The sequence below is a fragment of the Ammospiza caudacuta genome, chromosome 6, assembly GCF_027887145.1.
Source record: "Ammospiza caudacuta isolate bAmmCau1 chromosome 6, bAmmCau1.pri, whole genome shotgun sequence".
Taxonomy (NCBI): Eukaryota; Metazoa; Chordata; class Aves; order Passeriformes; family Passerellidae; genus Ammospiza; species Ammospiza caudacuta.
This window is the reverse complement of record NC_080598.1, coordinates 54,944,175-55,070,083: the sequence shown is the minus strand read 5'-3', so window position 1 is coordinate 55,070,083 and position 125,909 is coordinate 54,944,175. Positions and strand designations below refer to the sequence as shown.

Here is a 125,909-nt window from a genome sequence, read left to right as displayed (position 1 = left end):
TCTTGGGAGAGACCTTAAAAATCACGGTTCCAGCACGCCTACCATAGGCAGCACCACCTTGTACTAGACCAGGCGGCTCAGGGCCCCATCCAACACGGCCTAGAGCACTGTCAGGGATGGGCGCCCACAGCTTCTCTGGGCAACCCGTTTCAGTGCTTCGCCATCCTCACTGTAAAGAACGTCCTCCTAAATAGCTAATCTAAACCTACTCTCTTTCAGTCTGAATCCATTCCCCTTGTTCTGTCACTACATGTTTTTGTAAAAAGCTCCTCTGTGTCTTTCTTATAAGCTCCTTTCAGCTAGTGAAAAGTTTCCCACAGGAACCCTTCCACAAGGGTTTTATTCCTTCCACAGTGGTTTATTCTGGAAGGAGAGGGCAGGTTGTGAGGGAAAAGGGGAATGCAGCAGCCTCCCCTCCACAGGCTGGCAGCAGCACCCGGGAGAAGTGTCCTGTTGCTGTTGCCTCCTTACCCGGAAGATAAAGCAGGCCCGAGGCTCGTTTGTCCAAAGGTAAATAGTGATTATTTCATGTGAAAAATTAGGCCAGAAGCCATTAGGTCAGGTAGCGAAAATGACATATTCCCGTGAAGAAAGCAGCAGGCCAACTGCAAGGCCTCTTCAGTGAAGTATCTCTGATGCTTTACATGCCCAGCCAGCCAGCTGTACTAATTACTGTTTAATCAATCTGGCACCCAAACCATTAATCCTAGTCTTTGGTGAAACTGCTTCCCAAAAGCAAAGGACGTAAAAGGAGACAGGGACAAAGAGTACTTCAGTGAGAAAGGGGATTTTATTAAAAATGAAAGAATTTAATTTTTAAAATTCTTAAACATCTGTTACAGCTGCCACATCTCAATGTATGTTTGACTGCTGGAGGTATCAGATGAGTTTAACTCACTGCTGCTGAGATGGACCATCCTGTTCCTCCTGGCCCAAATAAGTCCCCCAGTCCTGGCTGCCGTTTGGAGGTGTCTGGGAGAGGGGAGGGGGCTGTGAAGTCCCAAAGCAATTCCACTGACTCCCCAAAAGTACACCAGGGATGGTGGGTGACCCACAGACTGAAACTCCAGCTTTTGCTCATAGGGAAGTAGAAAAGGGAATGGGTTTTCTTTGGGTTGTCCCCAAAAGAAAAGCAAGACAACCATACAAAACTGCATCTGAACCTCCCATGCATTTCAATAGATACACAGGGAAATGCACAGACCCCCACTGCCAGGATCTGTTCAGATGTACTGCCCAAGAAATAAGGAAGCTGTGGTAGAATATCCTGCCTAGCAAAGGAAGACCTGATCTGTAAGCCTCTACACAAGTGTAACTCAGAATTAAAGTGTTTATGTCCAGCTAGGACACTAGAAATCTGCAAAGCCCACCCACATATCCCAGCTCCTCTATTCTACCAAGGGAAAAAGCATGCCATGTTCAGGAGGCTCCTAGAGCATTTTTGAGTCCAGTTTACCTTTGAAAAAACAGATTTCTTAAGTAATAAAAATCTCAAACATTCCTGTCTGGAAGAAAAATTATTTGTTCAGCAACTAAGTTTCAACTGCAAGAACCAAAACGAACAGAGGTGATTGTTTTTTGATGATCAAACCTATTTAGCACACACCCCCTCCCACCAAGGTAATTTTTTGATGAAGAAAAATACTGGTAGATACATCTCTGAATGCTCTGTTCATAGAATGGTTACTGAGACAGTGTTTAATACAACACTCACCTATTTCAATTTTCTGAAGTCTAGTTTGTCCACACCTTGTAATTTTTCTACATTCAGGTTGTTCCAGGATTGTGTTTTGTATGAAAAAAGTGCTAACTTTGCATAGCTGTCTGAATTCCACCCAGGCTATCCTGTCTTGGCTGACAGCTTTCCAATGCAGGGAGAATTAGCTACTTCTTACATCCACACAGTAAACACCAGCACAGGCCAAGCACCCCAAACCCACAGGTTAAATTCACATTCTGGATGTGGAGATGTTGATTAGAAGGGTGTTGATAATATTCTTAAGCAACCTAGATACATCTCAAGTGTAACTTGGCATCTCTTTGGAGGTGAGCTCAAGCAATGATTCCAAGTACAGGCAGGTTCATTCTTCTGGAGCAGTCTCTGCCATGCCAAACTGTCACAGAATTTCTGTAGCTTACAATGCAAGATACAATATCTCACTGCTGTAAAACTGTTGCCAGGAAAAAGTGCAAATAAGGAAAATAAGGAAGTAAGTAGAAGAAAGCAGGACAGGGATAGGAAATTTTAATTTCCAAGTAAATATTTATATATATTGCTGCTGACTTGCAGAAAAAGTAGGGTCAAAAATCCTCAACAAGTCTCATCTTACTGTAGGTTTTAAAATCAGAAATCCTCATCAAATTGAGGAAGTCTTGAATTCTGATATCAAGTCTTGAATTCTGATATCAAGTGTTAGGCCACTTGCAACTAAAAGCCAGCGTAGGTAGAGACTTTGTATTCCTTTAATCTCTTCAGCTTTATCTACTGTGCTAAGGGGAGCAGGAGGAAGATGCAAATTAAGTTAAAAGAAACGGAGGCAGAGACAAGATAAACTAATTTTTAACATAAGTTCTCTTCTGCAGCCAAAGCCCACAGAGAGAGGAAAGGCTTTACTTGCTCAATCAGGGTGAAAAATGATTTGCCTTGATCTAGTTCTAGTTAATTATCTATGTCCTTTTCCCAGGGACACAGAAGACCTGGCCCTTCTTACAGGTGTGAGAATCCACTGCAATCAGCCACCCAAAGGGAAAGACTGCCAATATGACACATTTCCCATGTAATTTAACTAAAGACACGTATTTCAGAGGTTCATAATGAAAACAGGACTTGTCAAGAAAATGCAATACAATGTATGTAGAAACAAAACCTTTTTTGTAATTTATAAAAGAAAGAACTTCAGCAGGGGGAAAAAAAAAGGATTTTTTTTTCTATACTTAATATTAATTTGGTAGTATTTGAGACCAAAACCAAAGGAAAATACCCCAAGAGGTAACCATTAGAGCAAATCACCTCCTTTCCCATCTCTAATTCTCCTGCAGCTTTAATTCTACAGCGAATCTACTAGAAAAATTACTATGGCAGGGTCTTCATGCTAGCATGAACCTGCTGAGTGTGGTTTTTTGGATCACAAAAATGCCTAAAATAGCTCAAGGCAATTATGTGACTGCCCTCTCCCCTCCTCACCACAGGGTCAGTGCTTACAAACCTCCCTGGGGAGGGAATGAATGCAGTCCCCGCGTGCCTGGCTCCAGCGAGAGCCAGCTGCAGCCCTGCTGCTCTTCAGTGAGCTGAGCAAGGAATAATGAATGCACTGCCTTCTTCTAGCTCCACAGTCAATGTTCCCTTGGGAATTTGTTCATACAAAATGTTTAACTACATCCAGTTTTACTGCATAAAGACAGCCCAAGCCAAGTCTCCTCATAGAAAAGAAACTATAATCCAGGGAGACAGCGATATGGTAATTAGAATGGCATTTCTTAATTAGCTATACACAGTCAGAGTCTCTACCATCACTGCACACAGTAAGGACAAGATCCAAGGGGCAGAAGTGCTCCACTTCTAGGTGGGTGGCCCATAAAACAATGCAGAACATGGCTAACCTGAAATCACAGCTATCTCCTGTACGTATGTTTGCGAGGTGGATAAAGCAAACGAACACATCTCCAAACACAAGCAATATGTGCTACACTAGCACCTTCCTTTCCAATTCTACAAAGCCAAACCATGAAAGCAGTGCCAAAAAAGCACTGCTGGTCAAAGCCCCTGAGACTAATTCCCCTAGAGGGAAAGGATTAAAGGTCATTTCCTGCAAAAGCTGGCAACTCACTAACGTATTTATGTGGAAAAAATGTCATTGCTCTCAGTATTTTAAAACACTGTGTTTTGAGATGTGTTTAACCCTGATTTCCAAAGGTGAATAACTGGATCCTCAGTTGTTTCAATATCTTGTTTTTCATTCATGATTTGATGAGTTTACTACTGAGCTCATGCAGAAAACTGTTTCACTACACAGACGTAACCTGTAACTCCAATCTTATATTTGTAACTCAAGCCAGTAGTCAGCTCTTGATCCCAGGCCCAACCACCCCCAACTCCCCCAGTTACTGAATGTCAGCTTTATATGACTAATTTCCTTAGTTTTTTTGAAGATTTTTATGGATTGCAGAGGGAAGACAAACCTTACTGCAGACTTCAGTTTTTCCCTATATCCTTGCCACCTGATTGTGTATCGAGCACCACAAAATAATCCTAGATTTTATGGCTACTTTGCTTGAAGCCTGTCAATACAGAAATGTTTCAGGGGAAAATACTATGGTATGAAAGATGGTTTTTTTTCTATTTGTAGATTAGAGCACTACCAGATTTTAGTACTGATTGCTGTTCTACAGGCAGTCTGCTTTTTCTACTGAGTATCAATCATTCCTGCTTTTTCTTTTTTTTTACTTAATGGCCTTTCCATAATTTTGTCTAGCTTTTGTGAAATTTATGAAGTTAATTTGCACATATGAGTCTGCTACCAGTGATAATATGAACACACTCCCAAACACCTTGTGTTAAACTTAGTTTCATGATGAGCAAGTAAAATTCACATGTTCTTTATTTGTCCATATAATACACCTTTTTTTTTAAGTTTTAAAATTAGATAAAAGCATATTAAATGGCAGGTGTATGAAGTTCTTCAGAAACAATGCCAGAACAAAAAATTGAATTACAAAATGTTAAAAAATATGTAGGTACATTTGAACTTAACATTCCACTAACGTATAATGTTACAGATATTGTCTAATGAAAAATAATTGTGCCACTTACCTATTTTTGCTGTTTCTAGGAACTTTTTATTCTGTACATAGGACAATTCTGTACAAAATATGAAGTCTACATTTTTATTACTTATTACCATAAAACAAGGTACAATGTATGTACAATATTAAAATGAAGCCATACTAAAGCCACACTAAAAAGACACTTGTAATATTACTTTCGACATTCCTGATGTACAGGTGTAATTTTGGAAAATGGGGGAAGGTATCAGACAGAACTTTATGAAGAACAACAGTCACCAAAATTCTACTTTAATTTTTCTTTTTATTTTGGATGTATTAGTTTTAGAATTGTTTAGTACAAGATTATACGAAATATATAAATATTGATAACAAACATGCTAAACCATTAGTGATGGTAAGATTTTGGAATATTGCCTAAGCAAATGTTCAGTGACCCAAAATTTCAAATATGCCTTTATAGAGAACTTGAAGCATCTAAATTATCACAATACTTCCCTTTTTGGTGAGTGTTTATCTTCAATAAAGAATAAAAAAAAAAATCTAGACAGTGAAAGATGTTCTTATACGTTGAGTATCACACAATCAATCAAACACTGATATACAGTTGGGATTTTCCCCCCACTTGGATAACATAAGAATAATTCCTTTCAGCAATCTCTTGCACAGACATACTGAACACCCAAAATCAAAGGTAACTGATAATCTACCAGCTAAAGATGGAAGTTCAAACAATGGTATATCAAAATACAGAGACGTTGCTTTACACAATTAAAAAAGCACCCTTTTTCCCTCAAAAGTAGAAGGCATCTTTAAACTGTTTTCATATAGTTTATCCTAATGGTAAAGCATTTTCTTTTTCAAGTTTTACAGGAAATGTTTTCAGACACAGTGGACATTCCACTTAAAGATTGGGTTGGTCTTTAAATTTAGGTGTTGTAAGCCAATATTTACCACTCACAATTTTCTTCCAATAGACAATGTAACAAATATTGGAAATTGAATGTTAAATGCAACCAACAAACAGCAGGCACTACATCTGCACAAGGTTACTATGAATGTCTGCTTTGAGCAATACTTTTTTTTATGGATGCAGGAGATGTTATACTTCCTTAAAAAGTAAAACAAAACTATTTTTAAAGAAGCCACGTTTTTTATCTCTTTATGCATCAAGACATTAAACATTAAGTTATATCATGTTACTGCCAGAGACAAAAGAAACTAATCACCCATTTAGAATAGCAGAACACATTTCAAACAGCTTGTAAGCAGGATAAGTAAGTCAAAATACTGGCCACCCTGAGAGAAATCAAATATTGAAGACAAAGCACTATATTTTAAAAGAGATTTTCCTCCCGTGCTTTTCCATCTACAACAAAAAGCTCATTACATGCAAGTAATCTTGTGGAATATATAGCAGCATTTGAAGATCATCAGCAACTCAGATGCATTTTCAGTTCACTTGTGAGGTGTATTTGCAGCACATGTGCTCTTTACAACAACAACAAAAATATTTTCACGGTAAAATTATGGTCACTATCTCCTCAGCTCTTAGACTCATTTAAAAAGAAGTAGAATGGAATTCAAGAGTCTGTTCTTTTTTTTCTTTTTTTTTTTTTTAATTTTAATAAGCTTATGATGTGTTCATCTCTCAGATAAAAACTGATGCAACTGAAATCACACATAGTATCTGCCACAGAATATTGAACTCCTAGAGCCCAAGAAAAATGCTGAGTATTAAAAGCTCAGATAAGGGAGAAAACAGTGAAAGAGTTATTTTATTGACTTGAAAAAAATTAAAATGAAATTTTATATTCAGTCTATTCCCAGTCATAGTAAACAAATTTTCATTTTAGGAAAAATTCTTCTACCAGTTCATATCTGGAATACTGGTGCCATATTACACACTAAAGACTGGAAGATATGGCTTTAAATATACATAAAGTATTAGGATGTGGTATATATAGATATATATATCTTTACCCTAAGTAAAAGAGAAATGAATTTACAGAATTCTTAGAAAGGAATGATGACTGAGGATTGTCATGAATGTTACCAGTTTGTAAGCCATGTTTTATAATATGAAAGAATAATTGTATTTTCAAAACTGCTGGTATATAACAAGACAGCAATAATGTTGAAACAACTGTAAAGCTGAGAAATCCTAGAAAAAAGTTTAATACTTATATCTGAAATAATTTTCCTTCTGAAAACACACATTTATCATTAGTACCAACTATTGGTCATTCACTTATTTAGATTTCATGGAACATTTTTCTCAAATGTGACTATAAAAACTGCATGATATCAGCTAGTTGGTACTATGACAACACCTCCAGGAAATTGTGTCCACTTGATTATGGTCAACCCAATATTCTGCAAATGGAACTGGGTAATTTACCATTGTTTGAACTACTAATCTTGAGCTGCATACTCTATTTTATTGCCTACAGAAATGGGTTGAAGAAAGCTTTGACTTTGTCTGTAACTGACTGGTATGGCACAAAAAATTAAGTTCTACTGTAGAACTGAGTCCAGAAAAGAAAACAACTTTTCCTCCAAAATAATATTTCACTGTAATAGTTTAATGCCCATCATGTGATATTAATTCATCAGCTCTGCAATGTGATTCCAAGGCTTTCATGGTATAGATATCCTGAGGCAGTTCTGACTTGCGTCGCACAAGAGGACGATCTTTTTTCTGATCTTTTTGTGCCTGAAATAAAATAGAACCAAGTTAGCCAAACATACTGATTACTAAACATTATTTAAGAGTACTTCTTGCACATCAGTATACTCACTTGCAGGAAAAAAAAAATCTCTGGAAAGAAGTTTATACTTTCTCCTCTTTACCCTACCATCTATGCAGTTTCAAGTATTAAAACCTTTTTTTTTGCTAAGAGGAGAACTAGAAACAACTATGAAATTCTAAGCTATTAACAATCATGGCATCATTACCATTTTGCCAATGCTCTCTCAAAACCAGACAATATTCCTAACAAAGTACCTTTAACTTTATAATGGTGTCTTTATGTAGTTCCCATGTCTGTCTCACCTACCCTAATTTACTTGTTTATTCTTTTTTTTTAATAAGGACTATAAATAAGTCCTTATTAAAAACTGCATGGATTTTACTCAGCCATTTATTTATTGGCACCTAAGTCACAGCTGTCCAAAAAAGTTTCTAAGAAGAAACCTTAAAAGAGACTATGTAGCAGATTCACAGGCATTAGACACATAACACTACTTCTGGCTGCTAGACTATCATTTCAAAGCAGCAGCCCTGGTGAAGCCTATTACTACAGAACAAATGGTTATGGGGCTGAAAATACAAGCCAAGTTCATGATTAACAGTCACCTAAAGAAATGAATTCATAAATTGGAGCACTTTGCTATCTCCACAAGGCTTTACCTGACAAGCCTCTTCTTTCACTGTCTTTTTCAGCATCTGCAAATCTTCAATTAAAGGCCCGTCTGTTTCCATTGCAACAGGACTGTTCAGCAAACTCGTGTCACTGTATGTGGGGTACTAATAAAATGCAAAATGTTAAAATAATCATTCTTAGTCATAATAACTAAACACTAGGAGTGTATTTGAGCATTTGATTGATATGACTAGTTATCTGAGATTAACTTCAATATTTTATGCATCCAGGGATTAAGTAATAGATTTTAGAATTGAACTCCAATACTTTCACACTTGGCAGAAATATCCTGCTGAAAAATACAGTAGGCATTAAAAAAAGATGGTTTGATTATCTGAGACTCAATTTTAAAATACTCAGATTTTGTCAGTATTGCATGTCTACTTTGGCAATCTGAAACCTTATTAATACATTGTCAAGTGCTCTGTGAACAATATAAGAATCCAAACACAGTAATTTTACTTGCTGATGCAATTTTGTGTTGGAAGAAAAAACTACACTATTAAAAGACCAAATATACCTAATATACATTTAATATGATTTCAAACAAAAAAATACCCTTTTCTGTCTTTGGAAAGAAAAACAATTATAAAAGTACTTTAGGAATTAAAAAACCCCAAAATCTTTGTTATCCAGTAATCTCAATACATCAGATCTTATTTTATTTCAGATGATGTGTATATAGTTTTGAATTCAGAAGTTATTTACATGCACACACAGGCCTTTTCATCAGTTTTTCCTCATTAATATTTTGGTATCTGAGTAATAACCAGGTACCAATAACTCAATGCAAATGAGAAAAAATTTTAAAAACCCCTAAGAGCAAGGATTTAATAAATATAATGATTTAAAATCTTAAATTGTACTTTTGTGTCAAGCAGAATCAGGAACAGGTCTGAATAACAAGAATCATCAGTTATTAGACAAACTAGAAAGTTAATAGACATTTCAGGAAAAAAGAAACTCCTAAAAGTCCATTATCTACAGCACTAAAAGCATTTATATCTTTATGTCAAATTCAGTGGAGCATTCAGTAATTTGTATTTTAAATTTCTTCCATATATTAGCTTTCTTCAAGCAGACTATGCAGAATGTACTGTATACAGGTGGTGTTAACCAGTATCAGAAAAAGTATTTACGAAAAGTTCCTTTGAAAGAAAAGGAAATTGATACCATAAACTCTGAATTTTTCTACAACTCAAACTACTTATTTAGCCAAACAGGCAATAGCCTATCATTTGTGATAGCAAGTGACCATGTATATCAAATTCTCTTCAAGCAATGCTTATGAATGACTTATGTCATCAGAGAAATATTTTGTCAGTGGAAGTCAATTATTGCATTCATATGAATAATCCTTTTTGATTCACTTAATTAACCTGTTGTCAACTGACAGTTTATTAATTTTAATAGATTTTAATTGAACAGTTTATTAATTGCTCCCCGGCAAATAACCCAAGAGGAAAAAAACATTCACGAATTTCCTTTTCTTAGAAAAAGAGATTACCTCATACTTTCTGTTTTAAAATAGCTCTGAGACCAGGAAGTGTCCCACTTCTGTTTACAGAGTATCATTTCTCCCTCTTCCACCACTTTTAACTCAGCTAGATGGTTTTGGAAATATATAGTACATTAAGTTTCTTGCTACAGTATAACAGAATTCTGGCTGTGAAGTAATTTGAATGTTTGGAGGTTTTTTGTTCATATGATTGAGCTGAAAGAAAACTGGCAGCAATCTCCAAGCAAATGAAGGGGGTGTGTGGGGGGGATCCAAGCCAAACCATTTCCTTCTCCTGTAATTTCAACATCCAATGAATAGCCTAAAGGACCTCTTTGTTTTGTTATCATAACTGAGCCACACCATTAATGCTGGACAGGATGGTTCCTGCAGGAAATACCTGAGCAGCAGGTTCACCAGCAGAGCAGCCCAGTGCAAGTATGGGAACAAATGCACCAGACAAGAACATACAGTATTAATCCATCTGATACAAAGGAAAACTGACCAGTCAAAACTCAGTTTGCAGAAAGATCTGTTTTGTAGTATATTGTTTGCAAAACAGCTTTTCAAGGGAAACCAATTATGGCCTCTCTATATTTTTCCATAATTTTGCACAATAACTTTTCAAACTGCAATATGGTGAAAGTCCTATTACAAGGAAAGGAAAAAGTGCTTCATATCATACTTTTGAGAAACCTTTTTAAAAAAAAAATAATTACTTGCACAAGAGAAAGGTTAAAAATTTGAAAAGTACTTTTATTGTGTATCTTTCATAATACAGTTGGTGAAATTCCTTTATTTCCATGATCATCAGACCTGTTTCCCCCACTGATATTTAACAAAATTAGAGTATTTAAACATGATCATGTTAATCTTTTCTAAATACCTGGGGATTTGATTTGGCTAGATTTTCTATTTTAACCCATGCTTCTTCCCGCTCCTTCAATTTTAGCTTCTCTCTGGAAAAAAAAATAATATAGAAGTAAAAGAATTCAACAAAATAAATTGTTTAGCTATACCCATTTGAGTCTACTGTCCAAAACACCACTGTTGACAGGATAACTTGCATCATATCAATACCCCATGATCTCAAATCAACATTAAAAGGGAAAAACTCAAGATTTTCTCATGAAAGCAACAAACTGGCTGATACCAGCTTATCTTTAGTACATGTACACTGTTAAAAACAAAAATTAAAACAGAAAGAAGTTTTGATCTAGGTTGAAAGCACATTTTTGTTTTATTTCTAATATTAGAAGGCTCTTTTAGTAAATAAGAGGTTGACAACTGACCATGAAAGGGCAGAGATTTTTACTGGTCAGCCCAATGGCTTCAGGCAACAGGTTAAACCAAAAGGCACCAGAGACATTTTGAATTGAACTCTAACAGAGAAGTACCCAACAAAACTACACTCATCCTAGGGAGCAGCAAGTCCAGAGAGATGACATAAATGTGGATCATTTTCTTTTTGGTTTTGTGTTTTTTTTTTAACAAAGTAGAAAAAGTTTGTTTTCTTATGCCTAATGCAATTTGAAAATGTAAAATCTTTCTTTCTTACAAATAAACATCTTCTTGCAGAGACTAGAAAGATCCACCTTTCTTTGAAGGCTGGTAGAATTTAAAATAATTTTGAACTAAGAGTACTAAAAATGCTCTCGATGCACAGATCAGATGACCCTAATGTCAAGAAAAAAAAAGGAAGAGCAATTGTATCCAAGCACATACACAATTTGCCTCCAGATCTCAATTAAATGAATTCAAGATGGGAGGTAGGAACCCTTCAACCATCCTGCTTTTCAGTTCTTATGTGGGGGGAGATTTTTTATTTTGGTTTTGTGTTGCTAGCTCATTGCTCAGCACTCTGCTTTAGCTCATACTTAGAACATCATCCAAAAATGTTATAAAAATCAGAGAAGAAACGATTTGATTTCTTATTTAAAAGGGGTTCCACTTACTTGCAATCAGGAAAAAGAGAATTACAGTCTTTTTTTGAAGAGCCAATGCTCATATTTTGTCATCTATAAACACACAAACCTTAAGAATTTGATACTGTACAAGGTAATTTCTTCTTGAATTCTAATAAGGAATTTCAAAACTTGGACAAATCAATCTACATTGAGAATCTGTATACTTCCAGTATATCAGTTTAAAATATGTGTCTAATCTGAACCACTACTTGAAAGAATCCCTGATTATTTTGAAATTTAAAATAAATTCAAATCCAGGTATTTCATATCCAGTTAGTGAGTAGGTACTAACCCACTTCTGCTAGTCCACTAACTGTTCCAGCCACTAAAATGAGATCCAAACCATTAATACTTCTGACTTCTCTATCTCATTTTAGTAGGATTCTTCCATCAAATAAAATCTGTACTAGAGACCTGCACTACTGTAGAACAACAACTTGATTTCAGGTAACTTATATAATAATATGAAGATATGCTAACACACAATGCAATGCTGAAAAATACTGGGAAGGTATTTTGGGACAAACTGAGTGACAACATGAAAGGAAGTAACACTGGGTAAATAAAGCATGCAAAAATAAACACAGGATGTGAACTAAACTGTTCAACAGATTCTCTACACTGGGTTCCACCATTAGCAGTGTCCCTCTCAAAAACTTAATTTTTAGGAAGATGGTGACCCCAGAAGTATGAGGTCTAAGCCTACATGAGACGCTTTGTTAAGATTTAGTTCACATATAACAAGAAGTTTCAGCAAGTCAACTTTGAGACTGCTGCAATAAAATAGGCAACTTCCCACTGATGACACAGTGGTTTTTGAGAGCTAAAGCACTCTGAACAAATGATTCAAGAACAGACAGACACACTGACATGAAAACTTACTTCAGTTTTTCTGCTTTAAATTGCTGTGTGCAGTCATCGAACAGTTTTTGGTTCATCTCCATGAAGAGTTTCAGAGCATTGTATATCAAGCCATGTATTGTCCTATAAGTAAAACTTCTGGTTGAAACTCAGAGTACTTTAAACTTTGAAATCTACTTTTTCTGGTCAACAGTAGCCAATAGCCTACATAACTGGAAAATTACATCATTTCAGAATAAGTGGAAATGAAATTAATTAGTGGAAGTTTCAATTTACCCACAAGAGGCCTAACACTAAAATTACCAACTTTGAATAAAGTTTTCTTACTCTGCAGTACTACTCATCACTTACACTTCTGACATTTGAACTTCACTCTTAATACTACATGTATCAATACAGGCCTAGTTGTGAAATTTACTAGCAGACACTAATCCCATAAGGGTTAGTAGGGAAAATGTTGTATGGCATTAAAGATCTTGATGTAAGTAACTTACTGGCAACTGATAAATTGAAGAAAAAAAAGAGTTAGTAATTAAAAGGAGTGCAAAAAAGACCCCATTCCTTTTGAAAACTGCCACACAGCAACAGCACTCAGTTCAATGCAATTATGCCAGAACTCTTAAGAAATGTGTTAGAAAAGTAAAGTTGAAAACGTCACAAAAATTACACAAAATCAATCTGCTTTATAAGGCACTTGTACAGATTAATTTACAGCTCCAAGCTATAATGTACTGCTGCTCAAAAAGCAATCTGTTAAATGATCACTTTGTATTGTGTATGGAGTTACAAGTAAGAGTGCAGCTGTACTGGTAGCATGACTTTTACTCAGAATAAAATGAATGCATGACCTTGAAAGTCAGAAAAAATAACCAACAGCAACCCACATTTACTATGTACAATTGCATCACTGAATTGGAATTTTATTAATGAGTACATTATTTGTTACTGCTTGCACCCAGTGACAGTAAGCAACCACTTTAACATCACTTTATTTTCCATTTCTTTCCTAGAGTTTAATTGCAGACTGATTACTCATTCTTGGCCAGCCCATCAGCAGTCCTCAATTCACAGCTAGAGCCAGACTGGGATACTGTCACCACCCCAGCAGTTGCACAATAGCTCAAACAAAGAGGCATTTTACAATGGAACAGCTGCAGAAGGGAGCTGACCAGGACTGTTTTCATGCGTAAGTACTACGTTATTGTGGGGAAAAAACCGAAAATAATCAATGGAGAAAGAAGAAAACAAGCAGTAAACAAAAAGAAAATAAAAAGAAGGGGAAAAAATTATCTGATCTACAACATATTTCACTAGAATGCAGAAGAAATGCAGATCAGCAAATAGGTTAGTGATCAGAAATCAAAGTTAAGTCTTTAGAAGTATCTGAACTACAGATGAATGCCAAATTTGCTCCATATTTACAGAAGAATGTAATGGATTAGATGCACTAAAACACACTTTCTTGTTTAATTAAAAAAGGAAAAGCTATCTTCCACAGTTCTAAATACTTCCTCAAAATGGACAACAACAGTCTCTTTATCCAGCAACTTCAATATGATGGAATAAACAGCTCAACACAGTGTTAAACTAGCAACTCACAGATCCAAACTCTTAAACCTACAACTACAGAGAAGTGAAGTAGCAGAAATTTGTACAAGTGTTTCTTACTTATTCCAATGCGTCTTTGAATTCCGGTACAAGGATGGAAACATGATGGGTAAAATCTTTGCTGCATTATCACTAATTAAACTCATAATATATTCATTATTCCAGTAGTATAATGCTCGCTCTGCAACCTAAGACAACATGAAAAAAGGAACATTTCTTCAATCTCTTACAGAGCAAATAATCATAACATTTGGCAAATATAAGGGAAAGGTAAGAAAAGTTGCAAATCAGACTTGGATTTTTTAGTGCTAATGAGAGTCATGGAGCTGATGGAAAGAGACAGAAAAACTGCTTTTTACCTTGCTAGGGTCATGATTCAATCTATAACCCATGAACTCTGAAATTCAAGCAAAGAAATACTTTCCAAAAGAACCAGTATTTGCAGAACTTGTATTACAAGAAATGAAATGCAAACACTATACTGAAAGGGTTCAGGCACTTCTGAGAACACTGAGTTTTTCAGCCTTTTTATGGTAAGCATAACACTGAAGTGAATCTCCCAAAATGAATGCACATATTGCACTCTTGAGAACAAACAGTTAAGCTAATGTTTGGATCCCTGCAACTTGACATAGAATTGAAGATTCCTTTGCAACAAATAAAATTCATTACAGTGAATAATACATTACAAGTCTGCTGTACAAAAATTCTGGTATCATTGTACATGCAGTAAATACAGACCTGAAAGTGTGGACTGGACACACATTTGGCTAGCTGTCTGAAGAGAGGTTCCATAACTTTAACAAATTCAGATGGCTCAATAACATCTAAAATTTCTTCTAGTTCATTTAAAAACATGACTTCTTTTGGACTGTGAGTCTTTGGCCAGTATTTGAGCAGTGCCATTACCACCTGTAGAGACAAAGATAAAATAATTTCATGATAATTTCACTTTATCTTGAACTCAATTATAATGCATTAATAAGTCTGGTATTTCAAGCAGAACACAAATGTTGTGAATGCTTGTTCCATGTGACATTACTAATCAGACATGGTTCAGTATCACAGAAATAACTGTTAATACATCTAAACTTGCTTCTTCAGAAAACAAAGTTATATGTCTGTAAGACATGTTCAAAAATAATAATCATAATACTAGAGAGAAAACCTAATATCTAACTCCATATGATCAAAGTGCTAATTTGCTACTACATTATCAGGAAAATTACCTGCCATCTAAGTGACAGCAGCTTTAAATCTCTACCTTCCTGGGGATGTAATCCAAAAATCAAGCAATTAAGTTCTAACAATATATTTTAAAAAAATATTTATTATAAATGCCTGAATTACTGGTGACCAACTATTCTAGGTATGCTGCTCTTAAACTTTGATTTGAGTATCTTACTATGATCTTAGTCTTAATTTTCTTCATGATTAATAAGTTATTTACCCAGCTTGCTTACCTAGCAAGGAACACTCAAAACACCATCCTGTGATTCTATGATTTTTTAATATAAAAGCTGTAAGCAATATTTAATATCATCAGTGACAAGACAACTCTGAGAAATAAGTATTCTTTCAAGTATGTAATATTCAATCATGAAAGCAGACATTATGTCTTCAATGAAGCCTTGGTTAATATACACAGATTTTAAAAAATAAGATATCAAAAAGTCTCATGTGACAATTATAAAGGGAAGTAAAGACCAGGATCTTTTGAAGACGAACTCAGTACTTTGCTGATGTGTGTACAACTTTCTTGAAAAAATTAGCAATCACATACTTATTTGGGATCAAAAAAGGAAACAAACCTGGTTGCATATTAATTCTAGATTTCTGGACTCCTACTAGCAAATATGCAACATCCTATCTGATGCTGGAAGAAAGCTAAGAAAACAAGATCTCATACAGTACAAATGATAGAATGCCTGACATTTGCTGTCTTATTAGATATTAAAAGCTCCAGCTAGGAGTGAACTCCTGCTCAGGTGTATACTTCCATTTGTTTCAAGAAATCCCATTTCCAATTTACAATAGAAATGGTCACAATCTAATAATGTGCACTTTTGTTAGCAGCAGTTGTTTTATTGATCTACTGATTAAACAGACTGGTTCTTACCTACTTGATTTTGGGTGTAATGAAACAAAACACTAGATACTACAGAGGACAGTTAAAACTATTCATCTCTGCAATTATGTGCAGCCAGACCAAAGCCTGGTTTTGTCCAAGGCTTGTAGACATGAACAGGATCTGATTTAAAAGCCTTGCACCAATAGGCAGCTGTTTGTCAGAAATCTCTGTTCCATCGTAACATGGACAGAGCACAGTTCAAGTTAATTTCTGACTAAATTGCTTCTGGACCCACCATCTCCTGTCTGCTCAGCCAGAACAAAACAAGCAGAATAAAATCAGTCTCTTTGTAAGACCTGTACTATAAATGTTGTGTTAGTTAGTTTTAGATATTCCGAACGACTGCTGGAAAAAACGAAATTTGATAGATCAAAACAGCTAAATATTTGACTCAAATATAAACAATTACAAATAAACACTTTAATCCCCAAACCTCCTTAAACAGTCTAGAGGTGTAAGGTGTGTTAATAGTTCAAAATATGTAATAATAGCAAGATAAACTTACCGGTTCTGTAAGTGTGCTGTCCTTTTCTAAAAACTGAACTACACAGTATGCCAGCTACAGTAAAAGAAAAAGAGTTTTATTAATTGTCACTATGAAACTGAACACATTTTGAAGTCACTAGCATAAATCAAGAATAATTTTGAATGCTTCAAATAAAATACAAGTTTCTTCTGTAATTAAAAAAAAAATTAAATTAAAAAACCTATTTGGCAGACAACTTAAACAGAAGGGTAAATAGGCTTTAGCAATTCTTTCCAACCTTTGCAAGTGTGTCCTCATCTTTTCCTGTGTTATATTGTAGACACACATGATGATGCTTTCTTTTATGATCTAGTACTTTGCATTTCATCACACCTCATCTTTTCAAATACAGGATTTAAAAATCATGACCTTGTCCTGTGGAGTACTTTCCACTCACTAACATTTTGGTGTCCTGTGCTGACTTAGTAATTATTTTCTATTTCATAACCTAAGTTAGATAAAAGTGCATTGAACAGCTGTAAATCTTGGGATTTTTAAATATATCACAACTAATGATAACTATACCTATCAATGTAAGCTGATGGATTAAAAGCATGGTACAACTCAGGAGACCCCTTTTTTCTGTGTACTTCTGAAAGGATAAACTGAATTAAATAATTATGTCCTCGTAAATTCCCAATTCCTTTCAAAACAGGAAATTCAACAAATTGAATTCAGCTGAATTGCTTCATGTAATTTAGAATAAAGTATTTATAAATGACATTCATTAAAACCATACTTTTCTGCAATTTTTTATGTCTAAACATTACAGACAAGAAGATAAACAAAAAATCCTGTGTGGATAAATACTAAGAACTCTCACATTAACCAACTACTACATATGTTTCATCTATAAACACTACAGTGCTTTTAGAAAGGGTATTATTGTGAGCACACGTTTTCTTTTTAATTTTTCTATCAACAAGTGAAGCTTTACAGACATATGTGTTTAGTAATTTCCCCCAGGCTGGTTAGCAAGGAAGTTTTGGAGCTTAGAACTGAATTTACAGCAGTTACTCAAGTCCCCCAACCTCTTCAAGCAAGCTTACTTAAACACTAGTATGAAAAACACCAAGTAAAATTTACCTGTGGATGATAGACACTGAGTGATTTCACCTTGTGCAATGGTAACAAAACCTTCAATAGGAATATTTTGTGCTCTTCTTTTAATGGTAAGGCAAATCCATTAATTATGCTGCCAGGGAAAGAAATTTAAAAATAAAATCAGTAATTATATGGAAGTTTGCACTAATGTGCAGGATATACAAAAATTCTTGGACTTGTTTTCTAATATTTACAAACGAATAGAATAGTCAGATCTATCTCTGTCCACACCTTAACCAAGTTTTTCAGCAGTCTCAAATTCTTCTTCCAAGCTGCACACAACTATACCTACAGCTGAGACACGGCAAAAATTGTCATGTCCCAAAACATCACCACAAAGTTCAAGTTTTTTCCGTGTTTCTACAATCTTACACAAAGTCCCCTTAATTTTTGAAGTCTACTCTTAAAAGCAAGTGAGTTTAATGAAACAAAATCTACAACTTACCTTCCCAGTATTTCCAGTAATTCTGCTATGCCATTGTGATGTTCTGTTTCATAAATAAACCTAAACAAATGAAACATTTTATTGGTTTACTGCTGAAGAGAGATACAAATCCAATACCATCTATCATTACCCAAATATTTCAGTCACTCAGTAAAAGGAAAGCAGAGAGACACAATGGAAAAGAAACTTTGTGGAAACAAAAATCAGTAGCACACCCAGCTGCTTTCAAGCTTCACACCTGCTTGCTCTTTTCTCCCACATTTTACAAAGCAGCCTACACTCAAGCTTTTCCCAATACTCATACCTTACGCCATTTTCATAATGCAAAACTGAACACAGCAAATAACACTTTAAATATTAAAATAACACAAGAGTATCTGGCACAATTAAACACTATGACTCAACCTTCTATAGCAAATGCAAGCACAAGGTGTTCAAACAGTAACTACTTCTGGATGTAAAAAGCTTTTTGGCATTACAGATCTCTGTGCATACAAAAGGCTTGCAATAAGCAAAGGATGTCACATTTTCCTGAATCTTCTTTAGACAGAGCACTGTAATTTATTAGGTAGTCACCTTTCAGTCTCCTTCACCTGAGTTTAAATTTATTGACACAGTTCTATGCATGGCTTCAGGTAATTTGCAGAGTTATAAACATTTACACTTATGAGAAAATAATTCCACTAATTTGAAAGCATTTTTTAATTTGAAAATTTGTCATAGGCTGACATATTAAAAGCTACTTTAAATCCAGAATATTTGAAGTGACAGTTTTTAATTCTCAAAGATCCCCTCCATATAATTCAGGATATAATTCCAAGCAAAATTAAACACTGTGATGCAAAAAGATTTGGATTGAATTAATAGGCACATACAGGTTTCACAATTTTTTAAAAAAGTATTTTGCTTCTGGGAAAAAAATAGATTAACTCACTATGGGGAAAGAATTAATGTAATTCTGGTCAATGACGAAAAGACAAATGAAGGCCACACATCTCTTAGGTAAGCACAGTAATAAACTGGCAACTTGAAGGTAAAAGTATATGAAAATTAAATATTTTTTAAGTTGTACACATACTTCATGTGTATGTGTACACATACACATCATTTCACACAGCCCAATTCACTAATTCAAGACAAGCTGGAACAACTTCTCCTTGGTGATCACAAACAAGTGCACCAGTTTACATTTGGATGCAAAATCTTTAAACTTTGAGCTCCTAAATATTACACAGCTAAGTGAGTTTTTGTCTAAGTTTGTGGTTGGCTTTTCTTTTTCTCCCACAACTTCGTAGCTGTGCAAATTATATAATCTCTCATATACATGTCAGATGGAAAACTCTCTTATACCAACTATACAAAGCTGATCTAACAACCAGCCAATTTCTTAATTTTTAAAAAGCTTAGCATCAGAACTATCAAAATGGCAAATAAAACCACTTTTCAGAAGTGCATATAATGTGCTATGATGCTGTTTTACCATCTGTTCAAATATTTGACCAAATTATGCATTTTGGATTTAATTTAATAAAATCATTGGGAAATTTATTAACGTGTGGGGGGAAAAAAATCTGCATCTTTAAGACCCACTTGTACTTTTTCCTTGGGATATACTGGCTCTTCACTTGTCCTGTCAAGACTGTTCTGTGAAGTCAACTTCCAGTTGATTGCAAGACAGTACAGGCTCACTAATTATTTCAGAGTAGCTGCTCTGTATCCCTTCCAAAGGCTCAGTTGTTGCCATAGGCAGCTCTTTGCTACTTTCTTAAAGAGGTACCACCATACATTCATTGTGGGATGAAAACAGCGGCAGAGAAGGAGCAGGATGTAAAGCTGATATACGGTTGTGTATCAGTAATTTGTAGAAAAGCAAAGAATATCAAAATGAAGAAAGTCAAACAGGCACCACAATCTTGCATTCACACTGGATGTAACAGCAGTAAAAACACACTTCCAGAGAGCTTTGGTAATACAGTGTTTTGTATCAGTGATAGTACTAGAGTTCATTCTAGGCAACAAACAAATATTTCACATGAGCTCAACTGCACATGTCAATTCTGAGGAAAGGAGAGGCAGCAGACATGTTCCTTTAAGCAAATTACAGATCCCTCAGTCATCAATTTCAGCACATTTTCTGCATTATAAAGAACCACACCTTATGAAGGCATTAGTATATTACGAACACTACTACCACACCACCCAAAAAAAGCCTCCCACAAAGATACCAAATCACCCACTAAATCATATATTAACTCAAATTTCAGCTGCCAGATATATGCCACAGGCAAGACTACCCTAATTTAAATCTCCCAGAGTGGTATTAATTATTATTAGATGTAGAAATATTGACTATAAACAGATAAAGAATTCTAAAAATTGCTAGCAGTGTCTTGGAGTGTTTTAATTGCATACCTGCTCACATGTATCATAATACAAAGATGTTGACATACCTATAAAATATATTATTAATTTGTTTCCGGATGTAAGCTCTTAAGCCCAAGAATTTCCCATATATTCTGTGTAGAGTTGTTTTAAGAAAATCTCTTTCACGTGGATCTTCACTGTCAAAGAGCTCTAAAAGCTGAAAAGAGGGAAAAAAGATGTACTTTAACTGAATCTAATGCATTGTAAAAATAATTTCGAGCTTGAAGTTAAAAAAGAAATCTTTTTTTACCTCACCTGTAATACAAACTTCTGATCAATATATTTCTTAGCTATATTAGGTTGAAAATCTGGAGATTCTAAAAACCTTAAGAAAAATTCATAAACAAGCTGGAAAAAATAAACAACAAAAAACCCAGGATTAGTATTTTAAACAAGAACCATTTTATAAGCATCACGTTACTAAAATTGCTGATTAGTTGCTCAGAACTGCAAAATGGTTTTAGTTATAGTTATCTATACCACACACAGTAAAGGCTTTGCTCTTGCTCTCCTGACAAATTACAAGAACTTGAGGTTATTTAAACTGCAGAAATTCTGCTGAGCTCCATCACTACACTTTACTCAAGTGACACACAGTAATCTAATATTTATCATGCCCAGAAGTCCATGTTCTAAGAAGTCCCTGTTCTCCTCTGTTTGTCATGGTACCTCTGAAAGCTAAAGCTGTGCCAGAGCCAGATCAAAGCATTCATAGTGACAAATAGAAGCTCATTTAAAATCTCAGCAGTTACATTCCTACCATAAGAAACAATGAGCCTTTAACCTAACAACTGATTTAAAAAAAAAAATTCAGTTTTAATGCAAGAAACACATTTTAAAAATTACATAGAAAAGTAACTGTTTTGAGATAAACACATAACCTAAACAATTTAGAAATTTAGAATAGATAAACAATGAATTTAATGTCAAAATTCTGTAATAGACTGTGATGTTTCAGCCTCCATGAAATACCTGTAGATGAGGCCATGCAGCTTCTAAGGTTGGTTCATCTTCCTCTGGATCAAATTCTGCTCCCGTTGGATTGGAAGATGGTGGTAATGTTCGAAACATATTAACTGCAAACTGAAATTACACGTGCCTTTAAATCCTCTGAAACAACTGAATGACTTAAAAAATACTTTTAAGATAGTTTTGGCTAAGAATTCTTTACATCAACTATTTTAATTAACATTTGCAAAAATACAAGCTATATAATGCAGTATTTTAAACCGTGAGGAACATTCACACTTTACATAGTTCTAACTTGGAGAACACTTTTCTATGCAGTAAGTACTCTTTGAAACACAAAACAAATGTCAGGATGTGTTTTATGAGGATACTGCTCTGATCTCTCTACACACAGACATGTATGTAAGCAAATGTGAGTCAAATGTTTACACAAACATTTTTATATATACACACTTAATAAGGCCTTGCAGCAACCTGCAGAAGTGTAAGTCAGAAGTAGAGATGCAAACCAAAGATAACTCACATCTGTTCTTCTCTGTAAAATACTAGTTTCATTTCACATAGCAGCTGCACACATTGGGAACACTTCAAAACCAAGTTCCACAACACCAACCTCCCCAGTGGTATTTCTCTTAAACCATTTCCTTGTACCTGATATTACACAGCACCGAGGGGGAAGAACTACACACCCTCATCCTTTTAATATTTGAATCCTGAACCCCCTGAAAAACATTTAGCATCCTCATGGAAGTGGACCAGTCTGCAAACATGAACTATTTTTCAAGTTGTTGATACAAATGTATTTTAGTGCTTTCAAGTGCTTGTCTACATACAAGGGCCAAGGAGGATGTGTATGTCTGTCCTGCCGTCTCCCATCTGACAGATGGCTGAGCAGACAGTGGGAGGCAGTATCAAACTGCATCAGCTAAATCTGCAAGGCTTACATTATACTCCCATGAGGGAAAAGTCATCCTGATGCTCTGTTTTTCTGCATAATATTCCTTCATTCAAGCAATGCAGACATAGAGGTCTGATACGCACCAAGACTGACATGTCAGAGTAATTACTGCTGCAGAGAATTAACACTAAAGCTGATATATCTTCATGTTCCCCTTTTAAAAGCATGGACATAAGTGATTAACCACCTCTGACCTTTGTTTAAAAAATATGGTGAAAATTTGCAATAATCAGTGGTCTTCTAAGAAAACAAATCCAGGAAAACCAGACTTGAAATTTAAAACATGCTGAGGTTGTTAAACAAATGGAAGAATAAGCTTATCTAAAGAATTCTTCAAGTCTCAGGCTCTCACTATAAAAAAAAAATAATCTGGGTCATGTCAGGTGTTAGCAACCAAGTTTTGTACTTTGTATTTTTCGAAACTGAAAACAGATTAAAAACCTAGAGAGTATTTTTTCCATGAGAAATGGAACCAGTGAAGCCTGATATGATCTGTTTTGCATTTTATATCCTTGACCAGCAGAATAGAAAACTGCTTAAATCAAGCTGCAGGATCTTGCTTTGAAAGCACAAACCTGAAACTCTCTTGTCCCCTGTCTCTCTTGTCTACTCTTCTGAGGTTTAGGAAAATTTACAATGAATTATTATCAGTGAGTCCTTTGCCCATGAAATGGCTGATCTGTTTTCTAACTTCTCAGTCTTGACCAAACAGACAAGACACAATCTGCAAAGCCTGATCTCCTCTAAGGCAAATTTCCCACAGAAGTATAAATAAACACAGCATAACTGAAAAACATTCTCCTCCCCAGCTCCTCCTCCCACCAATAAAATTCCTGAAGATCCCCCAAACTTATGAAATTCAAGTCTTTATGAACACTGGCCTAGTGTGCCAAAATTCTGTCAGTGCTGCCAGCACTAACAACACTTAACTTCAAAGAATGTAACAGGAGGATGGGAGAACAAAAAGGGAAAAGAAAACAACCTGCATTTTTATCAGTTCAAGGGCTTTTGCTGTAATGGCAGTCACAAATCCTGCTTTTCCTGTGGCCCATTTCATACAACATGAGAATATTTTCAAGTAGGCATCAGAGATGCTACACATATTCTCCCTTCTGCTGAGCAGTCCGGGTGAAGCTTGATGTGAGCAGCCCTGAATGAAGAGCACATAAAGTCTGTGCCTTCTGTATTCATATGAAGAAAGCCAACCTTATACTTAACAGAGCAACAACAGCACACTTCTATTCACAGCAGCCCCTCTTATTCTAAAGCAAAGACAGACAACACCACACCTGCATTGCCCCTTTGAACACAAAACTGAAAAAAACCAACCAAACAAAACACCAACAAAACCTCAAGCTCACATAGGTATAACTAAGTATGTAGTTCTAATAATGCATGAAAAGTTGCACTGAAAACCACGTCAGTTGCTGAATAAAATTAGATCTGCTCCTATACATAGTAAAAATTAAAAAAAAAACAACTACCCTATGTGCTAATGCACAACATAATATTGTCATAAAGCCCTGCTTTTCTGCTAAAGCAAGCTAAAGAAAAAGCATTATTATTTTTTAAGTAAGATTCTGAAATGGATGCTTTTCATCACAAAACCCTGAATACATCATGCACATTTAGAAAATTTACTCAGACATTTGCCTACACATTTTATAGTTTTGAGAAGAGGTACTTCACTATATTACACCTAGGAAATGGAACTTGTATAACAAGCAGTTAATAAAACATTTCCTTTTTCATCACATCTTTGCTTAGAAATATAAAATGAATTTGAAGGACATATCAGCTGGCACTTTGAGGAAGAAAGGGAAAATACTCTTGAATCCACTCTGAAAAAAGAACATTAAATCCATTTTAGAAATTAACTTCTCACATCTTTTGAAAAAAAGACTTAGGCTTTACACTAAATTATTAGGTAAGCCACTAGATGAATATATAACTTAAAGAAAAGATCTTATAATTTAGTGCAGGACACCTAAAGTGAAAAAAAAAAAAAGAAGGGTGGGGTGGATAGACATGACATGAGCATTAAGACTATAAAGAATAAAGCAGAATGAGATTATAAGGTAAATGTTTATTTTGTCAGAGAGAAAGAATGTTTGAAGCTATGGAAAAGGAAACATTATTTTATTTCTAGTAGCCAGACAACCTGTGAAATTCATTGCCCTGAGTGATTGGCCTAAGTAATAATTTAGTAATACCAAACAGAACTTGTACACACACACACACATATATAGGATGTACACATGTACACAAACAAGTAACCTCCAAGCTGTGAAGTCTGGCAGAACGGCATAGCAAAATCCCAACTCTCTTGCCAACTCCACATACTTTCCAAACTGAGAACCATTCTCAAATCTGAGTATTTCTTGATCCTCATAACTTTATTGAAAATGCTATTCCTTACTAATATAATTCAGTGGCAGTAGCAGCACATAACTTATGAATGTTTCTTGGAAGAGTTTTAAAGTACATGACGACATAAATTTTCCTTAAAATTCCCACAGTCAATTCAGATACATGTCTAGAACTTAGCAAATGTTCATGACAATCCAGACATACATGCCTGAAGGAAAGATCATAACACTACTGCAGAAAGTATACAGTTGTTTCAACAAATGACCAAAGGAAAAAAAACCTATCTGAATTTAACCTCAAAATACCAGTCCAGGTGCCTTCATTGACAGTGTCTCTCACAGTGCTATGTAAAACCAATGCAAGGGAACTCCATACCCTTCAGACCCTTGCAGATAAAAAGCATTTTAATGTCACCAAAAGAATTTTCAAACACTGCCTGCTACCAGCAAAACCCAGGTAACCAATATAGCAGCCAAATTCTGCTGCAAGATTTGTTCAACTGACCAAAGGGCAGACTTGGTTACCCTTGGTTACCATTGGGTACACCTGAAAACAAAGAAAGCACACATTCTCCTCAGTCAAATGTACTCTGGCCACAACTGTTTGGTGGAGGAAGATAATGCAGGCATAGAAAGCACAAGCAATGAACTATGGGTAGTTAAGAACTCTTGCACAGAGCAAGCACCAATATCTGACACTGGTATTCAAAAACTCATCATGAACTCCACTTTTTCCAAAGAAAATCTCAGCAAGCTTATCCTCCTTCATATCTCTCAACAGTGTCAACAAGCAATCAATTAGGAAAAAAACCCAGAGATATAAATAAGTTATCAAAACATGGGAAAAGCCATGATCCCACATCTCCTCATTAACTATCCTCAGTGCTTGGGGTACATGTTTGACACCCAGAGTTATGTGTAATCCTCATATTCTCAGAAGGTCTCATGAAAATAACTTCAGTCTCAGTAAACACTTAAGGCTGATTTAGATAACAATATTCATCACAAGCACTGTCCTACATATTATAAATCCTTAAAATCTTTGAAGAAGCTTCAAAGTCTCTGTTTTGCAGGAGAATTACTAAATATGAAGTTTATATTAATGTTAAAGAAGCAATGTTTTCTCAACCCACTGAAAATTCACCCTAAGTTATAAAGCCTGGGGAAGCATCATCCTGTTACACACAGCCAAGAGCTTCTTGTAGGCTTATTAGTTAGGAATTTCAAACTACTCTGTTCTCAGGGTTTTGCAGACAACAGCTACAGACCTCAACCCAACTGCGACTCCAAGCATCTGGTGTCTGCTCACCACCATGATGAGAGCTGAAAGACTCTGCTGTAATTTCCTGATCTCCTCCTCTGGAGAGGACTTGCAGACAACAGAAAAATAAGCTAAGTCTAGCTAGCCAGGATTTGGATATTGGGAAGGGAGGGACAATGCAGGTCTGAATGGCCCTCATAACTTGCTCAGCAGAAACCTCATCTGCCATCCTGTGTGCTTAATGAAGTCTGACTCTCATTCTCACCTCTGAACACAGAATAAAGTCAGTCTCTGGTACTGAACAGGATTACAAGTGTCAAGCTTGCACATGTGATATTCATTCTAACCTTCCAATTTTTTAAAATTTCAGATTTACAATTTACATGTTTTTTAAACAGTTTTGTATATATACATATATATACACACATACATACATATATATATATATGTATGCATGTGTTTAACTTCCCTCCCTATTTTTATAAATACAAGATTTTGTTTTTACCAACTTTACCCATCATCTAATTCTGCTTCATATATGTGTCTAGTTTCTGTCTTACAAAAAAGAAAAATCAACACTGGCAATAAAATTTCGAAGTCCTGTTATTCTTTTGCAGATGTGCAAACATAGTTGATCTTTTCTGAAGATTTCATCAAAATTTCTTAAGATAAACTGATACACTGAAGAAGCAACACTGAATCATAAACAGGAACACTTACCATATGTACTACTTCAGGGTAAATGGGTTCTGTAATCACATTGCGATTGTGGGTGATATATTCTACCATTTCACTTAAAGCTGCTCGTTTTACTTCCTTCCACTTTAGGTCACTTAGTGGATCAGAAACAAAGTCAAAAAGTACACAACATTGTCGTAACTTCTGGATAAAAAGCTTTTCTTGATCTGCTGGAGGAACATCTGAAAAGTAAAAATAATTATACAATGTTTAAATTATGCTGTAGTGGATTCACTGCCCTCCCCATTTTCACTTTGTGAAACACAGGTATAGAAGTGTTTCAGATTATAAGCAAACTTTCTAAATCTTCACACAACTTTCAGGAATATCATGTTCCAGAGTATGAACCCCACTGAAATACTCTGTACATATCAGGATGATTTAAAAAATTACAACAGTGACACATAACTTGCCCTTGCCAGAAGCAGACACTGCATGGAAAAAATACATACCTGAAGAAATGCCTGCATATGCTTTGTGTTTTGCTTAAGTAATCCCATGAGCCATTAAAATGACAGATATATGTGAGATTACAAATTATATATAGCAAAAACTTCCAGGATCAGGACTTAAAAATCTAGGAAATACTAGATAACTGGCCAGAGGTAAAGAAAGCAGTACCATGTTTTGACTGCAGCAAAAACTCGTATCCAATTAAAATGGCGACATGATTACAGCACAAAGCTTAAGAAATGAAATGTGAACACACCACAGAGAGTCTGCCTAAGTTTTTACCATAACACATTTTATGTTCCTGCATAATGACTTTTTATTGTTAGATAGGAACTACTAAGGCAGTAATAGCATGTTAAAAAATAGGACTAGAGTGACTTTGTAAATAGTTCTGCAATTTCTCCTAGTCCCACTTCTCCTAGTTGATGGGCTTTTCTTTTTCCTTATAGTTATCATAAAATGCTAACAATTTTCTTACACAAGCAGCAACAGCTACCATCCAAGTATTTCAAGTGGTATTACTGAATACAAGCTCATTGTGTATGTACAATCTAATTACCTGAATGTGCAACAGATCTTCAGTCCAGTTGTTTAAATACCAGTTGCTCTCCTTATAAGTGCCTGAAAAACTTCCTATGATAACAAAGGTGGAATAGCTCCTCTCTTGAAGAGAAGCTACTTGCCAAAGTATTTTTGATATAATAAACCTGGAAGACTTATTTGTTTATAACAGCTGGCAATTTTTTAAAGTTACTTGTGCCTAATTTCTCTGAAGAACAATTCCAGTAAGAAAACTCTGTGTAGTAATAGCCCTGGAGAACATACAGAATAAAAATGCAGCCTTCATGAAAGAAACCACAGCCAGTTATAGACTTTGGTGTCACCAAGACACCTGAGACAGTGCAGAATTCTAGAAGTAGAAAGAAGGTGCTAGGTAACAGGTGTCCCTACGCAGAGCAACAATGTTCTTACAAATAAACCAAAATTCCTGTCCAGCATTGTGAACAAAGCCACACAAATTTTGTATCTGAATATCCGTGCTTTTATTTGAATGAAAAAGTAATGAATAATTTCTCCTGAGAAAATACAAAAAAAGTAATTAATTGAGAAGTCTGCATGCTGAAAGCCAGCCAAATTTGCGACCTGAATGTAAAAAGCCTCCGACACACAAAATGGTTGGAGTGGTCACCTTTCCTCCACTAACTGTAAAACAGAAAAGGTTCTACCCAAAGCATAACAAGTTACACTCAGGGATACTGTGCTATGAATGCATACTCCACAAAATCCAAAACCCAAATACAGACTATAATTACACAAGTAATGGACATACAATTACAGTGATTACAGTACACTAACCTTAAAGAGAGGAAGCATTAAAGATGTAATTACCACTAATAGTGAAAGTTAAAGACTGACAACTAAAAGATCAAGAAACACCCTCAGCTAGGCAAGCCACCTCCCTCACCACTTATTCTGAGGTGGCTTAACTATTTTAAGTACCTCAGTCATCCTCATTATTTGAGAGATCCTCTCTATACAGACTGAGAACCACACATGTTTCTAAAGAACTGTTTTGTTTATTTGGGTGAGACATAACTGCTTCCTTTAAGAGTATTCATTCACAGCTTTCAAGCATCTGCACCTCACATTTCTTCTAGTACTTTGTCTGGAGTAGTTGCCTTGAAATCAGGATCACCTCTACTTTTAAGGTCTGAAAGGATGATTTCAGCACAATACCAAGCAGAAGGTGGTTAAGAAGATGACTTGTAGCCCATAATTTTTGTGCAGAGTATGTGTGCACACCTGCAGAGCAGCTCTGGGACACCCAATAAGTCATTTATCCTCAGACATTTGCCAGGGACTACCTGGTTATGCTCTTTCAGTTAACTGCAGGCCGATTTCTAAATCACCTTCCAGTTTAATTAAGTGATAACCCCTCACTTCCATTTGCTTAATTAACTGGCATATTTGAAGAGAATGCCACTAGGGAAAAAAAATTCCCTACTTGTGCAGCTCTGGTGCTCCATTCCCTGATGACTGTGGGAAGGTCATAATTATTCAGAAGCTACTCCTTGAAATTACACCAGAACTGATACTTAGAGCTACTCACTAAGCAAAGTTTTTTTTTTTTAAAACCCCAAACACCATCACTTCCAATCAAACCAAACCAAAATCCCATATATTCTGCTCCCCTTCTCCAACTGGTAGCAATGGTTTACATAATTTTCACAGGACTTGCTTCTGAACAGTAGCAGTAGAATAATCTTTTTTATTCACTCCAAACACTTATCCCTGTCAGTACTCATATCTTAAATGAGTACTATTTTTGCTCTTCTACTGGAACAGAGTACAGTTTGTTGTAATCCCAAAGACGGTCAGTCTCATATTTGGATTGAAGGTTTATCAATTCCTGATACACCTTTACAGAAATTTATTATGGCATATTTTATGCCTAAGCCTGCATCATTTATCCTACTGTTCTTTTTGTAAGAGAGAAATATACACTGGAAAAAGTACCAAAAGACGATAGGTATTATGAGAGTAAGATATGTCTCTGGGACTGAGGGATCAGCTTTTTGCCTTGTTTGGGTTGTCTACAGGGTTTTTTCCTTACAATTACAAGGTAACTCTTGGATCAAGTCATACAATCTACAGATATGTAAGCTCTGCCCCTTCTGTTTTAACAGCATCAATACAGAAACAGCTATTCAGTATAAAATTTTCAACATCATCTTAGCATGTGGCCATAACAGATTTTCTGTATACTGATGAGTATAAAATAAGATACTTTCCACTTTATAACTGATACAAGCTGTGCTTTTATTATCAGATTAACTAGACCAATATCTCATTCTGAAAGGCACCACTTCCAGTCTGTATTTTCCTTTGAAACAGCCAGGTAAAAATCAGAGGTCTAAGCTTGGTACCTAAGCTACCAAGTGCCTTAGCAGAACACAAATAATTGGCTGAAAAGTTTAAATTCAAACACTGAACTCAGTATGGAAACAGATTCTTTGGAAGGTTCAGGCATGTCTTCAGTAATTCCTACTGTGAGTTCACTGCAAGCAGACTTCACACTGGTAGCTGTCCTCGACCTCGCGTGTTTCTAAGCCAGGATGTGGCACTGGTCTGCACCCAGGAGCTACCACCACCACCCCTTCTTTGGTTATGTATACATCAGCTGAAGAACTAAAACCTGTGAATATTCTAACAAAGCAAGATGTCTTCATATTAAAACAAAATTTTCCTGGTTTTTAAGAAAATTAGCTAAGGTAAAAAAAACCCAAAAAACCCATAAAACACTGGAGTTTGTTTTCAGTGCCTGAGCTTATGTTCAGTATTCTATGACACACAAATATTTTTGCTGTGCAGGACTGTGGAGATCTTACTGTTCTCTTAATTATATTTCTGATGTTCCTTCAAATCTGTAAGTTGTATTTTTAGTTATGTATTGTAACAGTGACATCACTGGGCACTGATGGCAGATCCATCCCTATCTTTTTCATTGAAGCCAATTCTGTGACAACAGTGTAATATAATAAAGGAGGACAAAAGGCAAAGCACAGTAAGTGGGTGACCCAGAGATGTCACATGAAACAGCTGATTTCTAGTACAGATTGGAACTGAAATAAGGCTGAATTTCAAGTTTTAGGTCATATTCTGACACAGAAAAGAGCTGGTGCAATTCCTACCACAAAACAATTTGTGGTCAGTAAAACATACTATATTACATCATTTTAAAATCAGAAAACCAGAGATATGGTTAACAAGTAGCAAAAAAAAAAATTCAGAATACAAAATTAATTTCAGTTTTGTGACTATTTTTTTACTCATATATAAAAGCTTAGCAGAGGTATGAGATTTGGTTGGCTGCCAGGTCCCTATCTCATTGAAGGAGAAGTAGCTCCTTTTTCTTAGAAGGTCATAGAAAAAAGACAAATGGAACATCATATGCTGAAAGTAGATGCTTCTTTAATACACTGGTGTAGAGCAGATGATGCCTCCTTGCAAGTAGACAAACTTGCACTGATATTGCTCCTATGCCAATCATGAAACGTGTTAGCAACCCCCATGAATGACTAGAATTGTTAATGATTTGGGAAAACAACATTTAATTGTCAAGTAGAGTGCTACCCAGAGGATATCTCCTAATTTATTGGTCACATGGTCCCTTCTGCTAGTCAAAAGTATTAGTGCATTTTAAATTTTATGTTCATCAGCAAAAAAAGCGGCATTACTGAACCTTTGTAAGATGCCCTATAGAGTTGTACTTCAACAAGGGACCTCTAGTAACTTGCAATGTTCTCTTGAAACACTTCAGTTGACAATACCACAGCAGCATTTTTACAAAGAATACAGTCCAGTGCCGTAAGAGAAATGGAAACCGCCAGACACAAAGACAGAGGAGCTACACAGCACGGAAAGGGGAATATAATCTGTCAAAACATAGGTTTACCAGAACTAATACTTTTTCCAAAACTAGGGATCAAGTCCTTAAAAATGAGAAGAATTAGAAAAAAAATAGGATGTTACAAAAGCTGAACCAACACCTGATAAAATTCCATTTAAAATATTTACTTTATTTTGAAATTGTATAACTACCATCCTAATGCAAAGCAAGACAGGCTATTCTGGAATGATTTTTATTGCATTTCTATTATATGACCAACTCTTTATAGTTTTTAGTGATTTTACTGAAATCATGATGACAATAATTAACACTAATTAAAGATGACAGTCTCCCATTAACAGAATTATATCCTAACACATGATATTGGAAGTAAGTGGGTGGCACAGGGAAGAAAACTTCCAATTCATGCACGGACAAATTTAATTAAAGCTATTTCTTTTAGCAGCATATAAAAATAAACTCAAGGAACACCAGAAAACACTAAAATTATACACAATACATTTTATACTATAACTAGCAACTAATAGTGGGAATTTGGCTGCAGACAACTCAGAGCAGGCAAGATGTTGTATGGATACACTGGACTAACAAATACATAGAAGATACTGCTGTTTATATTGTTTTATTTATTGACCCTGTAGAAACATTTATTTGCCAAAAAAACCCAACAAAACCCCAAAAAACTTAAAAACAATAAAAAATGACTACAATTACCAAAAAGTCACAGGAACACTCATGGAAAAACAGAGTGCTGGTACTAAGCTCAAGAGAGCACCACATATAAACATTTGAAGTGGTACAGAAGATGAACTAATTTCTGTTCTTTATCTCACTATTGAAGATTAAGGGATGTACAAGTCAGTATGTGTCAGTGTTATAAAGTGTCATAAAGAATACAGGCCTAATCTAAAAGAATTGAACTCTAAACTCAAGGTCCTTTTCCAACTACCATGTATGAGACCTGTAAACATTCCTGTTTTGTTTTTTTCAAACACTTCAGAGACATTTCCCATCAGAAATAGGACATTGAAGAGAGCAGATAGACTTTGTCTCATCTACAAGCTCATGACTCCCAAACAATTCTTGATCAGTAATTAAAAATATTTTACAGGCACTTTGAGCTCCTGTAAGGATTACAAGAAAACACTTAACTACTCCAACCAGCTATTATCAAAGTAAAGCTGTTTTGTTCAAGGCCAGCTAGAAGGTGAGCTGAGAAGAGCAGGTGGGTGCACAGGGGAAGTTTCCAGTCTCAGGCAGTGCTTGGACAGCGAACCAAAATTCCAAAGTGTGTCCTTCACCTGTATCAGCTGCCCTGCTGCAGGCCTGTGATGTTCAGCACCTGTGCAGGTACCCCAGAGACATGGCAATGAGACCTAGCTGCAATTACAGGCCAATGCCCACCCTTCTGCATTCAAGGAACTGAGCTGCTGCCAGAAATACCATTTGGCTGCTCTTCAGATAACAGAAATTTGTAACTGGAGAAAACCCTGCCTTTCATTTCCCTGTATTTGAAGAAATTACACTGTTCCTATCTGCCACCGTTATACATTTTCAACTGAAAAGCTGACACCCAAAATGTGATAGACACACAAAATACAATTACTTCCCTAAATACTGATAGGAAAAAAAGGTTAAAAACAATATTTAGGATTATAAATATGTGGCACATCTTCTACCTAAATCTCAAAAGCAAGTCTATTTCATTTAATTTTCAAGTAGTTCAATTTTTGGACACTCAGATACTCCATCTTATTTAAAGATGTCTTCTTTCCACCAAACAAGTTCTGTTTAGTAATAAGCATTCAAACTTTATATTTTTAATAAAGCAACAGCACTGATATTGCTCCTATGCCAATCTGCAGCCTGGATCAAGCTGTAACTCCACTTACAATGAAAAAGTTATTTCACCTGTGACAGCTTGTGTATGAAAATAACCTCAATCATGTGCCCAGCACTGGGGTCCCTGTTACAGGAAGGACAGGGACCTGCTGGAGTGAGCCCAGTGAAGGGATGAAGATGCTCAGAGGGCTGGAGCACCACATCTGTGAAGACAGGCTGTGGGAGATGGGGCTCTTGTGCACCCAAGAGCAGTCTGGGGAGAGCTTACAGCACCTCCCAGTATGTAAAGGGGCTACAAGGGAGCTGGAGGGAAACTTTTTACAAGGAAATGGACTGACAGGACAAGGGGTAATGGCTTTAAACTGACAGAGGGCAGGGTTGGTGCAGTAGACATTAGAAAGAAATTCTTTACTGAGAGGGTGGTGAGACACTGCAACAGGTTGAGCTGAGAATGTCCATCCCTGGAAGTGCTCAAGGCCAGGTTAGATGGGGGTCTGAGCAGCCCAGTCTGGTGGAAGGTGTTCAAACCTATGGCAGGGGGCTGGAACTGGATGTTCTCTAAGGTCCCTTCCAATCTAAACCATTTTATGATGTGATTTTATGATACAGAAGTGAGGAGGGGGAAGGCAAGAACAACATTAAGGTACATAGCATTTAAGATTTTTGGTTTCTACATAAAGAAATCTCTTGGCTAAATTTTCATTCAAAAGAGTGGCTTTTCATTTGATTATGAGGCTTTTAAAGTATTTTTTTTTTTTATGTAATGAAAAAAAAAAGGCTGTTAGAATCGAATAAGCTATTACCAGACTAATTAAACAGCAACTGAAAAATAGAAAGAGGAAAAAAAAAGGACAGCACCTCAAGAATCCTACAGTTTAAAGGAGCCTGAAAGGAATGGGAAGCACATGTTTTGTCAGTCCCAGCGTGAAGCTCAAAGCAGGTGCTTTACAGCACTAATCCCCTCTGAAATCTCCAGTCACTGGGGAATCCAGCACTGGTGGCAGCCTCCTCCTAACAGAGACTGCACTGTGGCTTTGAGGATAGAGGAACTAAGTAATGACATTTAACTGGCAAAGATTTAAGATGGGAGATTTTAAGGACTGATTAATAACGAAATAGGAAAAAAGGTCTGCTGTCATTTTAAACTATTTGGCATAATTTTTACATACTAAACAACCTGAGGCACTGAAATTACTGCCTGTAACTTTATTCCAGGTGTAAATCATAAGTCTGATGATGATAAGGGCAGATCAACAGTGAATAATATGTATACCATATTATCTAATGATTTTTTCCAAAGCAGACCAATGTCACTGTGAACCAAGAGCTTGCTTTAAAAGAGTTTTATCAGAAGTCAACTGTTTTATTAGAAGCTATGTGAAATTTTTAAAAACCTTAAGAGGATATTTCTAATATGGTTAAAAGAAATAAGGATTTTTGACACTATATTAAAACATTTAAAAACAGAAAGTGAAAAGTAAAAGCAATGATAACTGCATAAATATTTTAAAGGCAATGTAGCATAAAGAGGAAAGCAGGAATGCTTATACAGGAAATGACATGTGAAACAAGCCGAAATGGGCTTGAGCTAATGAAATGGAAATTGTACCTGAAAATTAGGGAGAAAAATGGCAAGGAGGATAATCAAACAGACAATGGAAGAAAAAAAGTGTCTTAATGGGGAAGGAGACAAACCAAAGAAAGAACTCTCAGTAAAGCTTTTTGGCACACATACAGTTAATGACAGCAAACCTCACTTTTAAACACAAAACACTAAGAGAAAACCCCTCAATTTCATAACCACTAGAGCGTACTTGAATTCACTCTCAAGTTACCCAACATCTTCAAATGTGCTTGAAAACTTTAAAATGGTTTTAAAATATATGTAACAGTCTGTCTGAGAAAATGAAGCACTACTGTTGTGAGACCAGGCCTCAATAATATTCTGTAACATTACTGAAGTGTGTGGTGTAAGTCAGAAGATTTGAAGAAGAAATACATAAACCTGAATAAACTGCCACTCTGGACACTTGGATGAAGTATCAGGTAATCAAGCCTACCCATCTGCTGTAAGCAAATGCACAGTTTCCTTAAACACACCCAAACTCCACACACCAACCCCTAATTTTAGTCAGATACTGCTCTGAGTCTGAGTAACTTGTCAGTCAATAGTACCTGTCACACATCCGTGATAAATACAATTCAAAGAACACTCAACTGCCAAAATGTAAAATAACTCCGTTCCTTCTCCAGAGCCTGTCAGACTGCCTCCCCCTCTCCTCACTCCCTGTGCATTTGCTAAACCTGGGGGCTGCTGCTTGCTTTCTGCTGGATGCCAAAATTGGTGAATTTAACAATGACACTTAGAATAATCATTAACAGATATCACAAGCTGGGTTTTGTGTAGGCTTAGAAATAGATTACACAATAGATTACAAAGCAGGAAGAAAAGCTCCCCCCAGCTTTTCTGTGAACAAACCTGATGTGTTTCACACTCCAACGCAACCTAAAGCAAATACCCAGTCCCCACACAGGAACTCTGGTTAAAGTTATAAGCATATCCTTGCTTGTCTGAAGCAAACATTTATTTTGATATTAACAAAAACTTCCATAAACCTTCCTTGAGGACAACCCTGGTATAGTTTTCTAAATTATCCACTCTATTTAAAATTAGAAATAGGAAGGGCAAGTCTTTTCTCACAGGAAGAGCTTAAACAGCACAGGTCACAGTGAGCCTGAGATGCAAACTAAGATCCTGAATGGCTGATCAATGCCTAAATCATCCCAAACTGTCACACATCATTACAAGATATGCAAAAGTGTTTCACCAGAAATCAACAGGACTTTTGTGGTTTTCTTGAGAGCAGTTTCTTAACATACTTCAGTAGACAGCAAGCCTATCTCTAGTACAGGGTGGTTTTTGTATGTATCTGGGTTTGTTTTTTTTTTTTGGGGGGTGGGGTGGGGTAGGGTTTTTGTTTGGTTGGTTTGGGTTTTTTCTTGTTTGATTGTTTGGGATTTTTTTTTTTGTTTGTGTTTGATTTTTTGTATCCACTGGGAAAAAACCTCCAATTCAGTGCATAGTTTTCCTCAATGATCAAGCAGCACACAAACAATGATTTGGTAAGAAAATAAAGAAATATATTTAGAACTAGGTCAGTAAATTGCTTAGCAGTCAATGCTGGCCATGTCAAATGCTAAGAGCAATTATGAGCAGTTCTCTGTTAGGAAATAAAAACTACTTTCTAGCAAAGAAAATTCTGACTCAAACAAAGTAGAAAGCCAACTATGCCCATTTAAAAATACACGCTTTCAACATCTAAGAACACTGAATACACAATATACCTGCACGTTTTTCAGGAATTATATGCATAATGATTTCCTATTTAACCCAAAAATTATTCCTGCATAATCCAACATTATTTTCCTCACATCACATTTGTCTGAAAACATACACATTTGTTCAACAGATGTCTTCAGTCTCTGGTCAAACTAATCTCCAGCCTCACAAAGGAATTCTAGCAAGAACTGAGAATGCACCTCTTAGCTAAAGTGTCCCTATTGCTTGGCTGCCAGAAAAGCTGACACTCTGCTGATAATTTCCACTCCTCTCACACAGGAGAAAGAGTGAACTGCAGTATGGAATAGATTTAAATTAGAGCCTCCAAGAAATCTGTACATTTACAGGGCACAAACAAGTTGATTTGCTGTATTAGCTATGAATCCAAGATTGACTCCATACTACATGTCCAGAAGTCCTGGACATGTTAAAACATCTTACTCCCAGCACATTTTTCAAAATATTCATTATTCTATTTATATTTCCCCTTTTTAACAGAAGATTTAATATGCAATGAAAGGAACTTGTTCTAATTTCTTCCATTTAACGACAAGTTTTGAAATGCTTTGTTCCTTAAGATACATTAATGATTAATGAGTTTCCAATAATATGAAATAAGAAAAGTTATGCAGTGAAATACAGGCTTAAAACTTTGCTTTTGAGAGGATGTGTAATATTCTGATTCAAAAGCCATAAAAATCTTCATTTTCTACTGGGACAAGAACAAATCAGTTTTTATTGCATGCAAACAACTTTAAGACAGACCTCAAAAAACCTCAGTGGATCAATTTTTGGATTTTAAGGCACTTTATACAGATTAGATGTAACAGGAGCAAAAAGTATAAAAATATTATAGGAATAGGTTAGAAAAAAAGATCCATTGTTACAACTAGTTTGTCTGGAAAATTTTTTGAAGACAAACTTATTACACCCAAAGAACAGACATCACATTGGTTTTTTGTAGGCTTTGATAATTTTGTTCAAGTTTTCTTTCCAGTATGAGTAAATGAACACAGGACACCTTTGAAACATCATGGGCGCTGTAATACATTCATTTTAAATATAAAAGTAGTAACAGGATTTGGGTCTAGAGGCTGTGTGAAACCACACAGCTGGTAGATTTAATCCAAAATGCAAATTAAAAAACTTCTATAAAAATCTTTAAAATTAAAAAGTGCTTCAAATTGGTAGGCTTCTAGAATCAGAAAAGTCCCAAATGAACATTTTTTAAATTAGTTTTTAAATTTTAAACTTCATGTATAATTTTTTCTTCATGAAATTCAGCTCATTATCAGTAACAAGAGCAATTATGAAAATTGACACAAAACTGTCACTTCCACTACTGATAACAATGCAGAGTCAGATCCCACCCCTAAGTTTAACTACACTTTTATTAAAGAAAACTGCATTGTCAAGTTATAGCAGAAATGGTACCAATGATTTGTATGCACATTATGTGGAATTGATTAAAGGATGTGCATATGTGGCTTTAAAACATCATGTACTCCAAGTGCCATTTATCTCAGTTTTATCACTTCAGACAGGGTGGTGCACACAGCTCTGTGAGGCTGCTGAGACTCTGCTTTACCTGTGTGAGGTGTCCACCCCCAGCACAAAGGTTAGAGCACAGAAGCCACCTCCCCCAGATGAACATCTTGTCTACATATGATGCAAATAACCCTGTATCTATTGAATATCGCTGTGTGTGGTTTACAGCGCAGTTTCAGTAGCTAATTACTTGACAGCACATGGAATTAATTTTACAGAAGTCTAAATTATTTATTAGAAGCTTCAAACAGAAATGGAAATAAAAATTTTCCACAGAAACAGATGACACTTAATTTTACCTTAAAATGTATTTCACATCAACCACCACAAAACAGTGTGAATAAAAATTTGAGGGCATCCATTTTTGCTTCCTTGAAAGGGCATGCACATTACTCCATGAGTCAGTAAAAGTACTGTAAAAATTCCAGCTGACTACCTTCCTACAATTTCATGGTATTTTTAGCTCAACAAAAAGTCCCCTCTAGAGACGTTTTACAGTCATGCCCTCAGATATTTCACATGCAGTGTGAACACTTAACATCCTCACTGTTTCCAGCAGAAGAACACGTACATACACTCTTCATATTGGGGTCTATATGAAGGTAAAAACAACCCAAAAAAGTCAAGAAAGGAGGAGTGACAGAGAACAAAGAGTAAAGGCAGTAGCAAGGTAAAATACACTCTCTGATAGAAAGTGCTGCATGGTAAGTGGAGAGTTAATAAGCATGTCACCATGTTAAAGGCAGCAGGAATAATACTAAATAACCTCCTTTAAACTTGCTTTTGGTCAAATATTAAAACCACTCTGCATGAGTTTCTTTGGTATATATGTTAAAAAACCATCAGTCTATGTCTGGCAATGTCTGAATGTCCTTCCAAAAGATCTAGCAAAACAGTGCAAGAAGTAATACAACAACAGAGCCATTTGTACCAATATCAGTCCTTTGATAATTCAGGTGATTATCTAATGCTAACATATGAAAGTTTTCATAATTTGATATATACAAGAGGCCTAAGTTCATTAAGAACAGAACTGCTGTTTGTCCTTGAGGAAGATGGCCTTGGTTCTATTTTTTGAGGCAACACTTTTAGAAAGGAACAGTGGATGGGTTTCAAAGCTAACAATTAAGTGTACAAGTCATTAGGCAATGTTAAACAGCAGCAGGCTCAGAATTTTCTAGGAGAAGTTGGAAACTTTTGGCAAGATGGATGACTATGAGCTCCAGGAGTCAGGCCATGTACCTGTGGAGGAACATAACAGCCCAAACACAAGGTTGATACCTGTTCTCACCCCTTCAGGTTACCAAATTATAACTGGCTAATGGGGGAGAAAAGGGAAGAACAAGCATTTTCACCTCCTTTAAATCTCAACTGAGGTTTATCCATTAGATCAAAACCCAACTATGACCTGCAAGCAGGACAGAAGGTGCGTGCTGATCATGGGAAATTCCATTTATTGGACTGGAAAGACTAAAAAAAGTTTTGAAGGTCCTTTGCATGGAAATATTTACAAACAAGCCCTCCATTTTAAAATTTAAATTCACTCAGAGAAGTAACACAGTTCATCACTACTATGGAAGCATCTCAGAAGAAAATTAAGATGTCTCCTCTATCCACCTTTCCTCCCAGGAAGACTGCTCACTTCTTACAACAAAGAGTGGTTGTATTGACTGATTTAAATGTGCTAAAGAATTAAAGAAAATTAGGATTTAAATAAACAAATGTGCTCAGACTGAACAAGTTCACCATCCTTAAAACAGCTGCTTAGGTGGATGGTGCAAGATGCATTCTAAGGTGTAGATTATAGTTACACAGAAAATACAGAAGGAATAAACCAGATTAATTTTTTGCTGCAGAAAATACTAAGAGGAAAAACCAGTATCATGAAATGTGACTTTGAGGTTTTTTGGTATGCTTTTATAATCAGATTAGGCTAGCTTCAGAGTATAATAAAATATTATTACCCTCAAAAAAGCAAACTCAGCACATGTAAAGGCACAGCACATGCTTGAAATGCATCAAGTTCTTGGAAAGTACTGGAAATTTGGTAAGTGACAATTATCCTGGGATTTTTGTATTTTTAACATAATGTTGTTATAATACAGGAAGATTACTACAAACATGTTGCAAGGATGTGTTAGAAATGACACTGTTCAACATTTTCATAAACACCACAGAAGATGAACAGCAAGGTCACACAGTTTGTTAAAAGCTGTGCTCTTTGTCAATTCAAACTTGTCAAAGAAGGCTAGAGAAAAATCTCACAGTACTGAGCAAGTTAATTCAACCTATTAGAGCTTTCCAAAAGCTGATAAATGTAAAGAAACGTGGGTGAAATAGCTGTCTGCGTACATTTATTAATTCTATCTTATTCAGAAGGTATGGACTGCTGCTGAGCTTCTAACTGAAGATTTAGAAATGAATAAAACATTCTTTTAGCATGCCAGTGTTTTTAATACTGCATGCAGTTCCAGTCACCCATCTTTAACAGTTTGCTAAAACATGGTAAGAATAATTTAAAACACCATTAACACCAAAAACTGTGAGTTAACAGAAGTAAAAGTACTACTAATAGGCATGCTAGCACCAAGTATTAAAATGTTTGCCTTAGTAACTAAAAAGAAATGAAGGGGCATAAAGAGACTTTACAGTAAGAATATTGTTCTTTGAACTTGGATTAAAAAAAAAGACATTTAAATTAATATTGTAATTCTTTTATGCTACAGCAAGGTCAATAATTCTTTGGTCCCACAAGAACCAAAGAATGACAGAATCATAGAATAATTTTCACCACAAGGGACAGTCATTTCTGCTACTCTAATCCCCCACTACATAAACCCAGCTGCTCTCCAGTCAAAGTACTTCCAATTACAGAGATTTCACAGCCCCTTCTGGAATCTTGTTCCAGCTTTTAACCACTTTTATGGTGAAAATATTTTCGCCTTGTGTACAATTGCAATCTCCAGAGTTTGCCAAGTCATACTGGTTACTTTTCATTCCGCCACTGTGGATTTCTGAGAGGAGCATGGCTCTGTGCTCTACACCCTCCCATCAGTTAGTTGAGGATCAAATCTCCCCTTAACCTTCCTTCCTTTAGGCCAAACAAATCCAGTTCCTTCAGCCTCCTTTGTACATCATGAGGTAAATGGCTGCTGTTCTGTGGGCTGAGTTTGGTCTGTACTACTTCTGAAGTGAGAGCTTTGGGCTCTGCTTCCCTTTTAATTACAGAATGGATAATTTTTTATTCTTCTTTTAGCTCAGACACAATTCCTGCAAAGCAACAGTCTAGCAACAGTTTTTAGCAACTCTGGTTAGACAGAAGTATTTTCAGGTCAATTATTTTTCACGACAAACACGCAATGGATTCTTTCTAAAATGAAAGTGCCAAGCTTTTCTCCTTTAAGATATAAATTGCCCAACTAAACAAAGATCTTTCACTACCTTTGAGGAATATGCAAATTTCTATCTAAATACTCAGATATTTACATCACAGAAACACTACCACTGACATTTTTTGCCCTGAAGAACACTATGTAAAGGTGGAATCTGACATACCTTCCATGATCCCTCACACAAGATGAACAAGGAGCACACAGAAAAAATGGACAAAGTTAACATAAATCATCTTTGAAAAAAGTCAAAGCATCTTGCACAAAATCTAAAGTAACTTCAATAATGACAAGTCAAATCTGTCAAAAAACATTTGCTGCTCTGGAAGGCAAAGGAGAAGGATGGACAATGAGATATTTGAAACATGTTATGGCCTACAGGAAGCATCAGTTTGAGTTAACATAGTATCAGGGTGTTCTCACCCTTCTTCCCACACAATTTTCAGTATGTCTTGCAAAACATCTTGAAAATAACTTTTGAAAAGCATGAACAGACATTACCAGTCCCAGCCAGTCAGCAACCAAGCCATTAAAGTAACCTTTATATTCTAATTCTGCCACTGCAGATCAGAACAGAGTTTTATATGTATTTTGTTCAAAATATGTCTTGAGTTCATGGAGACATTGGCATCTGGGCTACTTCTATGGTCTGACAAAACAATATTAAGGGATTTTTGTCATCAACACCGGTATCAACACATTTTCCTAATGAAAAACATCTCCTCCCCCCTGAGAATTCATATTCTGCCTACAAAATGAATGACTATTATTTTCTACCTGTTACTACATGCTGTACTATAGTTATGGTTTTGAACACTCAACAGTAAATATGAACTGGTAGCTCTGAAGTCTAGTGGCAAACATTTACTGTTTGTCCTAATCCATGCAGCTTTTACAGCTGCTTTCTCTGACTGAAGTGCTGAGATGGAAATCAAAATGTTTCCTTTCCCCAAGCCTCACCTTGTTTTTGTGGCTCATCTGCTCAGGGCCCTGAATTCACTTCCATCACCCTGGGGTCATGGAAGGGCTCCATATGGAGGGATGGATCCTGAAAACACCATCCAGACCTGCTTCCTTCCTTGCTGTAGAAGTGCTAAATTCATGATACCTAATAACTCTCTGTGCTGTCTTAGTGTCACTTTGATTGCAAGTGGCCTGTCAATGCACAAAGATCCCAAAGGAGCTCTCCATGCAGATATCCCATGCCGAGTTCCTTCAGCTGCATTGGTTTCACAAGGTCAAGCCTCCATCCAAGATCACAAACCACAGCAGTTATTCCATGGCTGTAACAGCTGCTTAAACTGAAATTATGATTTCCCTTGAAGCCTTATATCATTCCAATACCACTAAGTTTTCAGTTGATGATGGCAATAAGTGACAATCAATTCAAGGGCATAATGCTCAGCTACCTTTGTACTCTAGAAAGACCAATGCAGCAGCAGCATAGCTCAGATCCCCAGGAGAGCCTGTTGCTGACTGAAGGCTCACTACCCCAACAGGCCAACCACTCTCACTGAGGCAATGTTTTCAGCACAAGCAGATAACACACAGCAATGGTGCCACACCACTTGCATTTAGCGTGGATTAGGCTCTTTTGGTGCTTGTTATTTTCCACCAGTGGGTCAAAAGTCACCTGCATTTCTGATTTCTACACACTGCTCTTGAACAACTGCCAACAGTCTACAGTTGTGACAAAGGGCACAGTCTTGCAGTACCTGAATGAAGAGAAGAGGGCAGCTATTCTGACACTGAGCAGGCTCAGCTGACAGTCCTGTGGCTGCTGAACAAGTGCTCAGTGCAGAGGGACACCAACCTGGGAAGTCAACACACCAGGGTGCAGACCAACGAGGCACATGACAGGACAACCACACAGCTGCAACCCAGCTGAGGCAACAACCAAGGCCACAGCCTGAGCCTAAAGCCAGCTCCTGAATCAAAGGGGAACCCCACCACGCTCACAGCTCTTTCCACAGCACTCTGACTCAGGATTACGTGGCTGCACCATACCCAAGGTAAACTTGAGTACAGGCAGCCAAATGAACTGCTGGAGGATGGGGTATTTGTGGCCATGACACCTCCTACCCTACAAGTACCCACTGCTCCTTCCTTTGGTGATGTTGGACACAACAGTGTCAGCAACGGCAGTCAGTAAAATTCTGGCATTCTTATTTCCTATTCACAGGACTTTAACATAATTTTTAAAAATCAATTGCATCTTTTTCCAACTGTGTTGCTTATGTAAAGCTGTAAGCAACCCAGACAACAAAGTTCCTTACAGTTCAGGATGCACACGACAAACAATGTCTGGAATGATATTGTTGCTTGCTAAAAATTTCCTTTTTATTCTGCAAGCATTACATATTTCATATGATCCAGGTACAGAAAGTGCTTTGGAATTAACTTTATAAGTAAGAGTGCAATTTTTATTTTCAATTAAGTACTAACAGTTTAGTCCACAAGGCTTCACATATTTTTTAGAAGCAAGATTGAGTTCAAATATGATACCTACACCATCTCAAAATTTAAAAAAAATTATGGAACTGGTGCTTAAGAAATTTTTTTTCTATTTCAACAAACGATATCTATGAGAAACACCCAAGGGGCTTATGCCCCTACCCCCTGTCCTTGACCTTGAAGTTTTAGCTCTTACAGTTGCCAAGAGGAACACTTCTACTAGAAATTTAATCCTATATTACAACAGATGATGCAAAAGGACAACTGTAAAAGCAGCATGCATTGGGACAAACAGTAATAATGTGTCATTAGCCTTCAGAATTACCAGCTAATTTTTACTGCCATTAGAGTTTTGTATGTATTGCTCTGACAGGCTTCGTTTTAGAAGCATCAGTAGTGGTAGCATCAGCACAGCTGGTGACATGAGGCACGCATAAAAAACCCAAAGGAACTTCTGAGGTACATATGAAAACCCCAAAGGAACTTCTGCACACTTCAGGGTGCATCAAAGAGACGCTTTGCTCTCCCAGTGTCAAGCAACTCCTCTGGGCTATAATATCAGAAACCCATTCTATTTCCTGCCACCTGAAAAATGAAAAACAATCAATCTCCCAGTAATTCTTTAATTGCTTACAAGAAACTCTACTCTCATAATCCACTGAAAAACTGTAACCAACCAAACTGAAAAAAAAACTTATCACCCAAAAAAACCCTAAATCACAGACCCTTTAACTTCTTCTTTACTACTATATTATTCAGTGCACCAAAAATGTAGGTCTTGGGAAAATAAATTCCAGAACAGTTTCTTAAAATCCACGGTTTCCACAATTATGTATTATTGTAGCAAAGGCAGGATAAGGACTTCAATGACAAGAACCTTGTTATCATATTGAGACAAAGGATTAAGGAAAATCATTGCAATATTTCATCATTCTGATTCCAACCTTTGTTTGTTTTTCTAACTTGAACCTTTAAAAGGTGGTGCTTTTCCCCTTCCAAAAGGCAACACCTATCTGAAAATGAAGATGATTTGTACAGAGTGCCAAGCAAAGGCTTGTCCACAGGTCAGGCACCTCCATTTTATTCCCTTGACAACAAGCATAGTCCCTATTTGAAATCAATGGAATTTTACTGCATTTCCTCCCCAGTCACAGATCAAAATTAGTTTTCTAGAATTCATCTATTGCCACTTCAGACAGAGCAGGTTATGGCTCTTTTAAAAGTTAAAGAGAAATAATGATTTTTAAATACGTGAACACCCATGTTCCTACTTAAAAGAACAGACTTCTGAACAGTTGGGGTTTATAAACTTCCAAAGCAAAATTTTTTCAGGGTATGGAATATTAATGAAAAAAAAAAATTTCTTTCCAGTACTGACATCTAGCCTATGCCAGTGAAAGCTGAGAAGCAAAGAATTAAGAACGGTACAAGCTATGTTTCTTGCATATAAATACCATTGTTCAAGATGTGCTCATCCCAGCTAATACATGTTCTGCCTTCATAAAGTTCTAAACCAGAAACACCCTACAGCAGATATTAAAAAAAGGCCTGGTTGCTTAAAAGCCAGCTAAAAAATACACCCAAAACCCCCCAACACAATGTAAAATTTTACTACGTAAAAAATACAGAACAAGAGATACACACTCGATGTACAGAAGCGTCATACCAACATGTATGTTCAAATTATAGAAAATGTAATTTGCAATACACTAGTTCTACACACCCAAAAGAACACATTCTGTGAAGAACTGAACATTCAGAACTGCACAACACGGCAGGCACACAAGAGCTTGCTTGTTAAAGCCAAACCACATCTCTTCTAGGAAATGCCTTCTAAATACATAAAGGATATTTTCATAGTAAGTGTCACATCTCTTTCCCCCCTCCTTCTCTGACACTTCCAATTCTTTCACAAGCTGCAGTGCACATTAAGGCAGCTCTATCCAAACAATTCAAACAAAAAAAGGCTTTGAAGCACACCAAAGGTTTGCCCTTATTCTCTAGAAACGCTATAGGGATAACTCGGCTCTTCCCTGCCCCCCTCAGTACCTTTCTGGGGTAGTGACTTCACATCCTTTGACATCAGCACAGCTTGGAAGGGGGATGGGAGAGTTACGGCAGAAAGCTGTAAAACCTGCTTTTAACTATGTATGCAATGCCACCATGAATTCTTAAACCTTCCCCGAACACATTTAACAGAAAATGGGTTTTGCTCTCCGCCGGTTTTACCGCGGCTGTACCAAACCGAGAGGGACTGAGCTACAAAGGACTTCCTGCTCCCCTTCTCCGAGCTCCACAATAGCCATTTATTCGCTCGTCAGAGGGTCGCGATTCACTCTCGCACGCACAATAACTCACCTCTAATATGCAAAAGGGCCACGGGCTGGAACGGCCCATTGGAATTGGCTGCGTCAACCACCATCCTGCTGCCAGCTCTGTTACATGTCAACATCTAGGCTCCAGCAGGCACGGCACTGTATTCCTTAAGGCAAGAAACCAGCCTCCATTTTAGTTTAAAAAAAGACAGAAACTGAAGCGCTCTGCAGCTGGAGGGAACTGGCTGGGGAGTGATGTCAGCGGGCGGGAGGAGCCCCATTGGCCGACGGCTGCAACTTCAAATGACACCGAGGAGGCCGCGAATGAGCGCGGCCGGTGCGGGGCTCCCCCCGCGCCCGCCACGGCCCCGCGCCGCCCGCGGCAGGGGCGGAGCGGCTGCGGAGATGACGGCCCTGCCGCGTTGGGTTCGGGTTTTTTATTATTGCCAGGATGATCTCATTGCTGCTGTTGTACCCCCGCCCCCTCGATAATATTCAGTAGCACCTGCTAGAAAGAGCGCATGCAGTTTTATTTTTCCTCATTCCTTGGCCTTTCCTTCAGTACGGTTTCTCAGGATTATCAAACCAATGTTTAATTTAACCGTGGAAAAACACAGCACTGAGGGTAACATCTACAACTTCAGCTTTCAAGGGCCATAACAAAAGGTAGTTGGTTTACAGTAAGATACAGGTCCTTAGATTATTACTGTTGATTTAGAAATATAAAACCGCATAAACATTCCTTGCACTGTTTCACCACTGGTTACTAGTACGTACATAACAAATAAAAATGCATATATATGACAAGCAGATGAAAACCTCATGTTTCATGCTGAATATGTCTTTTAATCTAGAAATGGACCTGGATACTTCTATCAATCTAGAAATGGATCTGCCTTCAGTTTATGTTAATGTTTCTAAATTTGGATATTGCACAATACTGGTTTTCCTTTCTAAAAAGATCATTAATTATAAATAACTTTTAAAACTATTAATGAAAAGTAAAGAAAATTACTAAGAAGCAATATATAAGCACATGGAAGCAGTTTTCCTGCATAATCTCGGAAGTACAATAAAAAAGGCATAGCATAACAATTTCTGAACTTGTTAGTTTGATTATTTAAGGTACTTACAACAAAACTGTGAGAAGCCTTTTTTTTGGTCATATGAGACTTGCACATTTATTTTTACAATGAGCTATTTGAAGGACCATTTTGTCTGCTGGGAGTGATGTTCAGAGAAACTGGCACTGTTACTTGTGCTGTCTCCAGATCTGTCCTTCTGCCCAAATATTGTATGTCACATACTAGTGCAAATGAGTATGCAGATTACTGAATCTATGACACTGTCTTAATTTATATCTCAAGAAGAAAAATTTATATGCTCAAGAAAGAAAAAAAAAGGGTGCACATCAGAGGACACTTTTTGATTAAGTAACTTGCTGATGAAAAATTGATATAAAAACAAATTATAGGGCATATGTGTACCTGGTTAGAAAAATTACATCACACTACAATAACGTACTGTCAAAGGTGAGTTAGAGCTGTACTGAATATTATTCAATTGGTGAAGGGAAAAGACTAACTGGGATATAAAAAAGAAGAATATCATCCATAAGACACACAAAGAAATCAATTGGATTTAATGATTGCTGACAAGGCCCAATTTGAAGTAGTACATTCTGGATGTAAACCTGATGAGAAAGACTAAAGACAACAAATCTTTAAAATATTACTTAGTTAAAAAAATAAAGCTCCTGTTTGATGTGGTGTGTAGGTTGTTTGTTTGTTGGTTTGTTTTTAAATAAAATGGACTTGACTGAGAATATCCAAGTATTTTAAAGAATAATTATGGAGGTGGAAGGAATTAATCTTTCTACATTCACTACAAACAGTAAATGCATTCTACCTCAAAGAAGATTAGGTTAGAAATTAAATCCTCTCACAATAAGCACACTTAAAAAACAAAAAACAAAAAACCTGCCAAGTTTCTAGTAATTTAAAAAATGACCAAACATAATGTGTGACATAAATGTAGTTCATCCTGCTTTTGACAACATCAAAACAAGCCACATGAACTTTTTAGACCTCTTCTCTGAGACTACAAAGATTCAAATCCTTTGTCCTTACAATGTAGGCAAAACCAGGGAAGGTGTATCCTCAAAAATGTCATGTTTTTTATCTATATATCCCTTGAGTATACCTTAGAATCATAGGATCATCAAGGTTGGAACAGACCTTTGAAGTCAACAAGTTCAATGTGAGTTTTAGCCTTTCAAAATAAAAAACTACCATAGACATATGCCTTTTAAAAAACTAGATTAAAACCTAGACTGACCTCTAACAGGGTTTTCTACAAGATTTTGATGGATGAAGGAAAAAACAAAACAACTTGGGTATTTTCTGAAGTATTTTCACATGCAGGATCTTGTAGCAAATTCTGTTTCTTTTCCTGATATTGAAGCAGAATTAGATTATTTTATAGTAATAAACCACAGTACAAAGTGGCAAAAATAAGGTTAAAAATTCCAGTTTATCTGGTAACTATATATTTAAGAACAGCTGCTCTATCACTCCTCTCTACTCATGTCTGCTTTAATGGGCAGCTGCTGCCTCTGTCTCTCTGGAACTGCTTGCAAAGATTAAATGGCCAGGAAGGCTGTCCCTGTGGCCATGGACACAATTTCACAACAGAGCAAAAAGGGAACATTAGTTACAGTGCCATTTCCTAATTTATACATAAGCAGGACTTTTATTGTTGGAGGTTCATTAGCAAATTTTAGGTAGTGGTTTAAGAGTCAAGCCCCCTAGAAAATTCTTCATTAGAGAGTAAATGTGACATTCACAGAACTAGCAATACTATTGGCAGATAGGACTCAGTCACATTCAGGAAGTTTTCTTTTGCAAAAATGTTCTCATTCCTTCTTTTTTTCTGGACTCTGTTAGGTCTGAGTCCAGTACTTTAAAAACCACACAGAAACGGGTTAAAATACCCATAAAACAGTGTGTTTCTGGTGTAATTCTGACAGGACACTAGTGAAGCTGAAGTACTTTGGTCTTCATTAGACCTTTTGCTGGTTAACAACATCTGCAGTTTTCTCACCATTGTACAGATTGAGAGTACATTCTGCTCAGGAGGTTTTTATACACTCCCTTTGTTTCAGTTTTAAAATATTTGATTTGCCACCAAAGGAAAATATTTATTTAAGTTGAATTATTATGAGCAACTTCATTTGGGAAAAAAATTGCAAAGAAAATTGAGTTAGGAATTGACTTCCTAATGGAAGAGAAAGAATATTAATGCAAGTGGAGCAGAGCTAATGAAGATCAATGGGAGGAAGAAGAGCTTACTTTAACAAATTTATGAAGACATTTCTGTTGTAAGAAAATGAAAAACAGTATTAACTTCAGCTATTGATTTTTAGAATTAAATGAACAAAAAACCATATTGACAATGTAGCAAGACTGTAGCTATTACAGGTTTCCTCTGAACCCTACTCATCACTTCCAACTTTCCAATGATGGGAATGAAGGAAAAATCCTATAAAGTTCTCAGGATATAACTGGTTGGAAGGGGTCTTACAAGCAGATCCTTTAGTTAGGATCCAGCATTATAGCTAATGAATACTCTTTACACTTGGAGGCTATGTGCCACTTTTTCAAAAACAAACACTCCATTTGGGTTATTGATTTTAAAAACAACCACTCACCCTGCTTCTCATCAGCCCACAACACATATAGCAAATTCACGTGCCCAAAGGTTGCCTTTATTTCCATTTTACACCACCTACTACTCTAACTGAATTAATGGCAGGAACAACAACATAATATAATTAAAATTGCACAAACTTCTACTTATATGAAGACACTTGGCTTGGTTACCTCTCAGACTGTATGAGTTTTCATTTTTTGATTGAGAGAGGAAGGGAAGATATTGAGTCTGAGCTCTAAGGTTACTAAAGACACAATTGCTGAAATTGCTATTCCTCATCAACCTAAGCCAGCCTTGCTGCGGGGCCCCTTCCTGCACTCCTTTCTGCTTTACATTTGAAAATATTTTGCTCTCATCAGACCCACAGCTGAGCTGGTGTAGTTCCCTAAACCAACAGAAAGCCACTTTATTGTCAGGTTAGTTTTCTGCTAACCTAGACTGTGTTCCATGGCAGTCTAGGCTGAGCTAAACCTACAGGAGCTATTGCTGCAATCCCCTCTCTTCTGAGGCTCAGGTGCCCAAGTGTCTGAAATTGCTGTACAAGGGCTCTGCAGCTGCATGGCTGAACCAGATTAGGAAACTGAGCACAGTTAAAATGAGAAAAGGGTGAGTTTGAGCCATGTTGATTCCATTATCTGGCCCACCAGACCCAAAAAAAGCACAGGAATAAACATGACTTGCTTTTTCTGGTACAAGCGATATAATTTACTTCCCCCCCCCCCTCCAATCATAACCTACACTAAACTTACTGTTCTCATAAATGATGTCAGGCTATAAGAAAATGGGGGTCTCATCACAACCCTGAACAGTGACTTACTCAAAGACAGTAACTTTGTTTTAGAGAAGGAAAGGTACTGGACACTACACTTCTAGAGGAGAACCTGCAGCAATAAGAAGGATATGGGCTTCTCCTTCTAGGTTCTGACTAAATCCAAGGACAGCCAAGAGGAAATTCTTCAGGGAAACAGAGGCAGTAAACACCATGTTAATACTTAGCTATCAAAAGAAATACAGAGATAAGAAAAAATACTTACCTGGATAAATGAAAGGGATATGAACTGTCCTGCAGCTTCCTTAAAAAATTTCCATAACTCAAGCATGGCAAAAGACAATTCCTCATTGAAAAATTTATAGTATTCACTCCTTCTAGTACAGTAAAATTTGGTTAAAGAGGAATTGGTAAATGTCTCTGACTGGATTTCCTGTCTCTATCTGGATTTCCTCATATTTGCACAGTCACTGTAGCACACAGGTTCAACAGTGCCAAGTTTTCCTTCAATCAATCTTGTATACTCAAGAATTTTTGTGAGTGGGGACAGGAAGAAAAACCAGTAGATACTGGTTGAGTTTAGAAAGCTGTATAAGACCATTACCTTAAAAGAAACCTGTTTTTAAAATAGCATTGGTACAAAAAAGTAATTCCTAGGGTAGATAGCAGAAGCTCATTTCAAATACTGGCACACTACTTTAATCAAGCCCTGTGCAAAATCCACCAAAACAACACCAAACTCACTGTGGCCTTATTACATAGGTCACACCTATCACTTTTAAGAAATAAAGTGTAAAAATAACATTTAAAGAGTAAAAATTTGAGACCAGGCTAGTTAACCAACAACCCTGATTGATATTCATGTGTAAAAATTCAATGTTTGATCTCTAGAGGTCTTAAGAAGAAGGAAGTTCAGTGCAGCAGCAAAAATGTGAAGGTCTGATTATAATGAGGATCTATGCAATGGAACAAAATGTTCCTTTTGTGAATGAGAGCATAATAAAAGGCATTTTAAGAGAGATCTAAATTGAATTCAGATACAGGTTAGAATCTAGAAAATAAGACAATACCACATTTTAAATCCTATTTTTATGGATTCTATCTAAACTTCAGTGGAAACAAGTTGAGTAGGAAATGCTGCCAGTGACAGATGTAGTGCATTCTTCTAACACTTTCAGCTGCTGACTAATGAGTAGGTGTTTGATAGGGCAGTTGAAATGAAAAATGGCTCATTAATCCAAGCCTATGATTTCATGTAAAACTAGCTGAAGGAAAAGAATTCACACACTCAAGCAAAGTATTTTTCCTCTACAATCTTCTTTTTTTGGTAGTTCTTCATTTATTAGGTATCACATTTCTTAATCTTTAAAATGCTACATAGCAATTCAGACAGGATAATTTCTAAATATTTAAATATTAATTACTTTATAACCACTGATAGATCGTATGTTCCTGTATGAACACCAAACGATTGTCAGCTTGTGGTTTAAGAAATGTATATGCTAACCACAGACATTTTAATGATTATTTTAAACATCTACAAGAAAAATCAGTACAGGAAAGTGTTTAGGCAGTACTGATAATGCTTTTAAAGTCAAAGTTCAAGGACAAAGTTGCTAAAGTACAGGACAAAGAGCCCCCCCAGTTCCTTCACATGATACAATACATACATCCACTGACAATACACACATTCAGCCATACTCATACAGGAAAGAACAAGCTTCTGCAGTATTTTCCATTATGGACTTTTTGTTTGTTTCAGTATATTAAATACAACAATGGGCTGCCAAAAAAACCTATAAAAGCACAAACACAGTCAGGACCAGAAGGATAGCATTTAGCACACTCAGTTATTCCACTATAGCTCACATATGAAGGAGAGGAGAATGATCTGTTTCACAAAACTGCATTCATTGATATTTTCCATGAGAATTAATTTGTTTTGCCTCAGTGTCTTGCCTTTTAAATGAATTATGTATTAGGGTAAATTATATTTTATAGCAGCATTATCTTGTTTAATCTACCATCTTACTTTGCATAAAATACTTTTATCTAAACAGGAATGCTACCACCTTGCAGCTGGACACAATTCCTGAATTGCCATGCATGCACATAAGAAGTACAATTAAACTGGAAAGGCCAAAGTACTGCATATTTGTCCTCTAATAAATTACAAGTGGCAGGAGTAGGTTTCTGCAATGAAAGTGATCTTAAGCCTTGAGATCTCCAGTTTCAGCAGCTTATATGAAAATTGCTCCTCAAAACCCCAAAGCAGCCCATTAGTGCCATGATTCTCACAAATTCTATTATATGGCACACATCCAGTCAGTCTCTTTTGTATCATGAAAACAGAAGCTAGTTTTAAATAAACAGGTAACAGACTCTGCTTAAGTTTAAATGTATTCCAATAAGAGTTTGTAGAAACTATCAACATATATGGTTGAATTTCTCTGCAGTACCGAGAACAAAACTTGACTTGCTTTCTCATTTACTTGATATCAGCTTTGCTTACTTATTGGTACTCTGTGCTTGAGAAAAACACAATAATTTTACATTTCTGACTTCTTGAGCAATTCTCACTTTTTCTTCCTTCCTCATGGTTTCAACAGTTTTATCAATCAAAATTTGGTACAATTGTTTTTTTAGGTATCAGACTCAAACTGAAATCACCTCTTCTGCAACTTTGATTCATGAGACTTTAATATTTTACAGATGATGAAAACAGAGCTATCTCCTACACAGCCATTTACAACTTAAAAACATTAGGAAAGCTTTAATAATGCTTGCCTCCCTATCAGAGTCCTGTATCACAGGAGACAAGTTGAGACACCACCCTGATGTTCTTTTACACAGAACAGAGTCAGAATTTGGCAGAGCTCTGAAGTCTCTGCTTGAAGAAAAACAAGAACCATGCTCTCTGCATGAAATGTGCTCAGAAAAATGACCTGTCATGTTCCTTTCTTTTCCACCCCCCCACTTTTATTGAGTAGGTTTTTTTTTGCATTGTTTTTGGGTTTTTCAAATAGATATGACTAATAGTACTTCTGATGTTGAAACCATGCTAAAGCAGAAACTGACATCATCAGAAGATCAAAACCAGGACTGATCAAAATGTGTGGTAAGATCTTAAACAACAAATACCAGAATCTGTTTAATCCTATCACATGCAGATATTCTACATTAAAAAACCAATTCTATACTTCTCAGCACTAAAAGTCACTACACATTCCTCAGCTGTCAATGTAGCTTATTTCTTCCTACCTTCATAAAAACATTTATAAGAATATTGTATCCACATGTTTGAGATCACAAGTCCAACTCCAAGAGGCAAATAGTAACTTTTAAAATAAATTGAGAACTGTATTTGAAAATAAAAGCTGATGTCCAATCTCTGTTGTATCTAACAATGTTCACTTTTATCTGAAAGAACCTCCCAAACAAAACCAACAAAAACTTTCGATCCCAAATGCACAAACTGAATCATGACACTGCATCCCAAGAGGCCTTTATATGGCTGTGAAAGGATTTTACCCAGCTTTAAAAAAGTATATATGAAATTGCTACCAAAAAAGCATATTTTTGAATCATGCCCAAATTTACATATGCATGACTAACATATGTTCATTGGGAAAGTTTGCAACGTTTCGGAATATTAAGTAGTACTGACTTATTTTTTCAAATTTGTTATTCTAGAACTGACAGGGAACATTGCTTTTAATGAGTATTACTGGAAGGTTAAAGTCGGATTTGTGACACAACTGTATTTGACAGTACATGAAACATTTTATCCTATTTAGGGTGTTTTAGCATTATATTTTTAAATTCTCATTGTGACATTTTCTTACATATTGTCATGATTCAGACTGTATCCTTAAAAATCTTAACACTTTGTACAGTCATTTCTCTATTTTACAGTTTACTACATTTACTGTTTACTAAAATTAGCACATTCATGGAAAATAACTTACAAATACATTCACCTGTTTGCACAGTTAGAAATCTCACTTACTATGAAAAAATTACCAGAAATGTAAAAATGAATTCATAAACCTGAAGTGAGCATGCAAAAAACACAAACTCTCTTCACTGTGTCAGTGCTCAAGTGTGCACAACCTTGGATATGCTACTTTTAAAATATATTTACATAATAATATTGAACACTTACACTGTTTATTTCCCAGAGAACACATTTTTAAAGTTTTAAACAATTTTAACTATTTATGTAATTCTAATATTTTATATTTAATATACTGATTTTAACATATCCTAAATTACTATTTGCTTTCTTAGGAAACTAAAAATTAAGAAACTGGTATGTTTCTGAAGGCTGAAGCACCCTTTGCCATTTATATTTGATATAAACAAAGCATTAGTCTGCAAGCTTTCAAAACACAATAAAATAAAACAAAACACATCTTTAGGTCCAGTGTAATTTTTTTCTCAATTAACAATTTAAAACAATAATCAATTTTCTGTAACTTAAGTACCTGTACTACCAATGTTAGCAAACAAATAGAACTGGATAAGCAGAAATCAACAAAGCACAAATTTAATGGCACAGATATTTTTTTTTGGTGAAAATAGGTAAGATCTTTTCAAGATGTGTGGCACTGTTCTGAAAGCACTTCTCCAGAGATACTTTAGGTTGTCTGTGAGCTACCTGTTCTACCCAACTAAATCAGGTTGCACTGCACTGTGCTGCAGGGAGCATAACTAGTTTGCAGCTTTGCTCATATGTGGATCTTGATGTTCCACAAACCAATTACATCAGAGACTTCTCTTTTCTACATTCAGCTCTCTTCTTAAAATCCCTTAATTCATAATCTATTTCCCTTTCTTTGTGCATTATCTGAGCTATCCTGCTCCTCCATTTCCTGGATAATCTGAGGGTGCATAACATAAGTCTTAAGTTGCTCCAATGAACACAAATCATATCACACTAATACCAGTCACCAGGGCACATATGCTGGAATTTCCAGAAGCTTATCATCAGCACTTTGGTATAACACCCAAGAGAAAGTTTGCAGCATGCCTGAAGATCAAAAAGCTATTTCTTAAATAAGAAATCTTGATGAAAAGCCACCTTGGCAGCTCCTCCTTTCCCTCCCACTATGTCAAGTGATTTGCTGACCTCATCTCCAGATCTGTGGCACAGAAGAAAGGTGGTTACTTCACCAATACCACAGGTCATTTAGATCTTACCAGTTACAAGCTTCCACATATCTCATATGGACTTTAAAGTATGCAAAGACAACCCCATTCTATATTTTGTGCTTAAGATACAGTCTCATGTAAAGTACATCACACCACACAGTAGTCCCTGAAACTCTTGTAAGAAAATACACACCTCTTGCTCTACTACAGACAAAAGAAAGGTTCCCCAGGCACTGTAGCCATAGAAATGCAGCCACCTGTTATGAGTAACAGGAGTTTGAAAGCTGGTTAAGTGCAGCTAACCTGAAGGAACACTATGTTCTTCCCAGCACTTCACAGAAGTCAAACCTGTCTTAATCATTTCAGTCCTTTAAATTATAGCCTGCCAGTCCAATTTAACTCCTGACCAGACAGAGACATTAAACAACACACAAAGATATCCAAAATGAAAGTTTCCCAGATTCACTTGACCCACTAAATGCACATTAAGTCAAGTATCTCTGTATCTTTTAGAGGAACAGCGTGACTGGCCAACAGTATCCTCAGCAACGCCAGCAGGCTGGAATTACATCAGGAGTAAGCACATGCAGGGAGCACAGCCATTATGCAGACATCTGGTGTGAGCCAGGAGATTGGTACAGCTTGGTAACAGAGCTACTACTGCCTTATCTAGTGAAAGGTGGCAATTACTACCCCTCAGTGGATCAACAACTGCACCAGTGCTCCATAACAAAGTCTGGCCCTTGACAACCTGGGGACACACACAGCACCAGGGAGAAGCTCAAGATCTTTTCATTCCTTTCACCTGAGCATGGGGGAGTGAGTGATTGCAGACTCAAGGCAATTACAATGCACAATACTCCTACCATTTCTTCACAAATAGGTACACTGTGTCAAAAAGTGCTAGAATGCTCTGAGAAAATACCTCAGACAGTTTATAAGAATTTTCTTTTTTTCTTACTCCTCCCTCCTCCAACTACAAGCAACATTCTTCTGCATTTCACTGGCTTAGTGGTTTAAACTGCAACAGAGCCAAGGCAGAAACAGATTTTAAACTTCACCTTCACTACTGCAGGATGAGTTAGTTTTCCCCTGTCCCATCTGCACTCATTTTCCCCATTTCCAGCTCTCTGTCCATACTGCTTCTAATTGCATGCTCAGTTCTGGTATCCCTGAGCTGCAGTCCCAGTCACTGCTAGAACCACTCTATTTAAAATATGACCAAGGAACAAATTATATTCTTTTTGTCTGAGTCTTTGAACAAGAGGTTCTGTATGCATAACTTCTTATAAAAATCCCTACTTTAATTTAGTATCTTTTGCTTATGTCACTCATGCCCTGGTTGTCACAGCTTGTGCATGAACCTTCTATGTCAGTTTAAAAGACAGAACTTATTATTCATAATCTGTGCTGCTAAATAGTCTTATTAAAAATTTAATTCATATATTGAAATGAAGTTTCAATGAAGCAGTAGTTTAGTCTTGAAATATATTAAACAGCATCTTGTCTATAGGCTGCAAAATTAATATGATGGACAGTATTTTAGATTCTTTTTGTAAATACAGTATCTATGTAAAGAGAAAAATCTTGCAATCTCATTTGATCTGAATGAAATGTAGTCTAATTCAGACAGGCTGGGAAGCAGAGTTCATTTTCAAGAAACACTAATTTATTGTATTAAGAAAATGATGAATGAAGGAAAGAATATAATAATTTTTCCCATAATTTCACATTGCCTACACCGGTACTACTCAACATTTCAGTGATCTATTAGGCTTTCACTGGCAATCTTGAACTCTTGAACACTGTAAAGCAGTATACACTGCTTTTTTTTGTTTCAAAACTGCCTTTTTTTTTGTTTCCTCTACATAAGCCTTCAGAGCAAATAAAAATGATAAAAGTTGGGTTAGTAAGAGAAGACCCATCAATGATCATCATCTTTTTGTCACAGTTGGAAGTAAATATAAATCTAAGAGATAAAACAAGCCTTAAAATCAACAAAGGAAAAATTCATATGCACTAAAAAGGCACCACTCTGCCTGACCCATGCTCATGAAAAACAGACCCATACATAGTGATAGACCAGATCTTCTAACAGTATCAAGAGAAATTGTAGCACAAATGAAGCAAGGTTTGAGCACACTGCTCTGAGGACAGATGCCTAATATTATGCAAAAAGATCCCAAATAGTCTGCTTTTATGTGAGATGAGTGAATATGCTGTCACACAGACACTGCCTATACTGATTGCCAAGAAAGCAACATACTGGAAGCCCTCAAGTGGAGATCAAACAAAAGAAAAAACCACCCAGTGCAAGTATGTGCAGTTTGCAGATGTGCATACTTGATGTATTATGTATGCTGTCCAGATATTAGAAGTATGACAGCTGAGGTGCTTCTCAATCTCATGCCCAAACTTCCCCACAAGAGTAATTCCACTTTGGAAAGACATACCTTTTAAAGCTGGCAGTTTTTGAAGCTCCCTGTTATTGCTAACATTAAACCTTGAAGAACTCTGACGCTTTTCCTTCTTCACTACAGTCTGTGGTGCTGGTACTTTGATTTTAGATAGTTGTGCTGGGGGAGGAGCACTATTTGACTTTTTGTTTGACACCTGTTTAAAAAGAAATTAAAGTAGTTAATTACAGCTGGACTTAGAAATAAAAATCTTCACAGCAATGAATGAAGAATGAATATGCTTTTAATGAAACTATTGTATCCTTCATCCTCTGAATGTATTGCCACCTATTCTGCTCATCTTTTCAGCATTTATTTCTGTACTACAGCCCTCATACAGATGGGAATAGATCACCTTGATATATGCAGTAGCCCATTTATTTGAAATTACCAGACAAGTGAAAAGATATTTTCAAATAATGTAGTTCCTCAGCTACTCTCACCTCTCCCCACATGAGAAGTCCAGGTCTCCTAGGTATTTAAGTTCATCTTCACAGGGACCAGAGAAATTTGTCTGTTTACAGCAGGTGAACCTTTCTCTGCCTATTCATCCTGTGCCTTGCTGACAGTCCTAAGCTTGGCCAGGGCAGTCAGGCTTTGATACAAAGTTAAAGGAGTGAGTCTTACTATTGTAGTAGCTCTAACAGCTTCAAAAACATGGTTTACTGCCTACTCAAAGCAAGCTGCTCTTACTGTAATAATTCTTACTAGATTGTCACTGTACCTCTGTATGAAGTTTATAACATAAATCCAGAAAAATGGTTCCCACTACAGGTTTTCAGTTTGTTGTTATTCCACTGACTACACTTGCTCTCTCTCAAGCTGAATAAAATGCATCATTAACAAAAGCCTGTCAGAACTTGTGGTGCTGCCTTTCTCATTCCTTTTTTTTTTTGAAGGAGGAAAAGCAGGTTTAAAGGAACCAATAGTTAACTTTCAAAATATGAATAATTTCATGACATTCATTACTAGAATGATAAAACATCCAGGAGTGATCTAAGCTAAAAATAGAGGAACAGCTGACAAGGACCTCTTGCTGCAATACTGTAATTCATTTTGCAGGCCCTTAATTTGCTCTAGACGTTTCTCAAATTTGCAAACTAGAAGCACATACATCTTAAAATATACCTTGGCACTTATTCCTTACAGGAAAACCACATTCTTCTCAGAAAGTGCCCACAAGATAAGCAATAAGGAAAAAAAATCAGATGGGAATGGGGTTCATGATGGAAATCAAGTTGTAACACTGGTACATTGGCAGTTTGACTTGATTTAATTAGAATTTTCTTAAGTGTTATAGGTATGAAAGCAGCTTTAGTCCTGCATGGAATAACATCTGTGGCATTTTCATAGAGATAGTGCTAAACCAAGGGAAACCAATTTTCTTCCAATGTTCTAAAAAGTATTTCCAGAAAAGCTTATCCATCAACAATTTGCATAGTTTTGTAGTGTATACATTCAGCATGCATGGAAATGTTACCATACATAAATGTCTACCTTTTGCTTCTCCAAGACTCAAAAGGTAACTCAAAGTAATTTAATTCCAATTTTGTTCTAGTAGTATGACTGGGAAAGAATATATACTTCAAGAATAGATTAACAATTGTATTATATTATACACACAGCACTTAATATATCAAGGATGACTGAGAGCAAAATTTAGGTTTCAATCCATATAAGATGACCATTTTTCAAATTTAATATTATAAAAGCAAAACCCCTTATACAGCCTTATAGAACAAATAAAGGGAGACAGTACAGTGAATATTATAAGTCACAGTTACCAAAAGCACTCTAGAACTTGTTCCAGTAAAAATGGAATACATCAGCAAATTGAAAGAATTTATGTACAAGTAATACCTGTTACATTGCATTTTTCAGACTATTTCACTTTTCAATCTCAGACACTAAATGCTTGAAAAAGCTTATGCTGAAATACAAGTGATCTGCAAGGTAATTTCTATCCATTAATTGAAATTTTCAAAAGCATTACAAACAAAAATATTAATAGACTAAACTAAAAGAAAAACAGCACTAAGAATTAGGAAGCAATAACTTACTGAATATTAAGCAATAAATGCTAATTAAGATGCATCATAAACATTTTTACTGCACAGGATTCTGTACTTTCAATATTGTTTTTGAGCCTAATGGTGTTTTTCTGAACTGGCTACTTTCCACTGCCACCTGTATTTTTTCATTACTTAGAACAGGAAAATCCATTTTCCTGTTTCTTCTATTTCCCAAACAAATTCTCATTTCAAATTAACAGGTGCTGTCATGTGTCTGCACACATGCACACACCTCAGGGAACCAAGAATTCTAAATTGCAGAAAAATTCTAAAATTAGCCAGAAGTGGTTATTTAAGAGGATGGGTAACATTTCTGACTAGAACTGTTGAAAGAAAGCATTTTTTGTTGCTATGGCAACTTCCCATCTAGAAGCGATGACTCCAGAGTAATTCTAGTCCTGAATCACTGGACCATTAATCCATCAGATTTCCTCCTCCTTCCTACACATCAAGCATGACCACCCCTGCTTTTCAGTCATGCTCCAGAAAGCTGCCAGAATCATTTCAAAGCATGATTTCAGTGCCATGCAGCTGTTCCCAATGACCTCTGCAACTGGCACTATGGTGCTACCAGGGAAGAGCTCCGGGAGCTTGTCCCCCAGAGCTTGCAGCAACATTGGATACAAGGGCACCCAGAAAGTGAGTTAAGTCAACTGAAGCCACAAAGCTCAGCAATTTCAACCACATCTCTTTAAAAAAGGCAAAGAAATTCAGACTAACAATTGTGTATTCATCCGCTAAAGATTTCAAGGTAACACGCTTTCTTTGAGAGTACAGAGATTTTGAGTTCAGCTGGAAGAGCCAAGCTCAGCTTCCTCCTCCCAGGAACAAACCAAACTACCACAGACACCACAGCTCCCAAGAGCAGGTGCTGGACACTGCCACAGCAGTGAACAGTTCAGTGTATTTCACACCAGAACAGTCAGGCTACAGACACCTTTTTATCAATTCTCTTTCTATGACCAGAAGAAGCAATACCTATTCTTGCCCTTGTTCTGGCAACAACTCCCTCCTACCCAAATGTTTATATGGACAGACACATTCAATTCTAAAAGTTCTGATAAACATCTAAAAATGTGCACAAACTGCTCTGAAAAATGTCACACAGAATGTTTCTTCAAATCATGATTAAAACACAACCCTCAGGTTTTCCGATCAATTTATTTCTGAAAAGCTAGAGCTTTAGATACATACTTCAATGAACATTAAGACAATCACCTTAAGTGTGATGTCAACTTTTAAATTCTGATTTTAACAACTGAAGATATACAGCTGATGATCCTCAGTGGCCATGACTAAGCTTAAAATTAATTCAATAGAGTGAAAGGTGGGGAGGAGAGAAAGTTTTTTGCCAGTCACAACAGTTCCAAGGCAGAGAGCCCTTGCATCCCTTCATCCCTTGAATCCTGCACCAAGCAGGACGTGGTACATTCCTTTTCTTAACACCACTCTTTTGAGCAAAGTTGGATCTTTCACTCTTCTGACACTATACAGGCAGGTAAAGATAAGAACACAACACTAAGTTTGCAACCAGGGAAAGAAAGACATGAGTAGAGCAAGCACATCTACAGTTACAGCCAGTTTTTAAGTTAAACTGATCATCATCAAGCATCCCACAATGCAACTTTTACTTCTGGACAACTATCTAAGACACAAGAGAGAGTATGCTGGGAGCTGGGAGGAGGATCCACCCTGCATGCTGTGTACATCAGGAAGTCTTTCAGGAGAATCCATCTTCCCTTTCTGACAGTCTCCCAGAAATGCTATTCAAGCTACCTCGACAAACAAGGGCAACCAGAAGAACTCTGTCTGACCTTACCTTTCAAAGCACAGTAACTGAATTAGACCAAAGGACACAAAGCCTTCTGATCCACAAAATCAAAAGCCAAACCAAGCCAAGCCTAGAGTGAAGTCAATTCTATAATGATGCAGCAAGCTTGCATACTGCTTTCTAAGATATAAGAGCAGGGTGAGGATTTGAAAATGACAGTAAAATCATCTTGATGCATCTGTCATTAAAATACTTAAAAAACTGGATGGCTTACTAGTGACAAAATCAGATCTCCTAAGCACAAGGCAGTAGAGATGCTCCGCCTGAAGAAACAGTGCTGGGCAGCAGGCTATATGGTGTTTCTTTACACAGATCACTCTAAGACTAATATACACATTTCTGCCCTCTAATAAGTATCACCACTGAATTCAAGTTTATATCACTGTGCACACCATTCCACAATGGCAACAGCAAAACCTTGAGAAAAAGCTCTGGCCTATGGAATCTGGTAGGTGAACCCTGTACCAATTCACAGATGATTAAGGTTCCCTGTGAAATACAAGTACACAGAGAAAAAAGCACAGAACACTTAAAAGAATCATCAGTCTGAATCTAAAACAGAAAATGCTTATTTTAATGCAGAATTAAATCCCTTCTCTCTTCTCCTTTTGGTATAGTAAGTAGCCTCCATGGACTTATTTTTCATTAAGATAAAGAGAGGTCTGATCTACAGCACCCAGAAGAGCTTGTTTCTTGCCAAGGCAGCCTCAGAAAATGCTATGAAAGCATTCTGGATTACATCTACAACATGCTTAAAATGAAATTGAAATACAGGTTACTGAAACTAAACACAGATCATCACAAAACATGAAAGGGACATCAACAACTTGATTTTCAAAACTGTATGAGGGCCCAGTATGTAACCAAAATAATTTGGCTAACAGGTTGAGGCTTAATACATAATCAATGTAATAAGGCTGAGAAGTTGAATTTAATTTAATCTCTTGAGATGACAACTGAAATCAAAGATCAAGGAGTCAAAATGGGTGGAGAGCAGCTAAAGAGCCTTCCACGTAGTCTCTTCCCTTCTGCAGTAACTTCAAAGTAGTGTGAAAAATCTCGGAACACTCCAGGAATTCCTGAACACTACCACAGAGCTCTCTCGTTGGCACATCTTCATTTACTGGTTTGGAGTGGGATCAAGGACAGATAGTATCTGCTATATGGCCCAGCTGTCATCAGCCTGGTAAATATATCCACACCATACCTACAGGAAGTGGGCTGGTGACATCAGCAGCTGAGACCAAGGCAAGTTGTTCAAGACAACACTAGCAGGAGAGCAGTATGTGTCACCTGATTTCAAGTCTGTGTTGTTACCAGCAGCAATTCAACATGACTTCTGAGAGGATAACATCAGAATTAACTCTTTTTACTAATGGTATTAAAGATAAGGCCCAACAGAGCTTTCAGACAGTCTGCAGTAATTCTAGCACATGTATGTGCTGGCAGTTTATTATGGAACAAGTAGATATGATTTTTAACATCAATATTTTCAATCTACAGAGAATCAGTACAAACTATACAAAGCTTGATATGGAATGCACTGGGTACATAAAAGGGAACACTGATCCATAAACAACACAATTAAAAACAGCAGGGAAACAACATGTTTGCAGGGTACCATTTTGGACAGCAGAGGTTTCTGAAGTTATTTGTTGAAGATTCTTGCTACTATGCCATTATTGTTCACCAGTTTTACCACCACAAGCCAGTCTGGACAGACATCTTAGGAAGGAGTCTCTGGAGAGGCAGCTTACGGTGCTGATGACTCTGGGTGGTTTCACACAGATGGCAATTTAGATGTCTATTGTTTTTCCTCAACAAAATCATTTGCCAGAATGATACCTGGATTGGCTGCTAGAATGATCTTTGCAGCTGCCTTTCTAGCAAATATGCTTATTATTGTTAAACACTCTCAGTAGTTGAGATTACTGCTGGAGATTACTATCCAGTCTATCTCAGCATTACTTACTATGTTTTTATTACAGCAAGAGCTGCATCCTAAAGCTTTGAGTATCCATGCTGTTTTAATGATAAGCACAAAGATTAACTTTTCAACGTGATAGTAATGCCAAACTCTGTATTTTAGCACTCACAGATTTATGCTGTAGTACTTGTTTAACAACTATGATTTTGCATTTACATACAGCAGTGCTATGCTGGCTGTTCTCAATGTCTGCCTATGGAGTTGCATTAGTGTTCTGCCAGAGACAGCATGGAGCCTGCTCAGTTGTGTCAGTGCCTGGGATGTTTCTTACAAGCACCAAAAAGGCCATCTGGGCCTCTTTGCTGTGGAGCTCACAACAAACTTTACTGTCACAAACCACTTCAGAAGTCTGATCCACAACTTGCTGAAGCTTTCCTGCTTTTCTTGCTGCTGTTTATTTTTCACAACACAAAGCATTGCTTGTATTTCCTGTTAGCTGCTTATACACAGGACTCAAATTTTATCTTCTAAAGAATTGTATCATCACAGCTTTGTGTAACAGACCTGACTTGCAACACACCAAACCAGTGCCATGTTTCAGCTCAGCGTGCTGCATCCTTGATATTAACAGACTATAATTTTACATTCACAATTAAGTATCAGTAGCATAAGGCTTGTTTTCCATTTGCTTCTTGTAAATTTAATTTTGCTTCAACTAATATACTCCAGGAACAAGCTGACATTTGATTCCTTTTAGTCAGAGCTCAGATCTTCAGCCCAAGGTTGCAGAGTAGTGGCAAAGATGAGAGGATGCCCAGGCTCAGGCTTCAAGTGGATTGACACTGCTTTGTTTTTGCTGAAACACCACCATCAGTGAGCACCTGGTACTTCACAAAAAGCAGCAAAGCAACACTTGGTTCCTAATGTATCTTCTATCACAAAACTTCAATGCAAGAAATGTCCTCAGGAAAAAAAAAAAAAATTGTTACCTGCAACCACCAGTTAGCTGATGAAATAAGATTTAAACCAGATAATGTCCTAAGTATTATTTCAAAGCATTTATACGAACACAGGGATGAAGAATCTGGATAAAGGATGGCCTGGCTTCAATTACTTTACTTATTGATTTTCATTATAATTTCTCTCTGATGAGCCTGAAGCATCCTTTTACTTTACAAAACCCCAAACCAACAAAAACTACCCTTGTTCTTTTTAGATATATGTATGTACACACACATATGCACACAGATATGTAAGGTTCCCACATTTGAAGGAAATCACACACTAACACATTCACTTTAGGCAGCAACTCCTATACACTACTGTAAATTTTAATTATATACAGCTACTGATGAGCTAAGGCAACTTCACATGTGGCTTTACCACCAAGGTCCATATTTTTGTGCTCCCTGATCTATTCATAGAAGCTTCTCACTTCACACAGTCATACTGAAATCTTTTTTTACTTTGCCTCCTGTCCACCAATTTGGTATTTGTATTAGATGCTCTTTGAGAGAGTTATAGTCCATGACAAGAATCTGGTCTTTTGGAAGGTGTCCCTCACCATGGCAGGTTGGAACTAGATAATCTTGTGGGTCTCTTCCAACCAGACCATTGTGTGAATAATAACTGTAACTGCTTCTACAGAATTGTTACACCAAATCATTTCATCTTTGGCTCTCATATGCTTTTATTTTACATGTTGCTGAAATACTTGTCAGTATTTCAGACTGCTAAATTGAGAAGTGATGAGGAAGTATATAAAAGTCACTATAAATGTGTAGCAAATTATAATATTTGGCAGTCATCTTTTAAGAAGCATATTCAGGAATAGGCCAGGATTTTTTTCCTAGCTTTTGGCTGGTTGGTTTCTGTAAATGGCCCTCTAAGCCTGTTGTAGGGAAGGACACACACAAAAAAATCCCTAAGCCTACCATCCCACTTCTAGAATTACAAATTTATTCTGTTTTCAAATGAAATTGAGGGGGGGGGAAAATGCACACAAGGTATGTTTGTAGTCTGTGAACATATGGGTAGATTCAACAGCTACCTGTTTTTCTCACTATATTCTCTAAGAGGTAACTACATTAATAACTCTGTATTAAATGTGTTAATGTACATCTGAGTACTCTCTGAGTGCTAGGCCTTAACTCTTATGAAAAAGTTTAAGAGAAGCAATTTGAAACAAAGGATGAAAAGGATATTTTCAGTTTACAAAATGCTGGTATCCAATTTTGAAAGTCCCTTTGCTCATTTTGATTAGAACAGCCTTCACCTTCATTGCTGTGCTGCTTCCATTCAGGAAGGATTCTGAGAGCTTAAAAACACCATTAGGAAGCAGAGGATAGCAAGCACTAAACCACACACTGTTCTCACACCTCGTATGTTACACAAGCAGTTGTCAGCCTTGTGTAAGAAGTAGAAGGGCATAAGATCCTGTTTTCAGAAGTGTCCCATTTTAGGTAACAAAATACTTGTATACAGCAGTGTTTGGTACACTTTAATAACACCACTAATTTTAGAAGCATAATGTTAAAGTTACATAACAAACACCATTAAGGTAACTCCACTATTCAGTATTAAGGTGCCTTTGCTTAGAAGACAGAAGGAAATTCCAGTTGCCAAAATCAAAACACCAGGATGTCAATAAAAATTGGAAATAGGAAAATTACAGAAGTTAAAGACAAACAAAAAGTTTTGTAGATGCTCTAAGAATAACACATGGCATCTCTTTACTCAGTAAATAGCTGAGGGTATATACACTCAAGTAGGTGTATATACTTGAGTATTTTTTAATGGTTATATCAACCCATTAAAATAATCTCTCTAGGAAAGAAAATCAGAACTTCAAGACATGATCAAAAATTAGTTTCCAAATTAATTTTTTAAAGAAGCTGGCACACCAATTTAAAACTAAACAAACCCACTCCAAAGCCTACAGACTTTATTTTCTATCCATTATAACTGATTCAGGAGAAAATCCACCCCAACTTCATACACAGTTTTGGTTTAAAATCCTGTTTTGCTAATGTTATGAGTAAAATCCCAAACTAATAGCCCTAGAAAGCTACATAATGGGTCTAACACAGTCTATTTATAGTCATTCCATGATTCAAACTCGAGAGGACAAGTTGTTTGAAATTTCAATTTATTTCATAATATATCTCTTCTTCCAAATGCAAGACCACCAGTTTTAAATCACCTTTATCTACTACTGCATGGGAGTGGCTCATGAAAGCACTGGCCCTGCAGCTTGTCCAGCTGGGCCTCACCACTGAAGAGAAGAGCCAGGGCCCAGCTGGGGTTGTTTTGTGATGAAGACGCCCGTCAGTGCTAAATGTATCTCTTTGTTACGGACAACAGCTTCTAGGAAGAACAAGAACAATCTTACACCTCAAAGATGGTGAATGGCATGTATCCAAACTGCAGTGCTACTGAGTTACAGAAACTGCCCATGGTGTGAGGGTTGACACACCTGAAGGACAGGATGCCATCCAGAGGGGCCTGGGCAAGCTTGAGAAATGAGCCCATGTGAATCTCATGCACTTTAACAAGGCCAAGTGCTGGTGCTGCACCAGGGTCCAGGCAGCTCTGGTGTCCATCCAGGCTGGGGATGAACAGATGGAGAGCAGCCCTGCTGAGAAGGCTTTGGGGTGCTGGTGCATGAGAGGCTGCACATGACCCAGCCATGGGCACTGGCAGCCCAGAACCCACCCGTGTGTGGGGCTGCATCCACAGCACCGTGGGCAGCAGGGCAGGGAGGGAGGGAGGGGATTCTGCCCCTCTGCTCTGCTCAGCTGACACCCCACCTGGAACACCACATCCAGCTGTGTGAGCCTCAGCACAGGAAGGACATGGAGCTGTTGGAGCAAGTGCAGAGGCAGATCACAAAGATGATTACAGGGATGGAGCACCTCTGCTAGGAGAAAGACTGAGAGGATTGGGTTTGTTCAGCCTGGAGAAGAAAGGCTTAGGGGTGACCTAATTGCAGCCTTCCAGTACCTGAAGGGCCCCTACAAGAAAGATGCAGAAACTTTTTACAAGGGCATGTAGGGACAGGAGAAGGGGGAATGGCTTTAAACTGAGAGTAAGTTTAGATTAAATATCAGGGAGAAATTCTTTACTGTGTGAGTGGTAAGTCACTGGAAGAGTTTCCCCTGAGAAGTTGTGGATGCTCCACCCCTGGAAGTGTTCAAGGCTAGGCTGGATGGAACTGTGAGCAACCTGGTCTAGTGGAAGGTGTCCCTGACCATGGCAGAGGGACTGGGACTAGACGGACTTTAAGGTCCCTTCCAACACAACCCATCCCATTCTGTGATTCTACAACTGAGCAAGAATAACAGAAATGACCTAAATGATGGATGGATTCATTCACATAAGTGATTCACATAAGTGAATAAATACCTGCCTGTGACAAGAAGGTATTTCAAGAAATTATTTATGAGCAGTCCTAATGAAAGTTAACAAGGAAGACAAAACAACTGCAGAACTTTGTCCCCTCCCCAATCCCCAAACTTCAACCTCCTCTGCCTTGGTGCCTAGATGAACTGCCAGATTAGTACTTACTTGTGCCAAGGCTTTCAAGAATAACTTAAAAAAATTCTGAAGTAGAAAATTCTAGTCTCAAACTGGACACTGCCTAACAGTTCCCATCTTCAAGATCAGGTATGTTTGTTTCTCAGGGTAAATGGCACAACAATGAAAATCACAAACAGTAAACATGAGAAAAATAAGCAGCATATATGGAGAATATCCACTCAACATTCTAAGTAACTTCAGCTGATCACAGAAACCTGTTAACACAAAATAGTGCTGGATTTATTGCTTTTGTTTATTCTTGCTTTCCTTTAAATGTTAGGATACTTCCACATATGATCTCAGCTTACAAAGCCATGCAAAAAAATATCAACACTGCTTCTACTACCATTCCTTTTGCAATTTCCTACTTTTAATGGAAGTGACAATCCTTTGTGCTCATATAGTCAGGAATTATTTAAAGAAGTAGTGAGAATACTGACAGCCTTTCCCCACCATGTGCTGGCTAATAGAGGAAAGGTGATCATGGAAAACTGGATAGCCACCTCTGGAGGTTCTTTCAGAGGGATGAAAATCATTACTTGTGTGAAGTGTTTTGAAGATGCAAACAGATTTCTAGAATTTTTTGGAAAATCCATTTACTGAAAAGTATTACCACTATGCTAAGTAGCTTAAGAAATTAACTTCTAAATTAAAAAGGCCTCAAAAAGCAGGGAAGAAAAACTTCTGAAAACAAAGCCTTACAAAATTTCTGCACTGGAACCCATTACAGAATTACACCTACTGAAAAGTGATGGTTGTGAGACAGTGGCAGAATAGAAGCATGGACCAGCACTTAAAAGACTTTAAATTATTTTTAAAATTGGTCTCATCAGTGATTACAGTATAACATCAGCAACATATGCTATCAATAGATCCATTTCTTGCACAGCAAGAAAAATGGCTAATACAATTTGCATTTATTCCATTTTGATTTACCTACATTAAAAAGAAGAAAAAAACCCCACAACAAAATACCTTTAAAGTAGAAAGAACCAACAAGGACAGCACATGGAAACAACAAGATAATACACACACAGAGAGAGGCTTCTCAAAACCACATCAGTTTTCCGTTTGCTTTTCTGCATGGCAGAGGAATGAGTTATAATTTCTGTTTTCATTTGCTGATAGTCACCAAGCCAATACTTTCTCAAACAACAAAAATAGTCTTTGTCTTCTACAGACTACTTAGCATCTGGATTGAAAATAAAAACAAATGAAATTTAGAAGTTTCATGCCAATTTAGGCCAGTCCAGCTAGACACAGAAGAAGCCATCACTCCCTGTCACCTAGTTTTATACCAGACTATTGTCATCTATGAAGGGCCACCAGCTACTTCTGACCCTTCCATCCCCCAGGTGAATCACAGTTGTGAATTAATTGTCCTGAACTGTTCCAGTGACTGCTGAAAAGAGCAAGTGTTAGCACCTACTCTCCCACAGACAAAAAAAGTCAGAAATAAAGAGTATGTAGAATTTTAACTTCCTTCCTCTGTGGTAGTATTTGAAAACCACTGCTAAAGTACTGCACTTGAATTATTTTAGGTGTTAGGTTAGGTTTTTCTAGAGATAGAAAAAGGTCATGTTTTTTAAGTCATTAACAATTACCCAGTCACCTTTTCTAAACAAATGAGACTGACCATAAATTACTGCTGCCTCCACTCAAAAGGAGACCTCCACACCCCTGTGACAAAACAAAACTCTAAAACAAAGCTTATCCAGCAGATAAATAATTTATTGAAAAGCCAGTAGATCACAGGGCATATGTCCACAAGGTACCAATGGAATGACCAATCACCACATCCAGGTGGATTTAATTTTCAGTATCAGTTTTTGGTGCAAGTTTAGTTTTTGGGCACTGTTAAACAAAGGCCCTAAGAATTTATCAGAGCAGAGACACTATTCCCATAGAGGGGAAAAACAATACACAACAGACTAAGTCTTTGTTCACAACCTGAGGACACTAAGATGCTGGACTAACTGATGAAATAGGAGGTTACACTTAAAAGAATAGATTTTACGGGTCTGGCAACTATTTAGTCTAATTTATTAACATTTACTAACAAGCTGCAAAATAAGCTTAGACAGGAGCTCAATCATATTAGCTTTTTTCTTAAGTGTTCAATAAATGAGCAACATGCAACTGGAAACTGGAGTAATGGCATTGGGTACAGAAGGACAAGGTGCCCTCACCTCATACAGACTGTGCATTTCTGGTACCTCTGTCACAAAGAGGAGAACAGTGGATGGAAACAATAGAAGGACAATCAAAGTAACAGGAGTCCTCCTATGTAGGGGACATTAAGCAGGATTTTGGGGGAAAAAATCTCTAAATATAAAATACATATTAAAAATATATATAAATGTCAATTACATAATTAATAATTTAATACTAATTTTACACAACTTCCAGTTATACAACCTTCTAAACCACATACTGGCTTAAAGGAAAGTATACCAGGATGAAAGAACATACATAAACATTACTCTGATTCTCTCTCCTCAAGCACCAGTTGACCACACAGCAATTCAGAAGGGAGGTCCCTGCTACTTCACATGTAGCAATGCTTCTTCAGAGTAAACACACTCAGCTAATGCAAAAACCATCAGCTTCAGTGATTTTCACCCTCTTTTAGCATGGGCCTCTTTTATTCTGGTCCTGGTATACCAGGAATCATTTCAATCCCTTTTCAAACTTGCTGTACAGCTTCCATCAACTGAAACCTCATTTCTCTGACTGCAAGACAGGAAAAACACATGCTCATTTTTGTAAATACTAAGATCTGTTTTACTTTTTTTATCTACAGAAGTTCAAGGCATCATGAATTTAGTTAAGTGCTATAAAAGTATCTATAAATAAAAGTATTTGTGGGATGCTGCTGCTTGTGTTGTCCCTGTTCTTTGAACAGCAGGCGGTTTCTAGTCTTTACAATCTGCCATTTGCATTAAATTAATTTGCATTAAATGCATATGCATTAAATGCATTTTGAGAAATAAAAAGCTGAAATGAACCACCATATTTCCAAACCTACTCATAGTCTAGGAAAGGATTTTTTAAAAGCTATATTAAAACATATGTAGAACGACACATGACAACAACCTTTCTCAAAGAGAAAGGAAACCTAAAAATGTATTACCAGGATGCTCCTGAATATTTCAACCTTCACTATGTTAATAAATAGCCTCCTTTCTGCTCATACAAGCACCAACTAACATCCAGCAGGATTACAGCCAGCCATGTTAGAATGCAAAGTCTACATTACTATTTTGTGTGCAATTACTCCATTAATTAAGATAATGAGTCAAGCACTGAGGTGTTCATAACTGTATGGAGACTAAATAATGCCCACTGGGAAGGACAACCATACTGCATGTGCCAGTAACATTCCCAGTTCCTTTCCCATTCTGCCCCTGCTCACATATGGTCAAGTATCCTAGACAAGTAAACTGTACTTTTCATTGGGAATTCTACCTGGATGGACAAAGGAAACAGTGTATGAACAGTAAAACATTCTTCAGTTGAGATTCATCTCTCTCACATTTCAAGTCTAAAACCCAAAAATCTAGATCTGCAAAGACAGGAAGAAATGACAAAGAAACCCACATACACATTTTTGGCTACCATACAAAGCTCTTCACTTATCTTGAGGAGCTTTACACTCAATCCTGAAGTACCAAGAGGAAATAAGAAAATTAGTCTTGGTCTCAGAAACTTGTCATTCAGAAGCCTGAGAAAATAAGTAGTCAACAAATGTACTCCAAAGATGGTGATAATAATGAGTCTTACAACTACACAGGAATTAAAAATATGACCAAGTGACACTGTCTTTATGATCATAGCAATATACTGCAAAGACAGAACACATCACAATGAAGTACATCTATTTACACCACTATGAACATCTACACTGATACATTTCTCACTTCATTCTACAAACTCCCCTGGTAGCTGAGATCCTTTCTCGTAGCTAGCTTCCCTCCATCAAAACTCAATCACTCTTACAGGAATTTACCAAAATGCTTTTACACACAAATTACAAGTTTTAATGATCTTCTTGATTTATGACAGTAGCATGAATCACTCTGCACAACAGACAAATGAGAACTCATTGAGCTGCATACAATAAATAGTCCAACCCACCTACCCCTACCAGTCATTTCAGGACAGCAAAAACAGTAAAGCTGGATGAGTGTTTTGTTCTCAAACATCATCTTTCAGTACCAAGAATTCTTCAGAGGCTGAAATACATAACTTTTCAGAATATCATTTTACATTTAAACTACTAAGAACATTTTAAAGGAAATTTCAGGAAATTAACGTAAATGGTGGATTTCCAAATCAAACAAAACTACTAATTCTGAGTTGCTGGATGAACGTGTGCAAGGGAGTAAATAATTATTTAATCACCCCTTTTCAAGTTGCTGTGCCTTGCTAGTGGGCAAAAGAGAGAGAAATGCAGGAGGAGAAAAAACATCAACAGAATAATTAGTCAAAAATGGCACACTTCATCATATACCTATCAAAAGGAACTACACAACACAACAGCTGGCAGCCTTTGATTATGCCTAAGGCCTCCTGACAATAAACCAGGCTACTGACACTTCACTGACATGCCAGCATCGACAGTTTGAGAGACGAGACCTCTGGGAATTACAGAGAATTCTAAAAACGACATTGAGCAACAAGAAGAGAAGCCCAAAAACTCACAATAAAAGCAGAAAATAAGACAGATATATATCTCATAACCAAAAAAGGGCATACATGACTATTTAAGACCGTAGCAAGCGAACATTTATTTACTCTAAATAAAACTGACTTCCTTAAAAGCATCATCCTATATCTTACCAAATACCAGGGCAGTAGTTCCAGACTCATTTCCCTTAAAACTATCATCATGTCAAAATTACAATGTAAAAAACCTTAAAGCACTTTTTAGACGTTTTACAAATGACTGTGAAAAATACTATGGTTTTTAGTAATATTTACCTCATGTTCTTGGTTATCTTGTCCATCTTTGCCACTTTTTCCACTCTTTACTGATTTTGCAGGTTCCTTAAAAAAAAAAGTTTGCAGTTTCAGTTTGTTTTTTTTTAAGGAGATCTAGATAGATTCTTAAGTCAAGGAATCAGGCTTTTTTAGATACTTGTTAAAAGTAATAAAATTGGCAGAATAAAAATGATACAATTTACCTGGAAGATGATAATATTGAACTGTAAGTCTCTACAAAGCCACTTTAATAATTTTTTATCTGTAAAAAGACTTTGTAGTTTTATTTATGCCTCAAAATTCACCTATAAAGATAAGCTTTCACATAGGTAAGCAGGCAGGGACAAAGAATGCAAATGATTTGAACGATGTCTAAGAAATTACTTAGTTTTACTACCTTGCTGTCTTTGGTTTTTTGGTTCAGAAATATTTATATTTAGTTTAACTTTGAAACTAGCATCAGTATAGCACACATTTCACACTTTATTTTTTTGTCTGTTCTAGGAGCTAGAAAGTCCACTGTTAGAAGTAGGCCCACAACTCAATTTTCTGCATCACAGCATTGTACTTACCTTGAATCCTTCACCCATTTCTGAAATTTGTTACTCTCAGAAAAGCGAAAAAAAGTTTCAATGTTTTTAACATCGAAAGGGGCAAGGATATTGGGAAAATTTAAAGCAATCAACTCCCAAAAACTTCAACACTCAACCTCCCTACATCTAATTTTAAAATTACGTTGACAAACTAAAAGCCAAACAGAAGCGGTCGAGAGGGACAGCAGCTGGCAGAGGAGGACAGCACACTTCACTGTTTCTGACTGCCACTCACGGCTAATTGCCTATCACACAAAATAAAGTGCAATCCAGCTAACTTCCTGCCGGGTTTACAAGTTTTCTGCCGTCATTACTTGTGCAAGCCCCTTTCGTAGCCGCCAGACAAATCACTCCCCGGAGCCTGAGGCAAAGCGGGGCCAAAGCTCGGTTCATTCTATTGTCAGGAGAAGGAGCTGAAAGCCTCCGAGGGGCGATCAGTGCTCCTTGAATACTTATGGAGATCCCAAAAGCGCAACCCCCACCGCAGCCAGAGCTACGCAGCAGCCAAACTTCCCAGGACGGGGCCCGGGCAGGCAGCCGTGGGCACGGACGCCCCCACCTTGCCATGGAAATAATCCCTTCCCCCTCCCCAACGCCCCCGGGCCAGCCCCGAGCGAGAGCCCCGCTCCGCCTCAGCCAGCCCGGGCTGAGGACACGTTTCCCATCCCCTCCCTCCAGCGCTCCCCCGCACGCCAAACCCACGGCCGCCCTCCACCGACTCCCTCCCTCCGACGGCCGCCGGCGAGACGGTACCAGGACCCCGCCTCGGCACCCCCGGCCTAGGCCCCGCCGGGAGCTGCCCCCTCCCCGGCACCCGGGGGAGGCCGGCACTCCGCAGCGAGGGCGGGAGGGACGGAGCCGCCCTCACCCGGCGCTGCCCCTCGCGCGGCTCTCCCAGCGCCTGGGAACGGGCGCCGCTCGCCGCTGCCGCCCCCCACCCCAGGCCCCTCCTCCCCGCGGGGCCTGCACCCCAGGGCCTCCCCGCGGGGCTCGGCCTCTCCCGATCCCCCCCCGACTCACTTTCTCCTTCTTGTTTTTATTCGGCATGGCCGCGGAGGCGCAGCCCCCGCCGGCCCCGCTTCGCTCCGCGCCGCGCCCGCCCCGCGCTGCCGCTCCCCCGCTCCGCGGCGGCCTTGGTGCTCCCCCTTCCTCCCCCGCCCGCGGGGAGCGGGCCCTGCCCGGCCATTGGCTGCGCGCGTCACGTGGGCCGCAGCTCGCGCTCGTCACCGAGCGGGCGGGGCTGGCGGGGCCTCCGCCCCCGGCGCTCTCCCGGCGGGATCGGGGCTCTCCCGACGGCTCCGGGGCTGTCCCGGCGGGATCGGAGCGCTCCTGGCCGCTCCAGGGCTCTCCTGGCGGGATCGTGGCTCTCCCGACGGCTTCCCCGCTCCGCCCGGGCTCTGGCCGCGCCTCGGGGTGTTCCTGCAAGAGGAGCGGGGCAGCGGGACGGGCTGAGGTGCCCTCAGGGCCCCGAGGCTCCGGCGGGCTCGTCCTGTGGCGTGGGAAGCGGGGAGTCCCTGCAGCCGCTGCCTCCGCCGCTCTTGGGCGAGGGGCACCCGTCACTGGGGAGCGGAAACGTTAGGGGGAAAAAAAACAACCCAACAACCAAAAACCAACATAGGGCATGCCTGAAGTTAGCTGGCCCTCTCGTGCAAATCCCGCGTGCCCATCATCATTTTGAGGACTTCAATATGCGCTTGCAGCATGTGGGTGGGGAAGGTGAACTTTGGGAAGTTGCAGGCTATCGTTTTGAAACCATATCTTGATTGCTTTTAAAAGCCTGAGTTCGGTTGTGCATGTTTTCATCATGCCCACCTGTACTAGAGATAATTTTTTGTCCAAACAAATAACTTTTTAATCTCCCAAAACCAGAATGCAAAATTTAGGACAATCTTAATGACAAATAAATGTGCAAATATTCCATCTGGAAAATTTACAAACTGTACTTCTCCCATGGTCAGATTAAGCCACAAATTAATTGTTGGCTGAGGATAAAGGACATTAGCAGTCCTAATAGCATCAAGACATAAAATATTTTAAATTTAGATTGGATGTACTTGTTAAATTCTAATTGTGTAGTACTGCTAAAGGATAGAAAAATTACACCTTAATAAATACAGCGTAAAAGTGAAATTTATCTCATTCCCTACCCAGCCTGTGAGTATCAAATCCAGCATGAGCAAACAGATATGCTCTCATTTTTGGGACATGGAATTCCAACAAACACTGGTATCTGATGGGATGGTATCTAATGTTAGATACTTGTATCAGCATGTATCCATTATATTGAAACACTGCTTTTGCTGTGGCGAAAAAGACAAACTTTCCATTTTCCAGGCACTGCAAAGGAATTTACTGGCTGTGGAGAGCTGCTTCCTCTTACTTCAGTCCTCTTCCTTTCCTGTTTCTTAAGTGCTGGGAAACAAATTATGTCTGCCTCTTATCCTTTCATCTCTGGTTTGAGAGCTTAGAAATGAGGTGCAGTTATCACCATTGTGCCTCTGCTGAGAGCCAGTCATGAATGAGTTGCTACTAATAAATGACATTTCTGACAAACAGAATAACACGGGCTTTTGAAATAGAAATAGACAGCAAAGGAAAGAAATCTACCTCCATCTGTAGTCTGGAGTTTAATCAGTGTGTGAAAGGGTTTGCATGGCTAGGGATAAATTCAAGAGCTTCCACTTCTCTGTTAGGTTACAGTTTTGTAGAAGCTTAAACTACTCTTAATTCCCAGCTGTTGTGCTCCTGTCTCCCTCCCCTGCACTGATGCTGGTGCTGTGAAGTTTGAACCTGCTCGTAGAATTGATCAGGTTGAAAACTATCCTCCCAAAAGGATGTGTTGTTGTGTTGGTTTAGTTTTGGTTTAGAGTTTGTTGTTTGTTTTTTTGGGGTTTTTTTTTGCCTTGAACTGGCACACCACCACCTGCTTCTGTAAACACTAACGTTGGCTGAAGGAAGGGGGTGGAAATATGTGGCGGGGGCGGGATGTGACCTCAACAGCCTAGATTTAGATCAGTTTAAGCAGCTTAATGAGTTTCTCATTGGCTCTTGGCCTCTTTTGTGCTGCTAGGGCTCATAGTTTTTCTAAATAATGGAAAAACTCTGTCAGTGTCATTCTTACCCAAGTACTTCTGAGCAGGAGCAGAAAGAATTGTCTGTCCTTATTTTGCAGTTAGTTGGGAAACCTTGAATCAATATGTTGAACTGAATGCAGGTTCAAAAGTTGGCACTGACTCAGTTAACATTTATGAGGTTTTCTTTGTGACCACAGATGTAGAAAGTCTTGTGAAAACTTGACTCCCCCTCACCTCGCTTTGCTGCAGAGTCTAATTCACCAGTAACAGAAAGCAATTGTGTTTATCAAGGCCTGCTCTATTATATGAAATAATTAGTGGGTGGAGGAGGTTTATAAGAAAAATAGTTCTGTCTGTATGCTCTAGTGCCTTCCTAAAACCTGAGACTAAGATATGTGACTTATGTGATGAAATCTTACTTTTACTACAACTATATGGCACTGTGGGCCTAATTGTTCTGCTATGGAGTAAGAATAACTGTGTAAATAAGGTGATGTCATTTGAGTGTGAATATGACTATATTAATATTTGCATTAACTTCCGAACATTTTATGCAAATTAGGTGTTTTCAAAAAGCAGAACATATTCACATAGATTAGGTTATCACTCTAATTAAAATGTCAAAAACTAATGCATGTAGCATAGTTTTCAGGTTTTTTTGCATTTTTTACTGTACTGGTCAAATTCTCTAAATCTGCAAAAGTTAAGCCACCAAATAATGTCAAGTATTGCGTAAAACACCTGGATAATACTTAATAGCTTGAATCTGGGCCAAGTGTCCTGTGTGCCAATGAAAAGTGAATATTTACACAGTTAGTCCTCTCCAGCTGTATTGGATATTCTAGTCTGTTTGATTGCTTTTCATTTGTTTTTGTTGTTTGTTTTTTAATCCCTTTACATGGTTGAGCAGTCATGCTCTGGCCTGAGCTTACTGAACAGACCAGTGTCACTGTGACAGGGATAACATCTTCCATCCCCAGTTGTATGGCTTTATTGCTTCCTGTGCCCTGTCTCTGGTTTAATTGGGCGGTGTGCCAGTTCAGCTTGTTAAAATGGCAGAAAACTAACTGAGCAGTGGTGACAGGAGACAATGAGACCTTTTGCTAGGAAGCTCTTAATTTGGCTCAGCTGAAACTATGCAACAGCAGTTGTGGACAAGGTTTTAGCAGCCAGTGAACTGTCATCATAATACATAATAATACATAATTGTCAAACATTGTCAGGCTCTTTCCCAAAACATCTCTTCATTGACTGGTGCAGGCTTTGGTTGTCTGGCACACTGTGTCAGATAGAGAGAGCTGAAACCTGAAGGACCAATGGCAGCAAAGAGGCTGGAATAGATGGGTTGAAATAGAAACATTTTTTTTCTCATGCTTGCATGAGCCAAAATACTACTTAAGGTAACTTTCCTGGCAAGAATAGTGGAACTGGCAGATTATGTCTGAAGGAACTAACTGAGGGAACAAACCTACTTAATCAGCACCTGCAATAGGTTCTGCTTCTATGCAATCTAACACCAAAAGCTGCAAAACCAGTATACTCAACTTCACAAAAAAAGCTTAAACATCTTTCAGGAACTTTCTCTACAAGCATGAATTCATTCTACTTACCCTGAATCACATTAAATAATTCTTGTGCTGCTCTCAATCTAAATTATAAGGCTTTAATTCTCAATTATTTTAAAATCCATTAGTGTTGGATGCCCTGCTGTTACAATCTGCAGTATTGTAAAGGTTGCAAAACAATTTATTCACAGCTGTATAAAAGTCAGACTCTTGAGGTTATTAGTAATAGGTTGAGTTTGGAGCTTCCTGCATCTAAACAACATGATATTTTAGCCCTATATGTGACCACATAATTACAAATGGCAATTATTGGCATCACTTAAAACAGAATCAGAGATACATGTTCAGAACCATTATGAATCACATATCTCTTTAGTAGTGTCATATTTATGCCTTCTAGAGGTAATATTAATCTGTAGCTTTGGAAAATCTGGACTAGCAAAAAATAAAAAAATCATGTATGATTGATTATGCTATCTGGATCTTAGCTTTAAGAATTTTCAGTATTAACTAACAAATGGATTCTGGATTTCTATTTGGGCCAACTTAATTTTAAAATGAACTTGAAAAACATAAATAGTGAGAATGGACAACTCATGCAGAATGTTACTAAGGCATCATACTGGTTTTAACTGGGATAGGGTTACCTTTCTTCATTGTAGCTTCCATGGGGCTAGATGTGCTTTGAATTTGTGATGAAAACAGTGCTAAGAACATAAGGATGTTTTTGTTATTGCTGAGCAGTGATTACACAACCTCAAGACCTTTTCTCCTCACACTGCCCCACCAATGAGGAAGCTGTGAGTACACAAGAGGTTGGGAGGGGACACAACTGGGACAGTGACCCCATCTGACCCAAGGGTTGTCCCATACTCTATGATGTTTTGCTCAGCACTAAAACTGGATGGAGATGTGTGGAGCTTGGCTGGGGCTGGCACTACCTGGGGACTGGCTGGGCATCTGTTGGCTGGTGGTGAGCAATTGTTTTGGGGTTTTTTAATCTTTTCTTCTTTGTGTATTTTCTTTTAATTAATATTAGATTGTGTTTTTCTCACAAACCTGAGAAGTTTCCCATTTTTACCCTTTTGATTCTCGCCCCTATTCCACTGGGAGTAAGTGAGCAAGCAGCTGTGTGATGCTGAGCTGACTACTGGGATTAAACCATGACAAGCATCTATACAGAGATTCAGAAGTATTCTGGACAAATAATATATCACAAAAATATCTAATGATATCTAATGATAGTTAAAACATTTTTATCTGTTTGTGGACACAGTTGCTACAGTGGTTATTAAGTATTAAAATGACCTACATTGGGGAATTCAGAGGATGATCAAAGTAAAAGACAGGCTATTAAGCCAGATGAACCATTTGTCTTATCCAGAATGCCAATTCCTATGAGGAGTGCCTGAATTTGTGTGCTGATACCCAAATTCCAGAGAGATGGGAATTACAAAAATAGTAACATTAAAACACTTTGTACAAATCGCTTGATGTTCTTCTGCCTCAGTGAAGCAAATAAAAAGATCTTAAAAGCAAGACTTTGCTGTATGTTATGGACTTGAATCTTTTCAGGAAAAAACCTCAAAGACAGGCAACTCTGTTAACTCTGTTTGTGACATTTATAAATTAGGATGTCTATTTTCACATTTCCTCTATTTCTGTGGGTTTATTTTTTGTCTCTATAACGAGTTAAGCATTACTTGAAAACATTATATAATAATCTGTTTGAAATTTAGGAAATTTAATCTGCCTAACATTTAGGAGGTAGAAGGGACATATTTATTTTTGATAGTTCATTTCTTTTTCATGTCCAAATGTAGTATTTTTATGGTGTATTTTGGTGCAATTATTAGCAGTCTTTGTTCATTCCAGGATTTTGCTGCATTAAATACAATGTTCCCATACATGTACTAGCATTCCTTCTTCCCACACGATATCAAAGGAAAGATTAATTTTGTATCAGATGAGTGAGACTAGTAACATAAAGGTGACTGCAGCTAAAACTCCTACATTTTCATTTTTATCATATTTAAGTTGGTATTTATAGAATGAATGAAGACATCCAATTAATTGTACCTCCTGTTGATGCCATGCAAGATTTTCTCCTTCTACACTTCATATCTTTTTTCTGCCATTTTTAGGATTGGTCATAGCTAATATAGCCGTATATTTTTATCTCAGTGTGGGAAGAGTTGAAAGACACACACAGAAGGCATGCTCAGGACTTAACCCTGCAAGTGCCATGAGTTTGTGGACTCAGGAGGCTCCGTGTCTGCGTGTGCACAGGAGTGTCCGTCTCCTGAGATGATGGATACCCTGGATTTCTGATTTTCAGGAGCAATCCGTGCTGCCTTGTCTGAATGCGAGGAGCAGCTTCCACCAGCAGCGCTTTTGGCTCGCTCCCCCTAGGGCAGGCTGCCTGCCGCTGCACCGAGCAGGCTCTGCGGGGGTCTTAGAGAGAGCTGCAGGGATCTGACAGAGCTGCAGGGATCTGACAGAGCTGCAGGGATCTTACAGAGAGCTGCAGGGATCTGACAGAGCTGCAGGGATCTGACAGAGCTGCAGGGATCTTAGAGAGAGCTGCAGGGATCTTACAGAGCTGCAGGGATCTGAGAGAGCTGCAGGGATCTGACAGAGAGCTGCAGGGATCTGACAGAGAGCTGCAGGGATCTGACAGAGCTGCAGGGATCTGACAGAGCTGCAGGGATCTTACAGAGAGCTGCAGGGATCTGACAGAGCTGCAGGGATCTGACAGAGCTGCAGGGATCTTACAGAGAGCTGCAGGGATCTGACAGAGCTGCAGGGATCTGACAGAGCTGCAGGGATCTTACAGAGAGCTGCAGGGATCTGACAGAGCTGCAGGGATCTGACAGAGCTGCAGGGATCTTACAGAGAGCTGCAGGGATCTGACAGAGCTGCAGGGATCTTACAGAGAGCTCTGCAGGGATCTTAGAGAGAGCTGCAGGGGTCTGACAGAGCTGCAAGGATCTTAGAGGGCTCTGCAGGGATCTGACAGAGCTGCAGGCATCTGACAGAGCTCTGCAGGCCTCCACAGCCTCTCTGCATGCGTGGCACAGACATTGCTCTTCTGCTGTGCTCAGATCCTGTGATCAGGCCAGCTCTTAGGAAGGATGAAATTTGGGTTTAAGTATCGTTGCCTGGATCTGCACCAAAATCCCTCAGCATGAAGCAGCCTCACCATGTCTGTTTTGGTAGGCAGGGTAACTCCTGCAGTCAGGGTTCCCTGTCTTCAAAAGCTGTGATAATCTAGAGGCCTCTGCCAGACCGATTCCCTCTGGGCACTTTAAAGTCTATCCTTGCATATGAGACATCTGAACAATTCTGAAAGGTTCTTTAATAACAAAATCTTTTTGTTTACCCAAGATAGAAGGAGAAATGCTTTTGACACACCACTTATCTCCTACTATGCCATGTTATGGGAGAGACATGTTACAGGGTCATGCTGGGCAAAGACTGGCAAGAATAATATTGGAGGTTTGAGCCAAGAGATTTTGTTCTCATACTTTTCCTAGAACTACCTAGTCACTGAATGGCTTCTAGAATTTTTCTAAGAGCAAGCCTTGTTATTTTGATTCAGAGAGTATTCCAGGAATAATCAAACATGTGCACAAAGTGAATGCTAATGAAGAGGACCTCGGAACAAAACAGGCAGTAATTCAAACTGATACTGCAGGTGTGCTCAAAATCTCTTTATGCATTGTGATGGAAGCCTTGGCTTCTAATTCAGCTGTGGATTCTACTGGTTGGTAAAAATCCTGAGCCATAGAATCATAGAATGGGTTGGGTTTCAGAGGACAACAGTGGTTCATCTTGTCCAACCTCCCTGCTCAAGCAGGGTTGTCCTAGAGCACATTGCACCGAGCTGCATCCAGATGGTTCTTGGGTAGCTCCAGTGAGAGAAAATCCACAGCTTCTCTGGACAATGCTCCAATGCATGGTCAGTGCACAATAAAGAATTTCTTCCTCATGTTCAAGTGGAACTTGCTGTGCTTCTTGTCCTGTTGCTCACCACCACCAAGGAGAGCCTGGCTCCGTCCTCTTGCACCTCTTCTTTCAGCTACTTGTAGACACTGGTGGGGTTCCCTCTCAGTTGTCTTTTCCTGAGGCTAAATAGGCCCAGCTACCTCAACCCATTTCCTCATAAAAGAGACACTCCAGTCCCTTAATCACCTTTGTAGCCCTCCAGCTGGGCCCAGTTCTGGAGCTCCTGTCCAGTCTGTTTGTACTGAGGAATTCATAATTCTAAATTCAGTTTTTCAATATAAGAGTTTTATTAAGAATAAATTACCTTCATCAAACCAGAATGTTTTTGCTTAGTCACATTTTAGAAGGTGTCAGCTCCATTTTTACTGAAGGTTAAAAAAAAAAATCTGATATTCTGAAAGAATTTAGAGCAATTAAACATTGGCAAAGCTTATAAGCATTTCAAACCAGAATCTTACAATAGGAAGTGTTAGACCAACTTAACTGCAGATTTCTCTTCCATCTGTATTTATATCATGCTGTGTGCTGACTGTCTGGTATGCCTGTACAAACTTTGCCCCAACATTAAATTCGTTTGCATCTTATGTTTGGTATTTATTTCAGAAATTTGACATAGATATGAGTTGTATTTACATTTTATCATCAGTTCTTAGGTATGCTAGAAATTCTTTGGAACATCAGGAAGTTGATTAGAGGTATTGGGTAGACAATTACTAAGAAGTCATAAAACAAGGCCTTTGACACGGATTTTTCTCCTGCATGCATTCCACAGAATCATGACACATAATCTTTATATTTCATGCATTTCCTTCACAGAGGTTCATGGTTTTTTTTAACTTTATGCTCCTCTTTTGCTGTCCACAGGTTTTGCTGTGAAAATGACATGTATCAATATAGCACAGCTGATTAATTACAACTCTTCTCCTAGAGTTTAATTTTCCAAACCAGCTCTGGTCTCTCCAGCATGCTGTATGTTGTCTGCTTTTGCTTTTATTGCTACTCTCATGTATTTATTTTCAGTTTTATCTGAAGATTCTTGGTTCATACATTTCTTGGCTGTTTAGGGAAGTATTCCATACACATGTAACATGATTCAAGGACCAATTGTGAAAGCTGTTCTTCTCTTTTTTCAGTGGGGCTATCAAGATAGTTTTATGGGCAGCCCTTTGCCTGTCTTTTGTTCTCTAATTTATAGACTAAATGCCCAGATTTCCTTATGTAATCTTTTTTTTTTTTTTTTTTTTTTTTTTTTTAAGGAAGAGTTAACAGGCATTTGAACTAAAGTTATTTGATTTTTAATACAAATTGAAATGAAAAATCCCTGTTGTTAGCAGAGAAAAGAAACAGATTGGTAAGTGCCTGTTCATAATTCCCAGGGCACTTTATATTTAAAGCTTCTTTCATATATGTAAAGAGGATAATGGTAATAAGGTAAATAAAATGTGTACAGAAACGACATAAGGTACATAAGATATATAAATAAAGGTTTCTTTACACACTTTTATATAAAAATCCAACTCATCACCTCGAGTTTTCTGACAGCACCAACATGCATTTGAATTTTCATTCTGCTAAATATGTCATGGTGTTTTAATATTTATCTAGAATGTCAGAAACTAGATGAATTAATGTCAAATCTTGAAAGATTTCTTTATTTATTTAGTTGTATTATGAACCCAACCAGGGGTTTTAATTCAAGGCTGAAGCATTATAGAACTGTAACTGAAATACTAGTAGGGAAATGTAATTTTCACAGAAATATCTGGTTTTGCTATGTCTTTCCCATGCATTATGTTCCATATATGGTATTGTTGAATTAAATGCTAAATTACCTATATACATAAGTTGTAGCTTAGAAACCAGAATGAGGGGGAAGTGACCAAAAGCTGAGCAAGTAAATAGTAAAATTTATTAAGTATGCATAAGTTAAGGGATGCAAAGGCTTGCTAGTCACTGCCATGTGTTCAGGCTCTGATGGTGCCTTTCCAGGCTTCTCAGCTTTGTCTAGTGCTGTTTGGCCTGAGGGACAAATTCCATCACCTGATGCTGTCCCTTGCACTCCTGTGCACGCTCTTGGCTGCAGAAGAGGGTAAGGCATCAGCTGGCCCGAGAGGCTCTCGTAGGCTTGAGTGAAAACTTTAAATACATTTGGTGTAGTAAGAATGTTTAGGAGCCTCCTAGTCAACTTGATTATTTTGTAAATGTTACAGAGGAAGTGGTATTTTGATAGATAGTAAATTCAGATGCTTCATGTTTAAAAGGTCTTTTTATGGTCTAACATTAATTAGTATTGGTAAACACTGATGGCTAATAAAAATGTCTTAGAAAAAGCCTGAGGGAATACTCTGTGAGCTCAGCAACAGACTGGAGTTTGAATGATCTGAATTCTATTCTTAATTTGACCATTAATTTGCAGTGTGATTTTGGCAAGTTAATCTCTGTGTTTCTTTTTCTTTTTCACATCTTTTATCTCTCTTGTCCTTCTTTATGGCAATTTGTCTTTACAGTGCCTAGAATAAGGAAGAAGGCAATCTGGACTGTGTTTCTAACAACAGTGATGACCAGTAGCTTTAAGTACAAACTGAATTTCAATTGTTCTATTGAGGTATGATTGTAATCAGTTTTTGTAGGTATACAGAGTTAATTAATAAGAAATTATACACATAATTTAAATTATGTGTTCAGCCACCTTTAACCTAAGGGATTCAATCCTGTCACAGAGCAGTCTTTAGCACCTGTCTTCATGTTCTGTACTAACATGAAAGAAACCATAATTTCTGTGGATGTCAAGGAGGTAACAGAGTTGTATTTTTAAGAATTCTGACTCAACAACTCTTATCACCTGCTGCTAGATGTCTGCAGCACTTTTACATGTAGAATTCCCTTTAATTCCTGATGCATTTTCAAAAATATTATCATAAAAAACCATTTCATGATACTGACCTTATGTTTGAAATTGACTGATTAATTATGTTTGAGATGTCTACTTCTAGGCTTACTCCAAATATTCCTGGATGGTAATTGTCTTTTCACAAGAAGAAGGCTTCTACATTATGACTAATTTTTCTGTCAGATTCAAGGTAATGAAAGCAGCCTTTGAGTCTGTATTGAAATTCCTTGAATTTCAGTTGGATTCCCTGAAAATCTAGGTGTGGTTATAAAAAAAACCCCTAATAAATTCAAAGCTCAGGGAGACTGCTGAACATAATGAGTTTTGTTGAGGACAGCAGATGCCAGGTTTCCTGCAGAAGGGAGTTACAAGCACTTGATTTTATTAATTTACTAATTCTTTTTTTGACAGTACAGATGTTTTGCATCCATACTGTATCCATATGAAAAATGTTGTGCCTTGAGTGTGCAGAAGAACACGTCACATCCTTCATGCAAAACTTTGTGAAAACAGTAGTTGGTCTCATTACACTACTTTTTTTCCCATTCATCACAGTTTTGTTTTTTTTTTTTTTTTTTCTTTTTTTTGTTCTTATTGTCTTTTTATTTGTTTGTTTGTGTGTTTAAAAGTTAGTCTAGTAATTGAAAAAACACCTGAGGGACACTAAAGGAAACTGACCACTGAGTCCATCGTCCCACTTGCACCTGGGTTTCAAAACTGTTTTGCTGGGCTGACCCTTTAGATGTAAAAGGATAATCAAGTCTCCTGGCCTACTCAACCCTGAGTTTGAAAATGACACGGCAGCTTTGTTAACCAGATTGCACAGGAAAAGCAGAGTCTCTGGACTGAGCCTGGCTATCACATTTTTTGCTGTTGAATGCCTGTCACATTGTACCTTTCAGCTACAACCCACTCGAGACAGACCTGACGCAGATACTTGGAGATGAAAAGCTGAGTATCCCATTACCAGTCACTTGAGCTGTTCAGTGGCCATCTGCTGATTGGAGAAGAAAACACCATTAATAATGTATTTGTGGAATGTGCTCTAGCTTTTATATTGCTGTTAGTTCTTCCAGCATGAGCTATAGCAGCATTATTTAGCTTCTGAGCTCCAGCATCTCCTTAGTAGCCATGGCAAGATTTTTTTGTATTTTCTGTTTTAGGGGATAAAAGAAATTAAAGCATATGACTTGAAATTAGAATTGATCTATGAGTATGAGTTTGCTTAATTTTTTCATAAGAATCTATACTACATTAATAAATTTTATCACTGTTTTAAAATAGTTTTCCAAAAGAGGGAGTGTGAAAAAAGTAACTTGTATAATATTATTATTATGACTATAACAACCAATCTAGTGCTTGATAATATAAATCACTTAATGCTATGAAACAAGTAATGCAATGCTTTAGACTTAAGATGAATGCTGACATAGATTGAGGCAGCTCTGTTGAAAAGTCAGTGCTAGAAAAATAGCCAGAAATATCTAGAGAATTTTGTTTCTTTTGAACACTGTTTTAACATTTTAAATTGACAGTTCCACAATACAATTATTGCATTAAAACTTCAGCCATTCAAACCCATAATTTACAGTTTTATCATTTGGAGAAGTTGTTTAGTTTTAAATTGATGAACAATATGATCTGAAAACTTGTCAGATTAAAGCCTCCAGCCAAAACAAGATTGTTAAGTTTTTAATGTCTCTGGAAGTGTTGTTTTTTTCTAAGTATTGATCTTTTTTTTTCCTTACAAAGGGTGGTTTCTATACACTTGGAAAATAATTATGTGCCTGGGAGAAAATGGCATGCAGGTTTCATCCTTGATCCAAGTCATTTGCAAAATAAAAGTTCATTTTAGACTATTATTTTTTAAAAATTAATTTTAATATTAGATATTACGACCTGCCAAAACCACCAAAGGCTTGGCTGTTTACCTCTGCTACAGATCTCTGTAGGTTTTATGCCTTTGTGGCTTTGAGATTGTGTTACTGCAGTACACGGGGACAGAGGAGCTATAGCTATGGCAACCAGTGCCTGGTAGGTTACTGACAGCATGAATTACAGCATCTCTAAGGATTCACTGCACACTGCTCTCCTTGCTGGTCTGATGGCTCATTTTGGTTTTAACCTTCAGGACAAGGACCAGCATCCAGGCCTTGTCTGTTCCTGGTATTCATCTTTCTGTAAGAAACTCTAAAGAGGTTATGTAGATAAACAGGTGCAGTCTTAAACTGGTTTAGATGGGGATTTTCTTGCAGTCTTATTTATTGTTATTCTTCAAGTGGGACAAATTGTGTCTCATTTTTGCTAGTATCAGTATTGCCACATCTACTGCACCACTTTGTTCACTGTAACTCATTGGTCACATCCTTGCTTGACTCAGTGGTATGAGTAAATTCCAGAGGTCAAACTCAGCTTCAGATACAGCCCTTATATTAACGATGAAATGGGTGTTATGGTGGAATATGAAACATTCTTGTTTTTATTATTTAGGTTATGCAAAAAGTGTCTGAATTACAAAAGCCAGCTGCAACTCTGACATTAAAAATCCAGGTCCTCCACAGTCACTGGCAATTGGAGAATATTTCATAGCCATTTCACAAAAGCCAAGAGATTGAAAGGGAGATATGAGAGAAAATAATTTCTTAATATCTCTGTGACTTGTTGATTAAATTTAAAGAATAATTATACTGATGACCCTGGGTAATGTGTGAGTGGTCATGGTCTAGAATCTGAAATTCAGGTCTCCTTGCCCAAAAAACCCACTTAATGCTGATTAAAATACTTTCTAGATCAGATTTAGTATTTCTGTTGACCATTTATTTGAACTTCTTTTTTATGAAAGCTCTTGGCCATTTCTGTGAATATCATTTGCCAGCAGTTATCTACTCACAGTTGCTTAATCATGTACATTTAAAAGCAAAACTGAACGTGCCTGAACACTTATACCTACAGCCAAATACCTTGTTAGTGCAGATATAATAACATTGTGTAATGGTAATAACAATGATTTAATTGAGCAACCCAGGACACATGTTCTGACATTGTATGCAATTAAATAGCTGTTGCAAATGTTTCAAGGAAAATGAAATTAATTTGTAAGAAAATGAGAAGTGCAACTTAAAACCAGTTTCAGGAGTCATAGCCAAAAAACCCAAACTCTTTTCTGAAAGAAGCAGTTCATAGTATAGAAGATCTGAGAGATTTGGTGGATTTCTTTAGAATACAGAGATCACACACAGAATTTGATTGTTTAAATATCCTCTCAAACAATGAAGTGTAAAGCTTGATTATTAAGATGCTAATAAAAAAGTTTGCTAAAATGGGAGTAAAATACATTTATGAAAATAACCACAGCAAGGAGATTATAGCTGTAGAAAGAAAAGGCATAATGAAGCAGTTCCACAGGAAAAATCCCTGTTAAATATTTTTGGAGTTTGCTGGGTTCAAAATTACTCAAATTTGCTTCATTTTAAATTAAGAAGACCTAAAAAAAAATTATATTCATAAGTGAATTTAAATAACTCTATTTGAAAGAAGAATTCTTCAGTTGTGGCGTGACAAAGCTGAAGCATTTGGGTTCTTTTGTTTTTAGTAGCTGCTATTTACTTTTTCTAGTGACTGGTTTCAGCACTGTGAAAAAACTTTCAGAAATTGTTAGTAGAGTTTCCAAGATTGGATGTTGCTCAATATTCTTGAGGAACTGGTAGCTAAGAAAAGAGGAGGGAATTATTTACATGGTTGGTTTTGTACAAGGGCATAGAGAAAGGGTGCTAAATATGTGTTCACAACTGAAAGAACCTCATCAACAAATGGGGATGGATTTTTCTCAATTATTAATAGCTTTTGTATATCCCTACAGATCCCTTTTCCTAAAAATACCATATTACTAATATTGCTAATATTGTCATGTTGCTAATAACACAAGTGGACCTGTCAGACACAATACCATTTTCCCAGTTTGTATTGATTTTACTAAGATTGCAAATGATTAGAGATTTTTGTCTTGCAACAGTTTAGGATCATAGAAGAATTACAAATACGTATGAAAGGTTGAATATGCCCGAAGAGATGATCCATGATAACTTATGACTCTTGTCAGTTTTTTTCTCCTGAATAATATATGACAAACACCCTTAAATTTACTGGAAATCTTTGGTAGAGGTTTTACAGCCTTCTTAGTGAGTCTAATTCTACTGCTTGGCAGAATTATCACTATGTATATTTTAATTCTTTCCAATGTACTATTTAGCTAATATTTCCTGTGCTTCTTCCAGTCCTCCTTCTAGTGAATACATTGAGCAATAAATGATCATCTTTTTATAACTGCCTTTTTCATGTAGAAAGAGAATTAAAGTTCTGCACTCTCAGATTCTTCATCTCTCTCATAGGCTGCATTTTCTAAGCCACATGTACTGTTGTTTTCCTTCTCCAAATATTAACAATTGCTGACTCTATGGACTTTAAAAATTAAAGTAATACAAAATAACTCAGTAAATCGACACCTTACTTTAAGTATTGTCGTGTTAGTAATGTAAATTGTGAGCACTTAAGAAACATGAAGAAGAAATGCTCTCTGGTTCTGAAGGGTGTGGTGTTCATTGTGTAAAATAACGTCATAAGGTCATCAAAAGTCCAAATGAGTTGACGGTTCTGGTCATGTATGCTGAAAACATGTATGTAAAATGTATCCTGGCCCTCTTCAAGGAAGAATATCTCTCCATATCATCACCAGACTGAAGTTAGATTTTGATTTTTGTCTCATTGAAATTAGAATTCTTATTTTGAACATTGAGAAACTTGTAGTGTGTCAGGTAGAACTGTGGGGGATGACTGAGACAGTATCTCCTCCTTTCCTTTCTTATTCCTGATGGCAGCAATTCACTATGGCTTTTTATTTAATACAGCCTATTCCTGAAACTTGCACAGGTTTTTCTCCTAAGTGTGATCTGCACATTTTAATTGAAATCTGCAGCTGATCTATCTCTGCTTTGCTGAGCTGAAGGTGTAAGTAATGCATGAGGAGTGAGTTTCTGATTCCCTGCTGCTGCCATAAGTGGCCTGACCTGGCTCCTAGAGCTCAGAACACTCAGTCAGTTTTCAAGTCTGACACCTGTAACTCTCACACATATCAAGTACCGCTACAAAAAAATTCAGTTACCTGCTTTATGTCAGACCCCTGCACCAAGGCTGTGTCCTTCCAAGAGATTCCCAGGTAGCACACTCACCCCAAGGTGCATTAATCTCATTTCCTTGAAAACAAAGAACATAATAGAGATTACTAAGGCTACATATTAAATTACTAAGAATAAACTAATAAACAATTATGCAATGGGATTTTACTCTATAATTTTTATTTAAAAAATAGTCTTCAGGGCTTCTCAGGGGAAAAAAATCTTTATTGAAACATAATTTTTCCCCCCTGGCTTTAGAAAACAAGCAACTTGAACTTTACAGTAATTTCATGTACTCATTGTTCCTAACGTGTGTGCATAGCCATATGGCAACACTATCCTCTAGTGGCAGATTGCATTAACACAAGGCTCCAGCTCCAGCGCTGGGGACTGGTTTGTGTGTGTTGAAAAGAAATAACATCGTTATTTTTCATAAATTCAGAGTTTTGATTTGCATAACACAACAAGAAGCAATTAACGGAATGCTGCATACAATGTGATGGTAATATGTGCTCCAGCCACCAGCATCAGCAGCACTACATATATTTTACCAGAATATATATACATACATATGTATGTATATATATATATATATATGTATATATATATATATATGTATATTTAAATGATTTCTTGTGATTTTCTGAACTATCGAACTTATGCAAACGTATTCTGCTGTGGTCACTTTTTCATAGGTATGTTATTTAACATGGTTGACCACCAGCTGGTTTTTAGTCTCCTCTTCAACACTACTGTTAAAGTCAAACTCTCATGGTGAGAGTGTCTCTAGATATTGTTATTCACAAGCACATAAAATATTCTTAATTTCTTTTTTTTTTGGTTTGAAATTTCAAAAATCCAGCATATAGCTTAAGGAAAAATACAGAAAGGAAAAATTTGGTGTAAGAGAACAAACTCTGAAATTTCAATGCTTCAGTTTTTTAAACTTACTCACTAAAAGGGCTGGTCTAGACTGAAAGTGTATTTGCTTACTGTGAGTAAAGCTAGTACAAGAAATTAAATTATTTCTCACTCATCCTCTAATAATATTCCTGCTCTGGAAATTTATCTCTGCTAAAAATCCTATGTCATCTCTTTTGTGGGTTTTTGGTTGGTGTGGGGTTTTTTCTGTGTGTGTTTGTGTTGTTAGGGGGTCTTTTAGGTTTGGGTTTCTTTTAGCAATTCTGACATATTTTGCAGAAATCTCATCTAAATATTTCATCTTATATTTTGGGACTAACGAGGTTTTGATGCTTCATGATTCATGCATGCCCCACATAGATGCAAGGCCAAGTGAAAGCAGGAAACAGAGAAGCAAGTGAGAAGCAGAACCGATTGGAATGAACATGTTGATGTTCCCACTTCTCTGGTTTTACTTTTGAAGACCATTTGACACACAGCCAGCTCACTTGTGTATCAGGTCCAGTGAGGGGACCACATACCTGGCTTAACTATGCTTCCATTTTTCTTCTCCATTCCCAGATTTAGCAGATATGTTTTAGGAGGTGGCATTATACCTTTTAAATGTTACCATTTAATGCTCCATAAAATATAAGCACTGGGTACTAAAGGGCTTCTACTAGCAATGATATATATGACATCATTCATATAACTTAGCTGTTTTTTATAAATTAATTTTTTAATTCACAAGTGTATTTGTTCCTACTCTCCCAAGCTGCTTTTCAGTTCTGTATAAAGGATTCAAATTAAATACTTTCTTAATTTTTATGTGACTTGTTCTTAAAAAACAAAAGCAAAAATAAAGAACATAAAAATGTAGTATTCTTTTCTCCAGCATTCAATTTAGATTGCAAAATTTTTGCAGTGCCTTCTTTCTTTTTCCTTCTGAGGTCTGTGCTTGGACCAAAGGAAATGCTTGATTTGGACAGCTCATGTGCACAGAGAGAAATCATTGTCTTGTTGCCTTTGTTCCACAACCCTCTTGGGCAGTGTTTGCTATAGTAATGTAAATTGCAGTGGTGAACTGCAATAGGAAAACATCAAATTTGTGACAACATAACTGTAGCTATAGAACAATAACTAGTTAAGAAACAATTCTCTTGAAAGAGGCAACAACTATTTTTAAGGAGTCAATAAGAACTAGTAGTACTGTAAGCAGTGCATCACTGAGGGTCAGATGGAGCTATGAGTGAAGGCTGCTATTTTAGAAACACCGTGCCAGGAGTTCAGATGTTACAACACTTGAAAGGTCTTACTCAGGGGCTTACATTGAGTTATGGATCCTCTTGCTTCTGACTCATGAGTTTAATTCCAGTTCACATTGCTAGTGACAAAAAATTGTATGTCAGAGCATAACACTGTGTTTCATTACCTAAGTGTATGTCTCCAGTCCCCAAAAATTCAGTTAGAAGTTTACATTTCAGATTGGCCGATGACAGAAAGTGCCATTCAGTGATTTTTTTGGCAATGTTTGAATTGCCAGTGAAGATTGACTTGTTCTTTTTCCCTCTAGTTCTTCTCTGAATGTTTTCACATTGTCCATGTGAAATAGAGAGAAGTCCCAGAATTTCTGCCTCTGCTATGCATATTCTGCAGATAAATAAAGAAATGAAGAGCTATGTCAGGAAGAAATAATATCCAGATATCCTGGGGGAAAGGCTTTAGAGGATTTGTAAAAGGGAACTGTGTGTTTGTGACAGGCTGTGATCTGTTTATATGAAGACAGGTCCTACATCTTAGGGGACCAAAATAATTCTCTTTATCTCTTGAACTGTGTAAAAATAAGCCTGTGATGTAGAAAGAGTAAAAAACCATTACTCAAGTTCCACATTCTCTTCTATAGGTCTGTACCACCAGGTGAATCTGTCTCCTGTTTCTATTTCCACTTGCCTGACTCTCTTGAATCCTGTGTTTCTTGATTCTGTGTATCCAGGACTAATAACTTAAGGGCATAAGAAAAGGGAGTTTTAGTATTATATGGGTTATTATGTTTTAGTGTTCCTGTTGGCTAAAACCAAATTAATTTGATATTATGTTACTGAAAATTGCATGCACTTGATGACCCTGTTTTTCGAAATGTTGTGTTCTATGTATGTTTTTTGTCCTTTTAAATTTTTCTTCTGAAAAAATACTGTTCATATAATATGAAGTACAATAAAACCAAATGTTAATTGTAATTTGCAGTGTCACATGTTTATAATTGCAAGAATCTCACCTTAAATACAAATGTAGGGATTTAAGAATTATTCTGAAACATTTGGAAACATTATATTTGCCTAGGAAGTTTTATGGTTTATTGCTTTGTATTCCAGTACAGAGTTTTCTCAGTGTTTCATTGAAGTACAGAATGGACAGTAGAAGAGCTCTGTAATAAACACAGACTTTCTTACCCAAAATCCTGTTTGCAAGTGGAGCTTGACTGCTAGGTCTGCAGAAATGGATCAGCAGGGCAGACAACACAGGAAGAATAGCAAAAGCTCCTTGGATAATATCCTCCTCTGTTGACCTATAACATGGTTCATTTTATCTGCTCCTTTGAAATTCCTGCTGCTAGCTGATTTGCACAAAAGAGAGTCCAATAAGGGCACTTCTGTTAGAAATCTGTGAAATACAGGAAATAAAATAATCATGTGTGTTTCTCACAGGTCAATGCAGAGCTACAATGTCATGTGCAGGTAGCAGTTGCCAATACCAACGATCTGGAGAATATGAATATGAACTTGCAGCCTGGCACAGTTTTACTCTGTTCCCACTAATGACCACAGCCCCTGTCATGGTGTAATAATGTACTGTGTGCAATGCTTAGAATATTTGATCTTTCATATGGCAAATGTGTCACTTTTCAGAAGGCTTCCAGTAGGGCAGGCGTTCTCCAGTGTTCTCCAGTGCTCTCCAGTGGATATAGGATCATTGTCTAGCCCTGAATAGGGCAGCACAGAGTCCTATGGGTAAGAAATTGTGCAGGTGAAAAGTCTCTGTTTTTCTGGAGTTTGACTAAAAAACATAAGAAAGAATAATTCAGCCTGTAACAGAGGAGAGGACAAATAAATACATTGAAGGAATTGACTTTGATTTGCAGAGTGTATTCTTCAATTGCACCAGTGTGAAGTATACCTTCTCTTTCTCTCCACTGACACTATCCCATACATCTGGAAGCAATCAGTCTTAAACAAAAGGCCCTGAGACCTCAAGTCAGAGAAAGCAGACCAACTGCATGTGGCAGGGCTATGACAACAAATCTGAAAATCTGTCTTCATTGATTTCAGTTGCTGTAATTTAGATTTGATGGAAAACTTATTAAGTATCAGCTCACTCTTATGTGTATTGCTGCCCAAGCTAAATATCTGGAAATTATTAAGAATTACTTTTTAATATAAATTGAATAGACAGATCATATAAGCATGTGCTGAGAATTTATTTGATTTGAATAGGCTGCATAAGAGCCTAAAGTACAATGAAGTGTAGCTGTAAAATAGTTTTTATACTATAGAACTACAGAGAGGAGAATCCTTTTTCCAGTCAGGTTCTGCACCAGCTGCTTCAACTTTCTAGAATAAAAAAGCCTTGTGATTTTCCATAATGTGAAGTCAGGAAAAAAAAGTGTTTACTAAAAAGAAATCTATTTTACTACTAAATACTTTATATGGTGGTGTATTTTTTGGCAACGATTTGTGAGCTATAGTTTTTGAAAATGAAATTGTTTTGAATGTACAGCTTTGTGGAATTTGTGAGGAAAAAAATACTGCATTATTTTTTCACATTGTTGACTTCAAACAAATATCTCTAAATAGGGTATAAATCAGAATCTGGCTTGTGAAAGGCATAGCTGCTTTTTAGATTCAGTGGAGACCCAGGTTACAGGCAGGTTCATGTTCATAGAGATTTTAAATCTTATATGAGGAAAAGAGAAGTTGACTGGGGATGTTGAAAAAGAAGCTATGTCCTTCTCGTTTTTTAATAATATTGCATACTGTCAGTAGTATGAAACAAAAAAACCCCTACTAATTTATTACCAAGTAGAACAGAAGGCCAGAATATGGCCACTTAAAAAATTAGTTGTCCTGTTAATTGAGCTAGGATTATAGGATTATAAGAATAAGAGAGTAAGTACTCACCATTGTGAAAATACTTCATTATCTGGCTCTGGGAGCCATTTGCTATTAAATTTAATGCCTCATGTTTTAAACCACGATTCTTTTGATGTGATGAGGGAGTTGTTTTTTCAGCTTGAAAATGGCATCATTTCTGGGTGCATATTTTTTTTACTGCCCTTCTCTGAAAGAGAAGTTGCTGAGTGTAGGAGTGAATGAAGAATATGGTCACTGACATATTAGTTTGTGATGGGAGATGATATTTCTATATTTGAATAAGTTAACAAATGAAACTGATATGAAATAAAAACAAATTTCTAAATTAAGCAAGAGTTCTAAATGTTTTGGTCAAAATATTGTGTAACAAAAGTGCTAGCAGACAGAGGAGTCACACAGCTTTTCCAGGGAGTGCCTATTTCTGTGTTTCAGCAGGTCTCTCCTGGGAATCACTGCTACAAAAATTGCTGGTAACAGAGTGTGAGAGGACTAAGTGCTTTAGGAATAAGAAACATTTTGCCTAAACCAAGTAGTGCTGTAGTGTTGATATAATAATCTAAAATAACATGAATTCTTAATTTTTTCTTAGTAATTATGTCACTTCCTGTTCTCTTCAGTACAGGATACCCATTCTTCATTGATATTACCTTTAAAAATCAATCAATAAATTCCACATGTTCCTTTACAATTTGAGAACACAAACTTATGAATAGAGGAATTAACAATATTTGTCAAATAGTATTTTTAAAGATTAACTAAATACTAATTTATATGCTGTGTACTTTTTTTGCTTGTTTAGCTAATAAAAGAAACTCATGGCTTCTGATATATTGTAAGACAGTTAAAAAAATCCCATGGGAGTCTGCATTCTAACCATTATTTCATTACATGCCTGTTGTTTATAATATCACTATTTAAAGTAATTTACTGCTCAAAGGAAAAACGTTAAGTAGATACTTTCTACAAAAAGTTTGTTATTAATCACATTTCTTTTGAGGAATGGAAAACATGACTCCATAATTTTATTTTGTCTGTTAATCACAACAAACTGCAGTTTCTTCATTACCTTCCAAACTGTTTCCTGTGCCTGCACCCACCTACTGTGTAATTATTTTACCTCTAAGAGTGTCTCAGATTATTTTCTTGCCAAAAAATATTTTTAGCACCTTACATTCTGTTCTTTAAAAGTATCAGAGAGGGTGAACTCCTAAGCCAAATTCCCCTCAGGATTTGAGAATGTGACTCTGTAATCTTGTGTAAAGAGGCATTAACAATATTAGTCACAGTACTCTGCTTTTTCTGTATTCCTGACTAGTCCCTGATGTGGCTGTTCTTTCACAACCAGAATTCTCACTGGCATTAACAGATTTATCAAATCATTCTAAAAAAAAATTGAGATTTGTAGAAGAGTACTGCTCTTGCTAAAAGGAACTGCATATTTTATTATTGTTTTCTAATGTATACAAGTTGCACAAAAAATTTCAGAATTTTGAATAGAAGATATTTTATAGTGGGGGTGCCTGGTTGGGGACCAAAGGCAAGATTTTATGTTCCTGAGCTTCACTACAGTAAATAACCAGATGTATATGTGAGCACGGCCTCTGTAAGAATTATTTGACAAAACTGCTGAAGGATGATTGAAAATATGTTAATGATAATGGGCTGAGATTTTTGGCAAATGACCAGCAGGGATAACCCTAGAAATTTCAGATGCTAAATTCAGTTTTACATCAGTTCTTGCAGCATTACAGACAGAGGACCTGTAAAATTCCTCGCCTTAGTGATGATCCACATGAGGCTGGAATTGTTTTGCTCATGTTGTCAGTTCATGGAATCATAGAATGGTTTGGTAGGGAAGGGACCTTAAAAGTTGTCTAGTCACTAGCTTAGACTGTAGGAGTTGATTATATTGAATAGATCACAAAATGTGGCCCTAAAGGTGTTTTAGAGACACTGACTTGTACAGGGAAGTGTTTAATGGGATGTGTGTTCCTTTCAGTTCTATCAGCAGCAGAAAAACACCTGGATGAGGAGCCCAAGATGTTGTCCTTACTGTGCTCTCTACCCTTTCATTCCTTTTTTTGTTATTGTGAATTTTGAGTACATAGAAATGATCTGCAATCAAAGAATCAGGTGCTTTTTAGAGTATGTTACAACTTCCATTTTTCTTGAATGTTCATGTTTGAACTTCCCTTAGTATTTATTTGACTGCTTAAAATTTTTCTTGATTTGTTTTAGTCCACTTAATATAATGGTAAAAGCACAGAGTTGGGGTTTTTCCCTGAATTGCCTCTTTCTTCCTTGAATCCCTCACTAATTTCAGTGAAAAACAAAAATTGGTTTCATATCAAAAGGAAGGATTCTGAAAACGGAGTGATATCAAGAATGAAGTAAATGATGAATGAAAGAATATTTATTATTAGAATATAGAGATCTAATATCCTTGTACATTCTGGACATGTGTGCCTATGGCTTATGGAACATTATGGAGTGTGCCCCAGATTGAAGTTTTCTTATTTTCTTGTAGTTGTTTTGGCCTGATTTTTTGGTATGTGCTTGAGTAAGAAAATAGTCTTTAGTTTGGAAACAGATTACATTTAAATGCTCCAAAACTAGGGACAGATTTCAATAATTATTTTACATAGTACAGATTAAAAAGTATGTTTAAATCAAGGTGAATCAATTGCCTGTTTCAAGATCAGCAATAGCGCAGCAATATCAAATTTGAGAAGAGAAGGTCAGCTTTTTTTAGGATTTCTACCACTGATTCATTGGAAGGAGTGAGCTGTGGCATATGTTAAAATGCAGTTCCTACATAGAATAAGAACAATAAATTTTGATTGAAAACACCCATTAGACCATTCAGCTTAACTATTTGCCTCCAAAGGCATTGGTGGCTCCAAAACTCTGTAGTGAGCATTGTTGATATCTGTCTTTTGAGTATTTTAAAACAGATTGTAGAATTCTATCTCTTAAATTGTACTTAAAAATAGAAAATCATTGTAGTGTATAAGACAGACTTTGGGAAAGTAGTGTTTCTACAGGGGTTCTGCCACCCACCTTTTTATTTTAGTTCATTTTCTGCACCGTATTTAATGTGATATAATGTTGTATTGTAATATCTAACATCTGTAATGTGTGACTTGGTGTGCACACTGTAACTTTTTCTGACAAGTGTGCAGGAATCACCTACTCCATCTATTAATAATAGTCTATTAATAAATATGATTAATGCACTAGTACTAATAATGCAGTAGATACGGGTTATAGTGCAAATAACAATAGTAGGGACTGCTACTAAGCAATTTCTAGTGCCATTTTTTCCAAAAAAGAGATGATTCTATGAATGGAGTTCTTAAAATATTGAATTTAGACATTAATATGTGGGCAATGTGCTTGTTTTCTCACTGAGAATTTATTTGCTAACAAACTATCTCATGAGGCTTGCTAAATAAGGTCTCTGCAAGTTCTATGTAGCAATTTAAATTTATTTAGTGCCAATAATCTAAGAATGTGAAAGCACTTAAAAATATTAATATAGTAAATATCTGATTACTCTGATAATAATATTATGTCTCTTGCAGATGAACAGAAAGAGGCCTGGAAAGGAGGTGTGATGGTTAAACACTAAAAAGATCTGTTAAAGAAGTTGGGATGCATTAACCTGAGTCTCAAATACTACAGTAGGGGTGCTTTTCTCTGTCTTGCTGGCTGCTTTCTTTCCACAGCTACTAATGGACTTGTGGAAAGATGAAAACTCAATTAATATTTAATTTACTTGGAAACAAAGTTCAAAGTGGTTATTCTTATGTAAACAGCAAAAATTTAAAAAATTTTAAAGAATTTATGTCTCTCAAATGGAGGACAACTTTTCCTTCCTTTTACTTAACTTCTAGAAATTAGGAACATTCTTGTTAAAAAGCCAGTAATGAAAAATCCTTCTGCACTGCTGTTTTCATAATTTAGATTCCAATCAGATAAACTTCTGTCCTGTCTCTTCTAAAACTTTGTGGGAAATGTGTTGATTTCTTTAATAACAGAAATTTTAGGGAATTGATACGCTCAATGTCTACATTGTTAAATGCAGTCTGACCTCTAAGAATAAAGTCCAAAACATTTGAACTCATATTTGCAAGCTTAGGTGCTAAAATGTGATTCCTTCACAGCTTTGTAGACTCACAAACAGTCAAATTGCTGACTGTCTTCCCAAAAGCTCAAATCACTTTTGTTTCAGTATCTAAAAATGTATTTAAAAATGCAACCTTTGGGCACTGGTGGCTGATTTGTAGAAAATTTCAATAGTTCATTTGATGATCCATAAACAAAATCCAGATGAATCATGACATTTTAATGCACTGATCACCACTAATTTTGTAAAACTGTTGTGCATAAACTACTCAGTTCTGCTGTGGTATCTGTGAGGGCCTGGATACAGACATGCATCTTAAGTGACTGTCAGAATAAGCTCTAGATGTATATCATTCTGCTTTCCCACTAATTTAATGCTGTCATTTGTGTTGAATGAGAACCTAAAGATACAGGCAGAAAGTTTTCAGTTTAGACAGATTACCATTCTGAATAAAATTACAGTAACTGGATGACAAGATAAACTCTAATCCACATTTTAGGATCATGAGCAATGAGAATTCAATCCTGATAATTTTAAAAATAAATAGACATCTCCTTACAGACTACAATAGAACAAACAATATGTCAGACAAAAATTATGCATTTACTAAAGAATTTACCAACCTTTCAAATTCAAGTGAGAATTTTATTGTCTTGGTTTCCAGAATTATTTAGTTTCTAAAATTAATGATATACAATATAGAAACTACTATAGTAACTTGGGGATAGGTGCTGTATAGGTCTTCAAGGAAAGATGGCAGTAGGCATCAGTGGGGTTGGGACACTATTTGTTGATACAGAGAAACATTATTAGTAGAACTGGTAAAAACAGAGCTAAACCAGAAGAAGGGGTCAAATAAGGATAAAGGGCCACATCCTGCAAAGTGCTGGGCATACTTTGAAGTGCTGCCTTTAAGTCCTGTTGACTCCTGCATGCAGGGAGAGTGGATTCAAAGAACGTGTGTATGTGCATGCGTGTGGAATCAAAGAACCTTATTTGAACCTGGCTTTGGGTTATAGCCAAGGACTTTAAGTCAAGACCATAGTCAGATGCCTGGGCTATGGAGTTACTTAAAGCAAAAGAAAAAAAATGAGTATAGCTGCTTTGGTTTTGATCTTGCTCATGTGATAAAAGTTCCAATAGCTTTCGATCCTGCTGGCAGGTCCAAAGACCTTTTCTCATTATATTTATATAAATGTTAATAACTATTTCAGTATTATTAATGATGGCAAGATTTGAACTCATTAAAGGTGGGAAATTTGTGGGATTAATTTGCTCTAGCTTCTATTTGCCAAGAGAGCATTTTCCCAGCATTATTCTTTCTCCATATATATTAACTTTGTAATTGTGGATCAAAGCCTACACAGCTTTAGACGTATTAAGTGAATCTCACTGAAACAGAAACTCAGAAAGGCATTTTCTGCCAAAAAATGTAAGTGGAGAAGTCACGATTGAGTTCAGCTTATTAAGTCTGTTTACTCAGTGTGCCCAAATCATATTGGAATTTAAAAGAAAAAGTAAAACATGGATATGCTTGGGCTGTGGAACATGACAAGAAGTATATTTTAAAAGAAGTAGTCCTGGGGTACAGGTTTGAGAAATATCAACAATACAGAACAATAAACAAGATCTTATAAATATATTGCCTGGAATAATATGTAGCTCTATGAGATGAAAATTATTCAGGAATTGTGAAAAATCAGAACTTTAAAGGCTTGTACTTTATGTTCATCTGAATATAAGAATTCCATCTGGTCCTGTATCCTGTCTCTGAAAATTGCTGATACATTTGTGCTTTCAAAAGAAGGTGTAAAAATGTACAGGAAACTACTGTGGCTGGCATTTTCCTGAACTCTAATTGCTAATCTGATTCAACTTTAAGTAGCTCTTTCCATAAAAATAAATGTATATAAAATAATAATTATTGTAAGCAACTGCTCTATTTATATTATTTTATATGAATATTTACATATAAGTTCTTGACCCCATTTACTAAATGTAATTTAGAATATCAGATCAGTCACATGAAATGAGACTAAAGGTCTGTATAACTTTAATATTGCTTCTCACTTGCTATGTGATGATTCTATTGGTGAGCCTTATTTGCAGAGCAACAAAAACCAGATTATTCTTCTCTGTTAGCCTCTTTAATTACATTAATGACTTTAGTTATCCCAACATTAATATTAGTCATCTTTTGCTTCTAGTCTTCTGGATTTTTTTAAGAGAAGCATCTTGCTGTGTTTTGTTTTTCTTTTCACAGAAAAGGAAAATCATTAGGGTTGGAAAACACTACTGAGGTCACCAAGTCCAAGCATTAACATAGTGCCAGGTCCACCACTAAGCCATGTCCCTGAGCACCACATCGACATGGTTTTAGTACACTTCCAGGGATGATGATTTCACCCTGCACTTCCCTGCACAGTCTGTTCCCATGCTTGACCATCCTTTCTGTGAAGAAACTTTTCCTAATATCCAATGTAAACATCCCCTGGAACAATTTGAAGCCATTCCCCCTTGTACTATTATGTGTTGCCTGGGAAAGGAGAGTGACCTGCACCTCACTCCAACCTCATTTTGTGTGGCTGTAGAGAGCAATAAGGTCTCCCCTGAGCCTCTTCCTCTACAGACTAAATACCCCCAGCTCCCTCAGCAGCTCCTCACAGGTCTTGTGCTCCAGAGCCTTCCTCAGCTCCATTGCCCTTCTCTGGACACACTCCAGCCCCTCCCTGTCCTTCCTGAGCTGAGGAGCTCAGATCTGGACACAGCACTCGAGGTGTGACCTCGGCACAGGACCTGCCGAGTACAGGGGGACAATCCCTGCCCCGGCCCTGCCGGCCACACCATTGCTGGCACGGGCCACGGTGGCTTTGGCCTTCTTGGCCACCTGGGCTCACACTGGCTCAAGTTCAGCTGCTATTGACCAGCACCCCAGGTCCTTTTCTGCTGGGCAGCCCCTCTGTCCCCAGCCTGTAGTGCTGCAGGAGTTGTTGTGACCCAAGGGCAGGGCCCAGAGCTTGGCCTTGTTGTCCCTCACGCCATTGGCCTCGGCCTATCGACCCAGCCTGTCCAGATCCCTCTGCAGAGCCTTCCTGCCCTCAGCAGATCTTGCTCGGGGCACCAACAAACCAACTGAGGGTGCCCCCAGTCCCCTCATCTGATCATTGATGAAGACACCAAACAGGACTGGCCCCAAGACTGACCCCTGGGTGGCTGGTCACCACCTGGATGCAAATCCAGGCACACCATTCTCTGGGCCCAGCCATCCAGCCAGTTCATTACCCAGTAAAAAGAGCACCCATCCAGGCCCTCAGCAGCCAGGTGAAGCAGTTCCATACTTTTATTTTTCTTTGATACTCTTTCTATAGTTTTATAGACACTATAGGATTGCAGAAGTTAAAACTATTGCTTTATAGGATTTTTTTTTCTGGATGGAACGTCAAAACTGCATACTTTATAGATGCTGGGAACATGGTAGGTTTATGTTGTTTTAGAATTATCTCTGTTTCTTTCCTAGTAGTTTGTACTGTGTATCTTTTTGAATGCTGGTGCATATTTAACTGCTGTTTTCAAAGAATTAACCAGAATGAGTCTTCTTCAGACCACCCCTCATTATGATAATATAAAGGGATTATATTTTTATATTATTTGACCTTGTGTATTATGCTGCCTTTATTGATTTTATGCATCCATGATTCATTTTAAAACTTGAGAATGTTTGTCCTGGGTTGAAACAGAGGTTAGCCTCGGCCAGTTTCCTACCTCTGCCACTGGCTAAAATAAAATGCTGCTGGAAAAAAAAAAGCATTCAAACAGGGCAATAATGTATTGTTACTTAGTCAGGATATTCTCCTCAGCTCCAGTAGTTTGCAGTTCAGGAAATTCCAAAGTCAGAGATACTGTCTTTGTAGTTAATGAATTTTACTTCCTGGTCTCAGTATGGCATAATTCTGCAAATGCTAGCAGTAAGTTTTAGATTTGCCTGTCCTGACTAATTGTTGTCGTCAATAATGCTGCCTCCCATTCTATCCCTATACTATTACACTTAATTGAAGCAATAAAGCCAATTAGTGTTCATCAAACTTCTACATTTGTTTAGAATCTCAATTAATTGGTCATTCCACTCTTTTTTTGGGTCATATCTAATGTAGTTTATGATTTTTTCAGCCCTTTCTTGACTCTGAAACTGTTTAATTTCCTACTTTGACTAGTTTGGCTACTAATTTTTTTTCACACAAAGTAGAAAACACTTATTTGAGGAAGAGATTAATCAAATTTGAGGCATCCTCTGGCTGTTCAAGCCAAAGCATACTGCTGCTTAAGCTGTAGAAATTAATGGGTATTCAAAATGCATTCTGTACCAGCTGCAACTGCTTAAGTAATTCATTATTTTTTGAGGTGTTATGATATGAATAGGGATAAAAGTGGAGAGAATTGATAAGTGTTTTGATTTAAAATATTTCAGCTTAACCCTTTATTATGTTAACATAGAATTTTTGCAATAAATACTGTACTTAAGAAGTTGGTCTTTGACTAATGATGTACCTGAAAATACAAGTTTCTCCTCCAGTGTTACATGTAGAATTGGAACCATTAATTGTTGGAATTAATGGTTTTCTGTTTTGACCTTGTTTTAAGGAGCAGGACCTTGGGCATCAATGTGCAGTTGGACACATTGAAGGATTAAAGGTTTTCTGGGTGCTTTTCTGTGTGATCTACTACAGAGGTAAACACTGTAACTCTATTTACATTTTCAGGGCTATTGCTACTGTAGTTGTAAGGGTGATATTGTGTGCACCAAGAATGTGTGTCGTTACTCCTTTGAACAACTTCATATTTTAGGCATGGTATGTTAGTTGTGGCTTAAGGAAAGAACAGACGTGCAGTTTACCTTGTGGGAAGGGGATTCTTCTGGTATTTCCCTTTTATTGGATAATCTCTTTGATGAGGAACAGTCCCCAAATTTCTGTTCTCCCTCTAAGTCTGGCACCTGCCCCAAATCTGTGTTTATTTGAAGAAACAGGCCCCCAAAATGCCTTGCATATTTAGCACTGCTGTTTCCATTTACTGCCTGATCAACCTTTTCAGAGACTATATTCTTTCTTCAAAGGTTATTGTTGCTGGGGAAAAAAGTCAAGTCCTAGATATGCCCTCTGGTCTTAAACAGTATCTGTTCTCAAACCACAAGTTCTTGAAATGGGTCCATGTTAGCTATTACAATGGCTTTGCTATATCACAGGCACTCAAGATCCAAAATTTTGTCCTTGTGGTATGAGAAGAGGTGTTGGTCTTCATATAAGGAACTTCTCTTGGTGAAAGGGAATGATTTGTGGATTTTTTTGCAAATAATAGATTTGCTTCTCCTGAACTGAGGATTTAGTGCAAAGCCTCATTTCGATTGTACAGAACATGCAAAGGTTAAGTCACCTGACCAAGCCTACATTTGGGATTACCTTTGTTTTCTCAATTAGGACCATATTTCTCAGGGTTTTCTCTTTGCTAATTGTTCAAGATGTGAATTCTGTGCAAAAGGCAGCTAGACTTTGAGGTTTTCTTCTCAGGAGTTAAGAAAGTTTTTGTATTATGTTTATCTTCTTTCTGATCACTAAAAGAGCTCATTCCAGAGAGTCTAAACTCCATATCACTACCCAGTGGTATGTATGTGTTTTACTCCAAGGCTGTCTGCTTCTTGAATTGGCTTATATGGATCAACTTCCTCTCCCCTCAGTCTAAGTGAGCTTGCTTGTTTCTCAGCACCATTGCAGTGTTGGCTGCTGAAGTATTTGGCTTTGTTTTCTAGACACAGATTCAAATGGTTTCTTCTCTGTTTTTTCTCCTAATACTTCCTTCTCTGTTTTAATGAAGGCCAGATGGTCTCTCAGCCATGACATCACTCCTGACTGTTCTTGATATGGCAGACATGGTTCCCATTCTATGGTCCTACCTGTTCAGCAGTGGTGATTTACATAGTCACAGGACACTGGCCACCTTAGGACATGTAATACTCTCAGAGAATTTGCTGTCTAGTCATTCCTCCATTTTCATTTCCAGAATTCAGCTTCACTCTACAGTCTTTAGAATTCTCAGACCAGTTCTGTTGGCCAGGAGTGTTCTCTTGCAAAGGGAACAATATTTTACTAATTACTGATAGGAGATGATCTGTGCCTTCACAGGCTTTGAAGATTGTAAGCCTTGGCAATGCATTATTCATTTTAGATTTTTGATTTATGTTTTCTCCCAGACAGAGAACTTGCAATAGACACAGGATGCCCCTATTTTCTACATTCTGTACTCAGATTTTGGATGGAGACTCTGGCTACTGAAAGAGATTATTGAAATAACTGGCAAGCTAGGCATCCTGGCTTCAGCATGCCTAGCAATCAAAACACTTGAGAGAAGAAGTCAAGCAGTGTTTCAAAGTGAATAAACTGTCTTTTACCAGAGATAATTAATTACTGAAGGGAATAGATAGTAGTGCATAACAGTAATATTCTATATGATGGCATTACTGTTAACCCTTAGAAAACAGTTCTTCAGGACTCATTATGTTCTTGTCTTTTAAAAACAATGGAATCTCTGTATAATATCTCTAGTCTAGGCAGTGCTAAGACACACCTGTATGTTCCCCATCCAAACCTCCACAACTTTTCTGCATAGCTATGCACTCCATTTTGATTTCACAATGATCTCAGGTTTTGTGCACACTTTAACTAGTTTTGATCTTTTCAGAGGTCCTAACGTTTTAAGATTAATTTTTCCAGACAACACTCCTTGTTTATAGAACACTGCAGCTATGGTCTTGATTCAGAGTATTTAGTTAGGATCTAATAAGGTGTATGTGTGAAGGTAAGTATGAATTACAGAGGAAGCTTCTGTACAAAGCTTTCCTAGAAAAATTAGGAATTCCAAACTGATTTGCTGAACAGATTTTAATATATCTGTCTTGGTAACAAAAAAAAAAAAAAAAAAAAAAAAAAAAAAAAAAAAGCAAACAATTGCATTTTTGGGTGCCTTATATTTTTATTTCTCTGAATTACAGCATATCAGCATCTCTTCCTTTTTAGACAAGACTGTGAGTTGTAGTGATAAACAATCTATTCCAGAATATTTGTTGGACCACTGTTTATTAAAGATGAACATTGCTTCAAGTTGTAAGCAGTGTATACAATGAAAAGTGATTGTTTAATGACGAATGTGAAATTCTAAGAGAGAACAAAGCCTTCAGAACATTGATACTTCTTTTAAAACTGTGGAATGAAGATCTTAAGAATTAATTTTGAGAATTAGTCTATGATCATGAGCAGACGGAGCTGGGGATATCAGATTGCCAACAGATAAGTATTTTCACATTGGAAAAACACATCAGTATCCACCTCAGTACTATCTGGCAAAAAAGTTTTGGCTTTTCTCTATTCACAAAAGAATTTCTAAATAGTTTTTGTATATAATTTATATTGTTTAGACTTTTAGTATTAAAATAATCCCAAATTCATTGATACAATTTTGTTTTCAGAGTCTTCAATTCCCCAGGCGAAAAAAATGTTTCAATTGCTATCTAGCTTCAATTAAAATTTGGCTAGAAGGGGTTTTTTTCATTGGAAACATTAATCTGTTTCTATTCCAACTGCAGGCTAATATCCATGCTTTGGGATAAATAGCAATGAGCCTTCTCACAGTTTCTCAGAAGCTCTTTAAATAAACAATAATTGTGTATCAACAACCTCCTGATGTCAGAAGTTCTTCTTTTTAAGAGGCATTCAGTCTGCTTTGTGGCTTAATATTTCTTCTCCAGATAATGCTTAACTAAAACGTGTCTGTAAATGACATGAGATGAAATTCTGCAAGAAGGAGCTGTAGGAAGACAGAGAGTGTTGGAAAGTGAGAGTTAAACAGTTCTGGGATTCTGTTTGTCTGTACTGTCATAGCTTAGGAAACATTGCTGGACCTTGAGCTGCAAGTGGGATGTACCATGGAGCTGCCTAAGGGAAAGGGAAGAAAGTTCTATTTAAATTCTCTGTTATTAGAAGAGTGCTCTGATTTGGTCTGTCCCAGGTATGCTGATTGCCAATGGCCCCACTGGGATGATCCAAAAACCACAGGAAAACTTCATTTTGTGCCCTCTGGCTCTGCCCAGTGACTCGTTATTGGTGGAGAAATGGGATAGAGGGCACTGGGCTGGGGTTGCACCACGGGGAAAAAACTGTGTAGTGCATTTTTCTTAGAGAACTGAAGGTGTCACTAAAAATCATGAAGACAAATCTGCTCCTTGGAAGCCAGAACAGGGAAAATCTGGGGAAGTGACGAAAAAGATCAATCCTTTTCCAGTTGCAGAGTCCAATAAGCCAACATAACAGAAAACAGGGTAGTTTTTTATTGGTGTTAGATCTGTCTCAGTTCTTTATACATCTATGTCCTTAAAAAGTGCTAATTGTGGCTATAATTGGACTTAGTGAGTTCTCCTAGTAGTCATTATGGTAAGAACAGTCTAAAAGGTTCAATTTCCATCTGTTACTAGATCCATGGCTTGAATAGCAAACATTTTTTTTCCTTAAAATTGGCTTTGTTTCTTGCGTTACACTTGTTTGCCACTGTGTTCAGTATATGGAAGATAAATACATGTCAATGTAAAATGTTTTAAAATGCTTCCTCCTGGATAGGTAGAACTTCTAAAAGTCATAATTTCTGTACCTTTCTCTAGGTTCTCTAGTGGTGAATATTGCTTATAGAAGTATTTTTTTTCCCCATAAATCCTTCAGATTGGCTTTCCTTATAATTTAGGATCTCATGCTTTCTTAAGTCATGTCATAGAACATAATGGTATACTTAGTGGAAAGATATAGAAAATGTCTTGATAAGCATGTTTTAATTTACATGATACTGAACACAGTAGAGAAAGTAAGACAGTATTGCAATAATTCTCCATTCACTCTGCATCTTTCAGTTTCATCCTTTTCAATTTTGACATAAAGTAATGTTTTAAGTTTCATCCTGGGCTGGAAGACAGAATTTCTGGGAGTATTTGCAGTCAATGATCTGTCATAGTGTCAAAGAGTACATCAAGTATTTAATACAAGTATTTAATAAGACAATTACCAATGAACCACACTCTTTTTCTTTAACAATGGGAAATGAGCACTTTATCACTTTTAACAATGAACAATCATCTCTTACCTTTCTACCAGGAAGGATTATCAAAGAAATCATTAAATATCTACTTAAGGGGGAAAAAGGAAATAGGAAATTGAGAAAGAGATGGCCATACAAATGGGTAGAGGCAGGCTGAATCTAAAAGGCCAGTCTCTCTCTCTTGCTATACAATCTAGTACAGTTTTACTGGGCTAGGGATTGTTGATGTCTGCCTCTGAATGACCCTTACATTGTGAATTATTTTAGAAAAAAAATCTTTCTAATATCAAACTACTGCTGCTTTCAATTTCAAAACAAGTTTAATTTGCATGCAGTGGTGTGGTGTGCCAACACCTCCCAAATTGGAGGAAACACTGATCATTTATTCATCTGCAGAAGCAGTGTGAGGACTAACTTCAAAACTGATTTGAGGAAGTTGTGTAATGGCCAAAATGGAAAATGCAATTACTTTTTGTCAAACATCTGTGGAAATATGAATTATGATCTGATGAAATGTGTTAAAAAGTGTTTTGCAGAATTCATTACTGTGCTGATTTATATCTTGTTGTACAAGGTGTTAACTCCAGAAATAGTTTGTGTCTCTGTCTTGCTGACTCTCATCTATCATCTATCAGTGTTCTCTGGTAGTTTTGTCTTGAAAAATGTATATTAGATAACCTGATAATGCAGTTGGAAGCTTAATGCCACAGTTGAATTCTATGGGAAACAACATTGATAAAGAAAAGTGCATTTTCCCAATTGATTTTCCAAGTTTTGCCAAGTTTCTGTACCTTGCTTAACATCTTCAGCAGACATCTGAAGGACTAATACTCTCTAATTTCTAAATTTTTTTTTTTTAAAGGGCTTCAATTTGTTTTAAATCATTTGTATTCTACCAAAGCCATAAATAAAGCATCATGCACATCTGCCTGTCTTTCTCTACCAGAAAAAGCTCTATGCAGAGCTTTCCCACTTTCATTTTTCACTTCATCTTTATTGGCTGAAAACCAAACGCCTTCTTGTTTACTTTGGCAGGCAGTTGAAGGTTATGACTGAGCCCCTCCATTTTCTTTCTTTGTTACATTTACAGTAGTGATCAAAACCATGAAGTTTCCTTTATGTATTTCTTAGCTGAGAATTCCTGTGAAATAACATTGTGGACATAACTGCTCTTGGCATTTACTGCCAAAATTTAATTATCTGATGTCTGTGTCATATTATCACTTATTCATTTCAGTCTCTTTTTATAATAGGGTCATATTGTGCCTGTAACCACATTTTCATTACTTGTCTTTGACACCTTTCTCTTTCAGCTAAACATCTCTTGAAGTGGCATGGAACACAATAGTCAAAGTTTCATTGCACCATCACTAACCTTTACACAGTTTATATTGATTTCCAGCTTTTTTCTCTGCTGTATTTGATTCTCAGTTTGATGGCTTTCTGTGTGAGTTGTAAAATTCATTTGTTTTCCAAATATATCAGTGGGTTTTGCATCACACTTATGTTAACTACAATATAATGTATAATTCTCAGATTCAATATTTGAGTCTTGCAGTTTGTCATAATAATGAAAAAGAAAGCAAGGATTTTATCTATCTAGTTACTTTCACTATTTTTTTCCTTGAAGACTATAATACTGTTGAGTTTCTAGTACAACAAATGGAATATAAAATTTCATATACATAGATTTGATGAAAATATTTTTATGTGAGAATTAGAATTGTCTAAAAATTTTCTACAAATGTTATAAGATACAAAGAACATATTTGTGTTTTATTGTATATGAATGTTTTCATTTCATTGACAGATACTTTTTGTTCTGTTAGTGAAATGGTATTTGCCAGCACTAAGATGTTTGAGAGTTCATTGTGCTACTTGGAATATTGAACATTGTGGAATACTTGGAATATTGAAAAATGTTATGCTTGCATTAATTCACGTGTCTAATATGCCTCATATCTCTAATAAATACTTGTTACATTATCATAGAAAGTGATAAATACATAAGCATATAATATGTGTGAATAATTGAGACAAATTATGACTTTACAATTACCTCCTGAAAGAATGTGCCACTGTTTGTGGAAACTCCACCCAGACTTACCTTTTACAAACCTGAATTTGTGGGGAGAGGATTTTTACTGCACGTGCACCAAAAATTTTTCTGGCAACTTTCCCCATCCCCATCCAGCACCACAGGAATGGCTCGTTGCCTTAAAGAAATACAAAGGAACAAGTGAAGGGAAAAGTCACTAAATGCCAGAATGAGAACAACCACAAGACTGAAAAAGAAAGAAAAATAAAACATTCAAAATTTCATAATAAACTGGAATTCAGATGGAGGTCAAACTGAAGGAAATAATAAAAGAGAAATCAAGAAATACAGAATAATGTATTCATGTACAATGATATATATTCAAAAGCAGTAATTAGTAATCCAAATTTGCAGATTTCTGCCACAAACTCCTATCTGGGAGATTTTGGCCATCTTCCTATGAGAAGGCAAGGCTTTTAGAAAGCATGGAATTCTCACAGCTGAAAAGAGACTTAAATGTTGGCACACAGATGCTCCATTGGCTTCTTAAGCTGTTGATCTAAAAACATTTCTTATTCCAGCAAAGGAATGTATGGTAGAGTTGCAGGCTGTGGATCATCTCCACTTTCTCCTGCAAGAGAGAAGACTTCAGGAAACTGATTTTTTATGGAATGTAGAGCCACAGGAGAGGGTTCTTCTCCTTGTGTCTGCCAGGGAGAGGAAAAAGAAAATTATTTGGTCTGAAGTTCAGTGTCATTAGTTAAATATAGGGGATGTCAAGGATATTTGCTTTATATTGCCTTTCAGTTATGAAAATCCAGTTTTGAAAGCATAATAAGTCCTGTCCTGAGATATATTATATGCCTAAAAATCCTACTGACCTCGCTGTAAATTTGTAATCCTGTGTAGGAGGTCAACAAGTTCATTTTTATGAACTCATTGCCTTGTTTTCCTTTGAGGTTGACTCCTGAACTACCCAGCAACAGAGTTCACTGTCTAGAATTTGCCTTTGCAGTCTTGCCTTAGCTTATCCCAGAACCAACATCTGTGTTCTTCCTTTAAATTCTCATTTGAGGGAAGCTGGCTCACTTGGCAGACAGAGTTACTGGGACAAATATAACTGGACCTCAATGTAATTCCCTCATGGGCAGATGTAGGCTGACATTTTTGCTACTTGTTGTTTGGCAAAAGGTCTTGCAAGGCCAGATTGGTTGTTGCTTATATTATGAAGCATTATAGATCATATGCAGTGGGAAACAATAGAAATAGATGAAACCTGAAAAATAAAGAATCCATCATGCTTTTGCATCTGCGAATTTTCATTGGTTTGTGATGTAACCATTTGATTTTGGCATTGTACTCGTGTTCATGTCGATAAGTAAGATAGCAAAACCTCTCAGGAATTACTGTCTCTTAATCAAGCCCATCATTAAACTGTGTATGCAGAAATGGGCCTAGAGACTGGAGTTCCTGCCAAAACCCCAGAAGCCAGAAAAGAACATCATGATTTTAAAAAACATTCCTGTGAGACATTTACCAATGTTTATGCAAGTCTTAGTCCATCATGCTTTCAGTTGATTGAGAGCATAAGGTAATGTGTTTCCTGTGAATCAAGAGAAGCCTCTTGAGAAACAGATAGGAATGATGCCTTTTTTCACCTTGATGTCATATGATCTTAAATTTCCTCAAGGATTCCCTTGGATCATCCTCTGGACTTCTGCAGTCTGCAAAATCCTGATTAATCCTATTTGTTTTAATAACTTTGGATTTCACTCCAAGAGTGGCACAGTATGTTTGAAGTACCTGTGGACATTAATTTTAAATTGTCATGTGAAATGTGTTTACTGCAGGCTCCTTGACTGAAATGTGTTTATTGATATGTGCATAAAACATGCATTGTTATATAAATGTTTAATGTATGTATAAGCTTTTATTTTTTTTTTTGTTGTTGCATTTCCTTGTTGCTAAGAATTGTTCAGTCTTATTTGTGTGCATATTGTAAGAATGGAAATAATGGAAATAAACACATTATATCAGTATTGGTATAAGCACAAACCTAATGGAAGCATCCATTTCATGGTCTGGCTCTGCCAAATATTTACTATCACATGGTCACTGTGTTTCAACAGACTGTGAGTGTATTAGGTGCACATAGAAATATACTGTCAGCTGTAAGGATCTAACATTGAAAATCAGATCTCTAATCTTACATTATCTGTATTTCCAGGTTTTTTTCTACTTTTCCCTCTAATTTGAGCAAAGTTTGAAATTAAATTGTTGTTTTTGAAATTAAATAAATTGCAGAAAACTCTAATTAGGCACATATAAACTTTTTAACTCTTGTACAAAATTTGAGCCTATAATCAGAAGTGGTAAGGTCCAAAAAGAGCAACTCAGGAATTAAACTGACCTGAAATGCATTCTTTTTACTGACTTATGTCTCTTTCTCGAATGAAAAAACCCAACCGAACAAAGCTCAACAAACAATCCACACAATTGGTGCACAGATGGTACAGAGCAGAACCAGATTCCTCTGCAGAACTGTAAAGCTTTCATGCCATGCAGTTTCTACACTGATACAGATTTTACCCATCCATCTGAGCTGCTAAGTTTTTGTGCACCGAGTGTGAGACTCATAGATTTGGCTCCAGAATGCGCTCACCCCCACAGACAGGGGTATGTCTTACAGACTTTCCTAGCACAGTGCCAGAATCTGTCTCCTGCTGCATGACCTGATATACCAGCTGCAGGTGCTTGGCAGCTCCTCTCATTCCCTGTCTCCCAGAGTGCTGCTCTGCCCAGTGGGACACTGTGCATGTCCCCCAGCCCCTGGCAGGTGTCAGCTCCAGGGAACCTCCTCCCAGGGGTGTTTCCTGGCTGCAGCACAGCAGCTTTGGCCTCCTTCCCACCACAAACCCCAACCAGCAGATATGTCATCTGCGCAGGACCAGTCCACAGTTTTGTCTTGCTCGTTGGAAAAGGAGAAACATCAGAGGATGGAGCATTTTTAAGTGAAGTTATGCAAAGCTACAGTCAGTTTTTTTTTTTCCAGAGCTTGGTGATTTGAAAAATTTGTTGGCATATTTCTTCCAGCCTGTATCAAATATTCTGGAAAGTCATCTGCTTCTTCAAACATCTTTTTGGTCCTCTGTTGTATCTGGATAAATGTATCTGAGGACTGCTGGTTTAGTGGAGTTCTACTTTCATACTAATAATGCACTAAATTGTCATTATTTCCCAGAAAACAAAAATAAATATTTCATTTGTTGTTCCATAACTTATTCCACTCATGTGGTTTCTTAAATTTTTCCTTATTTCAGGTCTGGCTCAGCCATATTTCATCAGGCAAAGCTGCCACCAAAGCTTGATGGGAGATTTGTCCAAGTAAAGACTTTAGGATTTGACATGTATTATTTTGCTGTCTGTTTGTGCTGTTTCTGTCTTTCATTTGATTTGGAACATAGATAATTATATTCTAGATTTAAAACAACAACTTTTTTTTTGTACAAATAAAATATTTGTTTTACTATACAACGCCTGGAAACACCTTCAAAGAGGTGATTTTAGTATCTTATAATTTTCTGTACACCATAAATAGTTACTTGGAATGTGCTTCTAGTTGTCTCCCCTAAAAGGAAAAAAATACTGACCAAAAGAATTTAAAGTGCTTAAGAGTTTTAACCACAAAGGATACACAGAGAGGCTAGAATGGCACATGGTGCTGAGCCTGTCAGATTCTTAAAATACCACCAATTTGGTGGTCTATAATCCTGTCACTCTTTTCATGTATCTGAAAAAAAATGCTTAACATCCTTGTTAATTGAAACTATAGCTTTCAGGCAAGATATTTGATTTTTTCCAGTATCAATTTTATAAAGTCAGGGAGGATTTAGAGTAAGAGCATAGGACTCTACTTTCAAAAAACATACTGAAAATTTATAAAAAGATTTTCCAAAGCAGCTTACTCAGAAGGATTCTCTTGTATGTCATGTTATCCACAATTTCTCTTTTCCCATTTTTATTGTAGAACTTTACAATCTTTGTGTTTTAAAATCCATGTCCCCCTTTTTCTTCCTGCCCAAGAGAATGAATTCTTTCTCTGTGGTATCATTACAGCAAACTTTTTATGATGTCACAAAAGATTAGATTCAGAGAAAACCTGAGAACTGATAAAAATTAGTGCTCAGGATTTCATAGGATTGAGACCACTGACAGAATTGCAGTCGTGTTGAGGCATAAGTTTCCAGCAAAAGCCTTTGAACTTTGTGTGAAGTGGTCCAAGAATATATGAAGCATAAGGATGAATATTTCAAAATAAAATGTTTTCCAACATTTTCTCTGAAGAGTCAGCTATACAATTCCAAAAAAAAAAAAAAAAAAGAAAAATATTCTTTTTTTAAAATCTAAGAATAGAAGGATTTTAAAGCACAAATGATGGTACTAAATAGCACATAATCTACAGTGTATGAACCTTAAGACATTCTAAATTAACCTGGAGCTTTGTAATCATTATCACAATCATCTTATAATTATTTATTCCAATATATTTATTCAGAAATTTCTGCTTGTCTTCACTTATCTAAGTCTTAAAAGAAAAATTATATAGAACCAATAGGACCAATGAAGCAGAAAATTGCAATGCCACATTAATCTTATTTGTTGAGCTACACATGGTTTGTGTTGCACTTTGGGTTTGAGAGATTTTTCTGGTTATTTTGGTGAGAAATAAACTCAACAGCCAACAGTAATGATACAGAAGAAGCATCAAGTCATTCTGAATTTCAGTAGATGCATTAGTCAGCCTGCCAGTCTTTCCATAGGACCAGTTTACTCTTTATGCAAACCATTCTTAGGTTCCTTTACTGAATTAGTGTAGACAAAAGAGGTGCTTCTTTCAGCAAACCAGCTGGGGTGGAACTACCTTTATCATCTTCTGCTATATAACACATGCTTACAGACATCCTTATCCACTTCTCATCAATGAAATAGTAGGAAATAATTGTTACGGATAGGAATCCTGAGAATTTCCAACATGCATGTTGAGTCTACTCAATCCTGACAATAAGGTCAGCCCTTCATTCCACGGAGGTGTATTTATATCCTTGAAACCTTTTCTCCATCTGACAGCAGCAAGGTGTACAGGAGATTGAAAGTGGGTGTCCTTCCACCAAAGGAGGACATTCTTGGATTAGCACAGGATGTTTGTGTATAATGGCAAAGATGGAATCTTAAAAGTCTCTGTAGACCTCCATCACTGAAATGAGAAGAGGACCACATCACAAATGTGACACTTATGTCATTTTGAAGGCTGACCACGGATTCTTGTATGCAAACACTGTGTGCATTTGATCTTTGTAGATATTGGCAGACCCTTATCTGGGAAAACAGCTGAGAAATTAGTGGTTTCTTAAATGGACAACTGCCTTTGGTGATGTGTTTTGATTTGATGCTAGTCACATTTTAGATTCCATACAAAACAACCTGCCTACACTGTGATGTGATATCCCTCCAACTTCTGCTCCCTCATTGGATGGAATGGGTTTTCTTCTATCATCTATTCTTTCTTCATTTCTAGACTAATAAGATTTTAGAAAAGTCATGTAACAGTGTTCATGAGCTCTTGTCGCGTATCATATATTACACAATTTCTCCTAGGTATTCTTTGATTTCCAGGTTTTCCAAACTTCTCTCTCCCAGATATTTTTGAATTATTATTTCCTTCAGCTTGCATTTTTCCAGAATGAATCTCATTTTGGGTGATATCCAAAGCCCATTGAGGTCAGAAGAATGTCTCCTCTTTACTTCAGTGAGCTTTGGATTTGTTCCTTTATTTCCTATTTCCAGAAGCCAAATTCTGCACACCTTATTGTTTTAATAGGAATTTTGTATCAGCAAGGCAAGCAGTGTTGGCTTCCATTGTCTGATATTTTCAGACTCCTTTGCAAAGAATTTCACTCTTTTCACTAACATTTATAATGGCACAACATAATTTACAAATATAAGTGCTGTTTATCTGTCACCATGGATAGCTAATGGAAATCTTTAGTAATACTTTTTAGTAAAAAAAAGGTCAGGCTGGATTTAAGGAAAAACTTTTTTACAGTTTGGTCAGTCAATAACAGTTCAGGATCTCAGGAATCAGAAGAGATTGCTAAAAGAAATTGTGCAGTCCTTGAAGGTTTTTCAAGACCAAGGTGCATATGAATAAGTTGGGCAGATCTCACAGTTGACCCTGCTTTCAGTTGGAGGGTGGACTGGATAAACTTCAGAGGTACCTTTCAACCTGAATTATCCTGTGATCTTTTGATCCTATTAATTTTCTACTGTTGCTTATGGTTCTAGTCTGCTCTTGATCTCTTATTGGGTCCATAATTTTTTTTTTTGTCCTAATAGCATGTATCCAATTGCTTTTCTGGAAGGAAAAGAGATAGTGGAAAGCAAGTACTGGAATTCCTTGGACTTCCTTGTGAAAAGTACTAACCGTATTTCTATCTTTGGAATTTTTTTATTTCTCAGTACCTGTTCCTCTTGCCATACCAGTTTAATTGTCAGTGGTTCATAAATTATCTAAGTAATTCTTCGGTGACCTGTGGATGCATATGTCCTCTTTTCAGTTTATATTTTTTCCTAGCTGATTATTAAGTACTTGTTATAAATAAATGTACCAGTAAGATACTGCTGCTCTAGTTGCTCAGGCATGTTTTCCTTAGTTTTCTTGTTTAAGATGGTTGTTTTAATTATTCCTTTATTCTTTCATTTTTCCTCTTTAATATTTTGTCAATTTGAGTGATATTTCACAGAATCATGGATCACAGAATGGTTGAGCTTGGAAGGAACCTCTGGAGGGCAGCTGGTACCATCCCTTTCTCCAGCAGGACCAAATGGAGAAACTTGCCCAGGTCCCTGTCCAAATGACTTTGAATATGTTCACGAATAGAGACTCCACAACTTCTCTGGCAAATCTGTGCCATCACTCAGTCACCCTCACAGGAAAAAGAGTTTCCTGATGTTCAGATGGAAACTCCAGGTTCCAGTAGATACTCATTGCCTCCTGTCCTGTTCACTGGGCACCACTGAAAACCTGCACATCTTCAGGTATTTATTTACACTAGACACCTTCTTTTCTCCAGGTTGTACAGTTCTCTCTGGGCATTTTTTAGTGCATGGAGTTATTTTAAGGCATTTTAATTTCATACCAAAAAAAGGGCCTGCAAGGGTAAAGAACAGCAGCTGAAGAAATATAAAAACAGGTAGTTAATATAAACTATTCATATGCCTAGAGCTTTAGCTGGGCTGTATGTAAAATTACAGATTGACTGAGCAGGTGAAACCAATTTTTCAGACCGTGGTTCAGTGATTTACTACCAAAAACTTGAAGATTAATATAGAATCCTCTATTAAAATTAGGTGGGGATTTTTTCAGTATTTTTCCTCATCTTTCAGTAAAAGTTTTAGTTTCAGCCTAGGTTTATCTGGGGCAGGACACTTCAGTTTTTTGTTTCAGTATCTACTAAAAGTGCACAAACTTCTTGAAAGATATTTTAGGGATCAATAACCAACAAGGACATACTCTACCCAGGAAAGTTAATCTATGAAGAGGTAATTTTAGACAGATAATGTTTATACACAGGAGATACTAAGAATTTATCAAAGGCAGCTTTTGTGGTGTTGTTTACTCAAGACATGTAATGAACAAACAGATCCTGATTTGGTCAGTGAATGAATATTTGTTTGTTTTCAAAAAATAAATTTATACTTTGTAAAATAAAGTCACCCCAAGCGGAAACAAGAAAGAGAAATTCTTTAACATCTCCTGGAGGCGGGGGGGAAAGATGCAATTTAAAACTACATTGGGTTGCTTGAATTGTACTGTTTGGTTAAAATAAAGACATTCATTTTAAACACTTGTAATTTTTTATAATGTGAAAATTTGAACCTTTCTTTTCCAGAAATGTCTGATTGAAATATATCTGCATTTTAAAACTTTTTGCATTTTCCCAAGAAATGCATAAATTTAATTTAGTTTCTTTTAAGAAGGGGTTCAATAAAAATGACAGTTTTCTGGTAGAGAATTATCTGACATATTTTTAGCATTTTGTGTAATTCATTTAACTGAAATATCTCAGTTTTCATTCTATGATAGTTATTTAGTTTATAAAGAAAATTAGTTTGTATTTATGAAGCACTTAAAGACAGAGAAGATTAATCTCTGAATGGAATTACAAAAAAATTTTGTGGTAGTCCACAAGACACCAATGAAATTAAAAGACACTGTCAGGAATACCCTGAATCATGGACATAAATTGATATTTCATTTAATTAAGTAATTACAATCTCTGTAGACTTTGTTGTTCAGAGTTATATCAGGCAGGCATTATGTGCAAAAATGTCTACACATCTTTTTCTTCCCTACTTAGAAATGCCATTTAAATTCATCTATCACTTTACCATCCAGTGATTTGGGACTGTGAGGTGCTTCTGTACTTTGCCTCACACAACTTTGGTTTTGACTGTTCTGAATAATTTTGGATCACCACCACAACATATAAAGTTTCTATTTTTTCTGTGTCTGAGGTTACTCAGGAGTGGGAGCAGCAGAAGTTCCAGCAGAGACCTTGTAACACCCTGTGAGCAGCTTCTTCCCTTCTGACAACTGGCTGCTCATCCCTTCTTTTCCCGCCTAACTTGAAAAAAGCTAATGATATTCAAGAGGACCATTCCTCCTGTGCCATGGTAACTTTGTTCTCTAAAAGGCCTGAATTTTCCCCAAGCTCCATGGAAATCCACCAGATATGCAGCAGAGTATCCAAGTATAGAATTGCAACACTGCAGTTAGCAGATTGCCCTATCCACATGCTCCTTTGGACAAGCCTAATGCATTTTTGAGACATGACTTCCATCTGCAGATCTGCATTGATTCTTCTCCAGTTAAAATCTCTGTCACAGCTGTAACTCCCATCATATTGCCATACTGGGGTAGACTTGTTAAAATATGCAGTCTTTATCTTCTAATTTATTTGGATACTTACCCTTTGATTCCCCTCAGTACTATTTTGCTTCTTTGTTTTTGTCATAGAAAAAGAAGGTAAAAATTAACAAAATACCACTTATTTTTCTGACTAAATAATTAGCACCAGAGAATTCATTAAAGAATGCTTATAATGAAAACCAAATTCCAGAATTTTATTTTATGCAAGGAAAACAAAATGAAACAAAAAATCATTTAAGGTAAGGTCCTGCATCTCTACCAATTAGTTACTAACCTGCAACTAATGAAATATTATTGTCTTTATGGGCTCTCTGATATTATTTTCTTTGTTTTGATTTTCAGATACATATGAATCCAACTTTTACAGAAAGAAAATTAATCTAGGCTTTGGCTCTCACTCAACTACATCTGGCATATACACTTCTGAGATCTGTAATAGAAGAGGCTGCTTTAGAGCCATGAACATTCACATCAGTATCACATTTCTAAATTTCACAACAATCTTCATTTTCAGGCCTTTATACTTCATACTTTGTGCTGGATTTCCCTATTGTGTCACTTTGCATCTCTGCCTGTGAAGCACTGAATAAAACGTCAGTAAATTCAGTTGGAAATTGCCTGTGCTCTTGACATTTTCTGCTGTTGAAAACGTAGCAACAAACAATTTAATTCTGATTTTCAGCTTGCCTTAAACTTACAGAAATGGTGTAACTGCTGCCTGTTTCTAATTATTCCTGAAAAGCCAGTAAGAGGTAGTATGAAACATCATTCAGGAGAATGATTCAGAGTAACCTCTGAATCTTTATCCTCGGCTCTTGTTCTCTGACTGACGACATTCTCCTTGCTAAGCCTGAAGTGTGCTGCCCAGCCCACTGGTTGTCCTTAGAGTCTCTTCTGCCCAAGGCACAAAATCACACTGATGGGGGTTCAGAGATGGTGAGGATATTATTTTTCTTAGAAATAATAAAAATAAAGAAACATGTGGCTTAAGGAGGTGTTCTATTGGTAACAGCATCTTCTGTGGAAAATTGAAATCTCTGCAGCTCATCAATGACATCAGCAGTTACCAAATATTTGAGCTCATCACTCAACACTCTTATGACAAACATTCAAAACTGGATGCCTGTATTTAAATAGGCTCCTAAATCTATAATGATAATGAATTGTTTAGATAGGGTGATGTTTGGACAAGTTGTAGCTCATACTCATTCATTGAGATTTGTGGATATCTGTCACTGAGAATTAACAACTTTATTGACGTGAGGGAGACTAAATACAGATTTAAAAGTTTAACATTAGGCTAATAAATGTGTTAATACTTTGACCTATTTCCTAGAAATTTTTCTTTTGTTATCTTAAAAACGCCCACAGTGAGTAAAGCAATTTTTAAATATCTTGGCCTGGTAGTTATAGCATCTTGGAATTGTTTGGGTTGGAAGGGACCTTAGAGATCATCAAGTTCCAATCCCCCTGCCACTTTCCACTAAACCACATTGCTACAAAAGCCATCCAACCTGGTCTTGAATGCTTCCAGGAATGAGGCATCCGTAACTTCTCTGGGCAGCCTGTTCCTGTGTCTCACTACCCTCTGGGTAAAGAATATCTTCCTTTTAACTAATCTTTCCTCTTTTAGTTTAAAACCATTCCCCCTTGTCCTATATGTGTAAAAAGTTGCACTCCCTCTTTTTTACAAGCACCGTCTAGGTGCTGGAAAGCCGCAATGAATTCTTCCTGGAGCCTTCTCTTCTCCAGGCTGAACAGCCCCAACTCTCTCAGCCTTTCTTTGCTCCAACACTCTGCTCCTTTTCGTGGCCCACTTCTGGACTCACTCTAACAGGTTCATGTCTTTCTTGTGTTGAGGACCCCAGAGCTGGATGCAGAATTCCAGGTGAGGTCTCGTGAAGGCAGAGTAGAGGGGCAGAACCACCTTCATTGGCCTGCTGGCCACACTGCTTTGGGTGCAGCCCAGAAGTTAAAACTTACTCCATATTTTAATATTGGTACAATCAAATCAAAAAATTGGTCAAGATTTCTTAGAGACACACAGAGTAGAAGCGAAATCCTACCAAAATAAAGAGCAAGTTTATTGCATTTCCACACCTTTTGGTATGAGGCAATGAGACAGAAAAGCCCTGTATGAGTAGGATGTAAAATGAGCAGTTTCAGTATGATTGTGTTTTATTTTATGTAGACAAATAAATACATGAGTAAACGTGTCTAACTGTGACTCTTGAGGAGTCTTGATCACTCGTAGCTTCCTGGCTTACTGCATTAATGCTACTATTTAATATGGATTCTTTTCTATCTCGTTTAACACTGTTCTCACCTTTTCTTAAGTAAATCTCACTCATCCTACCTCCATTTCTCAATGATGTGTTTATTTTCACAGTTCTCTCAACCATCTCTTGCACAGGCAAGCTCACTGACCATTTTTCAGTAACTTTTGAGACCTAAGTATGTACTTTCTTCACATGATCAGCTGGTAATTTAGAATCTAGGTCTCTTCATCCTCTTATTTCCTGGCAGCTTTGTCTAAAAACTATCATGGGGCAGCCAGCCATCCTCAAGTGCTTCATGCAAAAGCTGATCTCTACAGAACTCAGATAACTGTTGTCTTTAGGGATCTTCTTTATTGTACACCCATTGTCCAGCGTTACGTGCTTACCTTAAGGTATATTTATTCAGTGTGTCACATGAGCATCTGCACAGCAGATAACAGCAATTTGTGGAACTTCAGTCCTAAGACGCAAATGACTCTTTCATAATAGAAGCTGCCTCATCCTCGTGCTCAAAAAAAAAAAAACAAACAAACAAAAAAAAAAAACAAAACAAAACAAAAAAAAACCCAAACAAAAAAACCAGTGAGTTCTGTGTTGCCTCTGACATAGCAGACACATGGCATTGCTGGGATTCAGATAAGATGAAATATGGCTTAGACCTGATATTTCTTTGTTAGGTTTACAGTAGAGCATATAATTTTTTGAAAGTATAAACCCTAATAGAACTGTCCCATAAAGAAAGCTCTCAAATGGTCAAGGCTCAATGTCCCTCCATCCTTTTTACAGGAAGAAAAATGACTAAAACTTGAAGTCAGACTCTGGCATGCTTGAATACCATATGCCTGCACTATTGAGAGACTGGAGCAGAGTATCTGGAGAAAGATGAGAGAGTGTGGGTGGCAATAGAAAAAACAACCAGGACTGTAAGTTAGCAAGATAATATCCTTACTTTCTTCTGTGGGTCTCAAGAGTGATTAAAAAAACATTGGTGTTTTAAAAATATTGCTGAGGACTACAGTGTGACTCATAATGCTTCAGAGAATGGAATTCTTGGAAGTTTCAATGTAATGCCAGATTTTAGAATGGAGGGCAGCAGAGCTGCAGAGAAGTAACATGAGGCTATGTTGATGGAGAAAGAACATTTCTGAGGAAATTCAAGAAAGAGAGGGAGAGAAAGGAAAAGAATGGGCCTGGGGAGATATGACAAGACAATTACTTGTACTGAGAGCTGTTGCTTCCACTGATGGGAATGTTTCACTGCTTTTTGAGGTTTTATTGGCCAGCATGCCTGCCTACACAACACTTGGTCATATGCACAGCAGGGGAAGATAAGTAACCATGTTGACCAGTCAGACAATGAAAGCAATTATAAGTGAGTCCAAAAGTCTATCGTAGAGCTGACCTTAAAATTTTAGATAAAACCTTTCTTCTTTTTCTTTTTTCTTTTGTCTTTTTTCTTTTCTTTTCTTTTCTTTTCTTGTCTTTTCTTTTTTCTTTTCTTTTCTTTTCTTTTCTTTTCTTTTCTTTTCTTTTCTTTTCTTTTCTTTTCTTTTCTTTTCTTTTCTTTTCTTTTCTTTTCTTTTCTTTTCTTTTCTTTTCTTTTCTTTTCTTTTCTTTTCTTTTCTTTTCTTTTTTCTCTTCTTTTTTATTTTTTCTACTTTCCTTTTTCTTTGTTTTGTTTTGTTTGGAGCATGTGTAAATTTCTGGTGAGTTAAGTACTTTCATGAGGGAATGTATTGGTTAAATGTTGGGAAGATTGATTTTTCAAGTCAGAATAGTCATTCTGGTCAGAATAAAACAAAGAATGTTGGTCATCTGGAATTAAATAGTAGCCTCACAGTTATGGCATGTACCTGATATTTTGCTTAATACTGTAACACAGCTGTTTTATATCCTCAGAAAGTAACTTTGTTAGGAAAATGAACAGTCTTTCTCCAGCCATTTGCCACAAGTGCTGACCAGTACCTCTTCCCTTAAAGTTCCAAGAAAATGGTTTCTGTGTTTCACAGGCCATGACATTGTCCAGGTTATGGAATTTCCAGGTTCAGATCCATGGACATGGGCTGGGCTTGTACCAGAATATCCTCCTTTAAGTAAGTGCCCTCACTATCTGGCAGCTGAGGTAGGATTGAGTTCTCCCTATTGTTTATATTGGAAGCCTAAATGCTAAAATGTAGGCTTTTTGATTTATTATTTTTAAGAGCATTCTTATAATCTAGGTCTCTCTTATAAACTCTAGTTTGTGCGTATTATTAAATAAAAGGTGTTGGTTCAGACTTCTGAAAATGTGTCAATGGCTTAAACATAGATAATGCTGCTGTCTAGATAGAAAATTTTTATATCTCATAAACATTTAATGATTATTTGTCTGATAATTCACATATAAAAAGTGCCATTGCTTGATATTTGATATTTACTTTAATATTTGGTATTTCCTCTCTGAAAAAAAAAGCCTTATAATCAGCAGGGGAGCAAATATGACACCATTCATATAAGTGATGGTTCTATATCACAGTCAAATAAATATCCTAAGTGAACAATTAGTTGATACATTCTTGGCTGAGATTTCTTCATGTAATTTGATTGAGGAAGTGTTTGCATAAATTAACTGATCAGTTAATTTATAACCAGTTCCTGAACAATTCATGAACAGGAAGACACACTACAGACTAGGGAATTTGAATAATGTATATTTTATTT

The 125,909-nt window shown here is 37.0% G+C and overlaps 1 protein-coding gene across 2 annotated transcripts; it reads right to left on the bottom strand.

Moving 5' to 3' along the window:
• Positions 1-4,580: 4,580 nt before the first annotated feature.
• On the bottom strand, positions 4,581-76,042 carry PPP2R5C (protein phosphatase 2 regulatory subunit B'gamma). Of its 2 annotated transcripts, none has more exons than XM_058807612.1 (16): positions 75,913-76,042; positions 74,300-74,365; positions 58,906-59,065; positions 27,049-27,248; positions 21,744-21,854; positions 21,027-21,119; positions 20,798-20,928; positions 18,348-18,407; positions 17,885-17,993; positions 16,778-16,831; positions 14,883-15,053; positions 14,202-14,329; positions 12,555-12,656; positions 10,592-10,664; positions 8,195-8,311; positions 4,581-7,498 (listed from the first exon to the last, which is right to left on the bottom strand). In XM_058807612.1, exons 1-16 carry the CDS (start codon positions 75,937-75,939, stop codon positions 7,367-7,369), a joined length of 1,734 nt encoding a protein of 577 aa, XP_058663595.1. In that variant the 5' UTR covers positions 75,940-76,042; the 3' UTR covers positions 4,581-7,366. The 2 variants fall into 2 exon arrangements, with proteins under 2 accessions (XP_058663595.1, XP_058663596.1); XM_058807613.1 differs by lacking the exon at positions 75,913-76,042 and adding an exon at positions 46,862-46,985 and having other exon boundaries at positions 74,300-74,368.
• Positions 76,043-125,909: the final 49,867 nt, after the last annotated feature.

What these genes read in the sequence shown, in the direction of transcription:
- PPP2R5C (XM_058807612.1), bottom strand. Translation starts at nt 75,939, where the DNA reads ATGCCGAATAAAAACAAGAAGGAGAAA. An exon ending in ACCCTGAAGTAGTACATATG is followed by an intron (nt 21,855 to 27,048) that starts GTAAGTGTTCCT and finishes GTGTAATTTCAG; the next exon opens with TTTGCAGTTAATATGTTTCG. An exon ending in TAGCCAAATCAAATCCCCAG is followed by an intron (nt 8,312 to 10,591) that starts GTATTTAGAAAA and finishes GCATTTTATTAG; the next exon opens with TACCCCACATACAGTGACAC.